Source organism: Bidens hawaiensis, unplaced genomic scaffold, assembly GCF_021521415.1.
Source record: "Bidens hawaiensis isolate Kalapana, Puna unplaced genomic scaffold, B.hawaiensis_p1.1 tig00014729_1, whole genome shotgun sequence".
Classification (NCBI taxonomy): domain Eukaryota; kingdom Viridiplantae; phylum Streptophyta; class Magnoliopsida; order Asterales; family Asteraceae; genus Bidens; species Bidens hawaiensis.
The window spans coordinates 457,016-571,935 of record NW_027492294.1 but is presented as its reverse complement, the minus strand read 5'-3'; the positions used below and the strand labels follow the sequence as shown (position 1 = coordinate 571,935).

The 114,920-nt window shown below is 34.8% G+C and overlaps 10 protein-coding genes and 2 pseudogenes across 14 annotated transcripts; 8 read left to right on the top strand and 4 right to left on the bottom strand.

The window, feature by feature from the left end:
• The first annotated feature begins 1,065 nt into the window (after positions 1–1,065).
• LOC143547543 (serine carboxypeptidase-like 45) lies at positions 1,066–7,671 on the top strand. Of its 2 annotated transcripts, none has more exons than XM_077038945.1 (10): positions 1,066–1,274; positions 1,342–1,443; positions 2,366–2,461; positions 2,604–2,696; positions 3,013–3,083; positions 3,734–4,015; positions 4,811–4,938; positions 5,026–5,118; positions 6,947–7,064; positions 7,456–7,671. In XM_077038945.1, exons 1-10 carry the CDS (start codon positions 1,073–1,075, stop codon positions 7,642–7,644), a joined length of 1,374 nt encoding a protein of 457 aa, XP_076895060.1. In that variant the 5' UTR covers positions 1,066–1,072; the 3' UTR covers positions 7,645–7,671. The 2 variants fall into 2 exon arrangements, with proteins under 2 accessions (XP_076895060.1, XP_076895059.1); XM_077038944.1 differs by lacking the exon at positions 3,013–3,083 and adding an exon at positions 2,874–2,944.
• A 4,224-nt stretch (positions 7,672–11,895) lies between these two features.
• Positions 11,896–14,587, top strand: LOC143547540 (G2/mitotic-specific cyclin S13-7-like). Its single transcript, XM_077038942.1, has 5 exons — positions 11,896–11,983; positions 12,956–13,170; positions 13,256–13,591; positions 13,673–14,095; positions 14,164–14,587. The coding sequence occupies exons 1-5, from the start codon at positions 11,947–11,949 to the stop codon at positions 14,488–14,490; spliced, it is 1,338 nt and encodes a 445-aa protein (XP_076895057.1). The 5' UTR covers positions 11,896–11,946; the 3' UTR covers positions 14,491–14,587.
• A 792-nt stretch (positions 14,588–15,379) lies between these two features.
• Positions 15,380–20,237, bottom strand: LOC143547542 (stomatal closure-related actin-binding protein 2-like). Its single transcript, XM_077038943.1, has 12 exons — positions 19,943–20,237; positions 18,962–19,090; positions 18,057–18,149; positions 17,834–17,974; positions 17,679–17,747; positions 17,111–17,194; positions 16,777–16,957; positions 16,186–16,302; positions 16,031–16,089; positions 15,819–15,956; positions 15,551–15,700; positions 15,380–15,457 (listed from the first exon to the last, which is right to left on the bottom strand). The coding sequence occupies exons 1-12, from the start codon at positions 20,225–20,227 to the stop codon at positions 15,413–15,415; spliced, it is 1,491 nt and encodes a 496-aa protein (XP_076895058.1). The 5' UTR covers positions 20,228–20,237; the 3' UTR covers positions 15,380–15,412.
• Positions 20,238–21,617: 1,380 nt separating this feature from the next.
• LOC143547532 (uncharacterized) lies at positions 21,618–34,183 on the top strand (annotated as a pseudogene). The gene is made up of 4 exons (XR_013137787.1): positions 21,618–21,740; positions 32,631–33,624; positions 33,706–33,858; positions 33,946–34,183. The product of XR_013137787.1 is annotated as an uncharacterized LOC143547532 (transcript).
• Positions 34,184–35,246: 1,063 nt separating this feature from the next.
• On the bottom strand, positions 35,247–39,228 carry LOC143547539 (violaxanthin de-epoxidase, chloroplastic). The gene is given in 6 exon segments (XM_077038941.1): positions 35,247–35,862; positions 36,440–36,831; positions 37,459–37,555; positions 37,670–37,836; positions 37,937–38,225; positions 39,207–39,228. Coding segments are annotated over 5 exon segments (1,452 nt in total). The 5' UTR covers positions 38,198–38,225; positions 39,207–39,228; the 3' UTR covers positions 35,247–35,327.
• A 2,804-nt stretch (positions 39,229–42,032) lies between these two features.
• Positions 42,033–49,048, top strand: LOC143547538 (calmodulin-interacting protein 111). Of its 2 annotated transcripts, XM_077038939.1 has the most exons (11): positions 42,033–42,326; positions 43,636–43,785; positions 43,880–44,625; positions 44,696–44,900; positions 44,989–45,196; positions 45,319–45,722; positions 46,112–46,538; positions 46,948–47,028; positions 47,132–47,322; positions 47,773–47,960; positions 48,399–49,048. In XM_077038939.1, the coding sequence occupies exons 1-11, from the start codon at positions 42,033–42,035 to the stop codon at positions 48,436–48,438; spliced, it is 2,934 nt and encodes a 977-aa protein (XP_076895054.1). In that variant the 3' UTR covers positions 48,439–49,048. The 2 variants fall into 2 exon arrangements, with proteins under 2 accessions (XP_076895054.1, XP_076895055.1); XM_077038940.1 differs by lacking the exon at positions 42,033–42,326 and having other exon boundaries at positions 43,662–43,780.
• Positions 49,049–51,881: 2,833 nt separating this feature from the next.
• On the top strand, positions 51,882–53,718 carry LOC143547523 (transcription factor MYBC1 pseudogene; annotated as a pseudogene). The gene is made up of 2 exons (XR_013137786.1): positions 51,882–52,796; positions 53,490–53,718. The product of XR_013137786.1 is annotated as a transcription factor MYBC1 pseudogene (transcript).
• A 2,022-nt stretch (positions 53,719–55,740) lies between these two features.
• LOC143547537 (uncharacterized) lies at positions 55,741–58,050 on the bottom strand. The gene is made up of 4 exons (XM_077038938.1): positions 57,969–58,050; positions 56,425–56,986; positions 56,065–56,353; positions 55,741–55,952 (listed from the first exon to the last, which is right to left on the bottom strand). Exons 2-4 carry the CDS (start codon positions 56,976–56,978, stop codon positions 55,899–55,901), a joined length of 897 nt encoding a protein of 298 aa, XP_076895053.1. The 5' UTR covers positions 56,979–56,986; positions 57,969–58,050; the 3' UTR covers positions 55,741–55,898.
• A 1,732-nt stretch (positions 58,051–59,782) lies between these two features.
• On the top strand, positions 59,783–62,475 carry LOC143547522 (nudix hydrolase 16, mitochondrial-like). The gene is made up of 4 exons (XM_077038925.1): positions 59,783–60,003; positions 60,683–60,797; positions 61,140–61,223; positions 62,156–62,475. The coding sequence occupies exons 1-4, from the start codon at positions 59,933–59,935 to the stop codon at positions 62,273–62,275; spliced, it is 390 nt and encodes a 129-aa protein (XP_076895040.1). The 5' UTR covers positions 59,783–59,932; the 3' UTR covers positions 62,276–62,475.
• A 1,756-nt stretch (positions 62,476–64,231) lies between these two features.
• LOC143547536 (transcription factor HBP-1b(c38)-like) lies at positions 64,232–71,452 on the bottom strand. Its single transcript, XM_077038937.1, has 12 exons — positions 71,304–71,452; positions 69,781–69,873; positions 69,126–69,208; positions 68,943–69,010; positions 68,761–68,850; positions 68,250–68,327; positions 68,098–68,157; positions 67,582–67,659; positions 67,141–67,192; positions 65,805–66,076; positions 64,987–65,235; positions 64,232–64,588 (listed from the first exon to the last, which is right to left on the bottom strand). The coding sequence occupies exons 2-12, from the start codon at positions 69,861–69,863 to the stop codon at positions 64,442–64,444; spliced, it is 1,260 nt and encodes a 419-aa protein (XP_076895052.1). The 5' UTR covers positions 69,864–69,873; positions 71,304–71,452; the 3' UTR covers positions 64,232–64,441.
• An 11,401-nt stretch (positions 71,453–82,853) lies between these two features.
• LOC143547521 (uncharacterized) lies at positions 82,854–86,153 on the top strand. The gene is made up of 4 exons (XM_077038924.1): positions 82,854–82,953; positions 84,105–84,251; positions 84,885–84,956; positions 85,942–86,153. The coding sequence occupies exons 2-3, from the start codon at positions 84,129–84,131 to the stop codon at positions 84,942–84,944; spliced, it is 183 nt and encodes a 60-aa protein (XP_076895039.1). The 5' UTR covers positions 82,854–82,953; positions 84,105–84,128; the 3' UTR covers positions 84,945–84,956; positions 85,942–86,153.
• A 2,978-nt stretch (positions 86,154–89,131) lies between these two features.
• Positions 89,132–94,506, top strand: LOC143547520 (microtubule-associated protein 70-1-like). The gene is made up of 11 exons (XM_077038923.1): positions 89,132–89,329; positions 90,909–90,994; positions 91,089–91,154; positions 91,241–91,411; positions 91,492–91,662; positions 92,129–92,284; positions 92,349–92,495; positions 92,854–92,925; positions 93,018–93,434; positions 94,149–94,309; positions 94,404–94,506. Exons 1-11 carry the CDS (start codon positions 89,140–89,142, stop codon positions 94,450–94,452), a joined length of 1,686 nt encoding a protein of 561 aa, XP_076895038.1. The 5' UTR covers positions 89,132–89,139; the 3' UTR covers positions 94,453–94,506.
• Positions 94,507–114,920: the final 20,414 nt, after the last annotated feature.

The window sequence follows — 114,920 nt, the reverse complement described above, 5'->3', positions numbered from 1 at the left end:
AGCAAAAGCGAAAAGAAAACTTGTACAAAGTGCATCGATTGTTGTGATTAATCATTAAAGATTTAAAGTGTGTTTATCCGATAAAACTTTAGAAAACCAATTATATATACTGACACGTTTTTATTTATAGAAAAACATTTTTATGTTTTTTTAAAACCAACAAATCTCGGCCCCTGATATTATACATATAGGCAAAAGGCAACTCACATCCGTGATCGCAGACAACATTCGTGACCTAGCTCACCACGAAACCTATCAACCAAATACTCACTCTGATGAAACCCCAGGTTCGCACATGACATTTTGCCAAAGCAAGACTCAAACATACGTCATCTCATAAAGAAAGCTATGGCCTCCAACCCATTGCAACTAGTGCATTTGTCATAGAGGGACTGAAAACGCTTCTTTTTTCATGTCACAAATAAAATTTAAGATACAAAATATACAAAGTGAAGAGAAAAATCCATACCGTAGTAACCTTAACTACTATAAATAGAATAATTTAAGTTATAACAAAATACGGAGTACAACATAAGTAAGAACAATTATATTGTCTGTAAACCATATCGTATTATTATTATTATTATTATTATTCACACGTTTTTATTTTCTCTTTCACTTCACACGTTTTATATATTAAGCTATCTGTAAACGTAAATATAAAATTTATCAAAAGTTCAAAACCATGTTGTTTTAGTTAATGTGTTAACTGATGGTGTGGAATCCGGTACAAATCAAATTAACATACTAAACATATAAATAACCAGAGTAATTACAGTTTTGAACTAGTTATGCTATAAAAAAATAAAGTAGCTTAATGATAATTCCTTTAGTTCAAAAGTTATGATGTAATAATCTAGTTATTTATACACTTCAAAAGTTATACACTTCACGTGATAAAAGTAGTATAATGTCATTTAATACGTTAACTTATAAACACTATATTCCTAAAATACACGTTTCATTTAATTCAATTCAAAGTGTTTCCTAACAACGTCTTAACTTACATGGAAAATAACAATAATAATAAAATAATAATAAACAATATAAAGTCTCCCGAATAATAATATTAATGCAATTAGCAGCATGTATAATCGGATTGAATTCAACTTCACTCTCCGACGAAGTCGTCAAACTACCCGGCCAACCGCCGGTAACCTTCAAGCAGTTCGCCGGATACATCTCCGTCAACAGCACCAGATCTCTGTTTTACTACTTCGTTGAAGCTGAATCCAACTCTTCTTCCAAACCGCTCGTGCTCTGGTTCAACGGAGGTAATAATAATTGTTGTATATATATATATGTTCGTTCAATTGAGTGTTTAATTATGATATTTTGCAGGTCCTGGTTGTTCGTCGGTAGGAGAAGGTGCTTTTGTGGAGCACGGGCCGTTTAAACCGAGTGGTAGGGTTTTGGTGAGAAACAGTTATAGCTGGAATAAAGGTATATAATAATAATTAATAATATTATTCTGTATTCAAGTCCAGTGTTGAGGTTATTAATTGCTGCTGCTGCTGCAGCTGCATTTAATGTTCAATGGAGGTCACATTTGTGCCCTAATTCTTTTGTTGATAGTCGCTCATTCTTCTTGATTTTTGGGGGGGAGTAAACGAGTTGAGTCCGAGCTTGACTAGGCTTGAGTTCCACTCGTTTAATTTATGGAGTGCTCGAGCTTGAGCTTAGTTTATTTCTAAAGCTTGAGTTCGGCTCGTTTATTATATATGTATTTTTTAAATTATTTTGATGTATTTATTTTAAGTATAACTGTATATATAACGAAATGTATATTATTTGGTTATTTTAATCATAAATTTTTTGAAATTAGTAATTATTATTAAATACATTAAATATTATTAAGTATGTTAAAATTTTATATTAATAATAGGCTTGTTTAGGCTCGCGAGCTCGATAAGTGAAGCTCTTGCTCGAGCTCGTTTATTTAAAGTTGCTTAATTTTAGGTTCAAGCTCGTTTAAGCGTGACTCGGTTCGAGCTTTTTATGAGCCGGTCTCAAGTAGCTCGCGAGTGACTTGGCTCATATACACCCCTAATGATTTCAAGTTTAAATTTATGAAATGATTAATTTCTTAATTAGTGGTTGGGAAGTAGTGTTAATCAGATAATTTGTCATTTGACTATTTCATAAATTCTGACTATTTACAAAATTGATAGATGAAAATGATGTTCTTATAATTATGTGAAATAACATATTCTTGCAATATCAAGTCACATCAGATTATAAATTCCTTATGGTGCATGCAATATTAGCTATGCTTGAAGTTATTTGTAACATTACAATCAATTTATGTAAAAAATGGGCAAATATTTAAGTATGTAACTTTATTAAATGTTGCAATATATTACAGAAGCAAACATGTTATATCTGGAGTCACCAGCAGGAGTTGGATTCTCTTATTCTCATGACCAGTCTTTTTATACATCGGCTAATGATGTCATTACAGGTTAGCTACTTCTTATATCAAGTATAACTCATTATAATTGTTATAAGTATATGCAGGTGATATTATTCTAAATAACTAATGTTTTCATTTCTTTGGACCTTTGGTCAAATTCACATGTGATGATTATTGTTTCTCATTTCAGCTAGTGACAATCTTGCTTTTCTTGAAAAATGGTTTGAGAAATATCCACAGTACAAGAATCGGGACTTTTATATCACGGGCGAAAGTTATGCAGGTAAGATATGCAACAACTTTAAATGTAAAATTACATAGTTACTGAATTACTATAAATCTTGTACTCTTATTTAATAGACTAGTTTTGTATTAAAGTTTTTGTACAAAATGATAGTTTTTATCATTATTGTTTTGGCCGAACGTTTTCACCTGTTGCTTTGTGTCATTTTTTTTGCAGGACACTACGTTCCTCAACTTGCAAATCTCATAGTTCACTCAAAAGCCAAGATTAATCTCAAGGGAATTGCAGTGAGTAAATTAATACCTTTTGTTTACTGAATTTAGGGGAGTGCATGGGTTGGTTTTGTTTTTTGCAGGACACTACGTTCCTCAACTTGCAAATCTCATAGTTCACTCAAAAGCCAAGATTAATCTCAAGGGAATTGCAGTGAGTAAATTAATACCTTTTGTTTACTGAATTTAGGGGAGTGCATGGGTTGGTTTTGGATTTTTTCGGATGTACCATGTCGGCTTGAAATTTTTGTGCCAAAAAAATGTCTAAAATAACGAGTCTAAATCTTTTTTGTTAATTACAGTAATAGTTAATTGATTATTATACATCTGGGTTAAAATATTTGGGTAACTCGGTTTATTAAATACTTGTAAATTACTAAAAGTTCAAAATATAAATAAAAAAACCATAAATTCGGTTCGGTTATTATTATTATTATTATTATTATTATTATTATTTTGGTTTTAATCACATGCAATATTGAAACCTAAACAAAGTTCGGTTTTTACGAAAACATAATACCACACTGTCGGTTTTTGTTTGAGTTCGGTTAATTTCAATTCGTTTTTTTTTACCTTTTCGGTTACAGATGGTTTTTTCGGTTTCACGCACACCCTTATATGAATTTGTCTATAAGTTTATGAACTTTGGTAAACTAACGAAAAGGTCAATTTATATACGATTAAGGCCCTAAACTTAATAAAAGGATATTGTCATTGATTTTATTGGGGTTTTTCACCACCACCCCCTTTTTTTTATATATAAATAGTCGTTTTTTCGTGAACTTATTATTTTTTTTTGTGTAGATAGGTAATCCACTTTTGGACTTCAATACGGATTTTAATTCAAGGGGCGAGTATCTTTGGTCTCATGGTTTAATATCAGATGCAACTTATGATATGTTTAATTCAAAATGCAATTATTCAACTATAAGAAGACAAGGACAGGCTAGGTCTTATACAGCTACTTGCTCTCTAGTTGCAAATCAAGCTTCAAAAGAAATTGGTCGATTCGTTAACGCGTATGACGTCACGCTTGACGTTTGTTTATCAAACGTTTTCTCACAATCACTAGTTCTCGAGCAAATTGTGAGTTTAGTAGCTTCCTAGTTGTTGTTTATGATTTGTTAATAGCCTGTAAGTGATCAAAATATTCAGTGCTCACGTGACCTTTTGGCAGGAAATTCGTTAATTTAATAAACGAATGAACATGAACAAAAATTGTGTTCATTTAATTAAACAAAAGAACATGAACACATGTCTTGTTCGTTTAAGTTCTTTCATTTATATTTGTTTGTTTACGTTCATTAATGCATTCATTTTAAATTTTTTGGGCCATTACAACTTGGTATCGTTCGTGTACGTTCGTTCAGTTTAAGTTAAACAAACGCACACGAACATGCTCTATGCATGTTCATTCGGTTCATTTACAAGCCAAGATATGTAGAAGTGGCAATTCTGACATGGCTATGAATTGGTCGGTCGGCTTGGATTATGCATTATTTTTAATGGGTCGAAATGTGAAATACAAAAGATTAAGTTAAAAGGAATCTGGTCAAATAGGTCAAACATATAGAAGCAGTTCATTTTTTTTAAGTTAGTTTATTGAAATGATCAAATTTTGTAATCATAATTGACAAACCAATCTTTTGTAAAAAGTTCAAAATTTTTGGACAAAATGTGTTCTTCGGTTAAAATTCATGCAAACTGTATTTTTAATGCATAATCAACGCACTAAACACATACAAAAAAATTTACCATTTGTTTACAAAACGAGTTTTGATTCAAACAGACATAAGTTTGTTATGGCCCAAACCCATTTTGACCCGTTTCCAGGTCCGGGTCAAGTTTTTTTATTTATATAATGACTCTTTCCACTTGCAGCAAGATGAGGAGACAAAGATAGACGTTTGTGTGGAAGATGAAACGGTTGAATATTTGAACCGAAAAGACGTTCAAACCGCTCTCAATGCTCGACTTGTGGGTGTGAATGACTGGACCCCGTGTAGCGCGTAATTCACGAACCCGTTATCATATTCCAGTTTATCAGTTTAACAAAATTATATATTAATAACCGTTTCCTTTTTTTTTAATGACAGAGTTTTAAGCTATGACATGGACAATCTTGAGGTACCAATGACCCCGGTCTTGACCTCCCTCATCAAATCTGGAATTAGGGTTCTTGTTTACAGGTGAGTTAATATATACCAAATAAATATAAACTAGTTGATAGTCCCCGCGCGTTGCGCGGGTGAGCTTTCTGGCGTTGCTAGAAGTGTTTAAATTGCTAACCTTTTATGTCCATATAATCATCACGTGAAGTGTTAACTATATATATCCATATACTCGCCACATAAAGTGCTAAATGTACATATCAATACAATTGCCACATAAAGCGCTAACTATATATAAAGCACTAACTTTGTGTATCGATTTGGTAATTCCAGTCTGAGTGAAACACAAACACCTTTAAGCAAGTAGCTTCTTTGGTTGTTGAACCAGTTGGAGTATTTTAAAAGGTGAGGCCTTGCTGTACATTCTTGCAAAATACCTGCACACTTTAATCCCCATTCATAAAGCTCAGTTTTAGGCCTTTTCATGCTAAGAACCTACATATCAACAAAAATAAAAGAAACTTTACATTGAATGAACAGAAAGATAACCTTTATACAATGCAAAAAGTACCATTGAAGATTAATTATAATTAAAATGGACAAATGCAAAGAACAAATTCAATCTGGATTTTCACATACCTACATCTTTGCTGTTAAGTTACGAAATTCAAGTTTAGCAAAATTATCCATTTGAAGGAGCGGAATCATTTGAATGCTTCACTATCTTCTCTTCGTGTTTATCATTATAATCTTTAACTAGTAAACGTCCCCGCGCGTTGCAGCGGAAACGTTGATACACATTAGCCCGCGTGTCACGATGGAGACGCTGATTAAACATAAAGTTAATAAGTTTTTCTGCGTGTTACGGGGACTTTGTTTTAATAAAAATTTGAATTTATATCGAAACGTAGGCAGAAATAAAGTTGTCTTTTAAGTCTTTATGTAGAAAACAAAAATATATTATAACCGAGACATGTTTTGGCCGCGTATTGCATGAGCTCGGTATTGAATTAAATTTATATCGAGACTTACGTAGAAACATTGTCGTTTGTATTCAAATTTAGAGTAATGTTACATTGCAAAAAAGAAAAGTTAGTATATAATATTTGACATAGATCGATCCTGAACAAACTTATATGTAAGTGCGTCACAACGATGTGTTCAAAATTTGGAAAAATATAGCATTCTAAAATTTGTAAGAGAAGAAAATATGTCAAAAGGATAATTATAGAAGAAATAAAACAAATCGTTAAAATCGAACTTGAAAATGAACGATGTATTGCTATGAAATAAATTATAAGCTTAAAGTATTATCAATATAAAAGTTATAAATAAAATACAAAATGAAAAGTGAAATGCCACTCTACACGTGGGAAGAACTAAATGGCTTGTTTCATTTACTGTGCTATGAATAGTATATAACGTGAGTTAACTAACATTTACATTTTAATATTATCTATATAATAAGTAGGCTTGTAAACAAACTGAATGAACACAAATGAAACATGTCTGCGTGCCCAAAAAACGATCGAAATGAACAATAAACTAATGGGGGAATCGGGAATGGGTTTCGTTTATGTTTGCTCGGTAACAAAATAAACGTACGGTTCACGAGCATAGATGAACAAATGTAACTGAACATAGATGAATGAACATAACTTAGTTAAAGCCATTTAAAAGGAATGTGAATAAGAATGTAAACGAACAAACTAAATAAACATAAACTAACGAACATGAATGTAGAATGACACATCACACATGTGTTAATATTCGCTAGTTTAACAAAATGAATAAAATTTTTTCAATTGGGTCAATTAAAAGAGTTAAGTTAAAAATGAAAGGTTTAAAATTGGCTTAAAAGGTCAAAATGGTCGAAAAGATTAATCTTTTCATTTAACTTTTTCAGTGGAGAACAGGATTCTGTCCTCCCGCTAACCAGGACACGAGTGGTGGTTAATGGCTTGGCCAAGCAGTTAGGTTTGAACGTGACTCTACCATACAGGGCGTGGTTCAATGGCAACCAGGTTAGTTCACCTTTGCATTCTAGTTACATTTTTAGTTGGATTTTATGAACAAGATGTTAGATTTTTGCTAGACGTGACCATTTCAACTCATTTACTTAATTACTTATTATTTGGTCGATTTAAGTTATGTTTATTCCTAATATACCATTAAACGTTATTACAATAAACCGTCTAGACGCTTAATGTTCTGGGAACGGGTAACTTTTTATTATGTTTTGGAAGGGTAAAAATTTTATTCTGAAAGTTAAAAATGATGCAAGTGTTTTTTTTTAACTTTTAGAATATTATTTGACCCGAACCTGTTAAGACCCCTTACCTAACCCGCCTATTTATGCCATTTTCGCTTTTGGGTTTAGTTTTTTTATATTTATGAAGTTTTAACTTTGGGCAGGTTGGTGGATGGACACAAGTGTATGGTGACGCTTTAACTTTTGCAACCATTAGAGGGGCATCACACGAAGCCCCGTTCTCACAACCCGAGCGATCAATTGCGCTTTTAAGAGGATTTTTGGCGGGAAAGCCTTTGCCATCGGCCAATGAAATCGCTCAAAAACCCGAACATGTAATCCCTCACTTGTAGGCTGCTAGTGAATAACCAGTTTCTCACATATCTTGAGTGACAATAAATGTTTGATATGCGGGTAGTGTAACTGTAAAATTTCGGATATCCTTTATGCACTCGGTAACTTGAGTTAACTCTCTTCTCCGAGCATTGTATGTTATCTTAGACAAGGGGTTTAAGATATGCTTGTTCATACCAATTGTGCCTAAAATTGTATCTTCACCAACAAACTCCCATGAGTTTTTTTTAAGGAAAGAAAGGGTAGGAAAGCAGATGACGGTGTGTTTCCAAGTTTCATTAAATGGGAGAAAGTAAAGGAATGAGGGAAATATAGAGGGAAAGAAGAGTAAATTGGTTCCTTTCAAAATGAAGAGAGGGGAGAGAAAGGAAAGGAATGGAAATTGTTTCTTTTCTTTTTCATTCTTTCTTTAAGTAAACTCGGGAACACAGGGTATAGGTTATTAGGTTTAGAACCGGCTAAATCAAAAGTTGAATTGCATCGAAACTGAATAAACCGTATTGAACTGACAAATTCGGCATTTGGGTTTCAAAATCTCAATTTGGTTTGAATAACACAAATAAATCGAATAACCTAAGTAAACCGAATAATAAAAGTAATGATTAGAGCTGATTACACAAATGGTCCTTGTGGTTTGGTCAAAGTAACAAATTTTGGTACTAAGCATAATAAAAGTAACAGATTTGTAATTTCGATTTGTAATGAGTTTGGGTATTGAGATCAACTTTCGTTAACTTTTCTGTTAAATTAGGATACCAAAATACTCTTTTATAACTAAAGCGCCTATTTATGTAACTATCTTTATTTGATTTGAGTGACCATCTGTGTATTTTATTCTTAGTTTGTAAAAATGTAACAAGAACGTTATTTCTCTTGCTTTCCCTCTTCCTCTTGCTACCGTTTTTACTTCTAAGGGTCTATCGAGTAGCGGGTCGAACCAAACCACAATTAAGTCTTCATTGTCTCAAACTGGTATGAACAAGACCGCTATTGAGTCCCCGTCATCTCATTTAAACACAAACCTGGATTCTGTTACTTTTTTTTTGCTTATTATATAAATCCTTTACTTTTCCCAAAATCAAAAGAACCATTTATATAATTAACTCTAATGATTATTAAAGTTTTGCCATTTCGCTTAATCCAGTTACAGTTTTTATTCAATATTGTTCAGCCTACTTCATGTCAAATAAAGAGAGGTTTTATATAAATTTTTATATTAAAAAAATAAATTAAGAAAAGCTACGTGGTATATTTCGAAACAAAAACCAAACCAAACAACCCGAACTTGATAAACTAAATAAACCAAAAACCAAAATGATAAACACCCTTAGATTTCATGTTGTGGGCTATATAGGGACTTTATGGAGGGGTTTTGAAGCCCCAAGCACCACCTCGAGACTTTAAACAAAGGGCTGTAAGAAGAACGGCTTTAAACACATATCGGGGCGGCATTGAGAGGTGGAGTCAGTTTTCTCCCTCTCTCTCTCTCACACACACACACACACATATATGTGTGTGTGTGCGCGCGCATTGTGTGTAATATGGTATCACAACGGTGCTTTATGGAGAGAGGATTTAAAACTCTGTTTCCTACGTGGCGTGATGATAAAGCCCTCCACAACACATAAGCTTGACAAATCACATGGGTTGCATGCACAACTAATTTGGGTTCATGTCAAAACAAGTTTGGTTGAAAATGAGCTCTAGGCGTTTGAAAAATTAATATAATTATTCAGATAATCACACCGTTTTGAATTGCAATTTCAAACATTTCTAAAAAGGTAAATAGTTATTCAAACATTTCTAAAAAGGTAAATAGTTATTCAAACATTATTTAATGAAATGTATAAACTTATTTTATCTTTTTTTTAGTGTCATGCGTATATTTTATTTAATAAAACATGGTGAAGAAACAGAAGCCCGAACTAGAGAGTACGGACTTGAGTTTACCCGAGATGTAAGTCTTCCGGATGACGATAGAACCAGATTCAAACTAATAACCTGCAAAACAGATCACCGTGAGTCTCACTACGGGAAAGACACGATGGGGGGTCTTCTTGTAACCACCCTCCGACATGAAAATTAGTACTGTATTCTGATCAGAATAATACTAGTACGAGCGTATTGCGTAAGGCTTGAGAGTGTGTGTGTACCTGAAGTAAATTGGATTGGTTTTTATAGCCAGAAGGTGAGGGAAGGTGATTGATGGAGTTGTCACTATCGTAATATTCCTTCCTTCAACTGAATAGACACGTGTCGAGCCTCTATTGGATGTGACAGCCTGGACCCGTCCATTTTCTGTGCACGTCGTGGGACGCCCATTACGTGTCCAGGTGTCATCTTTCCATTGGCTGATGTTGCTATCAGGTGGTTATGGAGGAATCTTCTAGAAATAGTTTGTTACAACTGCTATTCCATATCACGTGGGGATCACGTGTGTAGTGGGTCCCCTAAGTTGCTTGCGGGGTTCCTTCCACGGATGTTCGTTTAGTAATCCGCGGGTTACGATGGAGACCTCTGAAGCCTTTCTTTTATGAACTGTGGTTGGCTTTGCCAATCCACGCGTTCATCTCCCGGATGCTTCTTAATAATCCGCGGATGTCCTCTGACGATCCACGTATCTGGTTGAAGATCCGCGGGTAGCTCTACTACCCTACCTCTATACATGGACAACTTTTAATTTATTTTTAGTAATTGGTATATGTGGTGTAAATTTTGATTTAGTTATTACCATAAACTCAACAATAAATGGTGTATAATATAAGTTCCATTTACAATCGCTAAAATCAATAAAACTTATCACGTGTTATGAATTCAGTTTTAATTGTTTCTTTATCTAAAAAGTGTTGTATTTTTTAATGTTGTAAAATAAGGGCTTGAATTTGTTAACTTGTAAATTGCTGTTAACTTTGTTGTGTCAAATTGTTAAAACAACAATTAAATTTGTTTTTCTTTAAATTTAATATCATATTCTTTTTGTCGAAAACACATAAACTTGTTAAATATACGTACTAAAAACATACGGATTTAGTCATTGAGGATGCGTAACCATTCAAGAAAGTGAAAGTCAGGCCACATTATTCCCACAACAACTTAATGAAACCGTTAAGATTACACTACTAACTACACGAGACTGCTCTAGCCATATAACTTTGCTACACAAATTAGGTTATTGGGTTAAATTAAAAATGGGTAATAAACTAATAAATGCTATATTATTTAATACAAATACAAATAATTAACAAGGAAATTGCTATGTTATTGGGAATTAAATAAGGATGTGATCCTTATACACCACCCACACGCTAACTAGACATGCATATACGGTTCGTATAGGGCTATATGGGCCGTATAGGCTACGCATGACATAAAAAAACAACTTTTTGCAACATATACAACTGTATAGACGTATACGAGCCGTATAGGTGTATAATGGCTCGTATTGCTCCATGACACGCCATAAAACCTATATGATCGTATAGGGCTATATGACCGTACAGAAAACTTATGCAGAAAAAAGTCAGCCTGCCTTTGACAACTGTCAAACGCTTCTGAAAAATGACTATATGAGCCGTATAGTGCTATGCGACCCGTATAGACAAATTTTTAGGTCTCTAAGCTTAAAACATGAAAGATTTTAGGGTGAACTTTTATTTTTATGTATGTGGACCAGATATTTATCAGTATGTTTTGGCCAAATGTTTTCTTAGTTACTTAATCATTGATTAATTATTGTGTATAGACTATTATAAAATGTAACATAATATAATTTTAAACGAATGTTCTCAGGGTGCAACTGTAAATTATTTAGCCGAGTATGTTATGTAAATGTTAATAGATAATTTATTCTATTCTAAAATATCATATTTAGTCAAAATTGTTATGTACTTAATACATTAAATGTTAGATATCAACGTATTAATATTTAAAAATGTGTCCAAAAAATTATCTATACGGACCCGTATAGGCCTATACGAGGCACTACAAACAATGACCGACAAGCATCCGATACAAACTGACACGATTCGGGGGCTATATACGAGCCGTATAGAAAAAAATTGGTGTGAGAAGATCCTAAGCCATTAAATATAACATCTCATAACTTCAAGGGGCATTATCGTAAACTTACAAAACTTTGAATAACCCAACGGCTAGAAATTAGACCGTTAGCGGCAGCGTATGCAGTATTCATCGGCTTCAAAAAGGACCATCATCTCTTCCAATATTCATTCATCACTTCACAGTTTACTATTCAGAGATCTAGAGAGAGAAACTGTGAGAGTTTAGAGAGAGAAAGTAAGATGGGTTCAAGAAATCTTGTTCAAGAACAAAACAGAGGTGCCAATCAATCAATCTGGGTTTCAAATTTTATCATTGAATCTGGGTTTTTGTTTGATAATTATATCTGTGGGTTTTGATTGCATCTGGGTTTCAAATTTTCAATGGTGTGAATCAAACCCAGTCTGGGATTTTAAAGATTTTGAGTTAAATTAGGGTTTTTGAATAATAATAATAATAATCTGGGTTTTTGTTTGATTATTAGATCTCTGGGTTTTGATTGCATCTGGGATTCAAATTTTCAATGGTGTGAATCAAACCCAATCTGGGTTTTAAAGATTTTGAGTTAAATTAGGGGTTTTGATTAATAATCTTGAATTTGATTGAATCTTGTAAAAATTAGTTTTTTTTTTTGTTGGTTGTTTTGGGCTACTAGATCTTGGGTTTTTGATTACATCTGGGTTTCAATGGTGTGAATCAAACACAAATCTGGGTTATAAAGTTTTGAGTAAATTAGTGTTTTCGATTAATAATCTTGATTTTGGTTGAATCTTGTAAAAATTAGTTTTTTTAGTTACTTAGGGTTAATAAATCTTGGGTTTTTGATTGCATCTGTTTTGATGATGTAAATCTCAAAATCTTGGATTTTAAAGTTTTCCAGTAATTTAGGGTTTTTGAATCCTCTGTTTTTTTGGTTGAATCTTATAAACCCTAGTTCTTGTTGGTTATTAGATCTACTGATTACATCTGTTTGTTTAATCTGTGATACTAAAATAATTTGAGTTATTTTAGGGTTTGATTTTAAGGATTTTGATCTGTTTTGAAATTTCTAGTTATTTTAGTGTTTCTGTATTATCTGATTTTTTTTTTGGGTTCAATTTTTAGTTATTTTAGGTTTTTTAAACTTTTTAGTTAAAATTTATGTAACCATTGAGGTTTTAGAATTGATTTAGGGTTTTTGTATCAAATTCATTTATTTGTATGTTTTGATCATCAATTTTAATTCAAATCCTTGTTTGCCATTGATTTCAGGTGAAGCAGTTGGAGTGATGAAGCATAAGAACATTGCGGTGGCTCCGGCAGCCGGACAACCCAAGAACCGCCGTGCACTTGGCGATATCGGCAACATGGTTACTCTCAAACCACTAGACGGCAAACCCTTACCGGAAATCAACCGACCCGTTACCAGAAGCTTCTGTGCACAATTACTAGCCAATGCACAAAAAGATGCAGCAGAAAACAAAAAGGTTGAATTTTTATTTTTTTTTTCATTTTTCAAAATAATATTCAATTTCCCATTTAATATTTAACTTTCTTGATTTTGTGTAACAGAAACCATTGGCAGTTGCTGACAATAATAAAGCAGTGCCCAAGAAGAGGGTTACTGTGAAGCCGAAACCGGCACCGATCCCACAGAATGCAGCTGTGATCGATATCAGTCCCGACACGGTTGAAGAGAAACCGAAACCTGAGTCTTCGGCTTTGCGAAAAAAGAAACCGCACTCGTCACTGACCTCCACGCTTACTGCTCGGAGCAAAGCCGCCTGCGGTCTGGACTACAAACCGAAGCCCAAAAACATTGTCGATATCGATGCTGGAGATGTCAATAATGAACTTGCAGAAGTTGAGTATGTTGAAGATATCTATAAATTCTACAAGCTTGTAGAGGTAAAACTTAAAAAAATATATATTAGTTATAGTTTTATTATTTTTTTTATTGAATTTACTGTTGATGTTGGTTTGTTGTAGAATGAGAATAAAGTTCATGACTATATGAACTCACAGCCTGAAATCAACGAGAAAATGAGGGCGATTCTAATCGACTGGCTGATCGAAGTTCACAACAAGTTTGAGCTTTCACACGAAACACTGTACCTCACAATCCACATTATCGACCGCTTTTTGGCTGCTGAAAAGGTGGCCCGAAGAGAGTTGCAATGTGTCGGGATGAGTGCAATGCTTATCGCCTCAAAGTATGAAGAAATATGGGCCCCAGAGGTTAACGACTTTGTGCAGATTTCGGACCGAGCTTATGAACATAAACATGTGTTGGTTATGGAGAAGAGGATTTTGGGCAGATTGGAGTGGAACTTAACTGTTCCGACTCCGTATGTGTTTCTCACTCGTTTCATCAAAGCCTCGGTTACCACACCCACCGAGACCAACGTGAGTGTTTCGATTATTATTAAATATGGGTGGTTTTAAAATGTATCGATTTGAGTGTTTTACATGTGTTGCAGATGGAGAATATGGTGTACTTTTATGCGGAGTTGGGAATGATGCATTATGAGATTATTAAGTTCAGCCCGTCAATGGTGGCGGCAGGGGCGGTGTATGCTGCACGGGCTGCAATGAACAAGAGTCCCGTGTGGCATGAGACACTTGAAATGCATACCGGGTTTACTGAGGCGCAAGTGATGGAGTGTGCGAAAATGATGGCGGCATTTCACTTGTATGCAAAAACTGATGAAAAGCGGAAGGTGATTTACAGGAAGTACTCAAGTGTTACGCGAGGTGTGGTGGCTTTTCGTGAGCCGGCTAAATGTCTGTTGTCGGGTTTGGTTTAATAAGAGAGAGGGAGGGGTTTATCAAACTGATGGTTTGTTTCTTTGTTGGTTGGTTCTGATATAATTTCACTCAATGATATCATGATATTAAAAAAGTTTTGTTCTTTGTTGGCTTTCCTTGATTCTTCTTTGGATCTAACAAATCTACAACTTTTAATGGTTAATTTCAAGTCTCTTGTCTCGAATCTTGACTTGTTGACCCGTAAAGTCATGTGATGATGACTGCTGTTTGTCCTCCCAATATCTAGTTTCCCAGTTAGGACGAGCTTAACACGTTTATAAAACATATGATAAAAAGAATAAGTAGACACTTTATCAAAAACCGCTCGAAAGCTAGGCTTGGCTCGGCTCGGCTCATTTACACTAAGACACACACCTTCCTGAGTTAATTCCTCCCTTGTAATTTGAGATGGTTTACCATACAAAAATCACATAAGTTAGGAGGTGAAACCAGAAATACCCGGTCAAAACCCGTCCCAACCTACCTGAAACCCGAAAAAAACCCAGAAAATACCCACCCAAAACCCGAACCTATCCGACCCAGTTTTGGCTTTTGTTGACCATACCCGGAGTACCTACCCGGTTCCTGAAATAGCCGGTTTGTGCACCTCTAATAAGTTCCTTTACATTCATGCCCCCATCAAATGTCATTTTTTTACACTATCAAGGCACTCTAATAATAATTTCAACAAGATAAAGCTTCATTTCAATCCAAGAGAGAGTTCCTTGTTATCAAAAACACAAAATAAAATAAAACTCGGTATACAACCAATTGACAGGCAAACCAAAACTATGCCTATAAAGGATGCACAAACTCATCAAATTAGTAGAAACCCAATTACAAACACACCCAACACACAAATTACAAAAAATAAAAATGAAGCAAGCAAATCTCACTTTGGAAACCTTGTCATTAGTCAAATTAAAGATAAAGTGACGCTTGATCATCTGGTCCAGCCAGCACCACCTGTTAATATTTATATGCAAGGTATAAAATCAGTCTATTTTAATATTATATCACTTAGTTTTAGAATGAAAAATGAAGAGGAAAAATACATACATTGCAATCAAGCGCGTATCTTCGAGCTAGGACAAGGGCTGCGTTTCTTTCCCGTTCTGATTCAAACACCAATACAAAAGATTGACCTTTTCTTGATTGCCAAAATATTGATTTAGCCGCAAGATTCCCGCCACCTCTAAATCCACATAACTAATTTGCAAGAAATAATGGAATTTAATGTTGTTTATTTGAAGCAAGCAAAAAAAGAATATATTATTATTATTATTATTATTATTATTATTATTATTATTATTATTATTATTATTACCTGCATTGATGTAGAGGAATATGCATCTCTAGCTTTTGTAATCCATCCTTTTGAAAGCTTCATTCTCATTTTTCCAACACGTAATAAGTGAGCGGAATGTGTCGTGTAATTTCTTCCGTTCATTTGAGAAATAATCACCTGTAAATGTTAATATAAAAACTTTAATTCAAATTAATTTTTAATAAATTTATAGATTAACAAATTTAACATACACTGAATTCAGAATTGCCTTTTCGAGAAAGCGTCTCCACGTAACTCTCTAATCCAACGGCTGTTACAAAAACATTGTTAAAACAAATATACTGTTGTAAAAAAGAGTCAACCAACATTTTATTGTGAAATATGAGGAAAAGAAAAGAGAGCAAACCAGGTTGTACTGTGCAAGCCGATGTGACAGTAGATTTTCGGCCATTTGATATAATATCAACTTGCAAAATTCGTCCAACATCAAAAGGCTCAGGTGCATAAACCGATTTGTTAGCACCTGAGGAAAAATAAATTTAGTTAAAGACTTGTAAACGAACTGAATGTTGAGTGAACCGTTAAGCGGGAAGTTTGTTTATGTCTATTTGTTTAATAAACGAGCATTAATAGACTAGTGAACATGAACAAAACTTCATGTTCGTGAATGTTCATTTATGCTCGTTAATTAATGTTTGTGTGTTTGTTTGCTTATATATTCATTTAAATTGTTAGGCCCATTAAAATTTAGCCTAGTTTTATTAATTTTTAGGCCCAACAGATATCATTCACATTTACTTTTGATTGATGTTTGCTCAGTTATGTTCGTTTATATTCGTTCATGTATGTTCAGTATTCGTTCATTTACGTTCGCAAACCCTTCAGTTAAACTATTAACAAACGAATGAACGAACATGAACACGCTCATTTTTTTAACGAATGAACATGAATAAGAAAACCATGATCGTGTTCGATTGATTGTTTGGTTAACAAGCACCTGAAATTAGCTCCCTTCGGCTACATTGTGACGATAGACGATACCACTGAATTGAACATTTTGAAATCTCGGTGGCTTCTTCTGAACACGGTTGAAGTCGTAACATTGAGCCCAAACTTCCAGAACCTTCTAGAACATATAAGCTTAACTTGTTTTCCTCAACCAATTTCTTCAACAATAGCTGCATTTGGAATTTGGATTAAAAGTTAAAAGTAGACAAGTGGATGCAACAAAATAATAAAAAATTTATATTTACTCCATTCTAGAAAAATAAAATATATTTTGTTCTAATTAAATAACATGCCAAATGACAAAAAATACTCTTTTAAGATACCTCTTGCTGAAGCTTTACTGAGAATGCAGACTTTTCTTGTATTTGTAACCGCAAGGCTCGAAGCTCATGTTCCATATCCATCACCTAGAAAACAAAACATATGTCAAATGACAAAATTGCCCTTTAAAAACTTAAAATTACAAAAATATCTTTGATTAGGTGTCAAGAATACGAAGGGAACAGGGTTTTGAGTTTTTGAAAACCGCTTGGTTTCGGTTTTGATATTTATGCTTGAAATTTTTGGCCCGAAAAACAATTGGCCCAAAATAATGATTTTGGGCATAAAACTTTTTGTTAATTAATAGTTAAATAATTATTTATATTTGGACTAAAATATTTGGGTTTACACTATTTTGTTAAATTCTTATATAAGTTGTCCCATTAATAAACTAGAAGTTAATTACACGGATGGTCCCTGTAGACTATGGTATACCCATATTGCAAGAAAGGTCATGAATTGTTTGAAAGTGTAGCATGGGCAGTCCTTAGAATGGATAGGCGTTCGCTTTTTCAATTAAGTTCATGTGAAATCACTAAATTACCCTTGATAAACAAAACCAACAGATACCTTGCATGGATGATGCAACAACCTAATTCTTCTAGCCTGCTGGATTTCCTCCACCATCTCCTCCATTTCCTAGCAAGAACTCAATAAATCACTTACAAGAATGAAAACCTAAAATGACAATAATACCTTTCAACATTATAAATTTATAATATTACCTGTTTTCCCGAGGTTAATGACATCATTTCTTGCTCATCAAGAGCCTCCCCTATTCTTCTCACTACTGCTTTAGCACTTTCAATTTCTGCACACGCAAAAGATCTTTCTTGGTTTACAAGTTTCTTAGCATCTTCTGAAGCCTGTAAAATAAATACTAATATTCATTTAATACCTTGAATAAATTATTAAACAAAGTCAAAGCGAGTAAAGTTAATTAATTACCTGTTTGAGAAAGTTTAAAAGTTTCTTAACTTCAGACTTCTCGTGTATCAACTCCCCTTCGTTTTGAGTCAACTTTACTGCTAATGCTTCCACCTATAATTTGTAAATTCTTTTACCTTAAAAGTAGGCTTAGAAACGAATCGAATGAATATGAACGGAGCATGTAAGGTTTCATTCATTTAACTTTAACCAAACAAACAAGCAAACATGAGCAATCAAATGAACGGGTTTTCTTGCTCGTATTCGTTCGTTAAGAAAATAAATATGTCCATGTTCGTTCATGAACAGTTAAACGAACGGCTCACGAATGCAAACGAACGAATATAACTAAACACGAACGAATATAACTGAGCTAACAGTAGTTAATCTTGATTTGATTGAGAAAACAAAATATGAGAAGATTCATTATTATCATTATGATCTGGAACGTACATATATACAAGGAGAAACAAGAGCTAAAGTGCTAGACTAACTGACTAACTTGTAACATACTAATAATTAACTGTCAACTAACTATATTAACGGTCAACGTTAACAACTACACTAACAAAAGTGATGTGGAGAAAAATGTGTTAGAGCCTAAAAAGTTATTAAAGTTATACTAAGTTACAATGGGCCAAAAACATTTAAATGGATTTATTAACGAGGTTTAACAATTGCAAACTAACGAATGCAAATGAACGTAAATGAATGAATTTAAATGAGACATTTTTTCATTTACGTTCATTTAGCTAAGCGAACATAAATAAGCGAACTTCCCGACAAACGATTCGCGAACTGTTCACTGAACGTTCAATTCGTTTACAGGCCTACATAAAAGTAAGCTTCTTGAAGCATATATATAAGCAAGTGGATAAGACTAGAATGCAAAACATTAAATAATAATGTAAAAAGGGGTATTATACCATAGAGATAGCTTTTTCAACATCTTCCTTATTTAGACAGACTAATCGTCTTCTTAAATATTCCAAAGCATCTCTAAGTTTCTTTAAAAGTACATGGCCCTCTAAAGAAGCCACCTCTTTGAGTTTAGCCTGCATATAGTAATAACATAAATGCAATTTATGTCATGAAATAAAGTAATAACAATACTTGGATTACTTTATATCCTTTCAAAATACAAAAAGAATCTTAGTTACTTATAAGTATGGATATTCAAAAAGCTCGCAGATTGCTCAAAATCGGCTCGTTTGTAAACAAGTCAAGCCCGAGCCAAGGTAAGCTTGGTTCGTTGGCTCGCTTGTTAGGCACGTTTAGCTGACTCATTTAAATTAAACCCCAAATTTTAATATATATATATATATATATATACAAATCATAAATTTTCTATTATACTAATTATGCATTATATGTATGTTAAAAATATGTTTTCTTCTTTTATATATATCAATTAGTGTAAAAATAAGACATTAATTTTATGCATCATATGCATGTTAAAAATATGTTTTCTTCTTTTATTTATATTAATTAGTGTAAAATAAGACATTAATTTTTTAAAAAGATAAACGAGCTCTTTACGAGCCGAGCTCAATCCTGACATTTCAGCTCGTTAAGTTATACAGGCCGAGCGACAGCTCAGCTCGTTACAGCTCGTTTACAGCCCAAATTTTTAATTAGATTATTCAGTGAGTACTATTGTTATGAGTAAAAGATTCTATTTTATTAATTGTGGAATGTGTTATATGACACGTTCAGTTTTTTCAAACGGTAAATATGATATCATAAAATATAAAAAAGGTACATGTATGAAATATTTACTTTTATAAAAAGATGTAAATGAGACTGCCTCAAAATAGGGGCAATAAATAATCTCTTCATTTATTCAGTAAAATAGTTCTTTATAAGTAACTTTATTTACAATTTAACCAAAATACCTAGATTTATACCTCATCAGACAGCTTTGCTGCAGCAGACAAATTCTTGTCAAATTTACTAGCGAGATCACGAACTGATAGACGTTTATGTTGATCAGATAACGCAGTGGTTTCTTGAGCCACGATATCTTTTAAAGGCGGGCCCTTATCATCCACAGCTGCTTCATCAAGAATCTGATTATCCGGCCCTAATTTATATTTTGGGAATTTGTTTGATTTGAAGCTTACATCTGCTGATACTGACAGAACCGCTTGCATTTGCATCTCATCAAAAACTTCAGGGGCCACTTTTGTCATTCTTCAAATTATATGTTCTACAATCTAACATGATTACTAGATATTAGTATAGTTCATACTTCATAGTATTTTTTTCATAAAATTCCTTCTACATTAAGTAATACGCTATTGTCCCACAAAAAGAAGCCTATAAGAGTCTTTTTTAATCTACAATTGATAAAATTAAGCAATTTCAAGCCACAAAAAGGCTACAATTTAATTTTAAAAAGTTAGTCTACTATCTTGCATCTACAATTGATGCAATTAAACAATTTCAAGCCAAAAATGGCTACCATCTGAATATAAAAAAAGTCATTCTACAATTTTACATCTACAATTCATAATATTAAGCAACTTCAAGCCACAAAATGGCTACCATTTAATTTTAAAAAGTCATTCCACAATACAACTCATAAAATTAAGCAACTTCAAGCCACAAAATGGCTACCAAAGTTAATTATAAAAAGTTGTTCAAGAGAAAAAGAAACATCTTATGGTACCACAACCACAAGTTGACTTGAAAAGTCAAGATTTGACTTCTTTGTTAACAATGGAGTACAAAATGTGTAAAATTAACAAACTTGACTTCTTTGAAAAATCAAGTTTGTACTCCAATTTTTTAATTTTACACATTCTGTGATTCGATCACGTTTGTTAATATACCAAACAGATCTGCTATCCTGCTTTTCAAGTTTGTTAGCAGGATAGCAGATCTGTTTGGTATATTAACAAACTTGATCGAATCACAGAATGTGCAAAATTAAAAAATTGGAGTACAAAAATCAATTACCTTCCGAAAAAATGAATGACATAGAAAGTTGAGAAAAAAACACAAAATGTGTAAAAAAACTAAAAATAACACAAAAAAAATAATTAATAAATAAACAGAGATACATGATCTCACCTCTAGCATGAAAAAGTAGAATTTAACTGTAATGAAAACAAACTTCAAAGTTCAAAAACTAGGTTACAGAAGATCCGACTGATAAAAAGTTCGAAATGAGCCGAGCTTTTTCGAGCTCGAGCCAAGCCTTAGGCTTGTATTTTTAAGTTTTAACTCTTTTGGACTTGTGTGTATTATTTTCACACTACGTAACCGAGCTCCGGCTCGTTTAAGGTACTACACGAGCTCGAGCCTAGCTAGCCAGTCTCATTTAATTTTTTTCTCAAAACATATAAAATAATTATAAAACCGTATATAATTTAATTATGAAATAATATACGAGGCGAGGTTGAAGAGGTTGAAATCAAATTTGTTATATTCAACCACATTATAACAACTAACTGCACCAATGCACAAATTTGAACCTAAAGTAAGCAAAAACACGATGAGCGAACAGTATAACCCTAATTCTTCGTAAAACGAAGATCATGATCGCTAATTAGCAAACAAATTGCGTAGTATCAGGAGATGTGTAAGTACTTACAGAATGCGTGTGTGAAAAATGGAGGTAAAAGTGGTTGTGGTTCTAGAGAGAGAAAGAATATGAGGAAGAAGAAGAATCCTAAAGAGGAAGAAGGTGTGAAGCATCAAGTATTATTATTATTATTATTATTATTATGCTTTTTTAAAAGCAAAAAATGAAATTAGTACTGAAAAGGAAAAGCTGAAGCTGGTCTGGTCTGGTCCTGGTAGCATACATACTTGGTCCACCATAACTAAAACTTGTTTATTTTTTACTGCTACTCGTTTGGTAAAATAATATTATTATTTTTATACCTTTTTGGATTTTAATAACGTTGGTTCTTATTCACTTATTCCCGTTTAGTCTAGTGGTAGGAAGATTTGAGTCTGTAGTGGAAGACTCGAGTTTGATTTTTTTTTTTGTGTTATTTCTGGTGAATATTGGCAATGAAGGATTTGAGCTAGGTCTTGTGAGGTTATCAGTTCGAACCTCGAGCCACCCGGGTTTTCGTACCACCGTGTGTTAAGCCTGAGAGTTTTGCTCTTGTGGTGGCACAACGATTGTCAAGTGACAGTCAGCAGTATGGTTTCCCGAGGGAACGCTTAAGTCAAACTTTGAAGCCAGCGTGGGCCCGATTAAAAGAACATAGTCCGGTCAAAGTGGTGCGACGGGCTCTCCAAATTTGAGGAGTGCGATGACCTGACACATAAGAAAATCGTCGTTCTTGAAAAAAACTGAAGCTGGTCTGGTCTGATCTTGGTAATTGGTCCACCATAACTATAACTTGTTTATTTCTTATTGCTACTCGTTTGGTAAAATATAATATTATTATTTTTATACCTTTATGGGTTTTAATAGCATTTCGCTGTGTGAAATATACACAATGTGATATATAGCTCGTCTAGTCATATGGCATGTAGAAGATGGTCTTATGAATCGCATTACAGTTGAGAATGTCATACAGATTGGATGACGTGGTGTATGTCAAATTATATGGGGCGGTATGATATGTCTAACTGACATGGAAATGATTTATCTGACATTAACAAAGTCATATGGGTTGTGCGAACATATTTCGCCATATCATATGGCTTGTAAGTTGATGACATGTTTTTTAATATTTCAAACGATAAGTATTGATCGGTAACAATTCAAAATGATAATTTTTACTCACATTGATAAGAGAAATAACTTGTATGTCCCTAACTTGCATTTATGTTGTTTCAATTCAATTTATGGCATTATTACAAGCATGCTAGATAAAAAATACAGTCACTAGTATGAAAGGAGACGCGAGCAATGCTGAGGTGGATCAAGGTTAAAGTTGATGCTTCCCCGGCTACACGAGAAATATGATATGAAACGTACCAATATTGACCAAGTTTCCACTGTAACATGTATATTTAAAGCAACTAGTTAAGTATATTACATTAAGAAGATTAAAAAAAAAGAAAAAAAAAGACCAATACTAGTGCCAACTTTGCGTATATTATAAACCAAAACAAGGGTAAACAAAAATGAACTATTAATAGACTTTTGATCCTTAACCTATTGTGCAAGCATCTATTACTTGCTAAGAATACATATATTTTCTCTAATGCATGTGTGTATGCATATACGCTCTTTCCATTTTTAAGGGATTTACCGAACATTGATTCCTTTCGAGATCATATATTGCATAGCCTGTGCCGTTGGACTTTGTTTCTTTGTTGTTTCGATAACTAGTCTTATTCGTTTATTGTTATAATCTTATTGATATCGACATTGCTATTGCTATATTCACATGGTTTCATTTGCTTGTGCTTCACAATTATTGCCTCTTTTTGATAGTCTTGTATTGTTATGTTTATGCCTTCTAGTTTATTATATTTTCTTAACTATGGGTAATGTAGGAGCTACTAATTTTCTGTGGGGCATCATTATCATATGCCTATGCATGTAATCATGGACTTACTATAATATTTAGCGTTATTAAAATTCGCATGATCTAAAGAAAGCTGGGTTTTATATACTTTTAGCACTGTAAAAATTCACATAATATAAAAAAACTAGAACCTATATTTGTCGGGCTTAATTTATTAAAAATTAATAGTAAACACATAACGCAAAGTATATAAAAGTTACATTTTAAGCATACTTGATGCTATGCATTGAAACACTTAAATAATGCTCTAAAATCGATATGTTTTGATGGCAACAACAATTAGCTTACATTTAAATTTATAAATTTATAATTATCAAAGATATTCACGTATATATGTGTCATGGCAAAGTGTCGAATGAATGGGGAGAACAAGTTATGATGGCTAGTCAAATAATTTATGTTTGGTTAAACAATTATTTTTATAAAAGAACATGCGAAAATGACATATATTTCTATTGTCAACATCTTGTGTTGATTTCTTTATAACTTTATAAATTATTTATATACCCAAGTTGATTAAATATTTTATGTTATTAATATAACACCACCTTTTTCTATATAATTAATATATCAACTTTAATCATACTTTAATATTTCTCAAAAGAGACCTAGAAATTATGCTTAAATTAAAAGTCTAGTCTTGTGCTCATAAAAGTATCCTCGATAAGTCAATAGTTAAAAAACTTTAGTCTTCATGTTCATACAATTTTTTATGTCAAAAATTTATAAGTCTTCTACATAAATCTTAAATCATTTTAGATTTAGAGCTTCGCTAAAGTAATTCGGCTATTGGCCCCTTAACGTTTTATATGTGTTACATGTTACTTAACATGTGTGTTTTGATAATATGACATTTTTATAGACATTTATTTGTTACGGTATAGATACTTTATTATTGCACGGCCAAAAACTTTTAATATACGCATTGATGAAACTGGGCGTTAATGACCAGCTTACCCCCCGGCCATCCGAATTTATAGTTCAATGAATATATATTAATCCAAAACCCAACATGCTAAATTTGGGATGTTAAACATTGCAAGCTGGACGTTTAAAAGTTCATCGAACTCAAGTGCGTTTGTGTCGATTCTTCTTTCACAAAAAAGCATAATAAATAGGGGACCAACATAAAGCTGATTTAGTTTCCTAATGGTCCCTCAAGTCTCTTCTATTACAAAGGTACTATTTGTTACTTAGAACTAACCATGCTGAAGCTGCTTTTTTTTAATGACGAGTTTCTTGTGTTTAGTCTGTCGTACTTCTAGAATTGAAAAACGTTATTGTCCCATTATGGTCAGACTATGTTATATTAATCTGGCCCACACTGGTTTCAGAGTCTGGCTTGAGTGCTCTCCTGGAAAACCATACCGCCGATTGCCACCGGTGCCGCTATAAGAGCAGAATTCTCTGACGTAACATACGGTATATGGTGGGACAAAACCCAAGGTGAGCTCGGTACGTAACATACGTCTATCTCAAATCTTTCATTACCTTAATCCACTAAAAGTAGCATAAGTGATTATCGAACTTAGGTTTCCCTGAAAAACCTAAACCTCCTACCACCAATGCAAAATATATCGATTTGAGGCTACTACAACAGAATAAAGGTGGGGTTAATCTAATCTAACTAATATATTAAAACGATACATGTTTTCTAAATGTCCTTCAAATATGTCATCCACATTTTATTAACATTTAGTATTTATTAATTACCTCAATTAAACCAATTATGATTTTTTTTAAATTATATTATTAACAATTTCTAATTACTTCAAGTTAATTATTACCGAAGAAATAATAACTTATTTCAATAGTTTGATCAATTTGCTGAATTTTTTTGACAGATGTATTACGGGTTTACGAGTCAAAAGTGTATAATCTAATATTGAAGCAAGATGATTTTTTCACATGACATCATTCTAGGGCTTCTACGTAGGATGTCACGTAGATGTTATGTGAGCAGCTTCTTATTTTATCATCTCTTCTTCTAAACACAATATGCGACACAAACCCTTTTAGATATGTTATATCATGTGACTCGGTTTTTTATTTTTTTAACCATCCGTATGTTACACGGGCTCTATCCTACTATAATAATATGATGTAATGTCCAATTAACAACTTTGGATGTGAAATTAATATGTTTTATTAATGTTTGGTGGAGCAAACGGTAGGTAACATTCAACCAATCTAATTGGTTCTAATGATTACATAAGTCATTTTACATGTGACTCTCTCTCCTCTTTGTCTCCATAATTTTGGGGTATTTGTTGACATAGTTGCAAACAAAAACAATTAACAAATAATATGTGTTATATATACTTTCATATATATAAAGGTTGTGTGAAATCCTCCTTTGTATCCTTTTGACATTAAATAACTATTCCTTTTTAAGTAAATCTAATCCATATAATATTTGTATTCAAAAATCTATAATCAAAATCTAGCCACATAAGTAATTGTTAGGAATTAAAAAAGATTTTTGGGTTTCGGTTTTGCGTTGACGGTTTTGGGTCGACAAGATCGAGCATGAAGGATTTAACCCTAGTCTATTAAAGGCTCATATTTTGTTATAGTGTTGATTAAGTTATTAATCGTCTATCTTTATTTCTGCACTATTATTGTAATTGTTTTTTCTTCACAACTAAATATTATTGTACATTATGTGGATTAAACCCTTAACCATCAAATTCACACATAAATCATCTTATCATCCTATCAAAGTGGGAATGATACTATTATTGTTATTGTAATGTTATTGTAATATTTACACTTTGAGTTGATATAAATAAACTCTAGTTGTAACCCTGAATGTATGCCACCTTGGCTGAACCATATTAATTTGTCATGTTTTTTACTTTTCTTATTTTCTGCGTGAGATTATTTTGTGTTTAGCGTGTTGTTCGTTTGCACATCGCCACTGTGTTGTTGACAAATATTTGTTGTAAAATAAAGTTAGGTGTATGTATGTTGATCTTGATTGGGTAAGGGTGTGTGAGAGACATAATAAGTGTAAATTATGGTTGGCTGATTGTCTTTATATTTTTACATGTAAAATAGGTTGTTTTTACAAGATTGTTGGACAAGTTACAATTGATTTGTTCTTTTACTAGTTTTTGTCGTCAATCAAGTAGTGAAAGCACTATTGGATACATGCTTACAATGAATGTATAAAGTGGTCGGTCCCGTATCTATATTTCTAAAAGGTAAAAAAAAACATATTAAGAGTGCCATGTAATATGAATATATTATGAAACCAAAAAGTTATTAGTTTGGATAATAACATGACTAATATAGTAACAATACAAAAAATTAAACTAGTAAATTGTGGTTTATACTTGTGCATATGGATCACATACTTAATATGTTGTCACTTATTATTATAAGAAGACGATTTTGCTTTGTTTAAATTAAAATTTTGTGTTTTCACTTCACTTGTTAGCTAAAGTGTGTAAAAAAAGTTGTACATGGACAAGTGTGTACATATCTCCCCAAGATGTTGTTTGTAAAACCATAATTCAAAGGATTTAGCTTGATAAAACTACATAAAAATTGTTTGAAAACAAAGTGTTACATAATCTATGTTTGTATCAATATAAATTGGAAGTTGTTTAGCATGAAAAAGTTATTCAAATTAAATTTGAATTTGTTATTTTAAATCGAATTTTGAGTTCTGTATTAATGCCACTTTCATTTATTGTTGCATGACTGTATCTTAACATGATCATAATCAGGGGCGGATCTACGTTATAGGTACCGGGTTCACGTGAACCCACTGAGTTTCGGATTTTTAGTAGAACGTTTACATAAAAAGTTGTAGTGAACCCATAAATAAATATAGAGTGAACCCATAAACAAAAAGATCAAATGCTCTGTTGGTTCTATCTTTGCTTTGTAATTGTAGAAACCTAGGTTCTAATCTCTTCCTTAGCATGTTTTCTATTTTTTTAAAGATATATAGCTGAAATGATAACTATATAGGACTTAAGTCATTACTGCAGAATTTAGTTTGTATATATATTTTCAGAAACGCACACTGCAACATAGAGGATTTAAATCATTACTGCAGAATTTAGTTTGTATATATTTTTAGAAATGCACACTGCAACCGTGTTAGTAAAGGGTCATTACCACTTGTTCAGAGATGCAATAGCAATGGATAGCCACAATTTTAGTGTATATAATTAATAAACTAAACTTGTCAAAGTTTGCCAAGAGGTATCAACATGATTTTATTTTTGTTTTTTCATTTCTAAAGATGTTTTTTTACTATTGTATCGTAATTTTATTGTGTGATGAACCTTACCCGACCCAAGCCGAACCGTCGAACCGACCCGAAAATTTTTATATCCGGTCCTGTGAAATTAGAGCATCTAAAACGAGTGAACCCACTCGAAAAATTTTCTGGATCCGCCATTGATCATAATGTATTGATCTGCATCCAAGTTATACAAATACACTTTTATTGGGTAAAAAAAGGATATCATTAATTTGATGGATAATTTGTATAATGGAAAAAATGATGAATCTAAATGTAATTATAGTGATCATGCACACATAAACAATTGTTTGCGTATGGATGTATGGCAATGATGAAAATGACAACTCTCTTTCCTCATATACAGACTATAAAGACTTAAAAAGGCAAAAACTGGTAAGATAAAATAAAGCTTAAATCACATATACTAATGCACATAAATATAATAGCGTGTAAAAACTATATGTCGATACGAAAAATCATGACCCCGTTGTTTATGGGTCTGTCAACGTATATACATATATAGTACTAGCTTGTTAACCATATATGTTCTACTTTAGACCCTCCAAATTTTAGTTTTTTATAATAATAATAATAATAATAATAATAATAATAATAATAAGTAATAACCGTAAAATTATTATTTATTTATTTTTATTATAATATATTACTCCAACAGGTACAAACTTATTATTATTATTATTATTATTATTATTATTATTATTATTATAAAGTAGAAGTATTCTTTTAAGAAAGCAACCTTAAACTTGAATTTCATTTTAGGTTCGGAAATGCTTTTAAATGTGCTTTGTTATCAACATATAGTTTTTTTTTTTTTAAATTAATTATTAAGGTTGTGCGTGTATAACGGTATTGACGCCTTCTCCAAATGGAGAGTTCTCACTGGCTAATCAAGGCGGTCCACAACCACAATTTTGCACTCTCGCTCGCTAACACTCTCACAAAGGTGCCCTTGGCTCCCCTCATTGCCGGCCACAGGGTAGCATTTTATATCTTTTTTGATGATGTGGCAAGTAGGGATGAGATCGATACCGATATATTGATACCAATAATCATCAATTTTTTGTATTGGTACCGAAATATTCAGTTCGGTACCGGTATTGAATGCAAAAATTTGGAAAATACCGGTACCGTAACGCTACCGAAAACTCAAAACTTGGTATTGATTTGGTACCAACGGTACCGGTTCGATCTCGAATCTGCTCATCCCTGGTGCCTAGTGGCTAGTGGTTTTGATTTAAAGCCCCCTAAACATGGTCTAATTCAACCAATATTAGATGGGATGGAGATCTTATGATTGTTTTATAATAATTTAAAAAACATGCATTTACTAAGATTCTATCCTATGTATGATCGTCACGATTTTTATAAAGAAAATTATATGACAGATAAAAATCAGTATCAAGTATCAAGATATTATTATAAGGCACAACATATCATGTGTAACGTATGTTAGCCATTTTAAGAAAGGACCTTGAGACCGTCTAAATTGGCTACAATTATATGTGCATGTTTGAAAAGATGAAAAGCTGTCCAAAAGGTGAACTCAAAGCTAACGCATAACATGGTGGGTCATCATAACTTTGAAAGCTATTTATTCAAAGTACCAGGGTTATAGGTGCCTACAAGGAACATGTCATCGTACCGTGATTGTTGGTTCGTTGACCACTTAGCATTATAACAGGTTTTGGGTCTGGTCGGAATTAGCATGTATAACTTTTAATTGATATTTTAGTTATTAAGTTATGAAGAATGTTTCAAAACTATAAGGGGGTGTTTGGTACAGAGAATGGAAAAGGAGAGAAAATAGAAATGGAAATGGAATTGTAGAGAAAGAGAATTGGTATGGAGAATGAGAATCATTTCTCTTGTTTGGTACACGAGAAAATAAACAGAGAACTCTTCCATACCCAACCCCACCTCCACCCAACCTGACACCACTCACCACCGCAGCCCCACCACCACAGCCCCACACCACCAGCACCACCACCACAGCCCTTTCTTCAACCACAGCCCACCACCACCGGCTGCCGCCACCAAATCCCCTTCTTCAACCACAGTACACAAGAAATTAAAAAAGATTCAAATTTTTGGAACATAAGATATAGAAAAAGGAGGCTCAGATCTGTCATCACTGCCTCTTTGGAGATTTTGTGGTGGTGGTTGTGGTGGCGATGATGATGATGATAATCAGAAGCCACCTGCGACCACCGCCGATTTCCACCACCACTGTCACCCACCTGCGACCAAAATCACCCGACCATCTGAAAACCCTAACCTACCACGAACCACCACTTGAAACCCTAATCTCCGTTCACCCGTACCACCTGCAACCTACAACCGGTTACCATCTCTGTGTTCACCACTGCGAACGGCGGAGACGGGGTGGTGGTTGCAGACTTGGAGACGAGGTGGCGGTTGCAGACTTGGAGACGAGGTGGCGGTTGCAGACTTGGAGACGAGGTGGCGGCCGAAGACGAGGTGGTGGCCGGAGACGGGGTGGTGGCCGGAGACGAGGTGGTGACATGCTATGAGGAGGCTGCTGAGAAATGGATTTCTCTTTGTTTTAAAGAGAAATGGAATTCTCTAGTTTTAAAGAAATAGAAATGAAAAGTGAAAAACAAACAAAATAAATATTTCTAATTCCAATTCTCCCTAATCAAATCCCTCTACCAAACACCCCCTAAGTACTTAAAAAAATCAATAACACCATTTCATGTCAACACTACATTATATTACTTTTATAATGCTTGCTAACTTAAAATGGGTTCAAATGGTCCAACAACATTCATGATTATTATTATTTTATTATATTTGTCATCACCACCTACTAGTTGTTGTCGCCACCACCGTTGGAAGTTGGCATTACCACTACCAACAATTACGCCAGTGTCAGCACCCCTACCCGCCTACCCCTAGTGGTCATGTTTCCACCACCATCGCTTCCATCACTGACGCCAACACCACCACCATCAACCATCGATGACGCTCCGCATCCTCCGCAACCTCATCGTCCCCTTTGCCACATTCGCCGACACCAACACTCGTCACTAGAGGTGTACAAATCGGTTTAAAACTCAAAACCAGCTTGGTTTGAAACCGGTTCGGTTTGGTCAACCAAACTCAAAACCGGTATATGATTGGTTTTTGTTCGGGTTGAAACCGGTTTCTTGGCCAGGTTACGATCAGTTTTGGTTCGGGTTTTGACTGGTTTTTGCTCGGTTTTGGCCAATTTCGGTTCGGCTAACCGGTTTTGATGGAGAAAATTACAAACCAGTTTTGAACCTACGATTTCAATTGGTTCCAAACCAGTTTCTATATAATCGGTTTGATTTTCAGATCGGTTCAGCTAACCAGTTTTAACTCTTAATATTCATGCAAATGAACTCAAATAAGCTTTTGTAAAGCTTTAGGCCAACTCAATATTTTAAACATATATATTTACATGAGATTAACTATAAACCTAAAATAAAAGCAGGTTGAATTATTAAATTAGATCATGGGCTCGTGGGCTTCAAATCAAAGCCCAGATAGATTTTGTCATTTGATATTATTTGCTTCAAACCCTAACTAACTAACTAACTAACTCTGTTTTTCATTTCAAAACAACTCTCACTCTCCCATGCCTCATCCGACTGTTAAAGTTTAAACCTGTCGATTGTTAAAGTTTGCTGCAGATTTGATCCTCAGGTGTTGTTTGTTTACTCCTACTTTTACTAGTATTTGTGAAGTAAATAGAAAACCTGTTATAATATTTTCTCTTTAACTTTTATATTTGTATATGGTTTCGTCAAATCTTAAGTGGCAATACCCATTTGATTAGATAAGTGGCTTCTGCCAAAGAAAAGAAGCACATATTTGTTAATGTTAAAGCTACCTTTTTCATTCCGCCCCATTTAATCCAACCAAGCTTCTTCGGGAGCCAATGTTTTCAAAACCGGTTTTTAAGTCGTATCTAATTCAGCTAAGAAATGGTTTTAATGGGGTTGTATCGGGAGGTTCACCCTGTAATTTCATACAAATTCAACTTCAAACTCAAAAAATAACCAAAAAGTACATGATTCTGTAATAAGAAATAATCCAAAAGTTAATCCATAATAAAAAAAAAAACAATACAGAATCACTCGATTTTCAGACAAGATTTTTTTATGAAATCAGGGTCTTGCATGCACCAAGTTCACGATTGACGTTCTCAGTATACTGGTTTCGGTTTTAATTGTTAGGTTAAAAGTAATTTCTAAAAAGTATAGGCTGCAAAACATAAAAAATATATCGGGTTTAAAATTGGTTTGCCGGTTAAAACAGGTATTTTTAGTTTAATTCTAGCATCATTACACGCGTAACCGATATCAATCAAATACGTGTTGACTCTCCATTGCAACGCTTGGGTTTTACCAACACCCGAGTTTTACCGATCGAATAAACATTATTTTAAATATGTTATTATTATACAATAAGCTACATGAATGTCATTATAATTTTTTGTTTTGTTTTTATTTTAAACACATTAATCCGACAAATTCATTTTTCGGTTTACTTCTAGTACCGTAGCATCATTTTTCGAATTCGTGTTGAATAATCGTCTTAACGCATATTCCGTTCCAATCCTCTTTAACTTCAAACTCTCCGACGATAGCATCCGACGCTCAACATGCACTTCCTGCATTCAAACACCATATTCTATTCCTATTTCATTAAACATGGACTCATTACTCACCCTAAACCATTCCAATTCTCAATTCCACCAAACTTCTACAGACTAAACTACTTAGCAAATGCAATTCACAACACACCTTCAATTGATCACCACACAAGCTCTCTCCGAAGCTATCCAACAGATACATCCGTCAACTATGTGAATCAGGAAACATAGATAAAGCCATGGACTTTCTTTCCCGATTAGAAGCCCTAGGGTTTCGATTAACTTATGCTTCCTACACTTGTCTGTTAACAGCACTCGCATCTGCCGGCAGGACTTCGGAAGCCGAAGCAATTCTTCTAGAAATGGTAGCCCTAGGGCTTCATCCAAGACGGAAACTTTATAATATCTTGCTCAAAGGGTTTTTAAAAAGAGGCCTTTTAAGACCTGCAGAGAGTGTTATGGAGTCCATGAATGATTTGGGTGCGTTGAAGAATCGAGAAACGTACGAGATTCTCCTCGGGTGTTACGCCAGTGCTGGACGGTTAAATGACTCTTGGAAAGTTGTGGCTGATATGAGGAAAGACGGGTTTGAACCGAATTCGTTTGTGTACAGTAGGGTTATTGAGCTTTATAGGGATAATGGAATGTGGAAGAAGGCTACCAACGTTGTAGCGGAACTTAGGAATAATGGAGTTTTACCTGATAAGAAGATTTTTAATAGTATTATCGACACGTTTGGGAAATCGGGTGAGTTAGGAGACGCACGCCAGGTGTTTGATAAAATGCTGCAAGACAGGATTACACCAGATATCAGTACATGGAATTCTTTGATCCGGTGGCATTGCAAGCATGGTGATCTCACAAATGCGCTTAAACTGTTTGGTGAAATGCAAGCACAAGGGTTGTATCCTGATCCGAGTATCTTTGTTACCATCATTAGTCGGTTAGGTGAACAGGGGAAGTGGGATGTAATCGGGGAAAACGTTTGACCGTTTGAAACATGGAGGCCATCGACAAAGCGAGCTCATTTTTGCGGTTTTGGTTGATATTTATGGACAGTATGGGAGGTTTAAAGATGCAGAAGAGTGCATAAATACATTAAAACTTGAAGGGGTATCATTGTCAGCTAGAATCTATTGTGTGCTCGCAAACGCCTATGCCCAGCTGGCAAGTATTTTCGTATTTATGTTGTCTTGTAATGCTTGAAAGTAACATACATTTGGCATTTGATGCGACTTTGTTACACAGGGTTTGTGTGAGCAAACTGTTAAAGTTCTCCAGTTGATGGAACGTGAAGGAATCGAACCAAATCTTATTATGCTTAATGTATTGATCAATGCGTTTGGCATTGCTGGACGACACTTGGAGGCGCTCTCGGTATATCAGCACATAAAAGAAAGCGTATGCCCTTTTGCTATTATAAACCACATAAAATATCTTAGAAATTGGAGTTGTTTATGCTAATTGTACTCTTGGTTGCTTGTGAAGGGTGTAAGTCCAGATGTGGTTACCTACACTACTATTATGAAAGCTCTGATAAGAGCAAAGGAGTTTGATAAGGTGCCTATAGTGTATAAAGATATGGAGGCTAGTGGGTGTTCGCCAGATAGGAAAGCTAGAGAATTGCTGCAAAATGCAATGATGGTTCTTCAACGCAGACATTGATTAGATCAACAAGATTGTGAAGTTATATGGTTCGTGTCAAAAAGGGCAATTTTTTAGTGCGGGTTGGGTTGACCAAAAATACATATAGTTTCGAAATTTATTATTATGTAAATAATTAGGTTGTCAAATATGAATGTGAAATTTAATGGTTTCATTTATATTTTGGGGACTTTCAACCCGTTTCCTTTTAAGCTAATTTTTTTTTACTTGTTTGACATTTTATATACTAAACAGGTGGCAGATCCAGCGTATCATTCTGTGAAACGTTGGTGGAGTCTTCATCAATGAAATGCTTTGCTGAAATGCCGAACAAGAAAAATGTAATTATCATGGTATGTTATACAATTGTTGATTGTGAATAAATTTTCTAAAATTCATGTTTTTTGATGACTATCAATGAACAAAGTGATACTAATTTTGGTGTTAACTTTAGGGATGATTGTTATTTATTGTAGAATTAAAAGAAAAAAAGAATAACGGTTTGGGACATGGTGTTGTATATCATAGTAGGTTACATCGAATTAGTGAAGCATTACTTTCTTTAGTTATGGATTTTATTAGAATTTGGCAAAACTGCTGAAAAGCGATAACTAAACTTTCAACTTTTACACAAGAAATTATTTTATATACCCTTTTTTACTGCAGTCTTTTTTTTTAATACAGGTTGGGGTGAGGGGTAAGGAGATATGTCACACTACAAAGGCATATATTGTGCGGAACACGTTCAGGAGCAAATGATGAATTTCGGAAATGATGTAAACAACTTTCTTAATTCATGTAAATAAAACTTATGTACATAAACAAATATTTTCACTTATTGACGCGCTGCAACGCGCACGGGTTAAAGTTCTAGTTATAGATTAAATCTAACATGTATGAGATGCATGAACTATATTTGTTGATTTTTAAGGATTATATAAACATGCATTTAATTTAAGACGTTTATATAATGTAATTGTGTTTAATTGTCGGATATTGCGGGTTGTCACACAAGCTCGTTAAGAAAGCGAGGATTTTCCTGTAATGAGTAAAAGAAGATAATCTCAGTATAAAGTTTAGACTGTAAGTTTCTAAGCATCAAAAACAAGTCTAAACTATTGGAAAACATATTCATATAGTTCAAAAAAATAACTTCTTTCCTCAAATTGGATTTTTGTATATACATATACATATATGTTCATATCACATAATCAAACACCAAAAATCTATCTTAATTTCCTAATCGGTAACGCCCGCCCAAACAGTTTTTCAACTTCAGTTGCTTCCATTTGAAGATCATTTAATATGTCTTTCTCTTCTTTACTCAACTCTTTCAAAAAATATTCTTCATCTTGCTTCAGTTCTTTAAACCCATCGAGTAACCGTTGAAACAAGCTCACTTCGGTGTCTCGAACCTTAACAACTTCTTTCTCAACTTCTTCCGCTTCTTTTATTATAAGCTTCTCGCCCTCTTCCGCTTCTTTTATTATAAACTTCTCGCCCTCTTCCGCTTTCTTTTCGAGTCTTTCCACGAGTGGTGGTTCAGGCCCGCATGTGTTGTCAGTGATTGTAAATGTGTCAAAGTTGCGGCCCACGCTTTGAGCTGCGGCTTGTAAACGTGGGACTATGGACTGTGGTAACGTTGAGCTTCGTGTGTAGATCACGGCCCCACCGTACCCGTCCCATGCGTCGTTTCTTCCTCGATAATATACGAATATGTAGTCGTCAGGTTTGTTGTCTGTTTGGGCAGATAAGATGTACCTGTCACGTGTAATTTTGACTTTTGAAGGTTGACTAGTTTGACCCATTTGACCGTTAACGTAAATATTTAAAAGAAAAGGGTAATGCATAAAAAAGAGGGATAAAACGGGTCAAGAGTCGCACAAAACTGTATTTTTGGCATATAAAAACCTCCTAAATCATTTCATTCGAAACACTAGATTATTATTTTATTTAATTTTTTCGAGTCAACCCAAAATAACCCGTGCAAAATTTACCTGTTTTGACCCTTTACTCGGCCCACCCATCTCCACCTCTAATTTTTGAAACAAAATCATAAAAGGAAAAAAAGAATACAAGTATAGAACGGGTGGGTTGGCGGGTCAAGAGTCACAAAAAGTGTATTTGTAGTGTATAGAAACCTCTTAAATCAGTTTTTTGAAATGCTAGTTCATTATTTTAATAAAACTTTTGCAGTATAACATGCTAGTAATATATTAAAAAAATAAAAAAACATCAACAAAAAATTTTCCGGGTCAACCCAAACTGGCCCGTGCCAAAAAGTACATGTTTGATCCGTTACACACGCATAGAACAATAAATGAATGAACTTAATTACCAGTCATCTTGATAGTGAAGAAACTCATTGTCATGATTATAAAGAGCTGCAGGAAGATTCGGATCTTGCACAGACGTTTGTACAGCAGACCGCGTAAAGAATCCGCCATCTGGCGTTTTTATGCGCCACGTCAAATTCCCTACAAGTTTATCACCTTCCGTGTGGAACTCGTGCAATTGACAATCAAAAATATCAAATGTTGGATTTAAACCACTTGTTATGTACCACTTTCCACTAAAATCTTTCATATTGAAGCTTTTGACCAACGCACTTGGATCCGGGACAGGAAATTCACCCACGTCGGATTTACGTGGCACACATTTCTTGCGTGAAACCGCACATTCGTTAAACTGATCCACCACGCTGTTTTCAAATAAGTCACCACATTTAATCTGCATAAAAGAAGATCAAGACACTGTAAATATCAAGACTTTTTAAGCATAATTTATAGTTGACAAGATGGATTTGTCCATGTTTTTATAGAATATATAAACTTAATAGAAAACTTATTGAAACAAAACGAATACTATTGCAACAATTTACCAATACCTTAACGGTAAAACAATTGAGGAAGTTGTATGCATAATTTGCAAAAAAATACAAATAATCATGCAATAATTTATTCTAACAAAACAAATAATAAGTATTATTTCAATATATTTGGGTAAACCAATTTAGGAAGTTGTACAAGTTAAGTATAACTAAGTGTGTCTATTGTCTCATGTTGGCGGGTTGAATTATTTAAACTTTAACCCGAACACGACCCGCTTAACCCATCTATCTAAATCTGACAAACGGGTTATATAAAAATTGGTTAATCGGGCCTTAAATGGGCTAGTGGGTCGGCCTGTTTAATTAAACAAGTCAGCCTGAAGACAACCCATTATTTAAATGAGTTATGTATGCCAATCCAAGACCTAATTATTTTCGTATCATGTTCAGGTTGTGTAGGAAATTGCCACCTCTGATAAAATTAAAAAAATGCATATAACAAAAAAATGAAACGTTAAAATATTTACCTGACATTCAGTCTCATCGGGTCTATTGTTGCAAGTTTGGAGACACGCAACATTTGCTGCACAAGACGGGTTTGCTATACATTTCGCAAGTTCAATCCTGTAGCAAGAATGAAGATTGCCAAATCAAACAAAACCATTTAATTTTACAAATATATGGAATTGCAAACGCTAACATATGAAACTTGCATTTACAACAAAATTTCAAAAGTACCTGCATTCTTTGAGTAAGCAAGTACAAGTTTTTAGAGCATCAACCGCATCAACATTTGGAATAACGACAAATGTGCAAACCAATACGATAGCCAATTGTATGAACTGCCTCCATTGCTTTTCAAGAATTAGAGTCACACCCCTTTAAAGATCAAATCTTTCTATTTCCTTCAAACATAAAGATTTCAAATTTATAAGTATAGTAAATAACAAAATACCCAATTATTTAACTTCAGCAAAAAATGATTACTTATACAGTAAACAGTACCTCGAATGCATTGCTGCTACAAACTGGAGATTTTTCCTTGGAATGTGACAATGGAGTCGGATAGTCCGACAAACGCTTCATTTTATAAGATCTAAACAACTTGAGACACTTATAATATCCATAATTAGATCGAACTTTCATCATTATTATACTGTAGGAAGTTGATCCGATTCTGTGGGTCCTTTCGTGACATGCTGATTTGGCATACAGATTAACGGTTTCTTCTTTGCAGAGAAATACGGTGTGTAAAGAAAGAGCCATAGTTAGTATGATGCCTTCCAAATGCAACCTGAAAAATTGTTTAATAAAAAGTTAAAAATCACATTTTAATTTTTTTTTCATAAGTTCTTTAAGGTTATCATTTTAAGTCATTCATTGATCATTAGTCATTACAGGGATATGAAAGCACAATAATATGATCAAATAGGCCATGTTCTTGACACAATATTTAAATATACAAGAAAATAATTATGCCATTTTATCAAATCAAATCAAATAGGCCATTTCTTGATTTGATAAAATGTCATAATTCCATATTCTCCAAGAGTTAGGGATATCCATTTATAATCAGTAAAAACACATGTTTTTAAAGATTTTTTTAGATCAAATGAGCTACTTTGCAGCTTCAAGATTATGAAAAATATGAACTTTTTAATTTTCACTATGACTAGATGAAACATTTTGTCAATGGGAGCAGAATTACTTCATAAATCATAATTCTTGAAATCTTGAATCAAATTCACATTAAAATCAATCAATCAGTCATACTAGAATAATCAAGAAATCCCTAATTACTCTCAAACTCATGACTTAAATGTTCAAGAACCAACAATTCATAGAGCAAACAACAGCTTATGATCAAATGCACTACTTTGCAACTTCAGAATGGTGAAAAATATGAACTTTCTGAATTTCTTTATAATTAGATGCAACATTTGTCATTAAGAATAAAAAATAACTAAAATAAAAAAACATGAAGCTACAATGTATCAATGCAATGCTTAAACTCTAATTACTCTCAAACCCATGATTAAAGATTCAAGATATAGCATACTATGAATCAAAATGAACAAGTTTGCAGCTTCATAATGATGAAAAATATGAAATTTTTGATTTTCTATATAACTAGAAGCAACATTTTGTCACTGGGAGCAGAACCACTTCAAGAATCAAGATTCTTGAATCTAATTCAGAAAAAAGGAAAAAAAAAAGCTACAGTGCTCAAAATCATGATTAAATGTTGAAGAAACAGCAGTTGTACAGAAGTAACCTGTTAATCAAAGTGCTGAAAGCTTAAATAATCTGGGTAAGTTTGAAACATTGCAAGATTGAAAAGGGGGTACTGTATGGTTTATATGTTAGGATATTAGATAGTTATAGAAGGGCTTCTTATCCCAAATTAGTGGGACAAAAATATTTGTGGTGGGTAATATTTAGGCCCACGTCACCACTTGGAATCAATGGGAGGTCTTCACTTAACTCAATCCTATCTTGTATCTAGGTCTCACAATTCATGTTGAACATGTATTCCTTATGTTCTATACGAGTTGTATTTGAGTCAGTTTGTATAAAGTTTATATGAAAATATGAAATGTTGAATATCTATACGGGTCGTATAGGTTGCACAAAGTTGTCCATTTCATACGCTTATCAGTTATGCGTGGCCTATACGACCCATATAACTCTATACAAGTCGTGCAGGACTATAATATGGTGTATGAAGGTTGCATCTCATTTTTTTTATTGGGGGGAAACAAGTTAATCAAATATGGAATTTGATATTGTTTTGTTCATTAAAACTCGAGCATAAACGCGCTCGAGCCCAAAGCTTAAGCTTTTACTGTATCTCACTTTATAAAAAAGTTTGAGCTGACTTCCGAGCCTAACCGTGCTTTTTGTTTAAATAATTTTGTATTTAATATATTTGTATAATAACAATAGTTATTATACAAATATATTAAATACAAAATTATTTGAAATTGTGATAAAACAGTTAAGTAATATATATTATAGATAAAAATTATAATTATTAATATAGATGTAAATAATTATAAAGTATATAGATTAAAAAAATTAGACAATTAATATACAGTAAATGAGCCGAACTTTAGTTTGAAAATCTACTCACGTGTCAAGCTTGAGTTTTGGAGATAGAGCAAAGCTCGAGCTCTCTTAAGTTGACATGAGCTGAGCTCAAGCTTTAACGGGCTTCAGTCAGTTAGCTTACATCGTTTTCTTGGCCTCGTGGGTAGGTTAAGTCGATAACCGGATTATGTGATTTAATGATACATGTGATGAGTTTTATTTAGTGTGTTTAAATACGAATTATATTATGTTTTAGTTAGAAAACTTTAACTAAGAATATCATAAGCTAAACTTAAATAATGAAGACATTTTCTAAATCCATTTTAATTGTTTCGATTACGACTGTGATTATTGTAATTGGTTTTGAAATGTTTGATCATTAAGTTTATTCGTAGTATAAAATCATGAGAAAATTAATAAAAAATTCTTTATAAAAATAATAGTTAGTTACTAACGAGCATACAACACTCGTCTTATCAAGTGTCTTTTTATTAGCCCGCACAATATATCGATGTGTCCATTGATAGCGGGCCCAACATTATTAGGAAGGCCGTAAGAATTTTTCATGACAATCAAAATTCTAGGCATGAATGATGAAGAACTTAACTCCAACAAGCATGTTTAGTACCATCAATATTGTTCGTTTTGCTCACGAAGAGTTCACGAATTTGCAAAAAAAATATATTAAGGCCATTCTAATACTACTCCCATTCAAGTATGCTTAACCATGAAATTCGTTTCCCATCTACTAATATTAAGCTCAAAATGCATTGGTAATTTACTAATTTAAGATGCGTAGCATTCCTTATGAACCGGTAATCTCTTATGTCCACAACCAATGTGAGATTACCAGAAGGAGGAGGGCAAAGAAGACTACGATGGAATTGAAAAAACAAAGAAAGAAAAATGATTTACATAGGTTTTTTTTATATGCATATATAAAACAATTTAATTACTAATTTTTTTAAACTACAAAGTTTTAATTGTTTTTTCATTTTTAAATATAAACTTTTTAATAGGTTATTAAATTCGCTTTTTTTTTATTATAACCTTTTTGTTTAGTGCTTTTCGAATATCAAATGGTACAATTATGTGTTAAAAAAATCCAACCTAAACATACTTTCAAAATCAAACCGTCTTGTCAATTTGGCCGACCTAGCCAACCCGACCAGTTCATTTTACTTTTAACAAAAACCATACCAACTTCTCTGGTTCAAAATTTCGGTTACAATTAACCATAAAATTCAATTAGTCTTCTTAAAAAAGAGAAAATATTTTCTCAATCGAAAATCTGGGTGAAGAGACTTAATCCTACGCTGGCGAGGGCATACGGATTGTATCCGGTTCCCACGCATCCAGGGGTACAAACGAGACGAGCTGCTCACGAGCTACTCAAGATCGACTCGTTAAAAAGCTCGATCGAGCTGAGCTTAATTGAGCTCAAGCCTAAAAGTAAGTAAGCTCACTTAATAAACGAGCCCGAGCTTCACTTATCGAGCTCGAGCCGGCTCGCGAGCCTAAATAAGCATGTCATTTATATAATTTCTTAAAATATATATTTAATAATTATTAATTAATATATGTATAATGTTATGAAAAAATAAATAAAAATAACTAAATAATATATATTATTTTTATACATAATGTTATAATAGAAAAATATATAAAATTAATTATAATTATATAAAAAATAATTTGATAAATAGTAAACGTGTCGAGCCCGAGCCTAGCTCGAGCTTGAAAATCTACTCACGAGCTGAGCTCGAGCTCAAGCTCTGTGCAAGTTAAACGAGTCGAGCTTGGGCTCGTCTTGGCTTGTTTGCACCCACGCATCAGTGGTTGAGGAGTCAGCCCCGAACAAGAATAAGGAGGTAAAACGCTCATACTTGAAACACAAGGGGCCTTATTTAACAATAACCAAACTCTACTAAAACCCCTCTTATTATTCGAAGTCTACCTGAAACACAAACCCTAAAACCCTAAAAACCCCCCATTTTTGAAGCTTGAAGCAATGCCATCGAAGAAGAAGACCTCCAAATCAAAGTCCATTTCCAATTCAGAACCAGCCACGTCATCTCCTCGCAGCAATTCGTCGATTCTGAACCTTAATTTCACTGACGAAGATGACGAACACTCACTGTTACGTTCACTCGAACACACTGCCGCCAAGTATTCGTCGTTTATTGGTTCTTCGGCTTTGTTTTGTCGTGTAAGTGAAGATGCGATTGAATCTAAAGGATGTAGAATTTGGCTTTCGGAATCGTTCATGATCGCTTCTTCTATCACTCCAGGTTCCATCGTGTCTGTAAGTTATTTATTATTATTATTATTATTATTATTAGTGGTAGTGGTAGTGGTAGTGGTAGTGGTAGTGGTAGTGGTAGTGGTAGTCTGACCATATTACTCCTGATGGTTATGTTATTTAACTAATATGCGATAGTTTTCTGTAAGAAAAATAGTTATTGTGATAAATGTGGAAGCACTCATTTATCTGTAAGCCAATAGCTAAATCAACTGATAATTTGATTATTATTACTGTAGATTGACCATATTACCCCTGGTGGTTATGTTAGTTATCTAACTAGCATGTGATAATTTGCTGTAAGCAAAATAATTATTGTGATAGATGTGGAGTTACTCATCTATCAATAGGCCATAGCTAAATCAACTGATTATTTGATTATTATTATTATTATTGTTGTTGTTGTTGTTGTTGTAGATTGACCATATTACCCCTGGTGGTTATGTTAGTTATCTAACAAACATCTTTACAGTTAGTTAGTTGTTTATTGATGTCATGTTATTATGGTTATAAAAATCCGCAATTAGTCAGGGACTAATCGTTAAGGCGATTAAATTTTTGATAATGGGGACATTATTTGCTAATCGTTCATAGCTGATCAAAATTGCCCGTAATCGCCCTTAATAGGCCTTAATTCCAGCAAAAATTTCAGGCCAATTTCTGGCTGGTTTTCAGCAGTTTCTGGCAATTTTCAGCCATTTTTTGGTGATTTCGGCTAATTTCTGGTGTGTGTGTTTCAGGATTAATTACAAATCATTCTTAACATGAAAACAGTGAGAACCAATGCTGCTGTTATTGTTATTGTTTTTATAAGTGTTTGATGTTAGTTTTTGTTCGTATTTACTGATTTTCGATTATGAGACGTTATAAGTATATGTTGATTTACATTTGTTGTTATTATTAAGTTTTTTTTTTATTTTTTTATTATGTTGTTATAAGTATTTGCTGATATTATTTTGTTGCTAATTTGATTCTTTTGCTGTTATTATTAGGGTTTTTTCTTTGTTATTATAAAACATTGCTTATGTAGATTGGTATTGTAGTTGATATTGTTTCCTATGTTCTCATGTTAAGATCATTTTGTACATGAACATTTCCCTATATATATATGTGTGTGTGTGTGGTGTGTGTGTGTATATATATAACTGAAACTTACATATCAAAATTCCAATCCGGTTAATCCCCAGTCCGTATCCCACCGCCCGCCTAGCGACTTCTACAACAATGCATGTTATAATGTCTTTTTTTTTGTGAAACTAAATTCTCCATATTTTGTTTTTGTGGGATGATAATATTTGAAATCTATCTACAGGTATCACTTGCATCTTTAAGGAAAGATGTCCCAGATTACCCTCTTAGCTCGTTGATGGATGAATGTGCCAGATATTATGGATTTAATGAAAAAACGGTTAATGAAACAGGGAATCATTTCATTCTAGCCACAGTTTTCCCTTCTTGTAAGGTTTGAAAACAACCATTTGGAATTCGGAAATCTTCAAATTCTATGATTCTATACAAAAGTATTAATCTTTTAACTTATATTAATATTATTTCAGGTTATAAAAAATGGTGTTCGATTATCTTCAACACTCTCCTCTGCAATGGGCTATCCAAGTTCTGGCAGGATAGTTTTTGTATATCCTGTAAACTTTGGGGGCAATAATGCAATTTCAATACACAAATGCAAAGACTTGCATTTGTCATTGGTTTCTTCAAAGAGCTCAATTAGTAATAAATTTAACAAAACATCACATATTGATTTTCCATCTGAAAATGGAAGTATTTCGTCTCCAAAAACACCATATTTGACCAAGTCAAAGCTAAGTTCACCCTGTTCCAGCATGCCTACTTCACCACGACATGGCCAGTCAAACGGGTTTGACCCGTCTTTGGATTCCTGTAATATAAAAGAAATCTTGGAGGATGAAATTGGAAAAAAGCTTCTTCAGACTTGTGCGATGTCGCTTTTAAACTCGCGTTATTTAATTAACGGAAACCTTGTAGTGATTCCAATACTTTCGGAGATCTGCCTTTTTAAGGTTGTTGGTGCAGAAAAAGTATCTGAACACGATAATGATAATAATAATGGTTATGAGGATTTTGATAGAAATAATGTTTTTCTAGTGGATCATGGGACAAAAGTGATTTTGTTTTCTGATAAAACAAATTTTGATATTAGTAGTGAGGGTAGTGTAGATAAGATATTATTAAATGATATTATTAAATTGGGAGGCTTGTCAAAGGAGTATTCGGTTTTGAAGGATATTATTATTTCATCATCAAGAAAGAACACTCTTTCAAGGTACATTTTAAATATATAAATGTTTAATTTTCTTAACCGATAAAAAACATTTGATGAATATTTTTTATAGTATGGGTTTACGTCCAACGAAGGGAGTGCTACTTCACGGTCCACCTGGCACAGGGAAGACTTCATTGGCTAGATTGTGTGCTAATGATGCTGGTGTTAACTTATTCCCTATAAACGGGCCAGAAATTGTGAGTCAATTTTATGGTGAAAGTGAACAAGCTTTGCATGAAGTCTTTGATTCAGCTATTAAAGCTGCACCTGCTGTGGTAAGTTTGGCCCACAGAAATGCATTCCGACTTCACCATGCTTGACATGTTTGACTCATTACCCAACCTGTTTGACCCATTTTATTAGGTATTCATAGATGAATTGGATGCTATTGCACCATCACGGAAAGAAGGCGGTGAAGAGCTTTCCGGAAGAATTGTTGCAACTTTACTAAATTTAATGGATGGAATTAGTAGAACAGAAGGCCTACTTGTTATTGCTGCAACCAATAGGCCCGATAGTATTGAACCTGCGCTCAGACGGCCCGGAAGGCTTGATAGGGAAATCGAAATAGGTAAAAGTATTGTGTAAGAAGCAATTTTGACCCGTTTGCTTATAAAGGGGCTCATTTGTGTTATGTTTGAGTTCTAACGGTTAAAAGGGTAAAGCACTAAAGCTATTATTATTGTCATGCAGGTGTGCCATCTCCGGGTCAACGTTACGAAATATTACTAACTTTGCTTAGTGAAAAAGAACACCACCTTTTAGATACTGAAATTCATCACTTGGCCATGACAACTCACGGGTTTGTCGGTGCTGACCTGGCGTCTCTATGCAATGAAGCAGCCTTTGTTTGTCTTAGACGGTGCATTGGCAAGATCCATGATGAATCATTGTCTCCTGATATTAGTAAACTGAAATCCTTTTCAGATGATATGAAGGACTTGAATTTTGAAAACAATTTGGAGAATTTTAGTTTATCTAATTCAGAGTTGGATTTAGGCAGTGTTGAAAGTAATCAAATTGGGGGTAATTTGAGTGTGTCGTTTGATGATTTTGAGAAGGCGAGAATTAAAGTGAGACCAAGCGCAATGAGAGAGGTACTAACTATTTACAAAATGTGTGTGTGTGTATGTTTGTAAATATCATATTTACCCATCCCCAATACACATATACCCATTCCATAATAAAAAAAAACTATGTCACTTATTAACAGTCTTGAATAAACAAACATAACATTAGGTGCTCTGGTGATTCACAGTAATAATGCTTTACTTTTTGTTTATTGAATGTGACTGCTATAAGTAACTGTTTTAATTTTATTTACTGTATTACAGTTAAATATGATATTTTTAGTTTGTTGTACGGGCAATATACTATGAAATTTAAGAGAATATATATGGATTGCTTGGGTATTGGTTGAACAAAGTGTTTTTTGTTGGGTTGAATTATAGATGGTTATTTTGACTTTTTTTAATCTACAAAACAGGTGATACTCGAAGTCCCAAAGGTTAGTTGGAAAGACGTTGGCGGTCAACATGAGGTCAAAATGCAATTAATGGAAGCTGTAGAATGGCCTCAAAAACACCAGGATGCTTTTACACGTATTGGTACCCGCCCACCAACCGGTGTTTTATTATTCGGGCCACCAGGCTGCAGTAAAACCCTTTTGGCCCGTGCAGTGGCCTCCGAGGCTAAACTCAATTTTCTTGCAGTAAAAGGCCCAGAACTTTTTAGTAAATGGGTCGGTGAATCAGAAAAGGCTGTAAAATCTTTGTTTGCAAAAGCACGGGCAAACGCCCCTTCGGTTGTATTTTTTGATGAGTTAGACGGGCTTGCTAATATTCGTGGGAAGGAAAATGATGGAGTTTCCGTTGCTGACCGGGTTATGAGTCAACTTCTTGTTGAATTAGACGGTAATATGCTTATTATCACTTTTAATGCCTGGATGAACAAATTTTGCTTTTGATTATCTTATTGTTTAGGGATTAAATATCAGGTTTATTACCCCAAAATGTAACTTAATTTTGTTTTTGATTATCTTAGGGCTACTGGTAAATCAAAATGATCCCCTTACCCATATTTTAAATCTAATTTATGAAACTTTTATCCTCTTTTTGCAAATTGTGTATGTTTTTTGTTTTTTTTTCTCTCACAAAAATGCTGTTTTGGGCCATTTGATTCTTTATATAATCAAAAAATATATAATAACTTCAAGTGCCTGAAGGACATCTAAACTCTTTTTCTGCAACCCGTTTCATTACAACTAATTATCTTTCTAATTTCCATATCTGTATTGTTTTTACAACTTATTGGTTGATTTAGGTTTGAATCAAAGAGTTAATGTCACTGTCATTGCTGCTACAAACAGACCAGATAAGATTGATTCAGCCCTTTTGAGACCAGGTGCCACATAACTCTTATCTGATGGATCTGTTTTTTATATCAATTATTTCCTTTTTTGGGGTTTTTTGTAGCTCAACCGTTTTATTTGATAAAAAATTGACAGGACGTTTTGATAGGCTTGTGTATGTGGGACCACCAAATGAAAATGACCGTACTGAAATTTTTCGTATCCATTTGAGTAAAATGACTTGCAGTTCTGATGTATGTATTCAGGAGTTGGCACGTCTTTCTGAAGGTTGTACCGGGGCCGACATTTCTCTAATCTGTCGTGAAGCAGCCGTGGCAGCTATTGAGGTGTGTAAACAATAAATAATGGTGGATTGGTTAATAAGGAAAAAACAGGTAGTTTTATATGGTTCGGGTTTGACCTCAAAACACTTTTTCTTCAAAACAGATTCTACATAATTGGTGTCAGACTGTCAGGTATGGTTACAAAAGCTATATAAAAATAATAATCTTTATTTTCGAATTAACTGATTAATGAGGTTTTATGCATTAAATATACATGTCAACTATGTCTCCCATTCTATGAGTTGGTTGACTAGTTGATGTCAAGTTTGATTACAATATTTATATAATATAATAAATAATATAGTTTTAGAAAGTTTTATGCATCAAATATACATATTTGGCGTGCTTGACCCGTTTCTCTATAAGCCGAATTTTATACCTGTTTGACCAATTTGAGGTAAAAGCAAAATAGAAATTGTTAATTTTTTTGCTAAACACAGTTTATTATTTCAGGAGAAAATTGATGCATCAGAAGTAAGAATGGAGCATTTAAGATCAGCAATTGGACAAGTGCAACCATCAGATGTGGATATTTATGAAGAGTTGACTGCAAAGTTTCAGAGGCTTGTGTCCCAAGTTACCCCAAAAGATGATTTAGTCTCTAAACCGCCCCCAAAAAGATTAACCTCGGTTACTAGCTGGTAAACCTTCGTGTTAATACAATGCTTATTTTTTTCTTTCATATCATGCATCTTATTGGGATCTTCATATTTTTCACTTTTTGAGGGTCAAATGAGTCGTTTTAGAGGTTTGTAAATTAGAAAGATCTCGCACAACCAGTTTTTATTGTAAGGTGACTGTGGTCCTCTGTTTATTCAGAATAGTATGTTATTGAGAAAAAGGTAAAGAAAGTTTAAAAAAGATTGATTTTGAGACATATGTAGAATTATTTAATGGATAAAGTATTCAAATGCATGAATCATTCTAAATTGTTAGGGTAATAAACTAATAATATAGTCTTGTTATCCTATCTTAAAGTTTTAATATAAAAATTTTAAAAAGATAATTGATTAATTGAGATTTGCATAGAATTATATGCTTACTCCTGTAGTAATATCTGCTTTTTTCTGTGAATACAGGGGCGTATTTAAATCTGTTTCATCGATTATTTCTCGTTGAATAGATTCTATATTTGATCAAGAAACATAAGTGTTTTTGATCATGCGTGGAACCGTTGTGCCCATGGCCATGGATTTCATGCTGCAACAATGTGACACCCGAAGGTGCGGTTATACATGACTTAGTTTATGATATATTTTGTTAAATATATGAAGGGTATCTGGATGTGCCATGAACTTGGTTTGGAAGATGCCCTTAAATTTGTTTAAACTTTAAAGCAACTAAAAGTACCTTTCCACCACAACAAGGGCATACTTGTAATTTTACCAAATCATATATTTTTAGTATGATAAGGCTTTAAGGATAAAAAATGTATGTGCAGAGTTGTATGAGGGATCTGTGGGGGCATCCACTAATTGATGTTGGATTAAATAGTGAAAGTAATGTCCCCTAGTTTAAGGGCTATAAGAACTAAGTTTAGTGCAATCATAAACTTGTTTAATAAAGTAAGTCTAGATCTAACATTACCCATGTGGGAGATTCTATAGACTTTATGTGTTTAAAGTCAATTCTAGATATCCCCATCACCATCAATTATTTTCTATTATTCATTACCACCCCACATCCATATAGTACATGTAGGCCAACCTTATTATTCCCCAACTTATGTTTTTTAATAAAGAGATCTTTTCAAAGTTTCTTTTTTTGATATCAACGCATTATTGTATGATTTAGCTTGTATAAATGTGTAACATGTTTTCAGAAATTGGTTTGGTCTTTTAGTTGAGTACTCTTCACCTGTCTCCATGGATTTTCAATAATCTCATTTACTCTTGAGGTTCAATATTTTGTTTATTTTGGTCTTTTTATTTTGTTCACATTGTAATTTGTAAATTCACATTAAAATGATACTGAAGTTTCATATATTTAATCTTTAAATTATTTGTTATGTGGTCCGCTTATTAAAAAAGCTGGATATAAAAAGTAGGGAAAAAATAAAAAGGATTTGTAGTGGAAAAAATCACCATGTCTTTTTATTTATTATTGTGTTTATTTTCGTCATTGATTGTGTTTTTTTGAGTTTTTTCTTAATATTGTGTTATATTTTGTTCGATATTGTGTTATATTTTGTGACATATTGTGTCTTTTTTATTTATCATTGTGTTGTTTGTGCATTTTCGGCATTATGTCTCGGCATTGTGTTTTTTTGGTTCTTTTTTTGGAACGGGAATGACGCTGGAAACATTTTGGTTTTTTAAATTTTTTTCGTTTTTTATTTATATTTTGAGTTTTTTTTCAAGTTTCTTTTAAGAGGTGTTTTGTGTGTCCACAAATTCTTCTCGCACTTTTTATTTTTGTCTCCCTTTACATTTTAAGCATGATGTTGAAACAATTGAAAATAAGAAAACATGTGAAAAACTAAATGAATTAGATATATTTTTAAATATGTTCATTTTCATGATTATCATTACTAGAGAAAACAAAGCTTCTTTCTAAAAGATTAATATCCAAGTTTAACTTATATTATAACATTTTTTTTTGGTTTTAAAAGTATACTAAAATCAAGCTTAATGTTTTCCTCAATTTACACACCAATCCTCCTTAAAATAAAATATATTATCATAAAAGCTCACCCCAAACACATCTTAAAAGTCCCCATAAATGACCTAACTTTGCTTTTGTCTTTTATTCTCTAACTCTTTACAAACTCCTATGGTCCTTTTTTATTGGATGCATCGCTAGTATATTTTATTAACTTATAAATCAAATTGTCATATAAAAAGAGTGAGTTTTATATTTTAAAACAACATTAAATCATTTTATTTTCCTTTATAAATAATTTTTAGTTTGGATAGATACATTTCGTTTGATTGGATCCAACACACTTGTCTCTTTTTTAGAAACATGTTTGATGTCGAGTTAGATTTAGGAATCTATTGTCTTGTTCAAAGCATTCACTATCTTTTCCAAAATCCTTTAGGGATTTCATGTTTTAACGAGTGAGATGTCGCTAAAGTGTTCATGGGATTTGATTTTATCGTGATAAGAGTTAACCAAATTGTTCACATGACCTGTGACAGCTCGATATAAATTGTTAAAAAAATGTTAGCATAGAATGTTATGCTTAACATGTCGCCATGTTTTCATCAATCCGCAAACTTTAACTTGTATATAATCAATAATTTTCATCAACAAATTATGTTCCACCAAACCGATATCTTAGTAATTTCGTTTTGTCACCATAATATTTGGAAGGTGGATGTCTACATTGATTGAAACTGTGAAAGAACACAAAGGATCTTATTTATAATTAAATCAAGCATTTTACATGTATATGCATCTTAACCTATCGTAACCTTGAGTATACAAGATTAAACATAAACGACTAAGGAATCATTCATCAAATATAACAAATCATGAAGTGCATCAAAAACTTATTATGAAAAAGTTGATGACAAGACTAATATTAACACATTAATCAAAAAGATTTAAAAAGTCACATAAATTAACAGCTTGAAATGGTAAAGGATAAATAAACACTACCGACACACTAGTTACACCTCACTGACAACTCATATAACCGTATATCATTTTCCACACGTCATAAGTTGTATACAAGGTACAACTTTATTTATCCCGCATGCTATGAAATTATGCTATATGATTCTGTATAAAATACGAGGTTTTAATAGGGGCCCGAATAATATTAGGCATTGAACATTTGGTACCGTACCGATAGACCGGTACATTATTCGCTACCTATATTCCAGAAATTCAGTATCGATATTTTGGATATCGGTATAGTACCATACCACAAAGTATTAAAATTTTATAATGAGAACCAATACTGTACCGATAATATTGATCGCCACTTTTTCAGAAATCTGGTACCAGTACTGGTTTGATACAAGTACGATAAGCATCTTTTCCCTTAAAAAAGGATGTTTATATAATTTTATACTACCATTATTATAAGTAAAGGTGATGTTCATTCACAACTTCTCTATAATTATGTGATAGAAATCTCTAAATTTTTTAGAGAGTTGTAAGTGTTTGTGAGCTAAGGAAAGATAAAATTTTAAAGAAATGAGTAAATTTGGAGAAACACCGTTCATTCTCATATTATTTTTTAATATATTTGATAGTTATTCTGAGTGAAGGAGAGAGAGAATTTTAAATATAAACAAATATTATTTGTAGTATAATTATAAGAAAGAGAAAATGTATTGATTTGTAGTATAATTATAAGAATACCATTAGAGAAACTTTGTAAATACTTTAAAAACCCAAAATTTCCACAAAATAAAATAAAGGAGAATCACATTAGAAACAACAGTATTAAATAAATAAATAAATAAATAATAATCATAATAATATAATGAATAAAACCTGAAAATGTCCAAAAATAAAAACAAGATCCACCTCGAACCCCCACCCATCATCTCCTTCACTTCTCTCTCTCTCTCTCTCAAGAATCCTTCATACTTCTAGAGAGAGAAACAATCTCCTGCAACAATCCACCAATTCCCATGAAACCCACTTCAATTAACCTCCCAATTTAACACCCAACTCACTCAATTTCAAATACAATGAAAGAAGATGACTCCAATTGGTTCTCCAAGTGGGAAGACGACTTACCCTCACCGGAAGATCTTATGCCCTTGTCCCAAACACTAATCACCCCTGATCTCGCTATCGCTTTCGATATCCGAACCCCAATTAACCCCCCTCCTCCCCTGGGTTCGTCTTCCCAACCCAATTCCGCCGAATTCGATTCGCCGGAATTGGGTTCCGGCGCCGGAGTTGGCGCCGGAGACGAACCCGCGAGAACCCTTAAGCGACCGCGTCTCGTGTGGACCCCACAGCTCCACAAGAGGTTCGTGGACGCGGTCGCTCATTTAGGAATTAAGAACGCAGTACCGAAGACGATAATGCAGCTTATGAGTGTTGACGGGTTGACTCGCGAGAACGTCGCGAGTCATTTGCAAAAGTATAGGCTTTATTTGAAACGGATGCAGGGTCTTTCGTCTGGCGGACCCCACGGAGACGATCATTTGTTTGCGAGTTCACCCGTCCCGGCGCATTTTCTGCACCCGGTCCGGGCGAACTCGGATCATTTCTTGCCGTATGTCCCTGTGGCGGCACTGCAGCAGCATGGCGCTGCTGCTGCGGTGGCGGGGCATCATGGTCAAGTTGGTCAACTGCAGCCGCGGTATGGGCAGATTGGTCATTTTGGGTCACCGAGAAATGGGCAGTTTGAGCAGCACCCGTTTCTGGCCCGACAGAACCCGCAAGGGGTTCATGGGGTCGGGACACCGGGTCATAGTTCTGTGCTGTCATCTTATGTGGATGATCTTGAATCTGCAAATGGTAGAAAGGTTTTGACTTTGTTTCCAACCGGAGATAATTGATTTTTGGTAATTCATTTGCTAATTATTGCTTTAGATTTAGATCCAGTTTCTAAATTTGGTAGATTTGCAAATATTAATTTAACAGATTAACATTAATGATAATTGGACTTATTTGGAAAAGATAAGGTTCTAGTCACTTACTTTGTGTTTAGAGATTAAAAATTTTGGGGTGTAAACGAGCCGAGTCGGAGCTCAACTGGGCTCAAGCTCGGCTTGTGAGTAGTTGTTTAAGCTCTGGCTCGGATCGTTTATTGTTTATTCTTAATTTTATATGTTTCTAATTATATATATAACATCATATATATTATTTAGTTATATTTATCATAATTTTATATATAGTAATTATTATTAAATAAATATATATTATTGAAAAGTTAAATAAATAACAGGCTCGTTTGGGCTCACAAGCCGACTCAAGCTTGAAAGTGAAGCTCAGGCTTTGGCTCGATTATCAAACAAGCTAGGAGCCTAAAAATAAGCTTGTTCAAAAAACGAGCCAGAGCTCGAGCTTCACGTGTCGAGCTCGAGTCAAGTTTAAGCTCGAGCTTGTTTAAACTTGTTTAAGCTTGTTTAGGCTCGAGCTTGTTTAAGCTCGGATCAATTCAAGTTTTTTGCGAGCCAATCTCGAGTAGCTCGCGAGTAGCTTGGCTTGTTTACACCTTTAATAAGAAGAAATAATGTGTTATTTATTGATTGTAGGGATGATGGAAGACTAACAAGAAAATGGATCAATGAAATTATGTTCAGCATTCAGCAATGGTAAATTAAATACTAAACTTGCTCATGTTTTTATTCTGTATGCATTTATAATTATCTAGTTTAGCCGTGTAGAGTTCAGTTAAGTTCGGGTTTGTTGTAAATTGTTGTTTCTGATAAACTTGTTATATTGGCGGATTGTTTCAGGAGATAATAAACGTGATTCTAGTTTATGATCTGTTGCTCTCGTACGCATAAACATTTGAGATCTTGATTGATGATGAATCTATAGTGTTCGGACCATAGTTCCTTGCGACATGCGTTGTCGCGGTCAAAAGTCTAAATATTGTCCCACCTTTTGAGTTATTAAGTTTTGAGTTACTTACTATTGTTTTTTAATAAGTGATTTTAATTAACAGTTTGAAACCAACACATTTTTTTCATTCCATCGTAATGGTCCATTCCATTCCAACTCTCATTCATGCATACCAATTTTTAACAAACCACGAGCACGAAAATTGCAACGAAATGAAACTCTAAGGGCAAAATAGCAAATTTTAAACTTTTAGACTAAAATAGCAAATTTGCACAAACCACGGAGACAGAAATCGCACTTTGCTAGAAAATGAATAAACGGGTAATGTTCCTCGGATCATATATAATTTGAGTAAAGAAAATCTTCCTCATTCTTCTTCTGCTTCTTCTTCGACTCAAAACCTGAACTAGAATCAGAATTAGCACCAGCACCCATGTCAAGGTTCCTCTTGCAAAAATCCTCGATCCTAAGAATTTTATCCGATTCGGCAGTCTAAAGTGAACTATGAACCCACAATAGCAAGCAAGCTCACCTCTAAGAATGGTGTTGGATTTGGCCCAACATCCATCTCACAATCTACATTTGAACAATAAATAAAAAAAGTTAGCTACTAGGTAGGTAGATAAAGACATATTTTATTTGTTTGCTTGCCACTTTATTCTAATCGTTTTAAGTTTAATGAGATATAACAAATATTTATTACCATCTAAACCATCTTAACCCAATAGCTCCCAGTTGCGTATAGTCCGTTCCTGATAACGTGACCTCTTTCATAGACAAAGTTTCCATTAGAATTAGATGGTCCATTGCTGCACAAAGAACAGATATCAAAAGATTGCAATCACAAAATTTTGAAAAACAAAAAATAAATCACCAAAACATAATTGATTTCATTGACATAAATAAATAGCATAAGCCCACTTCAACCACAAAAAATAACCAAATAGCCCAACAAATATATTCTCCTCTTTAAAAATTATCTTTAACAACAAAGCCCGACCACCCAGATATATTTATTGGCAAAAAAACTATGCCCGTATGGCAATTTGGTCACCAACGAGACTTAAACCGTCGACCTCCTCTAGAGAAAGTCACCGGGCTATTTTTTCTAATTCCTAAATTTTTATTGTTATCATTTAATTTTCTCGTTTCTCATTTTTCACGTAATAAATCAATTTGTGTTCCGCTTCCCTTTTTCAACTTATATGTCTTTATTAATAATAAATTAGTCGTCCAAGTACAAACTTATCAAAACGATATTCAAACATTTAGCTCGACGTATTAAGCTTAACTATAGTCTCGTATATAGACGAAATCCCCTTCATCAAAGATCCAATCAAAAGTTGGCTGATGAACCCAATTTTTGGCAAAAGTTAACAGTTGTTGCTTAAAGGTGTGACAATTCGCCTTATTGTTCATGAATTGTTACTAAAGAAGCAGCATGAACTTTTACCCCTTTGGCCAAAAGTTCTGGGCTAACGGAAAGGCGTTAGCCGGTCCGACGGGGCATCAAAAACACGCCTAAAACACCGTGCCAGAGGTGTTAACAGGGGCGATAATGGGTTAACGTTGGAAGAAGCAACGGGGGGTCGGCACTAGGAATGGGGAGCAATGTGGACAGAGGGGGCGCCCCGGGCATTCCTCCACAGGACCACAACTCATAGCCTCACGGTTACAAAACATCTTAAATCTTAAGACAAAACTATTGATGTGTTGCAGTGTTGGTGTGAAATTATTTCAGAAATAGTTTAGCCATACTCAAAACTAAACAACTATAACTATTATAAAACTTGATAACTTAAAACGGGTCATCAATGCCCACAACCATTATTTGTTGCCACCACCTACTTGTTATCGCGTTGCCATCTAACAACAAAGATAGCACTAGATTGCATGCAAGACCCTAGTTTGGAAAACATAAACCATAACCACCACCCATAAACATAAAGCTTCACTACAAAGTGGAAAACAATGATAGAATTTGTCATATTAATAAGGTGAATCAAACAAAAGTTTTTGACACGAGTAACAATATAACTTCCTAGTACAAAACAAAATCGTTGTTCCAATCCAATCTTTTAGCTCAAAATGCGAGCCTAACGGTTCTGCGAGTAATCAAAACTCAAAGGCTGCGGTTGACAGAATGGTGCCTGCTACAACAGTTCAAAATCAAATCAGCCAAGCATGTATCCAAACACCCTCTTTTAAGTTTATAAAATGATAATTACTAGTTAAAGAACAAAGTCACAATTAATATTATACCTGAAAAACCGCATGCCTAAACTGATCATATGTGTGTGCATACATCATGGAATGAGTTGGCCATTGCATATAAACAGCATCTCGTGATACGGGATTCATTCCAACAACAGGGTATGGATTTATACCCGATCGACTATAGCCAACGGGTGTTTGACTTTGAACATTTGTGTGTTGACCCAGGTGCGGTATTGGTACTACAGGATCATATTGGACACATGGCGGTTGGAATTTTGGTAAAGTCATTGGCAACAAGTTAAGCCCTTGATTCACAGGCAAGTTCCTCATATACCTACATTGTAAATTTAACATTAATGATCTATTAAAAAATTAGAAGCTAAAACTTAATGTCAAAAGGTATACCTATCATAGCTCCGATCATAATCCGGGTCGGTTAAATCCTTCTCCCGATCCCTTAATATTGCAACACGAGAACTATTTCCGTCAACATACGAGTTTTTAGCCCCATCACTTTCATCACCACTCTCTGAATTAGCCCTTGACGAACCCGAGCCCTCTGACTGAAGACTAAAAATACGAGCCCGAGCCCGATCATAATCCTCCTTTCTTTCTTCAACCGTCTTAACCGAACCCGACTTCTTACCAGCATTTGTTCCATCAGCCGACAATTTAGGCCTAGGTTTTAACACAATCTTGGTCTGCGCATGTTTATCGGTTTCTGAAACCTTAGTTGGCACATCCGATAAACAGAAAACTGGTTGTTTGGTTTCGGTTGACCGTTTAACCAAAATTCGAGCACCTTGACCGTCTGTAAAGTTATCAAGAACCATGGTTTGAAGCCCGTAGTGTTGTGCAACACGGTGAGCTGCGAGTCGGAGATAAGATGTAGGGAAATGTTGAAACTCAAATTGTTGTTTTTCAGTGTTTTGAATGAATTTTTGGATATCAAGCTCCATTCGAAGAACTAAAATAAAAAAAATAAAAATTTAGTGGCATTTTAAACAGACTTTCAACAAAAATTCTAATATGTAAAGATCTGATGAATAATGTAGATACGAGCATTTTCTTTATCTACCGATACCAATCAAACACCATTGGTACCAGTATTCATTTTCAGTACCCTTAGGTTCTAATACTTTTCGGTATTAATCAGTGTGGTATGCGCTTTATACTTTCACTCGTGTTCGGTTTCAGAATTTTTCGGCCCAATACCGATACGAAACCGATCACATCCCTAATCTAATGGCATACAATTGAAATATCAAATTGAGGCATGCTATATTGCTAACCTAATAAACAACAGCAACTGGTGAAGCCATACATGATTACTTGAAATCATGCATCAAATTCACCAAACCTTAGGTTATGAAACGATAACCCTAACTATCAACCATCTAAACAATCAATATTAACGTAAAATCAATAAATCAACATAACTATGGCAAAATTCAGAAACAAAACAAGGTCAAACAAACTGAACCGAAAACCGACAAACTAACCAAACACCCGATTGGTTAAAAAAATAGTCTTAACCAATGACTTCTGCTTGGGCTTTGGCTAACAATCAAACCAAACAGTTCAAACTGCTCCAGCACATTTCGTTTTTTTTTAATAATTATGTACCGATCTCATCCCTCATCTAATGGCATACAATTGCAATAGTAATATCAAATTGAGGCATACTATAATGCTAAGTTGCTAACCTAATTAACAATGGCAACTGGTAAAATCAATCAATCAATGAAGCATCAAATTGAGCAGATCTAACGATATAAAGCAGTAACCCTAAGTATCAATCAAACAAACAAGCATCTAAACAACCAAAAGTAACGAGAAATCAATAGATCAGCATAATTAGGGCAAAATTAGGTCAAACGAACTAACTATGAGCAATCTAAACAATCAAAAGTATAAACATAAATTGAAATTAGGTGGAAGGAAGTAACTGGTGAGACGATGACGTGGATTCTGCAAAGCTTCGACCAGAAACGGATCGACCGGAATGGAAGTGGGTACTGAATTCTGGTGCTCCATCGATGAATGGATAGAATCTTATTGTTTGCTTTCACAAACAATAAGATGTCAGAGAGATTGAAGAATCTTCTTCTGTCTCTCTCCTCCTCCTGAAAACCAGAAGAAGATACTTTTATTTGAGAGAGAGAGAACGGAATTGGGGTGTCTTATCCTGATTAGGGTTAGATTCAATGTGAAATCGAAGAATTAGCCCACTTGGGTTCTTTCTTGTGGGCTTTGCCTTTGGATTTGAGGTAGTAGGTGACAATATTTTAATAATTTGGTTCAAACAAATATTTTTTTTTGGGTTTTCGTCCCCATGTTTTATCCAAATCTGAGCTTTAATCCAATAGTTTTTAAATTTGTGATTTTCGTCTCTGCGGTTTAATTTCACTTGCAAACTAATCCTGTTAAGTCTGGTCGTTAAACATATCAACGTATCCTTCACGTGAGGGGTAGTTTTGTCCCTTTTCTCCCCAAATAAACCTCAGCCCCTCACATGAGGGGGCTTGCGAATTAAGACTGGGGTTTATTTGGGGAGAAAAAGGACAAAAACGCCCTTTACGTGAAGGACAACGCTGATGCTGATGGATTTAACAACCAGACTTAATTGAACTAGTGAATTCGGGTTTAATTGCAAGTGAAATGAAACCACAAGGACGAAAATCACTAATTTGAAACTATTTGACTAAAACTTCAGATTTGGACAAACCGCAGTTTACTCTTTCTTTATTCATGACATAATTTATTTATTGCCTTGGACTCGTACTCTTCATCTAGAGGGGTAATCTTTTATTATCTTTTAATAGTTTTTGGAGCGACTCTTAGATTCAAAGTGACTCTTTTTAAGAGGAAATGTTAACCGTCTATACTGATTTGGATGCTCATACTTGACTAAATCATTTTTAAGACGAAAAACACAATGCTGTGAGCAAACCCATTTGAGTCAGATTTTGAATCAAATATCGTAAGATCATAAGTCTTAATCATCACTCACATTACATTTGACCAGAATATCAATTGTTACTTAGATGTAACCTAATCAAAATATTGATAATCACCATGTCTAAACACGTCACTCTTTGACTGACAAAAACACATTTCAGTTTACATAGAACTAGGCAAGACAATTTTAATTTGCCATCGCAAAACTATGTTGATACGGGTCTTTTTCTTTCTTTCTTTAGATTAGGTTAATGATTGTTTCTAATAAATAGGTTCAGAAGGTCTTGAGTGAGACAACCCTTTATAAAGAAACTAGTTCATTATGAGTTGGTATTATTTTTTAAAACGAATTAGAATGGGTTGATGTTATCTTGCAAACAAGTCAAAGTGAGTTGATACGGAACACACAACCCAGCACCCGAAAGCGCGTTCCGACCCTAAACCCTCACACTAAACGCATTTAAATAAATACGTCAAACTTAAGTCAAAACAATTTATTGCAAATGTTCGTAGATTATAATGTTTTGTTTTCACACAAACAATTGCATAGCATGAGTCCCCAACAAGCTCAAATGGAGTTGAGTTTGTTTGAACACCAAAAGCTGCTGCAAATAACCAACCATCATCACATTCACCTCCATGGAAGCTGCTGACATCATATTATGCTTCACAATTCATATATTCACACAATACATAACCCAGTCCAACCTTTTACGTCATCCCAACTTCACGAAATCTCCGCCTTTATTCTCTCTCATCATCTTCTTCTTCTTCTTCTTCTTCCAGAACCCATCAACCCCAAAACAAGAAATTGAAATCGGAATCTTTTTCCTTGCTGGAAAATGGGTTTTGATTAACTCCGAAAAGGGTTCTCAAAAAACCAATCTTTTTGTTAAATGACCGAAAGATGATGTTAATATTATTATTATTAGGTTTATGAATTGATCGTCAAATGTCGGAATTGGTGGCCCGAACTGGTCGTCATCAGCAGCGTTATGAGTCCGGTTGCCGTCTCACCGCCGGGTATTTGATTCCCTTGTTTAGTTTGATGTTTAATTTGTTTATAAAGCCCTAATTTCTGTTTGCCAAATTCGAAATTTTGATAATTATTTGTGTTAAATCTTGATAATTGTTTGTTTCCCTAAATTTGAAATGATTGAAACCCTAATTTCTGTTTCCAATTCGCGGGTTTGGGTCTGGTATAAACGGGTTCGGGTCAGTTTCCGGTCGAGCCCACGAACTGTTAGTTAAACGGGTGGGGTTTGGGTGAACCCTCAAATATGCAGGTTGTGTTTAGGTTCACGTGTCGTTCTGGTTCGTATCAAGTTTCGGGTTCGGGTCAGTTTTGGGTCGAGTCTGCGAACTCGTTTATAAACGGGTTGGGTTTGGGTCAACCTGTGAATATGCAGGTCATGTTTGGGTTCACGTGTCTTTCACGATTTTTGTGTACGGGATCGGGTCAGTTTCGGGTCGAGCGCGTGAACCCAGTTAGCCAAGCGGGTCGGGTTTGGGCCAACCTGCAAATATGTAGGGGGTGTTCGGGTTCACGTGTCTTTCACAATTTTTCGTGTTTGGATTCTTGTCGGGTACTCGGGTTGGACTTGTCAACACTCAAACACGAACCTTTCAACACCCTAGATTTGGATCTTTGCTCATTCAGTTCTCCGAGTTTTGAATTTTGAAATCAGGATTTAATTCGCAGGTGCATTCCGTACAGGTTCCGGTGTTCAGAAGACAGTAATGGTAACAAATCTGAAAAGATTGTTGAGGTGCTAATGATCAACTCCGCAAGTGGACCTGGTCTTTTGTTCCCAAAGGTATGTTTTTCCTTAAGCTTAGGGTTTAATATTTCATGGGTCGGGATTGCGAACAGATAGGTTTTAAGGGGCGAATTGTGCGAAATGAAGAGAAGAAAACGTGCGGTGCCAAAATTGTAATACACTACAACAAAATACAAGTAGATTCATCATAATTATGCTACTTGTAAAGTAGTTATTAGTAATCTACATGCATTTTGTTGTAGTGTAATTTACGATTTTGCCACTGCGTGGACTTTTTCTTCACTTTCCACAGTTCACACGTTAATTTTCCGTTTATATTTGATCCAAACGCCATTTTTCATTATGTAGTCATTAGTGATTTACATGTTTATTTATTAGGGCGGATGGGAAAACGATGAAACCGTTGAGGAGGCAGCTGCGCGTGAAGCATTGGAAGAGGCTGGAGTTCGAGGAGATATAATGGTGAGTAAAATTGTGTTAGGTTTTTTTAAATTATTATTGTTGTAAAATAAAATTTAAAGAAATAGGTAAAATGAAAACTAATTTTAGTGCATAAAACTTCCTTAAGTTATTATGTTCAATTAATTAGATTACTCTTGAACTACTAAGTTTTGTAATCATATTTAACACATAAATTGTTTGTATAAAAATTCAACCTTTGTTGACAAAAAGTATTTCTGGTCTACCTGACCCGACCCATAACAAATGTACTTGCTTTGACCCGAACCTGTTTTAAATTGTTATTCAGTTCCCCTTTACTCGTTTAGCAATGGTTAATTATAGTTATTAATACTTTATTATTAGGGTTTAGTTGTACAAAGCCCATGGGCCCAAAGCGACCTGTTTATTTAGGCCTTTAAACAAACCGAACAAAGACGAATTGATCAAACACAAACAATTAAAAGAACAAAGTGCCTTGTTTCTGTTCGTTTGTTAAGAAAATGAGCGTGTTTAGTATAAACGAACGAGCATAACTGAACATAGATAAACAAACAAATATGCGTTAGCTAAAACCAATTGAAAGTAAATGTGAACAACGATGTGCTGGGCCTAAAACATTATTAAAACTAAACTAAATTGTAACGTGCTTTAAATCAATATATTGACGAACGTTAATGAACGAACTTAAAGCTAACAAATTTAAACGAATGAAATGGAACGAACGTAGTTGAATGTTCATGAACGTCAATCGATGAACAACACTTGCGTTCATGACTTCATGTTAGTTCATTTAACCAAATGAACTAAAGAATATGTTCATGTTTGCTCGCTTATTAAACAAACAAAATTAGTATTGAACGGTTCACCGATCGTTCAGTTCGTTTATGGCTCTACAATTATATAAATGTGATTTAGATGATCTATTGACTAATATCATACAATTTTGATTCTAGAATTTTCTAGGGCACTACGAGTCTAGCCCTGAAGGCAGGTGTCGCGCTGCAATGTTTGCATTATTTGTGAAAGAAGAATTGAGCTCTTGGCCCGAACAGAGCCGCCGGGTCAGAAGTTGAGTCATGGTTCCCGAAGCAGTTCGGTGTTGCAGGCACTTGTGGATGCGCGAGGCATTAGAAAGCGGGTTCATGAAATGGTGTGATGATGGCATGGTTCCAACTATGGGCTACAAATAACCAATTTTACATTTTTCTAGGTTTTGATGTCAAGAATGTAAATTGCAGGTTCTACTGGTTTTAACTGTTTGGGTGAATATTATGAGTTTAAGATTAGTTGGTAGTTGAAAATTGAAACTGCCTTTTTTTTTTGTTTTGTTTTTCTTTTTCGGGATAACTTATTATGTAGGGATAAGAACACTAACTTATTGCGAGAACAAAAAAACAAATCTAAATCTTTTGTTTTTTATCGACAGTTCATATTTTTAAGGTTGTGTACTTGCGTACAAATGTGTGTGTTATGTACATAAAAATAATCAAAGTTATGTTCATTTAGTCTTGTACAATTTATCTGCATGTGTAAGTTGGATACCGGTAAGCAGTCGAATAATATTGTCACACATAAACGAAAAAGAAAACACAAACACGAGATTTATATGGTTTGGTCAAGGTGGCAACTGGCATTTATCTTTTATTAGCTCAGTGGCAAATACACGTGAGATGTATAAAACAAGAACACGAGATTTACTAAGGTATGTAAGACAGCTTAGGCCTTTAAAAAGTTTCTAACTATATATTAATACAAGAAAATAATATGGATGAGTGTCAATCTTATATTCATTCTTTTTCTAATTTCTCTTCTCATTCCTCTTACCTATCCATGCATCATGCGTCAAAACAATTTTGTTAATTGGGTTATAAAATAGTCAAATTTCTCTCATAAACTTCTGATATCTATCTCATTTATCTTTGATATCCGTGGGTCATGGGTCGAAACCATTTTGGCAATTTGGTTATAAAATATCCAAGAAATTAAACGTAAAATATTTATTGAAAATAAAAAAAGTAGAAATATAATAGTTAAATAGGTAGAAAATAGCTGAAAAGAATCTTTTTCTAGAGTTAGTTTGTTCATTCGATTTCCAGTTTTTTCTCATAGACATTATATGTTGCATTATCAATAGTAACTAGCAAACGTGATCTAAAATTGATAATAATGACGATGGGAATAATACTTGTGATAAAACAACAAATGTTGTATATAAAAAGATTATCTCAAATCTATAAATTTAAGATTCTAAACTTTTTATTGTTTGCACTATATATTTAATTTTTTTCTTTAGTTTAAATAATGGACATTGACAAATTTCGTATAATAAACAGGTTCAAAAGCTAGTATGTTATATACACGCTATAAGCATCATTCATATTTAAATTTTAATTCTAAAATAGGTGAGTGGGAAATAATCAGCATATCTATACTACTTTCTTTCATTTTAAAATTATTTAAGTTTGGAAATATGCATGATTTATTTTGTTCAGCGTGTTCTCGTAATAAAATGTGTGTTTGTGTCAAGTATTTAAATTTCTTTTTCTTTCTTTCATTTTAAAATTATTTAAGTTTGGAAATATGCATGATTTATTTTGTTCAGCGTGTTCTCGTAATAAAATGTGTGTTTGTGTCAAGTATTTAAATTTCTTTTTCTTTCTTTCATTTTAAAATTATTTAAGTTTGGAAATATGCATGATTTATTTTGTTCAGCGTGTTCTCGTAATAAAATGTGTGTTTGTGTCAAGTATTTAAATTTCTTTTTCTTTCTTTCATTTTAAAATTATTTAAGTTTGGAAATTTGCATGATTTATTTTGTTCAGCGTGTTCTCGTAATAAAATGTGTGTTTGTGTCAAGTATTTAAATTTCTTTTTCGATGTAATCACTACCTTGATTAAAAATTACATCTCGTTAAAAAAAGCAAAAAGAAAAAAAAACATAGGAAATGAAACTGAAAACAAAACATAGGAAACATGATATTTCAACATGTAGCAAAACATTCTAAACATAAGAAAAAACAATTGTCTTTACACAACAAACAAACCACCAATTGAAGTATACCTAATAGTACATGAATTCACAATATTAAATATTATAATCACAATACAATCCACTTTATTTTCTTGCTACTCCTACTTGATAATAATAATACTAAATGAGAATATTGCTGTCACCTATTTTTAACAGCCACACTGCATTACAAACCCTACTGTACATGATGGATCATATTGCATTCTCTTTACCTTTGTGGGCGAGCAAGCCAAAGAGTACTTAGGGCCCGAAGCCGAGAAAAATAGTCATTAATTGCAAGTAGGGCCCGTGCTGATTGTCGGGTTGTAAGTATTGTGTGCATTTGTTGTAATGTTTTTTCCCTCAAGTGATCCGCCTGAAATTTGCAAGAAAATTGAATCATTCATTATTTCAATATTAAAAAATTTTAAAGTACGAGGAAATGGTTGAAATGCGATGTTATTTATCTTTTCTAATATTACAATTTCCAAAAGAATATATAAACAAAATTCGTTTATTTATAGAACCTACACATGTGTAAATCATGTTTAGGTATATTTCCTACACATAATCTACACGTGTAGATAAACATTTAAAAACGAAAAAAATAAACGCATCAACAAATCAATGGTTTTTTTTATGTACATAAATTATTAACGTTATTACACTTGATCATCTCAGTGTCTATAATGCTGTTTTCATTTATTCAGTAAAACAAACTCTTAAAAATATAAATACTTGATTTTAGTTATAAAATTTTAAAAGAGAATTAACCTGGCGCAGAAAATTTTCAAGCGAGCCCAACTTGCCCATAGCCATAGCCATTTGACCCATGTAGTTAGCCATGCCCGACGAGCCCGGTGGGACCACGGGTGCATCTCGGGCTAATGTTTCTGCCAAAGACTGCTGCAATGCATCCATTCCTTGTGATAAAGCTTCTTCCGCTTGCAATGATGTTTGTTGTAAATGATCAATGCTTGCTAATTGTTGTTCGGTCAACGGTTCCAAGTGGCTCACAAGAAGCTGCCAAATTGATAATTGTAATAATTTAACGGCACGCTTTATAAAAAAAAATTCAGTTAATGTGTAGAAAATAATAAAAATAGTAATTAACCTTTGAAGGTTGATCAAGTTCATTTTACAAATGACTAGCATGCTTTTAGTAAATAGGAAGAAATATAATTTAATGCTCAAAAGTGCATAAAAAAACTAATAGAAAGTTCATGCTTTTATGAATATGTAGAAATAATAATAATAGGCAAAGATCTGAAAAAGTCCACAGTTGGACGGACGGGCTTGATTATGAAAATCGTTTATGCTTGAAAGTGTAAAGTTTTGAGAAAAAAAGCACTATTCATCTTGAGATTTGATTAATTTATCTATTGTTTAAAGGTGGCAATTTAAACCTGTTAAAAAGAATCATCTAGAGCCAAGACAGGCTCGCTAAAAGCTCAAACTGAGCCAAGCTTAAACGAGCCCGAGCCAGGGCTTCTTCACTTAAAGAGTTGGGATTAAGAACCAATTTTTCACTAACATATTTTTTCACATGTTTCACACGTGAATATTATTTCATTTGTTATAATAAAACTTGCCTTGAGTAATTCAGATGAGCGAAAACCACCAATCCAAAGAAAACACCGTTCTGCAGGTGAAGTCCACATGCCATAAATAATATGGAACACATCTGCTTTTGCTGCAATTTTTTTCAGTCTAAAAATATCATTAAAATGTGAGGTGGCATTCTCCACTAAAGAACGAAGTTCAGTGTCACTTTTATGTGAAGTGACTGCCGCCCTGAGCTCACTTGTATGTTTGCTTTGTTCTTCCAACCACCGCGAATATTCTGCTACAAATGCCAATGACCCTGCAAATAGGTCAATAATAGCCAGTGATCATGTAATGGTCATTCAATTAAAAAAGAAAAGAAGTATATAATATAATATACAGAAAGAGTGCTTATTGATATTTAATTAGGGCTGTTCATAGAGCTCACGGCTCGCTCGAAATAGGCTCGTTTAGTAACAAGCTGACTTGGCTTTTTAGCTCGTTTAAATTGACCACAGATGTTTGTGTGTGTGTTCATAACCTAAATCCGTATGGCATTTTTACGTAAAAAAATAAATATTAAAAATTCTCTTAAAATTTTAAATTTTAGTTTGGATCTTTAGAAGTACTACCTAAACTTCAATATATATAACTATATAAGCAATAACTCAAATTTTGATATCTATAACTTACGAATTATGTAGTTTATAAACTTTGCATTATATGCATGTTACAGATATTACTTTTAGTTTTTACATATATAAAAAAAGGAAAATTTTTAAATATGCGAGTCAGTCGATGAGCCCCGAGTTGCCACGAACTTTTGACAACCCGAGCCAGAACCCAAAATTCCAGTTCATTAAGATAAGCAAGCCGAGCCAGAGCGCACCCTGGTCTGGCTTGGCTCGGCTTGTTTACAAGCCTATATTGAATAATCAAACAAGTAGCTATAATTGAAGGTGAAGTGCCAATAGTGTTTGGATACATATATGTTTTGAGTGCTACGAGTTTGGGTTAGTTTAGGAATTATTGAATTAAATGATGAAATTTACAAAAATGACTTTTTTATAGAAAATTAAGGTTTTCACTTTTGTCGAGGTTTAACCACGATACCTTTATAAGATGGATTTTGCTTTTTTGGACCACTATAAGGTATTTTAAGGATGTGCTATAGTTTGAAATATATTGTGATTCTTGCATACATGTTATATGAGTGACCGCAACTTTATGATTTGATATAGTTATGAACTTATGATATTCATTTCAGATAAATGTATTTCTATGCAATTCACTTGTACGATACTGAAACTCTAAGCATAGGTTAAACTAAAAAAAATAACAAAAAGAAAGACAAGTATAACCCGCTAGGGCTGGTATACATACCATTCCCGCTATTTGGTTGAGACTGGTCACCCGTGTTTGAAATTACAACACCCTATAAAAATAAAAATAAAAATAAAAATAAATTAAATTTGTAAGATAAACCTTAAATCACACCAACAGTGCAAACGAGCCAAGCCAATCGCGAGCTACTCGAGATTGGATCGATAATCGAAACTATCCGAGCCTTGTCAAGCTTGAGCCTTGTATTAAAAGATCGTTTAGGCTTGTCAAGCCTTGACGAGCAATTTTAATATTTAGCATAACACTTTTTGGACTCCAATGTATTAATTGATATCCAGCCGAGCTTGAGTCCAAAAACATAGGCTAGAGTCAAGCTAAGCTCAAGCTCGAGCTTCAGAAAAGTCTAATGAGGCGAGATCGAGCAGTGTAAGGCTCTGACTTGGCTCGCCTCGTTTGCACCTCTAAATCACACACACATACCTGCTTTCGCGCTCGTTGAACCTCCTGCTCGAGTTGAGTTAGCTTCAGTCGACTATTCTCGAGTTGTTGCACGTATGCCTACAATAAAATGAAAAGGAACATATTTAACTTTACAGTAACTATTCTTTTCTTATTAAATTTCAAAACGAGAGCAAGTTAGATAATGGGTCAAAATGGATAATATTTGGTATGGTCAAAACAGGCCGGGCTGCAATTTTTGAGTAAAAAATGGTAATTTTGGTAACGGGTCAGAACGGGTTTGTGCCAAAATGTGTAATTTTTTATTTCTAAGTAGATGTGTGGAATATAATAGAAAAGGTACAACTTTATTTTTAAAATAAAAGCATGTACAAGGTTTTATGCATTTTGAATACACTTTTTGGTTGACTTTCTACCCGTTTGACCCATTTAACTGGTTTTTTTTAGACTAATTGTTTTCAACATGTATGCAATTGATCCATTTTAGACAAAAGTATAACCTGAATCAACCGTTTACTCATTAATATATTAATTTACCTTTTTCCTCAGCCGACTCTTTCTAGCTGCCTCGCGGTTCTGAGCCAGTCGCCTTTGTGTCTAAAATTGTGAAACAAAAGAAAAAACAGAAACTAAAAGTTAACATCACTCAGTTAAGAATGGCATACTTGTGTGGCTCACACTTAAATTACCTTTTGTTCGGGAAATTTTTCTTTTTGTTTGTCATTAGAACCAGAAGCCATATAAGGGTTGGATGGATCAATATCAAACTGCAAACAAGATAATAAAAAATATCAAGACTTATAGTGTGCGTGTGTGAATAATGAGAACAGAAAGAACGAACTAATTTATTTTATCTCGTGGAATTAAAAACAAAATATGAATAAATTTTATTTATTCTAGAACCTGCACATGTGCAAATCATGAGTAGGTTATATTACCTACACATAACCTACAAGTGTGTAGGTAAGCAATTAATTTTTATTTTTTAAACATATGAATAAATTAATTTAAAGGTTTTTTTTATGTACATAACATATGCATTTTATGTGCAAAAACTAAAGAAAAATTAAAAATATGAATCATTAATAAAAAAATTAAGACAATTTACGTTTGCTTGTTTTTAATCCAGCAATAATTTAGCGTTTTGTAATCTCTCCTTATAACACACACACACACACATAATATAAAATTGGTGTTTACATTTTGAATCTTGTCATCAGGGTCCATCTCGGTGGAAGTATCAGAGTTTGAAACTTGATTCGGTTGAGATATATTTTGTCCTTGTAACATCTAAATCATGAAAAACACAGCTAGTATAAGTCCACATTATAATAATACTAACAATAAATAATCGAGCCAACATATTTACACATCAAAATCACCTTTTCATATGTACTAAATTGTAGATCAGTGTGCATGGTTTGACTGGTCAAAGAAGTGGAGTTGTACCCTGAACAGAACACACATTTAATCATAATAAGCATCGGTTGACAAAACCGACAAGTTGGGTTATGGGTCAAAACGGATTCGGGTCAAAACCGGTGATTAAAACAGTATTACAATACCTCCGCCACGAAATCCAATAGATTGCTCATGTGGTCCAAAATTAGAAACTCGGGAAGATTGACCGGTGTTCCCCTCTGTACCACTAGTTAGAAATAAGTAATTAGAGTCATATAATCACACAATCGGCATACTAAAGCTAAGGGCCCATAGGCAATTTCACATTTATCATAAATGACAGTTTTCTTGCAACTTATTCAGGGTGAAATAAGTTGATTTATTCAAAGTTTAAGATTGCTTATTCCAAACTGGTATACTTCGTGTATTCAAAATTACAAGTTTACACTTAAATTATGTCGGTTTCGATAAGTCGATAAGCCATTTAAATAATCAAAAAATCACTACCATCATTTTTACCCAATCAGTCAACTTAAACTCACACCTCCCCCCCCCCCCCCCCAAACCGGATTCATACAATCCAAGAACACAAATAAAACATGGTATCTAAAAGATAACGGATGCATCAATTTCATATTTCATGGATAAAGATTCAAACAAAGGCTATAAAACATTCAAACTAGTAAAAAATTTACCATTTAAAAATCTAAACCTTTTTCACTTTCAACATATGGGTTTGATTACAAAGACTGTTTAAAAGAAAACTCACAAAAATATACAATTTTTATAAAAATTACTGAAAAATAGATAAGAAATTACTTCGAATTGGAGATAAAGCTAGGCATCGCGTCACCAACTCTTGTATAAACCTTTTCACCAACCTTGAAGCTTTTGCTACCCATAAATCACCATCTTTAATCACCAATTCACAAAACCCATAAAGTAGAACACAAAAAGGATCAAAAAACAGCTTAAAAGTGTCATCTTTACGCAATCAAGAACGCCACCCAAGAAAAAAGACCTAATTTTGATCAATAAAAAAACCCTAATCCCCAAATTGAATTTACTTCAAGATCAATCAAGAACATAATATGCTCCAAAAACACAAAAAACAGATTAAAAATTAAATCTTTACGCAATCAAGAACACCACCCACGGTTATAGAGTCATAGACCTAATTTTGATCCATAAAACCTGAATCCCCAAATTGAATTGACCTCAAGATCAATCAGAATATAACATGCTTCAAGAGCACTAAAACAGATTTTAAATTAAATCTTATGCAACCAAGAACACCATCAACAAAAAAAGGTTCTAATTTTGATAGATTAAACCCTAACCCCCAAATTAATTTCACCTCAAGAACATAATATGCTTCAAGAACACAAAAACAGATTAAAAATCAAATCTTTATTCAACCAAAAACACCACCCACAAAAATTAACCTAATTTTGATCCATAAACCCTAACCCCCAAATTAACTTTACTTCAACATCAATCAGTAACATAATATACTTCAACAACACAAAAACAAACTGAAAATGAAATCTTTATGCAATCAAGACCTAATTTTGATCAATAAAACCATAATCCTCAAATTGAATTTACCTCAAGAACACAAAAAACAAATTAAAAATCCAATCTTTATGCAACCAAGAACACCACCCACAAAAATTAACCTAATTTTGATCCATAAACCCTAACCCCCAAATTAACTTTACTTCAACATCACTTAGTAACATAATATACTACAAGTCTTCAACAACACAAAACAAACTAAAAATGAAATCTTTATGCAATCAAGACCTAATTTTGATCAATAAAACCCTAATCCCCAAATTGAATTTACCTCAAGAACACAAAAAACAAATTAAAAATCCAATCTTTATGCAATCAAGAACACCACCCACAAAAATTAACCTAATTTGATCAATAAAACCCTAATCCCCAAATTGAATTTACCTCAAGAACACATAAAACAAATTAAAAATCCAATCTTTATGCAATCAAGAACACCACCCACAAAAATTAACCTAATTTGATCAATAAAACCCTAATCCCCAAATTGAATTTACCTCAAGAACACATAAAACAAATTAAAAATCCAATCTTTATGCAATCAAGAACACCACCCACAAAAATTAACCTAATTTGATCAATAAAACCCTAATCCCCAAATTGAATTTACCTCAAGAACACATAAAACAAATTAAAAATCCAATCTTTATGCAATCAAGAACACCACCCACATAAATTAACCTAATTTGATCAATAAAACACTAACCCCAAATTGAATTCACTTCAAAATCAATCAAGAACATAATATCTGTCAAAAATATTACCTTAATCTCCAGCAGTTCAAAGGGGAGACATGATTAGAAGCTTTGAAGAAGAAAAAATGGATCTTGTTGACTTTAAGGGGTAAACTTGTGCTAAAATTGAGCAGTCCCACTTATAAGTTTCAGAATCTTGTTTTTTAATATTATTATTAATATTATTAAATTAATAAATAATGTGTTTTTTATTTTTTTCTGTCAGCAGTCGTCACGCCCACCAATACTTGTTTTGGTATAATATTCATCGGTCCACAATTAAGACACGTAACTCAATTTTCAAAATGTGAAATTTTAAAGAAGAACAAATAATTTAATTAGTTGTAGTTGTGATGTTAGTTTGAGAAAATAATAATTGTTTTGTTACATGCGATTCGCGTGTAGGTTGACATCTTTATTCACGTAAAAATCTTCCATTTAAACGCAAATGATAAATACAGTAATATCTGGTTTTCGTATCAATAATATTATTTGTGTTGTTTAAAAAAAGTTTCAGATTTGTTTTGTTTGTCTGGATAGAGGCTTTCAGAAGATCATACACTCATATGTCCTTCAATTTGTTTCACATGAGCATTTTTAAGTGTTAAGTTCTCGTTTTATTCATTACGCAACACGTTGATGATATTTGAGGAGTGACATTTCTAATGATCTACATCTCTCGTGTAGTTTAAAAACAGCTGTGGGGTTGAATTAAACAAATATGTTGTGACATATTGTAATAATACCTACAATAACGCATGAAATTATATGTGGTGGTATATCAGTGATAATCGTTAGAAGAAAATAATCTTTTCTCATATAAAACAATAATAGAAGTAATAAATATAAAATAAAGATACTCACTTATTACATATAAAATTAGATTATTGACCCGTGTACGACACGGGTGGAAATATATAAATCATTAGCTAAAGACATATAGTTTAAGATGGCAAAAGTTTTTGTTATATGTTTATTAGGAGGATTACTTGATATAACTGTAATTCATATTCATATGTAAAGAAAGTACTTAAAAGCATAAAGTTAAAAAAAAAGATTAGATACAATAATTATTTATAAAGGAAATATTTCAAAAGTTAGTTACATTATATATAACAATGAAAAAAGAGATTACATACAAAAACTATTCATAAAGGAAATATTTCAACGGAAAACTTTTCCATCAAGTTCGAAAATACCAATTGTTTCCATAAAGGGATGATTTGTCTCTCGAGTATGCACCAATCTTTTCAGACATCAACATCGCCAAGTAAACGATGTGTTTCTAATACATTAATATGTAGGTGTGTAGAAAAAATTAATTTGAAGGTGTTTAGAATAAATAATTAACATATAAACACAAACAAAACTTGATTGACATCAACAACAATATGCACTAAATAGTGGTCAGCCTAAAAATAAATGTAGCACGATTTAGAACAAAATATGAACTAAACCCGCCCATTAAATTAACATAGAAACTAAGAATACATGAATAATGAAATTGACTATAAAGTTTGAAAATAGGATAATTTAAAACTCGTTTCAAATCGAACTCATTCTAATCACAGCCTTTTTTTGCCCGAATCAATTTGATACTCTTTTGAAACAACCCACATCAACCTGTACTCAGTTCAATCATACCTGTTACAACCCGAACTCATTTTACTCAAAAATATCAGTCATAACAGCATAATGTGATGTTGTACGTCCATGTTAGGTATCTTTGGAGTAGCATGAACTCCAACAGTAAGCAGTATCTACACCAGTTCCCTGCCAAGTGCAACAAATCAAATAAATTACATCTTTATGTAATTAGTAATAAATAGCATGCAGAACCCTCGGATTATGCAACGTTATTGTAGATTAGAAAAATAATTACACAGCGTTGCTGTAGATTAGACAAATAGTAATTTAACTAAGGATAGTAGATGTTGGGTTAAAATCATAGACCAAACTTGTTACTCCATAGGGGTGTGCTAGAAACCGGCCTGAAACCGAAAAACCAAACTGAAAAAAAAAACGGACGGTTTGGTTTTATGTTTTTGTAAAAACCAAAAACTAACGATTTTGGTTTTGCATGTATAAAAACCGAACCGAATTTCTAGATTTTTACTTTTTATTTAAGTAATTTATAAGAATTCAAGTAAAATATGTTGGAACTGGCTTTAAAATACATTTTTGAAGAAAATCAAATTAATAGCCTATATAGTAAAGTCAACACCAGAAGAGGATAGTAACTGTACCTCGTGAATTTAGATTCCGCCTCTTTGAGGTGATGGTTTTTGATTCGTGAAGGCAGTTGCATAAACTTTGGTTGTATGTATATGATATCAGTTTCGACCCGCTTTTGAAGGGTTATCATTGATATTTGTTTACTTTGGATGTCGGTTTATAAAAACAATGAGATAAGCAGTAATCGAATGCTCGTCAGACTAAAAGCCAATACCAGAGAACTCACCTCTGCGAAGAAAAGTACACGTAGAAATAGGACACCGGGAGTTACAACAAAAGCAAAGTAGTTGTAAACGTAGATATAGAACAAAGTGAAGTTATACAGACATGACAACGTTTAATAAAAAGAACATAGGTCGAGCAAGATTTTAATTTCTAATTTTCTAAAATACTAATATAGCAAAACCAAAGTAATCCAAACACTATCACAAGCTCAATTCACATATCTAGAAAGTATAAATTTAAATAATATGAATATTATAATAAGATGGTCCGTAGTGAATTAAAAAATACTAAAGGAAGAAAGAAGAGAGCGGTAGTACGCGACGTCAATGTTAAAAATTGCTCCAGATAACGCCCTTGAATTGTCTGTCCACAAAACATATATTGAATCTAAACTTTTAATACGTGATTTAAATTTTAAACTCAATTAGGAGCAGCAGCAAACTTACTACGAAGATCGGCACCTCATCAATACCTATAATAGTTGTATACAGCAATTTTGTTTGATTAGAGCTTGATTACTTAGACTGCTATGGAAAATAGGGATTGCGAAAACTTATGTGTTATTGTGATTAGTGTTAAATGTTCGATTGATTGTATACATAACCACTTGAAAACTGATATGTAAAACATTTGTGGTACATCAATGGATTAAAATTAATCTTCAAAAGCACAATTAATAACTGAAAATCTGATTAGATTAAGAAAGTAAGCAAAGAGTCTTACCTTGAAGCTGAGGATGAGAATAAAAAAATAAATCAGAAACATAGATCCTGCTACAATCAAATGCACATAATTGTAAGAAAACGAAGTAGGTAATCACATCTATGGCTTTCCTTGAGAAGTATAACACCGATTATAATTGTAGATCTCGCTAACTTGAAAACCTAATTTCACTTTGTCTTTATACAATACCAACAATTGGGAAAGTTATAGGCTTCCATCTAATAAAAAAATTACAAACATCTAATTAAGTAACCGGTTGATTCTATCAGATAATCGATTTGCAAATATGTACATAAAATCAAAATTACACAAATTAAAAACGAAGTAGGAAATAATACTTACAATTCTAGTAATCGATGATTGGAATTGAAGATCGGAGAAGATAAGAAGGTATGCGAAATTGATTGATTAGATGATTGTGAAGGTTGATCAGCGGTTGAAACTGGAAGAAAGAATATGATGAAAATTAGGGTTATAATTAAAACATCTGTTACAAAACTTATTTTATTTTTTGAATTATTTTATTGTTAAGAAATTCTAGGATGTGTTGTTATTTATGGAAGATAGTTAATTTATCTAATAGAAATATGTCATGTGGACATAGAATGAATTTTTTTAACGGTATATATAGATATAGATATGTAGTATAATACTATTCTCGTGTGTGCAAGAACACACTTAAGGTCCTCACTTTTTTCTTTTGGCTAAGGAAATGACGTCATTAAAAAACTCTTATATACCACTTTAGATTTTTCTTAACCTTTCATGTACAAATTCCACCCAAACTTCTTTTCATTTCTCATAGCTTTAGACTCTTCAATCACATAATTTCGAGAATTGATGTGACATTTGTCAATTTCGAGTTATTTTATACTTGTATTCTTAATGTAAACCCGACCCGTTTTGTATCCCGAACATTTCGATATTATCAAAATGATGAATTGTATGTTAAATATTTGTTTTATAGTTGTTGGATAAAAAAAACACCCTTTTCGGTGATTAAAATTCCCCGAAAACGCTCAAAACGAACTCCAGGGACTAAAACTACCAAAATGGAGACTTGAAAGACCCATTTGTAGTTTGTGCTTCTTGGGTCTATAACCAACCCATTTTCATGAAACACCCTTTATGAAAGACCCATTCAACTTACTCTATATATACACATCCATCTTCTTCATTTGTATTTGCTCATTTCTTCATTTCTCTCTCAAATTTTTGAATTCTAAGGTTGTTCTTCATAAGCTAATATTTCATTTTAACTAACTTCTCAACACTTAAAGCTTGATGTTACAACATATATATAATATACACTCCTTGTTTACCTTCGGTCTTGAATTTCTCCAGTCTCGGCCGGTTGAAATGTCGGGCTACTAAGGTAAGGTTACATGGAGGACTTTGTAGTCCTTGTTTATATATTTAACAAATCTAACCATATAACTTGTTATACTTGCTTAACTTCTACATATTTTAGTTTATTGTTCATATTTGTCAAGTTCCATGGTATTGGGTATGTGGTGACTAGCCTCGGTTTCATCCCGAGTTTAGAACCGAACCAAAAACCGAACTTTTGTTTAAAAACATTATTGTTAACTTTTTGAATGTAAAACTTGAGTATTATTATTTATAAGTTATTTTACAAGTTCCATGGTAATTGGGTATGTGGTAACCATCCTCGGTCTTATTCCGAGTCAAGGACCGAACAAAAAACCGAACTTTTGTTTAAAAACTTTATTGTTAACTTTTTGAATGTAAAACTTGAGTATTATTATTTATAAGTTATTTTACAAGTTCCATGGTAATTGGGTATGTGGTAACCATCCTCGGTCTTATTCCGAGTCAATGACCGAACCAAAAACCGAACTAAACCGAGTTCACTCGCTTAAGACACACAAGTGTGTTTTTAGCCACCAAAACTCATATTTTTCTTCAAGATTATATTTTAAATCAATTTTAGTTAGTTTCTAAACATACTTGGCATGTCGGTAACCAACTTGATCTTATAACAAGTTCGAACCGATAAGGTCGTATACTCGCTTAACGAACGTTAAGGTTCTTCACAATAGAACTACATACTTGGTTAAGTCTATTTTGATTTTATTGAGTTATCTCATAACATTTATTATTTTGGGAAGTTAACTGTGAGCTTGGTCAATTATCAAGTCTCGAACCGACAAACCCGAACACTCGTTTAAACCTCGTTTTGGGTATTCTTATAACCAAGGGTTTTGCAATATCGCATTTCAACCCACATTATTACTTAACATAGGTTGAGTAAAAAAAAGAAAAAAACTAATGAATAGAATACCGAGACCCGGTTTCGAGTAAACTTATTTTACAAAACTCGTTTCTTTAATTTCTCAAATATTTACATTTTAAATCCTAAACTTTATTTATTTACTTTATTTGTCATGTATTTTATTTTAAACCCTTCCAAGACTACCTATTAACACAAGACCCGTTTAATATAGGTCTTGCTCGTTAAACCGATCTCTCCGATTATTCACGACACTATCTTTCAAGTTACTTGTTAATGTGAGTACTTTTTCATCCCCAGTTTTCCATCTTTCATTTTGGGGGTGACATTGCATACTTATTCAAATTCAAATGATTTATACGGAGAAGGGCATTGCATTTCTCCGGTCTCGGCCGGTTGAAATGTCGGGCTAGTAAGGTAAGGTTACATGGAGGACTTTGTAGTCCTTGTTTATATATTTAACAAATCTAACCATATAACTTGTTATACTTGCTTAACTTCTACATATTTTAGTTTATTGTTCATATTTGTCAAGTTCCATGGTATTGGGTATGTGGTGACTAGCCTCGGTTTCATCCCGAGTTTAGAACCGAACCAAAAACCGAACTTTTGTTTAAAAACATTATTGTTAACTTTTTGAATGTAAAACTTGAGTATTATTATTTATAAGTTATTTTACAAGTTCCATGGTAATTGGGTATGTGGTAACCATCCTCGGTCTTATTCCGAGTCAAGGACCGAACAAAAAACCGAACTTTTGTTTAAAAACTTTATTGTTAACTTTTTGAATGTAAAACTTGAGTATTATTACTTATAAGTTATTTTACAAGTTCCATGGTAATTGGGTATGTGGTAACCATCCTCGGTCTTATTCCGAGTCAATGACCGAACCAAAAACCGAACTAAACCGAGTTCACTCGCTTAAGACACACAAGTGTGTTTTTAGCCACCAAAACTCATATTTTTCTTCAAGATTATATTTTAAATCAATTTTAGTTAGTTTCTAAACATACTTGGCATGTCGGTAACCAACTTGATCTTATAACAAGTTCGAACCGATAAGGTCGTATACTCGCTTAACGAACGTTAAGGTTCTTCACAATAGAACTACATACTTGGTTAAGTCTATTTTGATTTTATTGAGTTATCTCATAACATTTATTATTTTGGGAAGTTAACTGTGAGCTTGGTCAATTATCAAGTCTCGAACCGACAAACCCGAACACTCGTTTAAACCTCGTTTTGGGTATTCTTATAACCAAGGGTTTTGCAATATCGCATTTCAACCCACATTATTACTTAACATAGGTTGAGTAAAAAAAAGAAAAAAACTAATGAATAGAATACCGAGACCCGGTTTCGAGTAAACTTATTTTACAAAACTCGTTTCTTTAATTTCTCAAATATTTACATTTTAAATCCTAAACTTTATTTATTTACTTTATTTGTCATGTATTTTATTTTAAACCCTTCCAAGACTACCTATTAACACAAGACCCGTTTAATATAGGTCTTGCTCGTTAAACCGATCTCTCCGATTATTCACGACACTATCTTTCAAGTTACTTGTTAATGTGAGTACTTTTTCATCCCCAGTTTTCCATCTTTCATTTTGGGGGTGACATTGCATACTTATTCAAATTCAAATGATTTATACGAAGAAGGGCATTGCATTTCTCCGGTCTCGGCCGGTTGAAATGTCGGGCTAGTAAGGTAAGGTTACATGGAGGACTTTGTAGTCCTTGTTTATATATTTAACAAATCTAACCATATAACTTGTTATACTTGCTTAACTTCTACATATTTTAGTTTATTGTTCATATTTGTCAAGTTCCATGGTATTGGGTATGTGGTGACTAGCCTCGGTTTCATCCCGAGTTTAGAACCGAACCAAAAACCGAACTTTTGTTTAAAAACATTATTGTTAACTTTTTGAATGTAAAACTTGAGTATTATTATTTATAAGTTATTTTACAAGTTCCATGGTAATTGGGTATGTGGTAACCATCCTCGGTCTTATTACGAGTCAAGGACCGAACAAAAAACCGAACTTTTGTTTAAAAACTTTATTGTTAACTTTTTGAATGTAAAACTTGAGTATTATTACTTATAAGTTATTTTACAAGTTCCATGGTAATTGGGTATGTGGTAACCATCCTCGGTCTTATTCCGAGTCAATGACCGAACCAAAAACCGAACTAAACCGAGTTCACTCGCTTAAGACACACAAGTGTGTTTTTAGCCACCAAAACTCATATTTTTCTTCAAGATTATATTTTAAATCAATTTTAGTTAGTTTCTAAACATACTTGGCATGTCGGTAACCAACTTGATCTTATAACAAGTTCGAACCGATAAGGTCGTATACTCGCTTAACGAACGTTAAGGTTCTTCACAATAGAACTACATACTTGGTTAAGTCTATTTTGATTTTATTGAGTTATCTCATAACATTTATTATTTTGGGAAGTTAACTGTGAGCTTGGTCAATTATCAAGTCTCGAACCGACAAACCCGAACACTCGTTTAAACCTCGTTTTGGGTATTCTTATAACCAAGGGTTTTGCAATATCGCATTTCAACCCACATTATTACTTAACATAGGTTGAGTAAAAAAAAGAAAAAAACAAATGAATAGAATACCGAGACCCGGTTTCGAGTAAACTTATTTTACAAAACTCGTTTATTTAATTTCTCAAATATTTACATTTTAAATCCTAAACTTTATTTATTTACTTTATTTGTCATGTATTTTATTTTAAACCCTTCCAAGACTACCTACTAACACAAGACCCGTTTAATATAGGTCTTGCTCGTTAAACCGATCTCTCCGATTATTCACGACACTATCTTTCAAGTTACTTGTTAATGTGAGTACTTTTTCATCCCCAGTTTTCCATCTTTCATTTTGGGGGTGACATTGCATACTTATTCAAATTCAAATGATTTATACGGAGAAGGGCATTGCATTTCTCCGGTCTCGGCCGGTTGAAATGTCGGGCTAGTAAGGTAAGGTTACATGGAGGACTTTGTAGTCCTTGTTTATATATTTAACAAATCTAACCATATAACTTGTTATACTTGCTTAACTTCTACATATTTTAGTTTATTGTTCATATTTGTCAAGTTCCATGGTATTGGGTATGTGGTGACTAGCCTCGGTTTCATCCCGAGTTTAGAACCGAACCAAAAACCGAACTTTTGTTTAAAAACATTATTGTTAACTTTTTGAATGTAAAACTTGAGTATTATTATTTATAAGTTATTTTACAAGTTCCATGGTAATTGGGTATGTGGTAACCATCCTCGGTCTTATTCCGAGTCAAGGACCGAACAAAAAACCGAACTTTTGTTTAAAAACTTTATTGTTAACTTTTTGAATGTAAAACTTGAGTATTATTATTTATAAGTTATTTTACAAGTTCCATGGTAATTGGGTATGTGGTAACCATCCTCGGTCTTATTCCGAGTCAATGACCGAACCAAAAACCGAACTAAACCGAGTTCACTCGCTTAAGACACACAAGTGTGTTTTTAGCCACCAAAACTCATATTTTTCTTCAAGATTATATTTTAAATCAATTTTAGTTAGTTTCTAAACATACTTGGCATGTCGGTAACCAACTTGATCTTATAACAAGTTCGAACCGATAAGGTCGTATACTCGCTTAACGAACGTTAAGGTTCTTCACAATAGAACTACATACTTGGTTAAGTCTATTTTGATTTTATTGAGTTATCTCATAACATTTATTATTTTGGGAAGTTAACTGTGAGCTTGGTCAATTATCAAGTCTCGAACCGACAAACCCGAACACTCGTTTAAACCTCGTTTTGGGTATTCTTATAACCAAGGGTTTTGCAATATCGCATTTTAACCCACATTATTACTTAACATAGGTTGAGTAAAAAAAAGAAAAAAACTAATGAATAGAATACCGAGACCTGGTTTCGAGTAAACTTATTTTACAAAACTCGTTTCTTTAATTTCTCAAATATTTACATTTTAAATCCTAAACTTTATTTATTTACTTTATTTGTCATGTATTTTATTTTAAACCCTTCCAAGACTACCTACTAACACAAGACCCGTTTAATATAGGTCTTGCTCGTTAAACCGATCTCTCCGATTATTCACGACACTATCTTTCAAGTTACTTGTTAATGTGAGTACTTTTTCATCCCCAGTTTTCCATCTTTCATTTTGGGGGTGACATTGCATACTTATTCAAATTCAAATGATTTATACTTGAGTTTTAAACCACAACACGTATTGTATATGTTTACTTAAATAAATGCTCGATTTGGTGTTATATGCTTTACATGATTATGTGCAAATTCTTGAATGCTAAGGCGGGTAGCCTCTTGAATGCTAAGGCGGGTAGCCTCATCAAAGTATGATCATACGTTAATTCCGAGTATATATGGTATCCCCATATAGAAAGGTGTCGTCAATGTATTTTTATTGACGATTTCATTATTGTCGTCAATGTATTCTTATTGACGGTTTTATTATCTAAATTGTTGCTATTATTTATTGTTTTCATATACTAGTTGTGGATTTTATACTATATACTTATTATCCAAAACTATGAAAATTGCTCACCAACCTTCTATTGACAAACTCTATTTTTATGCAATGTTACAGGTTTGATGTTAGCTTGATTGGATTACTTGAAGAAAACTTATTATCTTGGCTTTAGGATATTAGAAAATAAAAGAACAAGTTATTTGTTTATCTATCTATTTGGCATTTTGTATGAACAATTGTTGTGTTATTTATGATGATATGGATTTAAATGAGTTGTTTAAATATTGTAACTTTATAGTGTCATTGTGCAATGAGCAATCATGTCGCGCCTCGATGTTTCCGCCTTCATTGGTCGGGGTGTGACAATTGATTTCTCGTCCCTCTTGCTCAATTTTGGATGCAATTTGGAAGCTTTCAAATAATAGAACACAAACCGAACTACTTATACGTTTCACTGTTTTTTTAACATATATCATAGTGTTAACTGTTAAATCCTTAGATAAATTTCATGAAACGACAAAAGTCAACAACTTTTTAAAATATTTATAGTTTTATTTCCTTTGGTTTTATGATACAAAATATTTTATAGTTTTATTTTCTTTGGTTTTATGATACATAGTATTGTATAACTACTTTTAAAACACATGTTCAAACAACGTTGTAAAACATAAACGCAAACAACACTTTTTATAAGAAACTTTTTGAAATAAAAAATATTAACTCTTTCTCTTTTTCATTGAATAAAATACAAATGCGTATAATGTAACCCTTGCCACTTTAGACGAAACAGGAACGAAACCATGAAGTGAGGCTTTACCCTTTAATGACGATCACAATCTGTCCATTTGCAATTATTCAAAATCAATAATTTATTATTGATTTCAAATCTATGGGCTTAGAGGTGTAAATACTGGTTAACCCGTTTAGGGATAGGCATTTGGTACGGACTACCGGTACCGGCACCGAACCAATATTCAGTACGGTATTCAATACCCAGTTTTACTAAAATTGGGTATCAATTAGCCAATTGGGTGCTAATACCATATAGAGATAAACATCTGATACCAAGTACCGATACCGGCACCCATACCAATATACCATACCGGTACCATAAGGAACCAATACTGTATCGATCGATCCAGTACAATATATGATACCCAGTTTTCTTGAAACTCGATATGGTACTTTCGATACCGATCTCATCCCTAAAACGGTTTATTGGCTATCGATTATTAACCACGTCGGTTTCTGGTCAAACGGTCAAAACCCGTTAATCTCAGTAACCATTTCAGTTTCTAACCGGTTTTTGAGTGAAAACCTACTAATCTATGTAGCCGGTTCTATTATTAATCGGTTACCAATACTATTCTTTTAAAATTAATCATAACGTGTTGAAATTAACCTCATTAACACACCCTATCAACCTATGTTCGGTTTACCGGTTTCTAGCTTAAAAACTCATAACCGGTCTGAAACCTTTGAAAACGAACCGGTTACGTCTTTACTGGTTTCCGGTTATAATTTGCACCTCTATTTGGGCTGGGCTTGTGAAAGTTGCATAAGCCCAAAGTTGGAGTATAGTCTTACGACGCCGTTGCTCAAATTCCGACGGTGGCTAACCGCTACTTCCGGCCACTTCTCCGACCGGTGACCACCAACCGCCGTGCTTCATTTCTCTCAATTGTCTGACAGGTTTCCGTTTCTGGCATCTGGTAATCAACTTACGAAACCTAATTTATTCAAACCCTAAATCTGACTTATATTAATGATTTATTTGGCTTTCAATTGCATATATGGTTCATTATACGTTTTTAATTATTTTTATATAATTAGATATAAACCTTTAACGAAGCTAAGCTTGGCTAGAGCTCGTGTAGTACCTTAAACGAGCCAAAGCTCGGATACTGTGCAGTGTGAAATTACTACATAGAAGTCCAAAAGAGGTAAAACTTAAAAATACGCAAGGCTTGTTAAGACTCGATGCCAAAACGAGCTTCCCATACAAGCGTAGGGTTGGCTCGTTTATTATTAATTAGTTATTTCATATACGCTTTTAGTTATTTTTTTATAATTTGATAAAAACTTTAAAAAAGGCTAAGCTCGGCTTGAGCTCGCCAAAGCTCGGCTACTGTGCAGTTTGAAATTAATACATAGAAGTCCGGCAGAGGTAATTCTAGGCTCGTTAAGACTCAATGAGACTAAATGAGCTTCCCATGCAAGGCTTGAGCTCAAAAAAGCTCCGGTTGTTTCGAGCTCGAGCAGCTCGGCTTGTTCACACTTCTATACACAATGCTATTCTGATCGTGATATCATTAGCTGTTTTTGTTGTATTTTGTTTTGTATCTTTTGAGACCTAATTAAAAAACCATGATCTTCTATACTGTAACTTGAAGTGTGTAAATATCTTCTTTGTTTTCAATGTTATTATTATAATTCGTGAAGTTATCTAAGTTATTTGATTATGTACATTGTTCTAGTGTTAGCTTAGCTAGTTAGAGCTTCGGTTTCACGCTCAGAATCGATTCAGAGTCAATTTTGGCAGTCAAATAGAGATGAAGTTTTGATAAGGATGCTTTTCAATAGAAGCCCTAATTTTCATTAGTTTTAGTTTTATGCGCGTTATATGTCTATACATCCGTGTGAATGCATTTGATTGGTGCTATTTCTGACTTTGTTATTAGTTTTATTTGGAACAGTTAAATAGAGCTGAAAATTGTATAAGTATGACTATGACTCATATATATAAACATCATTTTTATGTATTTATGTTTGTTTCTTTTTCATTGTTAAACGCGTATGTGATACAAGTGCACAATCAGTCCATTACTTGACCAAAATTTAGTATTGTAAATGTTTCTTGCAGGAATTAGCTTCAAGATAGAGGAAAATGCCACATAAAACGCGCCCAATGGCAGCACTTTTGCTATTTACCGGATTAAATGTTGTTTTAGTGTCAACAATTTCTCCCGTTTATGATTTTGTCTGCTTTCTCCCTTATTGGGAACGAAGGGTATGGTTTAGTTTATCTTTGCTTCCTTTCATTATCGTACAGCTACTCTCTGAAATGTCGTTCAAATTATTAAATAACTGACCTTGATCAGTTGGTACAGTTGTCCAATACTCGGTTCTAAACCGATTAAACCAAATACTGAACAAACTGAAAATTTTGAAAACCGAGCCGTTAACTGCAAATTGTATTACCTTTTTCATCTGAAAAAGCAAGGATTTATCAACCCAAAACGTAACATAGTCTCAACTTTTGTCATTGTTTGTATGCAAAAATCAGTTTTTTTTCTTAGTATGCACTCATTTTCTTTACCATTATATGCGAGTAATCTTGTATAGCTTACAAATGGTCCTATAGCAGTTAAAAGATGAAGTGGCATACTGTCAAAAAACTTTCCGTCATTTTACCTGCTATAGAAGGTTATTTACATATAATGGTAAAATGTAAAGTATGTTACATACAATGGAGAAAATTAGAAGACTTTTTCTTGCATACAGTGACAAAAAGGTAAAAGTTAGTTGTGTTTTGTTGTGATTAACCCAAAAATGAATTTACTTATTATCTATAGATTGTAATCTTTGTTTCACATGTTTATATTAAAGTCAATATTTGATACTAATATTATATAAGTTACAGAGAGAACGTAGGCGTCAAGAACGCGAAGCGACTCTAGCAAAGGGTTCAACATCAGGATGAACTAATAAAGAGGTTAGATTCTATGGTTATTTTCCGTCTTATATAGTTAATAGCCAATCTATGCATTTTGGTAACTATAAATCTATAATATAACAAAAATTAAGAGCAAATAAGATCAGAGTATTAGAATCTTTAACCAATAAGTGGACAAAAAGGTAGAAATGTGAAATAATTGCAACAACATTCTGAGATCCCGTAATTCATGGCTTTTTTTCAACACCTGCTCCTTTTTAAGCTTTGCCTCTTGCTTACCCGTTGAAAGTTTATAAAAACGAAAGTTGCTAATATTAAAATAAGTAGTTGACTGACTTTTGAAAGGTGGTCATTGCTTTCAAACCTTAGAAACTAACAGTAATCTTACCAAATAAGTATAGTTTTCTTTCTACTAGGGGTATTAAATGGGCCGTGTTCGCGGGCTGATGGGTTCAATCCGATACGAACCTGAAAGTTTGATACACACCCATAGTTCATGTAAGACGTATGAACCCAGACACATGGATATTCACGGGTTGACACAAACACGGGCCATTTAACTCGATTATTTTGTTCTTTTGTTTATTAATATTTTAAATTTTCAATTTTACATCAAAATAATACAAATGTCGTTTTCTATTTTTAATTTTAGCATAAAATACCCTACCAGTTTAATTAAATGACATAAAAAACATCTAAAACAAATGGGTTAAACGGGTCAACGCACAAACCTGTTGGGTCAACACGGACACGAACCCGCTGTTTAGCTAAATGGGTTCGATCGGAAACTGGCCCGAACCTGTGAATTTCATGTTAATTATTGTTGTATAAATCACATCCTTACTTTCCACCTGTATTTGGCTGTTAAAAGATGATAGTTTTTAAAGTAAGAATTAAAAGATTTTAATTATGTTAATGTAGTGTTGGTACTAGCATATGCCGATCATGTGTATGTGGGATATTGTTTGTTGTTTGTATCAAAGCGAATGCAAGCTCACATGGGTTTTTTGCTTCATGCATATAGGATCCTTACAAGTCCATGAAAGGTTACTTGTTTGTTCTTATGATGGTGGTTAGTGATGGTCCTCACTATTTTCTGATGGCTGAAACATCTATCTTTTTGGGTTTTTGGTTGTACTAAACTACTAATCGAAAACTGGGAAGTCGAGAAAAGACAATTGTTACATGTTTTAGCATATGATAGTACAGATGTTAAAGGAAGTCAGGATCTATACGTCCGATTGTCCGAATCATTATTCTACATGTTTTGTAGTTGATAAGGAGGTATTTTTATGATAGTTTTACTTTGCTTAATAATGTTACCGAGACGCTGTGGTCTTTATTTTTTTAATTTTATGATGTTATATATGTTAAGCAAGCTATGTTATTATAAAGACAGCTAATTTATTTTATCCTAATGTAAAAATAACTAGGGGGTATATAAGTTTATAGCATGTCTTCAAATGTGAATACCTATGTTATGATAAAATTTTGAGAGAGAATCCAAAGAAAGAAAATGGTCAATTTCAAGCTTCATCACCTCATTTACAACTAAGGGTGTAATTGAGCCGAGTCGTTCGTGAGCTAAATGAGATTGACTCGTTAAAAACTCGAATTGAGATGAGTTTAGACAAGCTTGAGTCTGAGCCTGAGCTCGAGCTTCTATTAATGCTCATTTAATAAATGAGCTTAAGCATGAGCTTCACATATGTATATGAGCCCGCTAGCGATCCTAAACGAGTTTTTTTTTTATGTATATACCTTTTATTAATATATTTATAAAACTATTATTATTAATAAACATATGATAAAAATAATCAAATAGTTTGTAGTATATTGTTATATAAAAAAACTGTAATTATTAATATATATGTAAATAATTGTAAAACAGATAAAAAATATTAAAGTAATTAATCAATTAAATGAGCCGAGCGCAAGCTTGACAAACTAGTAGCCGAGCTCGAGTTATAGTTATACAACTCTAATGAGGCGAGTTTGAGCTCATGCCTTCTTAAATTAAAATAAGCCGAGCTTGAGCCTTCTCAAACTAAAAGCAGCCGAGCTTGAGCCTTCTTAAACTAAAACGAGCTGAGCTCAAGTCTAAACGAGCTCAAGCTCAACTTAGCTCATTTACACCCCTATTCATAATGATTTTAAGTACGCATGAGATTGATTAACGAACTTAACAGAGAATTAGTTAACTTGTTACTCCCTTATTTTCAAAACAGACCCTGTATTTTTCAAAAAAAAAAAAAACACTAACTAGGGATACAAAAGTTGAGAATACTATTAATCCATTAGACATTAAATTTGTTACAAAAAGTAGGTTGTTTCTTTGTAAGGAACTTGTGGTCCGTTTGTGATATGATTGAAGATAAGTTATTTGTAAAAGATTGTAACTAGGCATTTCAAATTTCATTTCTCTTATATCATAGATAAGTTATTTGTAAAAGAGTGTTCACTACTTTATGCATAGATAAAATCACTACCTAGATCTTAATTTAAAAAAAAAAGGTCTGCTTAATGTTTATGATCGTATAGACATCAAGTTGAGAGATTAAATTCAAATCCATATTGGCTAGATAAATAAAACACACAAAAAATAGAAGAAGGCTATGAGATTGAACAAACTGTTATTCGATACTTTTATTAATCAAAAATAAACTTGCAGACTCTCATACTAAAACATCGACCGTCATTATACATTTATAACCCTGTGTAACATAGACAAAACCTAAACTCGAACTCCTAATTTTTAGTCTTTCAAACTAAAAAGATGAACATGCAATTTAAACAAGCCTACTAACCGATAATTTTAAACATTCAAACTATTAAGTCGATAAACATAAAATTAAAACTCTTTCACTTAACCCTTCCATCTTTCCCTATAACCCGTTTCAAGATTAACTACTAATAAATTAAAACTTTATATAGGCCTAATACTCAGTTACATAATATAAGTTTTAAAAATTAATCCGAAATGCATAATTATTATTACGGATCGTATAGGGCTATACGGGACGTATAAAACATGAGTTGTTGAAGACATATACCGCTCGTATAGACTCGTATATGGCTATACGAGCCGTATAGGACCTGAAAAGACTGTTTGTGTGTCCTCTCGTTACACTCATCAGTCATGTGTGGTTCGTATACCACACATGACCGATGAAGGTGATGCATGAAGATTATATCCATTATTAATTTTACAAGTATTAAGTTATATTTTATAAAAAAATTGACTTTTTAGTGGAGTTAGTAGACTAGACACAGGAAATAGGGTGAGAATGGTAATATGAAGTGGGTGTAACCATCATCACATCCTCCACGCTTTTAGTGTGGGCTGGCTATCTAACTCACTTCCAACGGTTAAACAGGCCTTTGCACTTTCTACGGCCCACCCACTTGTGTTACCGTTGCCTTGATACACCCGTTGATTTGGTGGGCCCACCTTTCATTCTTTCCTTTAGTTGACTGATTCACAATTCCTAATCATTTATAATTAAAATAATAAAATCATTGATTTTGGAATAAATGAAAAGCCTCACATGGTTTTATAATGTGATTTATAAATTATTAATGAAATTGGAACCCCCCTTCACTTTAAAATAAATCCTTTGACAAATATTAATTCTAAACCTTAGTCTTTTAAATTTTAATTCATCGACAATTATCTTAAAAAAAAATAAAAAACTACGAACCAACATATCCTTAGTATAGAATCTTCATTAGCATCAAACTATCAACCAACTAAGTTAAGTTGTTACAACATGCCTCACCCACACTCACCTAATTTAAATCAACTCCATAAAAAGATTAATCTGCGCTACAATTTTATTATAACAACTAAAACAAATATAACACAAACACATCTGAACATGCGAAAAGTTAATTTCAAATCTACTTATAACATTCTAAAAGACGCGGACTTTCTTGGGATGATTGGTGTCAATTTTGATGTGATAAGTTTTTTGGCTGCGCTTGGTGCGGTGCGGGTGTTGTTTACTTTGTTCGTGTTCTTTGTTGGTGGTCTTATATGTATTTTTGTTGGAAGTTAAAAAAAAAAATTAATAATAATAATAATAATAATTTTTAAAAAAATAAAAGGATAAACAACCACTCATCCTACTCTCCCTCTTTGTCAGTTAAACTACAAACGGTCATCCTCTTCCACTATATAACTCCAACCACCTCTCTTCATTCCTCCAAATTCTATAATCAAATGGCTACTGTTCCGTTAACTAACGGCAATATTCCAGACTCTTCGCCGTTAAAAAAGTCTCCGTCGTTCCGTTACGGCCGTAAAAAATCAATATCACGGACCGTTACCGAGATCGACGATATTATTAATCACCTGCATGGCTCAGATCCCGTCCGTTTCGAACTCAACCGCCTCGAAAACCAATTGCGAGGTATAATTAGCTTGTTAACCTTCAATTTGATCGTAATTATTCAGTTTCTGTTAGTAGATTAAGCTGTTAAACTTTTGGAGTTAGTAAATTAGGTTATTAACCGTCCATTTGATCATAGTTTTTCAATTTCTGTTAGGTTCCGGCTCGTTTTGACTTACGAGAGCTTGAACTATTTTTCTAAAGCTCGAGCTCTGCTCGTTTATTATATATTTATATTTCTAAGCTTGGCTTGAGCTTGTTTGCAATGCTTAAATGAGCAAACCTTGGCTCGAGGCTCGAGCTCAATTATGTAATGTGTAATTAATAAATAGAATTACAAAAGAGTTATTAAGGCTCGATTTGATCGTGATTCTTCAATTAGGTTCGGTTTATGGTTTATAACTTTGAGTTTGTGAAGTAGGTTATTAAGGCTCAATTTGATCGTAATTATTCGAATTTCTGTTAGGTTTAATACTTTGAGTTTGTAAAGTAGGTTATTAAGGTTCCATTTGACAGTGAGTTTTTAATTTCTGTGAGGTTTTGGAGTAGAATTTAGTAGATTAAGCTGTTAAACTTTGAGTTTATAGATTAGGTTCAATTTGATCGTAGTTCTTCAATTTCTGTTCGGTTGTTATTAACGCTGAATTTGAGCGTAATTCTTCAATTTCTGTAAGGTTTTGAGTATAATTTAGTAGATTAAGCTGCCAAACTATGAGTTTAATCTAATGCTCCAGAATATTTGAGTCGCAAAGGCAGCGCTAGGGGTGTGAACGAGCCGAGCCGAGCCTGAGATCGACTAGGCTCGAGCTCAGCTCGCTTTAGCTCAAACTCGGCTTGTTGATTAGTTATTAATTAATTTATATACATTTTTAATTATTTATCTATATTTTGAGAAAAACCTTCACGAGCCTAAGCTCAGACTGTTCGAGCTCATTTGCACTACATAGAATTCCAAATAGTTACAAACTTAAACGTACACTGAGCTAGTTAAGGCTCAACGAGCCTAAATGATCTTCCCAAACAAGGCTCGACAACTAAACCAACTTTATTTGAGGTTCAGGCTAGGCTTGGGATCAATAAGGCTGGGTTTTTTTGAGCTTTTTACTTATCCGATCTCAAGTAGTTTGCAAGCGACTAGGCTTGATTACACCCGTAGGCAGTGCCAATGTGTAATTTGTTACAACTTATAGTTTCAGAAGGCGATGTTTGATGTGGATTTGTTATGAATTTAACGATAAGTTTGTTGTGTATGCATATTTTTTCTAGAATGAGTATTTGTAGAAACAGATTTTACTAATTTACCTAATGAACTTTGGAATTGAAGTTAAAGCGTTAAGATGCTTGACACATAAAGTTAGATCTTATTTTTTTGGATTCGGATGGTGTTTGTAAAGATTTCAATCATGAAGTCATACCTGAAACGCTTAAATGTCAATTCGTTGCACAAGTTTCCTTGTGATCTGTGTGTTTCCGAGTATTATGTGTCAAAATTGAGAATCAGGTTGCTATTTTTTGTAAAAACTGAGTAGAAATTAGAAGTTTGATGCCCTGATTCGGTCTTTTTTTTTTTGCTAATACTTTTCAATTTTTATTCTTTCAGATAAAGATAGGGAATTGGGAGATGCATATGCAGAAATCAAGGCATTAAAGTACCAAGAACACCTTAAAGAGAAGGCAGTGGAAGAGGTAGTTTACCTCATTGTATTTTCAACTCATTATTACTATTGAATTTTATGTGTTATATAAGGTTATTAATACAATTATGTTTTTGATGTTACAGTTAAATGATGAGCTAAGTAAAGTGGATGAAAAGCTTCAGAAAACTGAATCCCTTTTGGAAAGCAAGGTACCCCAATATTCGAAGTTTGTTTTTTGTTTTTTTTTATATATATTTGATAATTTCAACTTTTACAGTATAAGTTGATTTTATAGAATTTAGAGATTAAGAAGATAAACGATGAGAAAAAACAAGCTCTATCTGCACAATATGCTGCAGAAGCCACTCTTAGAAGAGTTCATGCAGCTCAAAAAGATGATGACATGCCTCCTATTGAGGCCATTATTGCTCCACTCGAGGCAGAACTCAAGGTTCTTAAAATGGAGGTACGTTTTGATTTTTGAAGAGGAAAGTTGATTAACGAATTTGGTCACAAAGGATGTGCATGACACTTTGCTTCTATCAGGTTTTAAAGCTGCAAGATGACAACAAAGCACTTGATCGTCTCAATAAATCTAAGGAAACTGCTCTTTTAGAAGCTGATAGAGCTGTTGAAATAGCCATGGCAAAAGCTTCCATGGTTGATGATCTTCAGAACAAAAACCAAGAGCTCATGAAACAAATTGAGATGTGTCAGGTTAAATTACATTACAAACTGTAGCATGTACTATATTTGGTTTATAATCTCTCCTGTATTACTTCAACTCCTAAAGTTAAGAATTTTGATCTAGGCTGTCTTGGGTAAATGCCATAAAATAGCATAATTCAGTTTTCACTGTGGTCCATTTCGGTAGTTATTACTTTTTTTTTCGAACCATTTATGTAATTATTAGTTTATTGAACAACCTACTTGGTAATTAGAGTCTCAACTATAATTATCAAAATGGGTCATTTAAAAAACCCGTAATTACCAAAACGGGTTGAAAAAGTTATAGTTACCTCAACGGGCCACCACCAAAAGTAATTTACCCATACTAATTACTATTTCAGTATTTGACTATTTTCATCATGTTCATTTAAATTTTTTCCTTTGATATTATGCAGGAAGAAAACAGAATTTGCAAACAAAGTAATTTAACCTTAATTTTGGAATCCTTATGCAGGAAGAAAACAGAATTTTGGATAAAATGAACCGACAAAAAGTTTCTGAGGTTGAAAAGTTAACTCAAACAGTTTGTGAGCTTGAAGAAGCTGTTTTGGCTGGTGGGGCCACTGCTAATACTGTGCGGGATTATGAGCGAAAAATGCAAGAGATTAATGTAAGTTTGAATTAACTGAAACTAACTGTGTTTTAAATTGTTTCTGATTTTTAAAAATGTGTAGGAAGAAAAGAAGATTTTGGACCGTGAATTAGCTCGCACTAAAGTTTCTGCAAATCGTGTTGCTGTTGTTGTTGCAAATGACTGGAAAGATGCTGACAGTAAAGTAATGCCTGTAAAACAATGGCTGGGAGAAAGAAGAGTTTTACAGGCATGCATTCCCGGGTTCTTTATAATAGCTAACGGAACTAAATGTTAGTAGGGGCAAGCCGGACGGGCTGGGTAATGCATCGAACGGGTCTAGGTTGAAACTTGAAATAGGCCATTTTTAGTATGCATCCAAACACCGTTAAGACCTATCAAATTTTGACTTAATGTAATTTTCAGCCCTCATGATTTTTTTCTCTTTTATCTAACTTTAAAAAGTTGACCCGTTTGAGATAAAACTCAACCCATGCTTAAGTAAATGGGTCGAAATTGCCACCTCTGCTAACCATGTTGCATAATTGATCATCTTGATGATAGCAATGCCATAAATATAATGTTTTGTATTTTTGGGTAATTTTTAGGGAGAAATGCAGCATCTAAAAGACAAACTAACCGTTGCAGAAAGAACCACGAAAGCAGAAGCACAGCTAAAAGTATAATTTATTGTTACTTTTTTTCTATATACATAAAAGTATCATTTGGAACTTAACTTTCCTCTCATAACTGTTTTTCGTGACATTCATAGGAAAAATACCGATTACGCCTCAAAGTTTTGGAGGAAAGATTTAGATCATCATCTGGTAAAACTGTTTCTTATGCTACACCAGAAAGAACTATCAGCAATACGTGTTCACAACGCCAGTCTCTCGGTGGAGTTGAAAATTTATCAAGATCGTCATCTAGTAGATTTTCATCAAGAAATTTATTAAAAAACGGGATCAATTCATCAAAAGTGCATGATTGTAGCAACTTAGTTGGTTCGGATAAGCTATTATTCCCAAACGGAGATGATCAGGCTGACGAGAAAGAAGAGTCAAGGCTCAAATCCGAAGATCTTGTTTCCGGAGTGTTGTATGATATGCTACAAAAGGAGGTTTTGAATTTACAAAAAGCTTGCCAACAAAAAGATGAAAATCTCAAAGAAAAACAGAACACAATTGAGGTTTGCAAATGAACTCTATCATCACCATTACATGTTTTTTTTTATATGTGCATGCAAATTGCAATTAGTAAAATAGACGGTGATAGCATTTGCATGATTATTGATTAACATAGTAAACAAAGTTATACCTCCATCATTACATAACTCTCTATAAATATGAAATATGAGTAAGAGTTAATTTCATTTATGTACTTCTAAAAGTTCAAGATTCCATATTTATCCCTGTAAAATACTTAAAAAGTCTCACATTTACACATTCGGTGATAAGTGTAAGAAAAAAGAATAAAGAAACCATGGGTTTGAACTTCTGATATGACATGGACCTAACACATACTTCACGGTTGGGCATAGTCTAAACATGCTCTGAGCAAGTTCGGTTCAAACCCGCGAACATGTTTAGCTAACCGTATTGGGTTTAGCCTTTTCTTTTTAATGTGTCTATGTAATAGCTTAAATCACGTGTCGTGTTTGCATCCATGTGTCTTTAACGCAATTTTCATTTTGGTGTAAATTTTTCACGTTTGTTTTAGATTCAGTCCGTCAACCCATTAATTAAATACGACCTGTTTAACACCCCTAATGTAAAAAATGCTATAGACTTATTGTTGGAAAACACCGAGATGCATAATGTTCTCTTCACTTATTAAGTAAAAGATTGTTATTACTAACTAATTTTGTTTTATATTATAATATCAACTAATTTGAAATTTGCAGATATTGGCAAGGAATGTTGAGACACTTAACAGAGCAATGGAAGTGGAGAGCAAGAAAACAAAGAGAGAAATAACTGCAATGGAAAAGGAACTAGCAACATTCCGTGTCAGTAAAGGACAAAACAGTCAAATGGCAAGGCGTATGAGTACGAGTACTCCAAGGTTATATTCTTAATACATGCATATACTCTCCGTTTACAACCTGGTTGACTCGTTTAGATAAAAAGTAACATGTGTATTCTTTTGCAATGTTTAGGACCCGTGTGATGACTTCGGCTGTAAGAAGTGCATGTTCAACAAAGTGACAGCCGAGGTATTGGCAGAACATAAGATTAATTCATCGTTTCGTTTTTGTAGACAAACAAATTTGTGTCTAGTTGTATGCTTTTGAAGTAATATTGTATAATGTGGAATAACTTATTACTGCTAAATCTAATATATGTTATGGAATGGACTGTGAAGGCAAACGGCCTGTTATTTCTAGTCCTGAAGTTCCAACAAGGAGGTGCTTGAGATTCCTTATTTTACCACTTTATAATTTTTCATTAAGTTAATTAGTTATAAAAGTGTAACTTATTAAGTTTTCCCTCTCACATCAAAAGCAATCCCAAACACTTTATTCTTTTTTCAAAAGTTAATAAGTTATAAGTTAGTAAAAATAAGCAATTCCAAACACCCCCTAAGTCCCAATAGTTGTAACTTAAAAGCTAGAATTATTAATATATGTAAATAATATATTATTATAAAAGAAACTAGAATTATTAATCGTAAACATATGATAAAAATAGTTAAATAGTTTATAATATATTATTATATAAAAAACTTGAATTATTAATATATGTAAATAATTATAAAAATATTAAAATTAATTAATCAGTTAAATGAGCCGATCGCAAGCTTAATGAGTCACGAGACGAGCTCGAGTTATAGTTATACAACGCTAAATGAGGCGAGCTTGAGCTCGAGCCTTCTTAAATTAAAATGAGCCAAGCTCTAGCTCGAGCATTCTCAAACTAAAACCACTCGAGCTCGAGTCTTCTCAAACTAAAACGAGCTGAGCTCGAGTCTAAACGAGCTCAGGCTCAACTTGGCTCGTTTACACCCCTATTCATAATGATTTTAAGTGCGCATGAGATTGATTAACGAACTTAACAGAGAATTAGTTAACTTGTTACTCCCTTATTTTCAAAATAGACCCTTCACTTCCAAAATATATAGAATTTATTAGAGTAGCCAACTATGATGTCAGCTTTATTACCATTTATTGAATTACTAACAAAGTTACAAATGCAACTTTAAATGTTGTATTAAATGTGGTTTTTAGATATTTATAAATTATAAAATTTTATTTATCATTATTTATATATTATAAATTCATAAGGTATGGTTACATATATTATCATTATTTATATCTTTTAATCGTCCGTATATTACACGGGATATATCATAGTTAAACTTTAAATTTGTTACAAAAACTACTTGTTTCTTTGGAAGGAACTTGCGGCCCGTTTGTGATGAAGATTGAAGATCATGTTTCCATCATGTGGGACCCCTTAATCTTCTTGTACTCGAAGTTGCCATCTTTGAACTTTGATTTTGAACATTACGTTAAATATTATAGGGAAATTCTCAAAATGACCCAATTATAATAGAAGATTCTATTTTTGTCCCCTTAAATAAAAGTTTCCAGAAATGTTCCCAACAAACACATATGATGACGTGTTAGGCCTTCACGCGTCTTTCACAGCATGTTAGCCTCTGACGCGGTTTTCACGACATGTTAGCCCTATTAATTGTTTTTCTAATATTACATTATTATCATTAATTTAATACCCATTTGTCATTTCTTTTATAACTTGTAATGCATAAAGTTTTATAAAGTTCCAAATATACCGTTGAGACCTTTTATCAATGTGTTGGTATAAATTTTACTTAAAACGAGACTCGTCAATTTTTATTAAACATTTTAATATCAATTTGACTCTTGGTTTTAAGTAAAATTATCTATAGGGTTGCTAAGGCCTCGACTTGAAACTTTCTCATTCATCTTGTTTTCTCTTTTTCCGTTTTTTAACACCAGTGTGTGTTTGGGAAGCATACAGTCCAAAAGTAAAATCCAAATTCAAAAGTCAAAACCATTAACAAACACACACACATATATATATCTATATCAATTAGGGCTCAACATCAAACAAAACACTCAATTTTGGGCTCTACAAAACACCCAATTCTAACAATTAACAATTATGAAAGAAAACGTCTTGAAGGATCTTACTAGGTTGTATAACTCTTGGGCTTATTAAATTAATGACCTTTTTTCTTTTGTGTCTTAATTTGCACGTAAAATCCATACAAATCACATGGTGGAAAAAAATAGGAATTTCAAAAGCTTAAATTTACATGCTAATTTAAATGAATTTATCGATATATTGAGGACAATATAATCGGATGGCAAAAATTATTTTTTAGCAAATTACTTATATATAAAGAAAAAAAAAGAGTTAGTTTGTAGTTTTTAACTACCAGACATATCATGTTCAAATTAACCCCCACCCCCCATCACATAATTATTATTTATAGAAAATGTATATAATATGTTTATTTTGGAACTATTTTTCTTCGGAGAAGAACCATGAAGTTTTGTTAAAATAAAAAAGAAACCCATTAGACCCGCTATGGGTGGCTTGTGGGGCGCTTATCGGCGTCTTTGGGCTTAAACACTGTCGAGGGGAGCTAAAAAATGAGCGCCCAAGGGAAAGGGGTGGGGGCGGCGACATAAAGACCGGCGCTATGTGGGAAGTGGGCCATCCTCCTCTCATACACACACATGCATATATATGTATATATATAATGGGGCGTTAAAGGGGCTTTAAACATGACGACGGGGCATGTAGAGAGGGGCTTTAAAGCCCCACCATAGTTAGGGCCGTCCAAACCGCTCGCGGCTTGAACTCGCTCGGAAATTTCTCGGAAAATGTTCACTCGTTTTTTCGCTTGATTGTAAATGAGCCCCTCTGCTTGGTTCGGTTCAGTTCGGCTCAAATATTTTTAATTTATTTTATATATAATTATATATGAACAAATATACAAATATGCAGACAAACACATAAAATATACAGTAGAAACTCGATAAATTAATACTCGATTATTTAATAAATTCTCTAAGATAATATTTTTTGCCGGTCCCGACTTGGGGATAGGGTGCTAAATTAATAATTCGCTAAAATTATAAGATAATACATTTTTGATAATTTTTTTAGACCCCATATAAAATATAAATTAATAATTCCTTATATATAGCATATTACATGAATGATTTATAAAGGTTTCTTGAAAAATGACTTAATTGTCTTTTGTTTTTTGTTGAAATCAATTTCCCCTTGAATCTCGTCTCTAATTTTCCTTAGCATGGGTGTTGTTTTCTCATAGCTCAACAAGAAATTGTTCAATGTGATTGCCGCTTTAATAGCTTCGTTTCGCGAAGGGGGCTCCATTATAGAACTTTCATCATCTTCTTCATCGATATCATCTTTATTAATTCTAATAACTCTTTGTTTGTGTTAACCTATTTTGATATTGTATTTATATAGAAAATATTTTTAATGTCCATAGAGTGACACATTGAACACAAGAAGCATAATAAGGTGGGAGATTGAAGGTTTCTTTCAAATTGGGCCGTTCATTTGATATACATGCATTGTATACAATAATTAAGTGGAAGCTTGAAAGGTGTTTGTAAACTAAGTATTCTACTATAAATTAATAAAATATTAATTAATATATAAATTAATAATTATTAATTTATCGATTAATTAATAACTCTTTTAATTAATAAATTTTGGTGGTCCCAAGTGTATTATTTTATAGAGTTTCTACTGTATATACTTATATATTTTTAAAACATTCTAAATTTTTCCTATTCCGTCAATATTATAATATCATTAGTTCTATTCAAGTTTCATAATACTAAAAGTTTGTTTACATGTTCATCATATCTTACTTTAAACTTTTTTCACCTAAAAAATTAAAACATATTATACGTTTGTTTAAAAATTACTAATTTGTTTACAAAATATATTATTTACAGCCTTCAAACTTGTTTCTTATTGAAATTTATAGAATGAAAAAGAAATAAATAGTGCTTGAAAATCGCTCGATGTTTGAGAGAAAAATGCTCGATTCGATTTTGGCTCGTTTCGGTATTCGCTCTGTTCAAAGTTCAACCGTTCGATTTGGTTCGGCTCAGTTATAAACAAACCAAGCAACGAACAAGCCTTCGCTCGGTTCGTGAGAACACTAACCATAATGAAAAGCCTTAGTGTTCTTCATTTAGAAAAAAAATTCCTTTGTAATATTCTTCTTCGTATATACATATATATTATTTTTGGAATTGGAATTGATCTATTGTTTTTTTGAAACTAACATCTCTCTATTCCAAAAATACAACCCTTCTTTCTAATCTATAAAACCCATTACCTTTCTTTTTTTATTATTATTAAACACCTGTAACTCTTTCTGCATTCTCGAATTTTGTTAATTCCCCCATTCTTTATTTTGTAAGAAACCCTAAAATTCGATATCAACATGGAAAACGATCGCGATTGCAATTATTCCTGTTCTTGATGCCGTTGTGATTTGTTACTTGATGGCTGTGTCAAGCATGAGTTAAGCTGCAAGCCGCCGTCAACGTATGAAGTTGGTGAAACCTCCCATGGCGGAAGGAAAAGTTAATCCTCGAAAGCGGGTCTTGTATTAACTGTCGGTAGAATCCGGCGTCATCTAAAAGAAGGGAATTATGCGGCGCGGGTGGGTGAAGGCGCCCCGGTGTATATGGGTGGCGTACTTGAGGGTAAGAGAATGTTAATGTTAGCGGGCAATGAAACGATAAAGAATAGGAACAAGAGAATAACACCAAGAAACTTAAATGTGGCTGTTAGGCAAGATCTTAATTTCGAACGACTTTTGGTGGGAGTGACAATCCGCGGCGGTGGGGTTGTTCCGAAGGGGTTTTTTTGGGCAACGGGAGATAGTGGTGTTCACGTTGAAGATGATGGAGCCAAAAACCCACCGGAAGATGATGTCGTTGTTGATCACGATGAAGGTGTTGAAACCGAAAACCCATCGGAAGATAATGTTATTGTTGATCATGGTGAAGTCGAAACCCCACCGGAATATGATGCTGTTGATCACGGTGGAGATGAAGGAGTCGAAACCACAAATTCTAGCGATGGCCTTTCAAATCAACAAGTTGGGGCTGATCAAAAAACGATGTCGAAGGTGAAGGTGAAATCGAAGCCCTACCGCAACAAGATTCAAGTTTGGATGATACCCTACAGCAAGTATCCCCATCGGCTGAGGCATCTGCTCCAATTAGTTTCGGAGAAGTTGGAAATCTTGATAGACAATCGGCCGGAAATGAAAGAGGAAAAGAGTTGAGTGTACATGATCATGAATCAGGTAAAAAATCCAACCTTTTCTCTAGCTTAATTATTTAAAAACCTACTGCTCATGCATGGACCTGATCATATGTACGAAATTGCAATTTGGTAGAAAGTTTACACGTCATTGAAACGAAAGGCACTGGTCCTAATCCAGAAGGCAGTACTGATGATCCTAATCCGGAGGTAATTACCAAGTTTTATATTTTTTTTATCCGAAACCCTACCGCAACAAGATTCAAATTTGGATGAAACCCGACCATAAGTCTCCCCATCGGCTAAGGCATCTGTTCAAAGTTTCGGAGAAGTCGGAAATCTTGATTGACAAGTCTTCTCATCGGCCGGAGATGCAATATATGAAGAAGGGGAGGTGAGTGCACCTGATCATGAATCAACTAGTTTAGGTAAAAAAATCCAACCTTTTCTCTAGCTTATTTAAAAGTGTACTGTTCAGGGAGCTAATCATATGCACGAAATTATGATTTAGGAGAAAGTTTACTCATCATTGAGACTGAAGACACTGGTCCTGATCCAGAGGTAACTAAAGCTGAAGAAGCAACCGATCTAGCCGAAGGAGCAACCACTGATCTAGAGGTAACTAATACTGAGGGAGCGATTGTTGGTAAGGTGACTTTGAATTCGAATCCAGAAAGAGGTAAAATCCTATCTTTCTTTTTGAATTATTTTAAAACTGATACCATAAGTTAATATGGAAGAATATTCTCATGCAGGAGCATCCAAATTTTGTAGAGGTGAGAGTTCACGTGGTGGAAGTAAGCGCTCCGCCAGAACGGGTCTCTGCGCGGAAGTCAAAGCGCCCGAAATGGAGAACAAGATTTGTAAGGCCCCGGACCCGGAAGCCACACTTTAACGTTGAATTTACTTATAAACTCAGTTTGTTACAGCGGAAGCACAAAATTTTTTTATCTACAGGATCTGATCCAAATTAACATAAAGCTCAGGATTTTGTTGAACATTTCATTTCGATCTATCGCCATACAAAAATTCCATGTCAAATCTGACTTAGTTTACCCGTCCTTTTTTACGAACCAAACACTACTCTTCTACCCGAACCGAGCTAACTAACCCATTTATTATCAAGTTTGTTACTTTATCATTAATTATGACCCGATCTATCATCCTACCAAGTTTCATGCAATTCCGAACATGAAAAGTAAACCTTTTAGCCAAAACATACCTTTTCGAGGTAGGTTCATATTTGGTTTCGGACACGGGTTTGATCTTGATCTTTCTTTTAATAGTATGGTGTAACGAACACTAAAGGATTCTAAATCCTTGTTCTTGCTTCTAGATTCGGAAATGGTATTGAGAAAGGAAGTAGGTGTGCTTTGAGTGTGTTTCTTTAGGTGGAGGTAGAATGGATGGAATGGCATTTAGGGTTTCATCGGAAGGTTTAAGATACTTAAATACCTCAAGCCTATAGGCATCAAGCCCATTATCACCCTTAAGTCCACATTTACTTCTAACTTCTAAGTCCATCTATTATTATTCTCATAAGCCCATGCGCCCATGCTTATAATTTATTATTTAAATAAAAAATAATAACTTTCTTAATAATAGTAAATCTATTATTATATTTTTTTTAATGAAAAGTTCGGATGTTACAAGATTTACTTTCTATGATTACATTCCAAGAGTGGGAACATAATATTTTATTTTCTTAAAACACGTCGGTATCACACATTAAATGACAGAAACATCCAACATTGTTTAGAAGATTTCTTTGGAACTACATACTATATCTACCCTCATGTGTGGATTGAACCATGTTGGTCTTCGCTAGCTAGTTGGTTAACCTAACACTATTAACATGTTTTATTATATTTTAACAGCTTAAAGTGTTTTGTTATTTAACATATGTTTCATAAACAAAACAAGGGTCCAGTGGTAAAAGTAATTTCCAAAATTTTATATCTTGTAATTCTTGTCTACTTATATATTTTTTAAGTTATTTTATGTGTAAGGTTTCTTCAGAAAATATATATGTATAGTTTTCTATAAAATAAAGATTTTTAACTTTGTTATGAAAGCAAACCATTTTATGACCCGACCCAATGTTTATGGGCTTTATGATGAATATGGCAGTTGTAATTAATCCAAAATGAATGAACATCCTTTTCATCATGTTTTCTCTCTAGTTCATCTTAAACTTAATGATTTCTATTTTAAAAATTAGAAATAGAGGAAACATTATATATTTGTTAGGCTTATTTTACGAAATATATTGTTTTAAAAATAAGCGACTATCGTTATTTAAAAATGTTTAAAACAAAAAAAAATGTAAGAAATAACCCCCTTTTCCTTATTGATTGTAGGGATTGATGGTGAAGGCAAATGATGATATATTAACATTTAACAACAAAATGAATCAATAGAATATGATGCTGTAAATTGTTTAGAACATGTTTTTATTCTACTTTCTTTAGTCTAGTTTGGCCGTACAAAGATAAGTTTTTGTTGTACATTATTGGTTTCTGAAAACTTGTTATGTTTAACATGATTCTGGTTTTATGATATAGTTAGAAGCTGATAACTGCTTGTTACAAACATGAATGTTTTGGATTACTTGTTTGCTTATTACAATTTGGGCACCCTCATAATAACGTATTGGCGTATCATGAAATAATACGCCTCCCAAATAATTAAAATAACATGGTTGTGTGTGGTACCTACGAAGATAAATCGCGCATCAATGTTTACCATGAAGGTCGTAATTAAAAGCTTACCTTTAGATTTTCTAAGAATGCATATAATAAAACCCGACTTAACGCGACGGACATGAAACATAAGCAAAGTATTGCATGATGGTTTCAAATAAAAGGTGGTTTTTGGCACACGAGTATCATCCTAGTCCTAGTAGCAAAAAAATAAAAAAATAATAATAATAAAAAACGGGTTTTGTGAGTAACAATAACTCAAGAGGCTGTTGTTGCTGACAGAATGGTGTTGTGTCTGTTCCAACAATTTGAAAATAAGAGAAGATTTTTAAGGTATTAATTATTATTATTATTATTATTATTATTATTATTAGAAAGGTAAACGTATTTCCAGGTGATTACATCAATTCCAACTCGTTTGCTTTTAAAATGTGCCTAATTTTGTGAAATAATCACTTGGATTGATAGTTGAATATTTATTAAAAGAATGCCTGCAGGTGCGGGTGGTCAGTTAGATCATGATATTATCTTCAGTTAATACATATGAATCCGGCAACTCCTCTTTGGGTGCTTCGCCCCAGTGTACGAGCCTCAAGAGCTCTTCATCCTAAGACTTTAATTCTATAGACAATCTAAAAGTAAATTGAAAAACCACATGATTAGCAAGCAAGCAAACTCACAAATGATAGTGATGTTGGAGTGGGACTAGCTAGCACAACTGACCAATAAAAAATGGTAAGTTAGTAGACAGATATATATTATTTTTGTTTATTTAGTGTCCCAGTTCGGGAGGCCAGGGCGCATTTGTGTATTGAATGATTCGATACATAGATGATGATTATGACAGCAATTTCGTAAGGGTAGTTCACCGAGAACGTCATCATCAGATGCAGAGGCCAAACCAACTGATTTTGCGCCCTTCCTCTTCTTCTCGTTATTACCTGTGTAACGAACGATATCATTCAGAACATAAATAAATGCATACATTCATAACAGAATGTTAACAAGAAGCATACATACCCCAAAGACGGGGGCGGTGGTTGGCCACCGATTGGTCAGAAGGTTGTACCCTAGGCTTCGTTGTTTAAACTATTAAAAAGAAAAGAAAATAGAGCAATAGTTTTGTGTCACTTGTCAGGTAACAACCAATCAAAAGGTTCAAACGATGAATAGTAACTTATTATGAGAGTGGCTGGAACTTTACTTTTTAATAATAATAAGTCAAGGGTATAAGGGTCTTTTCATATGATTTTTAACTTTGGATTCACAGTCCGGTTCCAATTGCAAAAAAAAGACAATAAGAGGGCTCATATTTGCGAAAATGACACCATGCTTTTTGGGTTCCATATTTGCAATTAACTCTTAACTCTTTATAAAATCAATAAAAGGTAACGTAAAAAGTAGATACATATATAAGTAAACAAGATTTTACCACTGCATGCCAATACAAAAACCCTAGAACCAACCGGCTTTAAATCTGAATTAAAAGACGAGTAGATTGGTGTCGGCTAATAGAGAAGACGGGTAATCATCTTTTGTTGTTAACATTTACACAGTTTTTATATCAAGTTGAAGAAGCGTGGATCGACTCACTGGTAGACGATCTACTTTCCTCGGGTGTGATTATGCTATTTCACCGATGGTTTCTCTTGGATCTGATGGATCTGTGTTCTTCCACCTACAAAATGAACAGCACCGTAAACTTACCCCTCAGAAAGGGACAGAGGGGTCCTCTTTGGGGTAACCCTCCGGTGTGAGAATAAGTATTTGTGGGAGAAGATAATAATATGTGAGAGTAATGAATTTGGAGTGTATTGCTTAATAGCAGAATACTCTGTGATTGTATGTTGTCAGGTGATATTTGATGATGCTTCCTTGTGGAGTTGATGCTGTATTTATAGTGCTAGGGTTTCCACTGATTGGGCTCAGACCCAATTAGGGTTTTGTTGGCCTCCTCCAATTGCTTGGCGCCACGTGTCCTTGGGGACACCTGGTGCTTTTTCATTGGTTGTAATCACGTGGTAGCACATGGTTTATGCTGAGTTGTCCACCTTTCATTTGGCAGCTGTCAACATCAGCATATTCTTATTCCTTAAAAAGATACCTTCTGGAAGGTTGTCTGACGTGCACAATCAAGGTTGCCCTAATCCTGATTTGGATAAGGACGAGGTTGATTATGTGCATGTGTGATATGCGCCAATCCTGAGGATGCGCGAGGTCTTCTCTTTATTCTCACGCGCAGATGTGATATGCGCCGCGCGCTGATGCGCCACGCGCATATGTGATATGCGTGAGCATATGTGATGCGCGAGCATATGTGTGCCTGGGCATATGATGCCTGAGCATGTGTGGTGCCTGGGCATATGATGCCTGAGCATGTGTGGTGCCTGGGCATATGATGCCTGAGCATGTAATGCATGAACATATGTGATATACGTGAGCATATGTGATATGCGCCATGCGCGTAGGTTTTGGCTTTGTGCCTTTAAAATGTCTTGATTTCAAGCTTCTTGTCTATATCTTGTGGGTTGACCCGCCTTGCTCGGTGTTGAGGCGGGTACATACCTCTTCAAGCCCCCCCAGTCTAATGTGTGTCTTGTCTCGCGCGAGCGAGGCAAGATAGATATTAGACTTGTCAGTTTGGTCTTTTAGTAGTGGTTTGTCTTTTTCTTCTTATTATTCATCGTTGCGCGAAATTCTATCCTTTTGGTTACAAGCGAACCGTCCCTGAACGTGGTTGGTTGTTGCTGACATGCGTCAGTGATGGAGACGTGTCAGGCCTTTCGTGTGCACGAGGTGCTACAGTTGCCTTTCGTGTCCCCTCACATGCTGTCAAGGACACGTGCCGCGCTCGCGTTGGTCCGTTCCTGCGAGTGGTGGCGCGTGAACTCTGGTAACAGCTGTATTATTTCTTTTTGTGTCCCCTCACACAGTGTGATTGACACGTGTCGCGCTCGCGTTGGCTATCACCTGCGAGTGGGGGCGCGTGAAGTCCGATCAGCACCCATATTTCTCTCTCCTGGGCCTATAAAAGCCAGCCCTTAGAGGTTTTTTATCCTTCATCTTCTTGTTTATTATTCAGAGCTTTTGTTTCTTTGTCTTCTGATTACCTTTGTTATTCAGAAGCAATCTTCGTTCGTTGTCACAGTTGTATGTCTGATAGCTCAGACAACACAATCTCCCCCGTCCATTGCCGTGTGAAATCGTTAGTGATGTCGACGTTGAAGAAGACCGGCAAGGGGAAGAAGGCTGCTGAGGTCTCATCGGAGGAGGTAAGGAGGACCAAGGCTGTGAAGAGGTGGAATGAAATCCCCTGCAAATTGAGGCAGGCTGATCTTGACAGCCTTATCGCCTCTCAGGGGTTTCTCCCTGTGTTTGGCTGCATGTTGCCTGGGTCCGGGCAAACGGCGGCGGACCCGCCTGCCGGCTATATATCCCTATATAGCCATTTTTTCACCCACTGCAACCTTCGTCTCCCGATGACAAGGTTTGTGGGTGCACTGCTTAAGTTCTATGGGATTCATATATCCCAAGTCCATCCGTTTGGACTTGTGCGCATGACTCACTTTGAGTTCATGTGCAAATCCCAGCGCGAGGAGCCCACCCCTCGGCGCTTTCAATTTTTTTACAAGCCCAAGATCCAAGATTCTTGGTTCTCCTTCATTCCTCGCAGTCAGAAGGTGAAGTGCTCCACTGTTTCATTCAAGAGCCTTCATGACTGGTCTGAGAGGTTTTTTTACATAAGGGCTGGTGTAATCCCCATCCGTATGACCATGCGCTCGATCTCTTCTGCGCCTGCGGATGTGGGTGTCCTCAAGAACCCAACTGGCGCCTGGGTTAATAAGCTGACCGCTGAACCATCCCCCGCCAAGAACATTTGTGAGGAGGCGCTGGTGGGGGTTGGTATGAGCAAGAGGTGGGCGGACAGCGCGCTTGAGCCCGTTATCCAAGTCGACGGGTTATGTAAGTTAATCTCATTGTTTTACTTTTGCGCGAATATAATTCCTTTTTTGCTGATATCATTTGACTTGTTTTGTGCAGTCACCAGGGAGTATATCCACGCCGCATATGATGAGCATATGGAGGGTGGCTCCGTCGCGCTCGGCGCTGGGGAGGTTGGTTTCCCTGATCGCTTTGATGACATGTTCATCCCTGTTGATCTGGGATTTGTCTTCGACAGCGATGAGCCTGGTAAGCCTTTGTAGTTATGCATTTTCCCTTATAATATCAAATTTTGCTAACACTTCTGTTGTGTGTATTGTAGATGCGCTCGAAAATTACGAGCTGGAGCTCGCGGAAGAGGAGGAGGAAGAGGAGGCGCCCCAACTAAAGCGTAAAGCTAAGGGGAAAACTGGCGCAGGGGCCAGTAAGAAACAGAAAAAAGATGTTGCCCCTGTTGTTCAGGATCCTCCTACTCAGGCGGGGGGATTTGGGAAAACCCAGGAATTTACCACCAAGGTTTCCTTGGCTTCCCTGCCTCAAAAAGTGGGCAGACCTCCTGTCCACTTGAGGTATGGTGGCGCTACCTCCTCCCTTCCCGCGGCGGAAAAGGGAAGCGGTGTTGCGCCCTCGACAGGTATACTTTCCTTATCTTTTGCTTATCTTTTATGGTTCTATGAGCGCGATTCTGATAGAATTACTAATGAATCTTTGCTCACTCAAATGTTTGTAGATCCGGCGACCGCGCAACCTGATGCCGAGGCTGCGCCGGAGGTCGCTTCGAAGTCCCCTGTTTTACCCTCAAAGAAGGGTAGAATGGACTTCATTGGGATGTTTGCTTCGCGAACGGAGTTGCGCCAAGGTACGTATTGCGCTCTTTTTTTTCTGACTTTCTTTTAGATCAAGTCATGAACCATTTGTTGTTGTTGATTTTTTCATAGAAGCCGTAGCTGGCATACAAGCTTCTGGCGGCACTCCTGGCGCTGGCGTCAGCGCCGTTGGCTCTGCTCCTGCTCCTGCAAGCGATGAATCTCCCCTCATTGGGATTACTAAGGAGCAGGAGGCCGTTTTGCGCGCCGACCTGGCGGCGCCGAGACCTCCCTCACCTCCTCCTGCGCACAGCCCTCCTCGCGAGACCGATTTTGATTCTAGGTCGCAGGAGAAGAGGCCTATTTCAGAGAAGGATGAGGAGGTTCATGCTGAAGACTGGGATGGCGCCCGCGCCTGCCCTGCAGCACCACGAGGTTTCGCGGTGGAGCCTTCTCGTGGGGCTGGCGCTGACTTTTCTGCTTCATCCCCACAGGTATAGGTTCTTTTTTGCCTCGCTGCGCAGACTTCCATCTTAATGTTTTGATGACTTAGATAATTTCTTTGTTTTTGCAGGAAGCCGATCACACTTACCGCCCGAGATGGAATATTACTGAAGATAGCACATTTCAGTCCATGGGGGTGTGTGCGGAATTTTGGGCTCATGCTGTGCCTCCATCTGAAAGGAGGTTCCAGGAGGACCGCGCTCGCGACGACCTGCTCAATGATCATATGTTTGCTGGGTCGGCCTTCATTGCTGCCTCCCAAGAGCTTCGCTCTGATTACGTAAAAGTACGTGATGCTCTTGCGGAAGCCAAGCAAGAGGCTAAGGTGTCTGCTTGGCATCTTTCTGATGCTCGCGAGAGAGCTGAAAAGCTCCAAGCCGAGCTCAGTGAGAACAGAGCAAGTGCCAACAGCGCCTTCGTGAAGCGCGGGCATGAGCTTCAGGCGGCGCGGGAGAAGCTGCAGGCTGCGGAGGCGGATGCGGCCAAGTACGCGCGCAGAGCGCGCGACTTGGAGCTGGAGGCGGAGGCGCGTGACCAAGCTCTTGTCCAGTCTATCACTGAAAAATCATCACTGGAGAGTGAGGTTGCGCGCCTGAAGAAGGAGCTGGCGGCCACGCAGGCCGAGAAGGATGAAGCCTTGGCGATGGCAGCGTCTAGCCAGGAAGCACTTGATGCTGCGCGGGCGGAAAAAGAAGAAATCTTGGCGGCAGCAGCGTCCGACAAAGAGGAGCTAAAAAAGACTAAGGAAACTGTTGAGTTATTAAACTCTCAGATTCCTGCCCTCGAGACGTCTGTTGCTGGCCTCGCGCAGGATCGCCACTGGCTAGTCTCACAGGGCATGACTCGTTGCGCTTTCGCGATGAAATACTCAGACGAGTTTCAGGCCCTTGTGATGGACTGCAACGCTGCCGCGCGCTTGGTGGGGCGAGCTGAAGGGTTTACGGATGGCTATGAATATGGCATGCTGAAGAAGAACCCATCCGAGTACCCTTATCAGAGCTCCGTTGCCTGCGCGGACATGGCCGCGATGGGGGAGAAGTATATGAATACTCCCATTCCCATCCTTGCGCAGGTATTTTAACTTTAATGAGATTACTTTGATTTATTTTCCAAGTATCTTTGTACTCATATTTTCACTTATGATTTGCAGATATCCGATTTTGCTGACCAGCCCGATCTCGTCGCGCTAAAGAAATTACTTGACTAGTGCGAGGGGGCTGGCGGCGGCGATGATGGCGCGGCGAATGCTGGCGTTGCTAGCGGCTCTGGCGTGGCCAAAGGATCCGCTCCTGACACTGTTGTGCTAGAAGACTCCATTCAAGACGAAGAACTTGACTATGGTCAGTTTGGAGATGACGAGGAGCAGGATGCGCCAGATGCCGAGGGCGATGATGAGGATGATGAAGAGGCTGATGTCAACGTGGAGACTTGAGAAGCCCTTCATGTTTTTTTTTTTTTTTTTTATTTGTAGTTTGTATCTCATCTTGTAAACTTGTAAATTTCAATACTTTTGAATGAAATTCTGTTTTTCCCTTCTTCGCATCTTGCGCATTCCCCATTCATCTCTTTATATTGAATGTTTGCTTGTTGAATATAAGATATGCTTGCACGTTGGAATAAGAACAAGGTTGTAAGGAATTTATTATACTTAACCCTTGTCATATTGTAAGTGATTTTGCCATATCTTGATTATGTTGACACGTGTCTTGGCGCTTTCATTATTCCTCTTTTGCGCGACGTTATCGCGCGTTTATGGAATTATGAGTTTTTTAGCCGTTACGTGTCAATGTGTTACTCAGATATCCATTACAATTTTATGCGCGACCTCGACCTGAGACCTTAACAACTATGTTTTGGCATTTGCTTTGCCTTAGTTGTGTTTAGGTATTTTATGGTCAGGCTGCGCAGCATGCAGGATGGATGTTGTGAGTTATTTGAGCTAAGGCTCACATTATTGGGCTAAGGCCCTGAGCTAAGGCTCATAATTTTGGCTAAGGCCCTGACGTTTTAGAGTTAAGACTCTTTAACGCGTTTGCGCATGTATGTTTTACTTCGTTTTATTTTGTTTTGATGTCAATATAATGTTGTCATATTGCTCAAAATTAATAAAGGGAAGTGTGAAACATGTATGCAAAAGGTAGTAGAATTGGGCTAAGGCCCTGACGCTTTAGAGTTAAGACTCCTTAACGCGTTTGAGCTTGAAGCTCGCGCATGTATGTTTTACTTTGTTTTTATTTCGTTTTGATGTCAATACAATGTTGTCATATTGCTCAAAACTAATAAAGGGAAGTGTGAAACATGTATGCAAAGGTAATAGAATCCACATTAAGAGAAGATAGCGCGTATCATTATTCATAATGGCTTAAATAGCCTTGATTACAAACTTGACATTTACATGAAACACTTTCTAAGCTGTGCCGCGTTCCATGCGCGCGGGATCTTCTTTCCATTCAAATCTTTTAAAGCATATGCGCCTTTCCCCAATTCTTCTGAGATTTGATAAGGTCCCTCCCAATTGGGGGACATTTTTCCCGGGGGTATCGCGCGGCTAGCTTCATTGTTGCGAAGGACGAAATCATTTTTCTTAAAGTGGCATTCTTTCACACGCTGGTTGTAATATTTTTCCAGTTTTTTCTTGTATTTGGCCTCATTGATGATAGCCGCCTCTCTGCGCCCTTCAAGTAAATTGAGATCCAACCTTCTTTCGCGCTCGTTATCAATCTTGCTCATCATGAGCACTCTATGGGATGGGCATCCAATTTCTGCTGGAATCATTGCCTCCGTTCCATAGGTTAGGCTGAACGGGGATTCGCCATTGCTGGTTTTGCTTAATGTCCTGTGTGCCCACAGGACATTAGGTAGCTCTTCAACCCAAGAATGGGATTCTCCCTCCAACCTTTTCTTCAGCCCATTTAACAAGCTTTGGTTAGCGCGTTCCACTTGTCCATTCCCCTGAGGGTGATAAACTGAAGTGAAAATTTGGATGATGCGCAATTCCTTGAGCCAGCTGGATATCTTCTTGTCAGTGAATTGCTTGCCATTATCGCTCACAATTTCCATGGGCAAGCCAAAACGGCATATGATGTGGCTCCAGATAAACTGCTTCATCGCTTCGGCTGTGATTTTTGCTAGTGGCTTGGCTTCGACCCATTTTGTAAAATAGTCTACTGCCACTACCAAAAATTTTACTCGGCCAGGCGCTTGCGGTAGGGGACCCACAATATCGATTGCCCATTTGTGGAAAGGCCATGCGGAGGTCACCGGAATCAAGCTGTTCTTTGGCCGCATGGTGTTTGGCGCATAGCTCTGACATGCTTTGCATTTTTGGATCTCTTTTAGAGCGTCCAAGTACATGCCAGGCCAATAGTAACCTGCGCTCATTGCCTTGGCAACCACCATGCGCGGGCCAGCATGTATTCCACAGATTCCTTCATGTATCTCTCTGATCACATAGCTTGCTTCCTCAGCATCTAGGCATTTCATGAGTGGCCCAAGATAAGAGCGTCGATATAATGTACCATCAAGCAGTTCATAGTTCTGCGCCTTGTGTCTTATCTTCCTCGCCTGCGCGCGATCATCTGGTACCTTTCCCTCCTTCAAGAATTCCATTATTGGAGTTATCCATGATGAAGGGGTTGTATGAGTTACCATGACAGACTTCGCTACCACCGACGGGTTGCTCATTACTTCCACCCTGACATCTTTGCCAAAGTGATCAAAACTGGTTGATGCCATCTTACTCAGCGCGTCTGCAGATTTGTTTTCACTGCGCGGAATATGAATGATTCTGAAGCAGTCAAATTGCTCGATGAGCTTTTTCGCCTGCTCTAGATATAGAGGCATGGTGTTCTCCTTGGCATCATAAAGGCCATTGACCTGTGCTGCTACCAAGTATGAATCAACATGGGCCTCTAGCTTTTTAACTCCGAACTTTTGCGCGATGCGCAGGCCAGCCAGTAGGGCTTCATACTCAGCCTCATTGTTGGTGCTTTTGAAGTCCAACCTGATGGCGTAAGTATATTCATGATTCTCTGGATCCACCAGTTTTAGGCCTGCGCCGGACCCTTCGTTGTTTGAAGCTCCGTCAGTGAACAATCTCCAAACATTTTCTTCATCATTGGCTCGCGGAGGGTCTACCTCGCGCTGAGCCTCTTCAACTCTTCCTTCGGGGACCTCGGCTATGAAATCAGCCAAGACTTGTCCCTTTATTGCTGGTCGGGGCTTATAGGCGATCGTGTGCTCACCTAATTCCAGCGCCCACTTTGTAAGCCTTCCCGAGAGCGCGGGGCGCCGCAAAACTTGCTGGATGTTGTAACCCGTCAGAACTTCAATGGGATGACCATTGAAATATCTATGAAGCTTGCGCGACGCGTGTGTTAGTGATAAAACTAACTTTTCCATGATGGAGTAGCGCGTCTCAGGATCTGTCAGCACCCGACTCACATAGTATATCGGCGTTTGGATTCCCTTGCGATCCACCAATAATACTGCGCCGATGGCGCGCTCTCCTGCTGATAGGTATAATGTCAAAGTTTCACCAGGAAGTGGAGCTGTGAGCGCGGACAGATTTATCAAACATTCTTTTATCTCCCTGAAAGCTTGCTCAGCCTCAAGAGTCCATTTGAATTGGCTTTTCTTTAAGCAATTCCTCAATGTGTTGACAAATGGGGTAGATTTGCTTGCATGGTTCGCTATGAACCTGTTGATTGAAACCAATCTACCATTCAGCTTCTGGACCTCTTTCATGGTGGATGGCGAAGGCATGTCAAGGATGGCCTCCACCTTCTCAGGGTTCACCTTGAAACCATCCTTGGTGACCATTACACCTAGAAATTTTCCCTCTAGTACGCCGAAAGTACATTTGCTCGGATTGAGCTTCATGTTAACTTCCTTTAGGCGCCCAAGGGTTTCTTCGATGTCTTTGAGCATTTGCTTTTCCTCCCTGCTCTTGATCACCAAATCATCCACATAGACTTCTAGGTTTCTTCCGATTTGCTCGCTGAAAACGGCATCCATAAGTCTTTGGTAGGTGGCGCCCGCATTCTTCAAACCAAAGGGCATTTTTGTGTAACAAAAAACACCCTTGTCGGTTCTGAAGGCGGTCTTGTCCTCATCTTGTGGTGCCATTTGAATCTGGTGATAGCCCTTGTAGGCATCCAGGAAACATTTGAGTTTGAATGGCGCCACGGAGTCCACCTTTGCATCGATGTTTGGTAGGGGGTAACAATCCTTTGGGTACGCTTTGTTGAGGTCCTTGAAGTCAATACACATCCTCCATGACCCGTTACTATATCTAGAGCAGGCGAAAAAGCTCATCAAGCAATTTGACTGCTTCAGAATCATTCATATTCCACGCAGTGAAAACAAATCTGCAGACGCGCTGAGTAAGATGGCATCAACCAGTTTTGTCTGCCATTGGAAGTTTCATTCTCCCCTCCCGCGGAGTACTTGTCACTGCGCACAAATGATCTCTGTATACAAAAGTTACACCTGTTGGTGTTGGGAACCCCAACGCGCCGTGCGCTGGCGACGGTATGGCGTTGAACTGGGCAATCGTTCCCCTACCCAAGATCATATTGTGGCAAGAAGTGGTGGGCAAGACCAAGAAGTTGACAACTTCGGCTCGCTTGTGTTTCTCATCCCCCATGGTTAGTTCAAATTGTATTTGACCTAGGGGATGAATGATTTCATTGGAAACACCAGAGATCGGTGCATTCACAATTTCAAGCCTTGCTTGGTCTGCCGGATCCAGTTTCCTGAAACATTGCTCATACATTATGTCTGATTCGCTGCCAGTGTCCACCAGGACTTTTGACACTTCGTAATGAGCAATGTGTGTAGTGATAACAAGAGGACTGCTGATGGAAGGGCCTCCCCTGATTCTTGGGAAGATGACTTGTTGCTCGCGCCAATCTCCTTGGATTTGCGCGCTTCTTTTTCTTGATATTTGCCCTTGCCTTCCTCCCTCGGCTACACAGATTCTTTTATACTTTTTGCTGGCAGAGGCTCCTTCTGGTTGTTCATTTTCTTGTCTTGAGTTTTTTACCAGGTGAGCCAGCTTGCCTGATTTCACATCCTTCTCAATTGCATCCTTCAAGTGGTGGCATGCATCAGTGTTGTGTCCTGTGGATTTGTGAAACTCACAGTACTTGCCGCTGTCTGATGGTCCCTTGTAGTGTAGTGGCTTAGGGCTTTTGAATTGGACATTCTCAGTGTTTAACACCTGTGAAGGCGTTTTAGTGAGGGGAGTCCATATTCTTGGCAGAGGTCTGCTAGGATCTCTGCCGCCCTCCCTCCTGTCACCCTCCCCGCGATTACGAACGTCTTTTTGGGGCTGGGGTGAGCTTGGTTGTGCCTGCTTTTCTGTGGAAGAAAAACTGGTTGATTGCAACCTGGACCATACAGAGTTCTGTTTGCCCCTTTTTTCTTTGCTGCGCGGTGACTCAGCTTGATGCGCTCTTTCTCTTGCCCTATCTTGGGCAATTTGTTTTTCATTTCTCGCGAAAACTCGCGATGCTTCCATTAACTTGGCCCACGTGGTGGGCATGCCATCTCTGCTTACGAGAGCTCGGCGGAGTTGATCACTGCGCGCGCCTTGTATAAAGGCCACGCGCAGGAGTTGCTCAGTTATACCTCCGATTGCCAGAGACTCCTGATTGAAACGAGTGATGTAGTCTTCAATCGTTTCATCATTCCTGCGCACACAGTGCATGATGTCATCAGGGTCGCGCATGTGTCTGCGCTGTTGTACGAAGTGAGCTTGGAACTTTTCCAATAGTTCCTCGAACCCATCGATTTGCCCAGTAGGCAAGCTTTCAAACCAGACACGCGCCGCGCCCGTTAGGCAGCGAGCAAACATGTGACACCATGTTGGCATCGTCCAGCTCTCTAGGTTTCCCGTGTTGTAAAAACCTTGCAAGAAATCGTCTGGATCTGTTGTGCCGTCATATTTACCCAAACCACTTGGCATCTTGGTTTTGTGCTGGATGGGAGCCTTGGCAATGCGCTCAGTGAACTTTGAATGTTTCACCAAGATGGCTGGTCTGTACGGTGTGGTTACGTCCACTTGCCCTCTAACTGGTGGGCTGTACGGCATGTGCAGATCCAGATCGGCTCTGGCTCCAGGCGCCATGTTCACAGGCGCGCGGAGCTGTGAGCCTCCTGCATGAGTATCTCGTGTCTTCCTCATGCTGTGCACTTCTTCATCACTGAACTCAGTGTGTGCAGTGTGAATAGAATGTCCTTCTTCCGGCGCGCGCGGCCTTTTTGTTCCATGAACAGTTTGCTTATCAAGCGCTTGCCTTTGTGTTAAGTCGGCTAGCTTTTTCTGTTTGACCATCTCATTATACTTGTCCATTATGCGCCGTTGCTCATTTATGAGCCATTCTTTGGGGTCATTAGTTTC

Excerpts from the sequence above, each read along its gene's own strand:
- LOC143547543 (XM_077038945.1), top strand. The coding sequence starts at position 1,073 with ATGCAATTAGCAGCATGTATAATCGGATTGAATTCAACTTCACTCTCC. Across the intron at positions 4,016-4,810 it reads CACTAGTTCTCGAGCAAATT|CAAGATGAGGAGACAAAGAT; the intron begins GTGAGTTTAGTA and ends TTCCACTTGCAG. Across the intron at positions 4,939-5,025 it reads GACTGGACCCCGTGTAGCGC|AGTTTTAAGCTATGACATGG; the intron begins GTAATTCACGAA and ends TTTTAATGACAG.
- LOC143547540 (XM_077038942.1), top strand. The coding sequence starts at position 11,947 with ATGGGTTCAAGAAATCTTGTTCAAGAACAAAACAGAG. Across the intron at positions 11,984-12,955 it reads TGTTCAAGAACAAAACAGAG|GTGAAGCAGTTGGAGTGATG; the intron begins GTGCCAATCAAT and ends CATTGATTTCAG. Across the intron at positions 14,096-14,163 it reads CCACCGAGACCAACGTGAGT|ATGGAGAATATGGTGTACTT; the intron begins GTTTCGATTATT and ends CATGTGTTGCAG.
- LOC143547542 (XM_077038943.1), bottom strand. The coding sequence starts at position 20,227 with ATGACAAAAGTGGCCCCTGAAGTTTTTGATGAGATGCAAATGCAAGCG. Across the intron at positions 16,958-17,110 it reads CAGTAAAGCTTCAGCAAGAG|CTATTGTTGAAGAAATTGGT; the intron begins GTATCTTAAAAG and ends TTCCAAATGCAG. Across the intron at positions 15,701-15,818 it reads ATTCCTCTACATCAATGCAG|TTATGTGGATTTAGAGGTGG; the intron begins GTAATAATAATA and ends CTTGCAAATTAG.
- LOC143547538 (XM_077038939.1), top strand. The coding sequence starts at position 42,033 with ATGCCATCGAAGAAGAAGACCTCCAAATCAAAGTCCATTTCCAATTCA. Across the intron at positions 47,029-47,131 it reads TTCAGCCCTTTTGAGACCAG|GACGTTTTGATAGGCTTGTG; the intron begins GTGCCACATAAC and ends AAAAATTGACAG. Across the intron at positions 47,323-47,772 it reads CAGCCGTGGCAGCTATTGAG|GAGAAAATTGATGCATCAGA; the intron begins GTGTGTAAACAA and ends TTATTATTTCAG.
- LOC143547537 (XM_077038938.1), bottom strand. The coding sequence starts at position 56,978 with ATGGAGCTTGATATCCAAAAATTCATTCAAAACACTGAAAAACAACAA. Across the intron at positions 56,354-56,424 it reads TATGATCGGAGCTATGATAG|GTATATGAGGAACTTGCCTG; the intron begins GTATACCTTTTG and ends TTTACAATGTAG. Across the intron at positions 55,953-56,064 it reads TTAGGCATGCGGTTTTTCAG|GCACCATTCTGTCAACCGCA; the intron begins GTATAATATTAA and ends CTGTTGTAGCAG.
- LOC143547522 (XM_077038925.1), top strand. The coding sequence starts at position 59,933 with ATGTCGGAATTGGTGGCCCGAACTGGTCGTCATCAGCAGCGTTATGAG. Across the intron at positions 60,798-61,139 it reads CTGGTCTTTTGTTCCCAAAG|GGCGGATGGGAAAACGATGA; the intron begins GTATGTTTTTCC and ends TTTATTTATTAG. Across the intron at positions 61,224-62,155 it reads GAGTTCGAGGAGATATAATG|AATTTTCTAGGGCACTACGA; the intron begins GTGAGTAAAATT and ends TTTTGATTCTAG.
- LOC143547536 (XM_077038937.1), bottom strand. The coding sequence starts at position 69,863 with ATGGGTAGCAAAAGCTTCAAGGTTGGTGAAAAGGTTTATACAAGAGTT. Across the intron at positions 68,328-68,760 it reads CTGATGACAAGATTCAAAAT|TTTGATATTGATCCATCCAA; the intron begins GTAAACACCAAT and ends TCTTGTTTGCAG. Across the intron at positions 64,589-64,986 it reads TTGAAAATTTTCTGCGCCAG|GCGGATCACTTGAGGGAAAA; the intron begins GTTAATTCTCTT and ends TGCAAATTTCAG.
- LOC143547521 (XM_077038924.1), top strand. The coding sequence starts at position 84,129 with ATGCCACATAAAACGCGCCCAATGGCAGCACTTTTGCTATTTACCGGA. Across the intron at positions 84,252-84,884 it reads TCCCTTATTGGGAACGAAGG|AGAGAACGTAGGCGTCAAGA; the intron begins GTATGGTTTAGT and ends TATAAGTTACAG.
- LOC143547520 (XM_077038923.1), top strand. The coding sequence starts at position 89,140 with ATGGCTACTGTTCCGTTAACTAACGGCAATATTCCAGACTCTTCGCCG. Across the intron at positions 91,412-91,491 it reads TCAAGGTTCTTAAAATGGAG|GTTTTAAAGCTGCAAGATGA; the intron begins GTACGTTTTGAT and ends TGCTTCTATCAG. Across the intron at positions 92,926-93,017 it reads AAGCAGAAGCACAGCTAAAA|GAAAAATACCGATTACGCCT; the intron begins GTATAATTTATT and ends TGACATTCATAG.